Source organism: Triplophysa dalaica, chromosome 25, assembly GCF_015846415.1.
Source record: "Triplophysa dalaica isolate WHDGS20190420 chromosome 25, ASM1584641v1, whole genome shotgun sequence".
In the NCBI taxonomy this organism is placed as follows: Eukaryota; Metazoa; Chordata; class Actinopteri; order Cypriniformes; family Nemacheilidae; genus Triplophysa; species Triplophysa dalaica.
The window spans coordinates 15256260-15391453 of NC_079566.1; the positions used below are offsets into that span (position 1 = coordinate 15256260).

Consider the following 135194-nt stretch of genomic DNA (forward strand, 5'->3'; position numbering starts at 1 on the left):
GACAGGCCGCTGTCATCGACAGAATCTTCAGAAGTGGCCTTATTCTCGCGCTTATCTTTCTTCTTCTTTTTCTTCTTGTGTTTTGGACTGTCAGTTGTATCTTCCGTGTTTTCAGGTTCTGCCGGCAGGTTCACAGAGGCTTCAGTTTGCTGTGGTTGAGCTAAGAGCTCTTGCACCCTGAAATAAATCAACAAGCAAGGAATCTCACAGCAACATCTTGGAAAGCTATTTGGAGCAGTCTGGTAAACAGCGAACATGACTTTGTCAAGATGTCTCAAACACAAACCTGGATTTCTCCAGCCGTCCTCGGATGATCAGAACACCTGCACAATCCGAATCCAGCTGAAAAACCTCAAACTCCACACTCTCTCCGGCACGCAGCCCACAATCCCTCCACTGCTCAGGGGTCAGCTGACTGGGCTTCATCACACATGCGTTAAAGCAGCCGTGGACCAGACAGCCCAGGTGACCCACCGCGATTTTATTAATGACACCCTGAGAGAAACAACAAAAACCAGTCAGATCATGAAGAAATCAAGAACAGTTTTATAACAACGCACAGTACATGTAGAACATACCACAAGCTTTGATCCCTTCTTCGGCTTGAAGATGACAAACGATGCTTCAACGTCGAGGTGGATGAATCCTTGATCGTCATAAATGTCTCCATGCTGTCCTACGATCTTGATATTGTCGTACGCCATAGGAACACCTTTCAGACTGCGTCACAGATGAATAAATGGCTGTTAGAGAAGATGTTAAAACCAGACTCGCAACGTAAAACTAGTACAGTCTGTCCGTTTCATTTGTAAACCAAAACAATTCGAAAACTGGAAGAACTTCGTCACATGTGCCCTCATCGGTCCATATAATGTGATAGTAAATTCACACAAATATTTAACGAAAAAAGCCCAAAAACATAATTTAAGTAACAGAACCACAAATCAAACTAGTGTGCTGTAAAATTCTGCTGAAACTATTGTTTTGTAGACTGTCACTGTTTTATATTCAACAAAAAATGATGACATTGGTAATAGCCTATTTTGTAGACCTGGTGCCACGGTATTATCACGAGCTCCACGGTATTACCACGTTTGACGACCATTGAGAATTATGGACTATGCCATGGTGTAATACCGTGGTTTTATTCGAAGTAAATACCAGTTCCAATGTTTATGAACACGGTCATTATCAATATGATATATCTAAAAGTACGATAGTGCACGAGCTTGTTATTTATCGAGAAGATACCGTGATATATTGTGTGTTCTGTGGTATTTGTACCTGCGGGAGAATTTGAGCAACTCCGAGTCAAATTCCTCCTGTAACCCGGTGCGTTTCTTTCGCAGGTAAGCGGGAGGCAACAGTACGTGCCTGCGGTGCGTGTCTAGCACGAGACACGAGTACCGCGAACTCAGCAACGTCACCGCTTCCGCGAACGACGGAATCAGACACGGGACCGCGGGAGCTTCTCCGCCGTGGGTTTGTCGCTCGCTGGACACATTTGTGGGGTTTGTCACTGGTTTTGTCGCTCCGTCTTCTTGTGACCAGTTCGCCATGCCGAACGCGCTCGCGGAGGAACACGTGGTGCGTTTACTCGTGAGCTTGGATGCGAGGCACAGGCCGTGACGTGCGACACCCAGCGGAGCAGAGCGGAACTACACCATCACAACCGCTGGCGTTCGGTGAGATTCCAGCTATATCCTCGTTTATAAATAAGTGAACACAATTCACACTATAATTTTATTACTAACTATAAATATGGCAGCATAACCGCAAACGTCTGTATAAGTGTCCTTACCACACCGAGTCTAGACGCGCGGTGTAGCTTGCAAACACGACGCCTTTTATTTTGTTTTCTAAATTTTCTTTAAAAAAAAACCGCACCAAAATAATTCAAAATATTACAACAATATAAAATATTATTGTAAAAAATGATAATTCTCTCCATTCAGGAAGATGAATGATTTTTGAAAGATGTAACGAAAATTCAAGTAGATCTATGTTTTAAGTATAGCCTACTTTATTTAGTGAGTACTAACACAAGCACACGTTAAGTGTACTATTTAAATGCAATTTGGGACTAATTAAGTGCTCTCTGCAATTGGATAATTCACACTTCCGATCTCATGATTCCGAGTTGGTTGTGTATGTTCTTTTTTTTCGTAAAGAATTATAGGTATAAATATGTGTCGAATACTTCAAAATAAAAGTCTTCTAATATCTAATTGTTGCGTATACCGAGCTGCAGTGGACACATTTGTGAGAGATAACGCATCTTAACCCTGTTGCACACAGTTTGAGCTTGAACGTGCCCTAGATGTGATGAAATGATTTGAAACACAAGTTATATTTGACAAATTTATTTAATTTCAATACGAAGCCTCTATATAAAAATACTGTAAATGAATGAATGTCTATACAGGCATTTTAAAGTGTGCACTTTTTACGGTCAGGATAAATGCATTCAGTATACCATACAGTACAATATCAGGATTACAATTTCAGATTCAACATTCCCTTTATCTAGATATCAAGAGAGAGAGAGAGAGAGAGAGAGAGAGAGCATGCTTATTTGTCTATTGTACTCAATAGAAATAGTCTGTTTTCTGTACGCTGGTTATCAAATACTTCAGTACTGATATCTGCTGAGGTCACCAGGTGTCACCTGTCCAATCAGTACTGTTATCTCACCTATTGGCTCTCTGAACATACACATGCACAGGATATCCTGTCACTGCTGTCAGCCTGCCTATGCCAATCAAAAGAACGGTCCGCATGCTCAGCCAATCCGAATGTAGAACCGTCAGCTTGTCCCAGCCAATCAGATGGAAGAACTGTGCTGTTAGGAGTGTGTGGGGAGTGTGCTCACGGGGATGCGCTCAGTCCGTTGAAGGAGATTTGCGAGATGCCGTTACTGGTGTTATCCAAAACCTCCTGAAAACAAAGACGCAATAGCCGTCAAGCTAAAAAATAAATGTCACCACATAATAAATTACTGAATCAATATGAAAAATTGTTACTATGGTTAAGAAGACAAATGTTCATTTTGCACGCAGAACACATACCGGCTCCAGGCGTACCTTCTCTGCCATTTCGTGAGAGTGATGCAGTGAATGTTCTCTCTCCAGGAACATGCGCTGCTGCTCGCTGCTGGCCAGCCTGCAGGTCAGCCAGGTGGACAGCGTGCAGCTGCTGATCCCGAGACACGCCAGAGACATGATGGCCAGATGAAGAGAGCGCATGGCGTCCTGCCGCTTCAGCAGCGCACGGACAAACTGAAAGTTCAGGATTCCCCCGATTAAACCACAGATACAGCAGGAGGAAAACGCAATCATCTGAAAGACAGAGAGGTATGTTGTTGGTGTATGCCAAGGAAAGAAATATTACAAACAGGGCCTCTGTAATACAGCAGGAGACAGCAACGAGATTACATGGAGCGCACATAGAAAAATTTATTTTTTTAATCTCACGAGTGTCTCTCACTCTAGTTTCAGCAGAGATCTCAATCTGCAATTATCACATGAATGAAACATCTCTCTCATCACGTTCGCATTTCGTTTTATTTTAGGTATCACCTTAGTCTCAGATGTTTCTCCTAAAATTGCTTGCAGTAGAGACAAATGAGAGCGTGATCGTTGAAACCCATGACGAGTATGGAGGTGTAAAATAAATGTATTATGGAGGTTAAATAATTTTGATGAGACCAGTTTGAGTTTATATTGAGATCTTCAATAATATCGACTTTTGATTGCAGCGAATTGTTGACACCCAATGACAGCAGTCCCGGCTCCACGGGGGGCTTAATGCAGAAGAAAAGGAACATGATGATCTTAAAGGTTTATTTAAATTGTAATAAGAACGAATCATAGCTGTCATGAATAGCCTAATTAAACAGCCTGTATATCAAATATTAGCGGTTCTGACATCATTCCGCCGAATAACGCTTCATGAGAAGCAATAACATGGACTGGATATGGATGAGTTTGTGACAGAATTCTCTAAAAGGAGCAGAAAGTTAATGCTGTGAATATTCTGTAGTGATATGAATAGCTTGTTTTATGTTTTCATCTAATCTTTCCATTCCATTCCATTTTCTACCGCTTATCCGAACTACCTCAGGTCACGGGGAGCCTGCGCCTATCTCAGGAGTCATCGGGCATCAAGGCAGGATACACCCTGGATGGAGTGCCAACCCATCGCAGGGCACACACACTCACTCATTCACTCACACACTCACGCCCTACGGACAATTTTTCCAGAGATGCCAATCAACCTACCATGCATGTCTTTGGACCAGGGGAGGAAACCGGAGTACCCGGAGGAAACCCCCGAGGCACGGGGAGAACATGCAAACTCCACACACACAAGCTGGAAGCGGGAATCGAACCCCCAACCCTGGAGGTGTGAGGCGAACGTGATAACCACTAAGCCACCGTGCCCCCCTCATCTAATCTTAAATAACCAAATTTTAAAATGTAAAATAATTGTAAATGTTAAAAAAGTAGCCTAAATATATACATAGGAATGTTAAAATAAAAATGTTATACAATATTACTACTAATACTAATAGTAGGATTAATTCAAAAATACTTAATTTGTAAATAGTTTGTTTATAGTTAATGATATATATATAGTTACCCCCCCAGCCCACCTGGAAAGTCACTTGGCCCACCTTTCAACTCATATCTGGAGCAGGGCCTAAATGACGGAGACATTTGTGAGATTTCTGACTCTTATCCTCAGGAGAAATATATGAGATGCAAAAGAAACTTCAGCAAATGTTTACATTTGCTCTCCATTTAATCTCATTGATGTCTAGAAGAAACAATTGAGATATAAAGAGATCATTTTCTTAAGAGATATTAGATAAAATGTAGTATTGCATTTGTTGCCAGAGCATTGCTGTACCGCTGCCAGGATGTCGTGGGTGGTTGCCATGCAGTTGCTAAGGTGCTTCTAAAAGGTCAAAAAATATTCAGCGAGAAGCGCACAGCACAGCAGGATTACTGTATAGAGGGTAGGATGACAAGACCTTCGTGTTCTTGGAGAATGGATTGTGCTGCTCTTTGATTTTGTAATCGTTCACGCCAGCCAGACGGTGACTTGATCCGCCGAATAAAAACTGCCCCCTCAACACTCCAGGACAGATCTAACCTCAAATTATAGTAGAGACAACATTCGTTATTTACTCGCCTCTATGTCATTTCAAACCGGAATAACTTTCTTTCTTCCGCAGGACACAAGAGAAGATATTTTGAGAAATGATGGTAGCCAAACAACACTGAACTCCGTTGACTTCCGTAGTGTGAACACAAGTTCCACAGAGACATTTCTCAAAATATCTTCCCACAGTGTTGAGGAAATGATGACAGATTTTTTATTTTTGGGTGGACTGTCCCTGTGTGGCACACTAGAATTCCTTTCGTAACACAGTCGACATTTTGTCACACAAACTAAAGAGGAATAGCCAAACACACTTTTACAAACACTACATGTGAACAAGCTGCAATTTACTACATCGTTTGATTAACAACGTGAACGCTGCTGAGATTGTCTGCGGAGACCACTGAAGAGTGCAGTAATGTGATTTACGGACAAGATGCTTAAGTGTTCAAGGGTCTCTTATCATTCATGTCGGGAACTATCAGGCTATACGCTTCTTTCAGCTATATAATAGAATATGGAAACATGACAGGCGAGGGGAGGGTCGACCGAACTGCATGTGGGGAAACGGTACATGCTTGTAAACAAGCAAGTGAACAGGAAGTGTGGAAGGAGGGACTGATATGAAATGAGACAAGGCGAGATTGCAGAGAATGGAACAGGAGACTGCTGAATGCTCTCAGACTAAAGTTTCACTTCAGTATTGATTTGTTATTAACCGCCTCCACTGGGCCGTCTCTCTCCACTCCACGCTGGTTAATTCAATCTCCACTCATCTCACAAGTGATGTATCCCGAGATATTTACAAATACATACTCTCAGGCACATGATGTGGACGTGTGCATCACAAGATCACATGCCAAAACAAACAGTTTCTGTTCCAAATGCAATTACATTGGAAACTGAGCTTTTACAGACTTAAATAAGAATGAAATATGCCCGTTGTTGTGATTGTTTGCTGACAGGTTGTGTTTGTGTACGAGGGGTGACAGTGTGTGTTTGACGACACCAGGTTGTGCTGGTGATGGTACAGTAGAGTGTACAGTACAGATATGTGTGTTTGTGTAGAGTAAACAATTGTGTGTACTCACAATCAGTCCTGTTCTCTTCCGTGCACACAGCATGCCACACAATCCACAGATAAGAAACTATAAGAGTAGAAAATATGAGAGGTGATCAGTCATATTTGATAGTAACATTATTACATCACCTTTTAAACATTAACTGAATAAATCCTTAGAAAAACATTACAACAACTTTCTAATGCAATTTAATCTAAAAACCTACATTCATAAATCACTTTGAAAGAAGCTAATAAGCCTTTTATGATATTTTGTTGTGTTTATCCGTAAGAGACGTATACATTCAGTCCATATTTTAAAGTCATACAAAGTTATGAACGATAAGGAGACATACAGCTCTATGTCGGATTAATGTTGTGGTGTTTGAAATAAGAAAATGCTTTGCTAAAACACTTTTCTGAGAGTTTTGGGTTGTATTGATGTCGTTAAGAGCTGTTTAATTATTTATGCCGGAAGAAGACTAAAAAGTCAGACGTACACACGCTCCGCTCCATACCGGAGATGCGTCGCCCTGTTGGGGTTTGTGCTCCGCTTTAACCCGCCAGATGCCCACCGCGCCCAGAACGACGCTGGACACCCCGAGTCCTATCTCCAGAACCGACAGAAACAACAAACTCCAGATGATCTTCCGACTGTTGCACATCTTCGCTCGGGCATCCTTCCTGACAGGTGCGCAAAAATATACGAAGCCCCTGTTCAACGCGTCACTCCATGTTTTTCGAGACAAACCAAAGCAGATTTAGATCCTCAACAGTGGAAATGAACACAAGAGCCTTAAACTAGTTCCCCCAGAACTGATCTCCATACGCCAGGGACAATGCGCATCTTCTGGATGGCTGCGCATCGTTGCGCAACAGCGCTCTCCACCGTGCGTAAACGGCGCCGGTTTAACTTTACCTCCTCCTCACACTGTATACCATGCTTCTCCTCCTGACCCATGTGATTTACCCTCAGTTTAGTGTAAAAGCTCCTCCCCCCAGTCAGCCTAGAGTTTCTCCTGTAGGACTGCAGTAGGTCATACAAATAATTGTTTTATTGTCTTAAACGGGTTCTTTTTTTAAAGAATAGTTTAACGTTTAAACTGCGATGCCCAAAACGTTCACGATCCCGTGTTAGATGTTGTGAAACGCAAAATACACCGAGAGAGCAGAAGCGTACGGGCACACATGCATACGCACACATACACGCGCTGACGCGTGATCAACGGTGCGTAAAAACGCTGATTGAAGTAAAATCTCTCAGGTCACTTTATCGCATCTCACTTGTAATTGAAGCCATTAAAGATGCTATCACTGCAAAATTGGCACGTTATGATTCCGACACACTTATTATGGAAAGATTGAAGGTATTGAATCAGATCAGTAAATAAATAACTTCAAAAACAGTAAGAATACACTTTTGGAGTCTGAACAGTGTTCAAAACATTTCCCAGACAATTATAAAAGGAAAATCATTTAATAAATACTTTTCTACTTAAATTTTATTTGATAAAAATAAAACAATTAGTGGTCCAATTGTTTATACATCTTTATATCCTCTTAAAATAATTCACATTGACGTCTTATATAAAGAACTTATATGATGAACCGTTAAAAAGAAACCCACACACAGAAATAAACCCAAGGTCTTTTTTTTATTTTGGGTGTATAAGATACCATCTTAGTGAAACTTTGCCTGTCATCAGTTAGTGCAGTATAAGGGTGGGTGAGGATGATGTTTCTTCAGCAAAATCACAGACAGTTCATTCAAAACCCACACAGAAACTTTCTCATGTGTTTGTGTAACTGTAACAACAGCAGCAATAAAACAAACAGCACATTCAGTAATTGTGCTATTTCGTAATTGTATGATTTTGCATTCAAATGTGAAGTATGGTGGACTTTCTGTCTGAATAACATTCTATATGGTGGGTAAGTATAGGGTCTAAATGAGAAAAAAATCTTGAACATGTTAAATATAGATTTAAAATAGATGACTTTTGTTTTGAGTGTTTTATTGCTGTGGTTGCTAAGGTGTTTTGTTTTCAGGACATTGTTAAAGGAAAGTGTATGTAATCATTACATTAAGACATTTAGCAAACATGCCAAGTTCATATATTGGTTTGTCCAAAAAAACAATGCTATAGCCGGTTATTCAACTCTGAAATGTGCGATCCATGCCGGAATGTCTGTTTTTGTTTTGGTCAAAACAGCCCACTGAAGATTTACCCATTAGTGTATTTCGACAGCTCGGTTGCAAGTTGCGATAAGCATGGCATATTGCAGCATACAAACGAACTCGGACGGATTCCATACTTTCCGGTATTGTTACGTTGCAAACTTAGAAATAATTACTATATTATTTTACCTCTTACGAGGAGTAATGTACAATTTTATTATGGATATTTCAACGAGACAGCAATATGGTCCGTAAATTCGACCTCCGGAGGACGCAACCACGAGCTGCTGATATGAGTTATATTTGCAAACAAATAAAACCACTGCAAACGTATAAATAATCAGATAAAAATACAGTGTTGATGCTGTCCACTACACTCTTGTAAGTGTCTGGCAACTCCTGTGAGCGTCCAGTCTGAGGAGCAGGATCGGGGCGGGGAAAAACCCAAATATTTGAATTTGGACTGCGATACCAAGCTCAAACGCTAGGTGTCAATGTTACATACAGGTCCTTTAAGATTGCTAAGACATTGCGATGCAGTTGCTAACATGTTTTTAAGGCATTGCTATGGTTGCTAAATTGTTGCTGTGCAGTTGCTAAGGTGCTTTAAGCTGTCGCTAAGGTGTTTTTAGGACATTGCTTCAGTTGCCAAGGTGTTGCTATGGTTGCTAAGATGTTGCGATGCAGTTGCCAAGGTGTTTTTAAGGCAATGCTATGGTTGCTAAGTTGTTTTATGGTGTCGCTAAGGTGTTTTTAGGACATTGCTACGCTTGCCAAAGTGTTGAAATGGTTGCTTAGAAGTTGAGATGCAGTTGCCAAGATGTTTTTATGGGGCATTGCTGTGGTTAATAACATTAAACTATGCTGTTGTTAAGGTGTATTGTTTTTAGAGAATTGCTATGTGATTACATAGATTTTGTTTTTTTTAAGGCATTGCTATGGTTGTTAAGGTGTTGCCATGCAGTTGCTGTGGTGTGGTGTTTTGTTTTTTCGGGGCTTGCTATGTAGTGTTGAAATTCATTTACTAAGATGTTCTTAGATGGTTTTAAATATGGAAAGTCACTTTATCACCGCAGTTGTATACTTGGTAAAGTAAAACCACATTTCTCAGTAAGAAACATTTGTTGAACCAATATTTATGTTTGCCTTGGCAAACTCCATGAATAAACAGAAAAAAGACTTCATTGGCCACTGGCCAGCTTTGTTTTCAGTGATGATAATGCAGTCAAGATATGTGTAATCCAATACACACAGAAGCACAGAATATCAGTGAATATCAGCATTCTTCATCTGTGTGTGTGGTAGTAATTCACCACACCGCCCGTCTCCTCTGTCTGCTAATCTGACTACAGGAACTCGCCGTCTGTAATCTCAGCATTGATTCGATACGAGACACCCCCAGCGCCAAGCCATCACTCTCATGCTTCTTTCATGTCTCTCTATCTCTCTCTGTTTTTTTTCTGGGTTTGTGAGAAAGTGCTGAATTGATTGTCAGATTGAGAATCCAGTTGTGACCAGCACCGCATCTGGAAATAGAAGGATGGAAAGGTGGTTGATATTTTTAGGACCTGGATCCATGTGTGAAGAGAGACCGAAGGAACAAGATGTATTGTTTGCTGTAATATCAGGAGAAAGGGAACACGATTATGAAAGAGTGTTCACTCCACATCCAGGACGTTGAGACGACAGATCAGTTGTCACTTTCTAATGTGTCTAATGCCTTCAAGTCCTTCTGAGAAGTTTCTACTTTCGACATAGTTGAAAAGTATAATAACCTTTACTTTTTTTTCTTATGTGCTCCTGTAAAGCTGCTTTGGAACAATGCACATTGTGAAAAGCGCTATATAAATAAACTTGAAATGAATTGAATTCATACGTTTGGCAAATGCTTTTATACAAAGTGTATTTTAAGGTACATTTTAATCTGTATTTAAACCTTGAGCTGCTAATGCAATGCTCTATCTGTTGAGCCATAGGATGTGATGTGCAAAATCCTTTTTTTTTTCAATTCCTGACAAAGTCGTGAAGCCATACTGATTTCACTTTAATTCCAACTTTATAGCTCGATCTTCTATAAATGCTTTACATTGGCCAACACTTTAAAGATGATAAAGGAATAAAATGAGTTATCTTTGCAGTTGTTTGATTGACAATAATGTTTCCTAGAAACCCAACTGCGGATGATGACAGATAAAGGATGTTATGTAAGCGTTTATTCTGCAGGTGCGGTTTTCAACAGAGATGATCATTTACTCACCAGTCTTTGGAAACTTTGACTCCAGCTGCAATCTGGATAGAAGTATACAAAACATACAATTTAAGCATTCAAGAACGCCTTTTTTCCCCACCACAGTTCACAATGATAACCTTACAGCAATGATCACAAGTATTTAAGGTAATGTGTACTTTTTTTTAAACACAGAGGGCGATAGAGAGTTGATATCACCCCTGGGTGTCTTGTATGTTTTGTATTTGTATTGTAGCGTTTAACGTTGAGATTCTGTCTATAATCTCATTCCTTCACTGAAAATAAGGGAAATATGTGTTATTCAAATTTTTGAATTGATACTATTAAATCATTTAGTTCTTCTTGTAAATTCGACTCCTCTAACATGACCTTCGGACAGCATTCATCCGCATAAGAAAGAGTTCCCTTTAAGTTCTTCTGCTGGGAAGTGTGTTTGTATTTGTCGTTTCTGCCATGTTGTGGCTCCTCCGGTGTGTCTCCTGCTGCTTCTTTGCACCGTATTAAGTTCACTTAGCATCACTGCAGCAGGACAGACGAGATGCTTTACACACTCTCTCATCCTGCAACATCTATTTATAACCCCCGCAGTCTGTTTGGGTCTCTTCGACTTATTGTGAGATGGAAGCTTCTCGTACTGGAAGGGTTCATTGTGTTATGATCCTCCTCCAAAACCCAGAGAGTCATCTTGTGTGTTTACTGTTTTCTGAACGGCTTTCTAATCAGACAAAAGCCCTATTCGCACAGGATAAGTATTATCTGGAGACCTCGTGTGATTTATAAATTACCTCCTCACATCTGTATTTCATGTGCCGCATTCACACGGGATAATTAAAGCCTGTGATTTTACTCAAAATTAATAACTTATATCCCGGATATGAAGGCAAGGCTTTGCGTATAGTTTGTATAGCCTATTGTTGTATGGTCTTAAATGACCCGCGATCGTGGGGATCTTCTGTCCGGTTCGCGATCACGGGTTTCCATGATAAATAAATCCCAGCAACCAAGTTAATATCTAAACACTTCAAAACAGCCTCCATTATAAACAGTGGATAAAACCTTGAAAAATTATTTATGAGCCCGCCAAATGACAGAGATGCCGATTCGCACGGGACTAATATTATCACTCAACCTCTGTGTTTGTCAAAATATTGTACGTCATTTGTGGAGGAATTTTTACTTTACAAATTACATACATGGCCGATTCGCACTGGTTTAAGATCACAGACAACCTCTGCAATTATTACAAATGACCAGAGGTCCCAAGGTAATCCTAATCCCGTGCTGGGGCTACAGCGTTTTAAGTGACTGATTTGTAATCTTTAATGCAGGCAGCAATTGTGTGTCATGAAGTGCACCTCAACAGACTCACAACCGATGGGTCCCTCACATTCTATACACTGTGCACATTATGAAATCTAAATAAAGCGGAAATAAATAATCGGAAAAACATATTTTCTAAAATACTCGTGTTTGTTCTAGATCACAGCGTAACTGACTTCGTACATCTAATAAACAATATCACCTTGGGCCCAAACGGCTTAAAAAGCTTGAAGTGGAAAGCACTGGCATCAATTGTTTGCCAATGTCAAATTGCTGTCCTATAGCAAATTAAATCCGTGCATGTTCAAGGGTATCTGAAGTGTGCAAATATTTTAAAGGCTTCTTTACATTTGTCACATAATCTGATTTAAATTTAACAATGTTTTGACTCTTTGCATCATTATATAAGAGCTCATTTTCCCAGCAGTAACTCTGTCAGTTTTGTCATACTGGAAGTGCGCCCGTGTCACCGATCAGGCCCGCAGCCGCGTTTAATGGTCCACGAGGGAGCTCTTGAATCCGACGGGGTCCTGCCAACATGCTGTTTTATTGGCACGTAGTGAGAACATCGCTGAGTGTGAACGCTTGTGTCTCAGTTATAATGATGCCACTGCTGCTAACAACCTGCTCCAGTCTTTCTACAAGTTGTTTTTGTAACTTATATTTGAAAATGAATAGGTGTTTGTGTTGTGTAATCCAGTATCCCATGTTCTTTATTACATTTCTGGCAACTAGCGGGTCTCGACACATGTGTGACCCTGGACCACAAAACCAGTCATAAGTCGAACGGGTATATTTGTAGGAATAGATATTTTGTAAATTTCCAACCATAAATATATGAAAAAAACTATATTTTTGGTTAGTGCAGCAAAATTGCGAACAACAATGGTCGGAAACACACCTACAAACTTGACTCGCTCCTCACGCTCTTTGGGAAATAACCACTCAAGTTTGATACATAAATCTTAGAATCTCGGGTTCATGGACTCTCCACAAAATCTCTATTTCAAAACATTTCCCTATCGATGGTTTTTTGGTCCAAGGTCACATATACATAAAAAATTAGTCTACAAAAGCCTTACGCTTAAAACACAGATTGAAGTAGTGGAGAAACATCGCTAGATTCCTTAAATAACTTCTAATTCTCTCTATTTTTTTTCTCATAAAATTGCTTAGGATAAACAAATAAGATAAAAATAGATTAGAATTGTTAAAACACATGACGACTATGGAGGTGTAAAATGAATGTAGATTGTAGATGTAAAATAATCTGGATTTCGAAAATATTTTTGAGAATTGTTCGAGGTAATTGAGATTTTCAGTAATCTTGACGTTTGATTGATTGGACAAATCTTAGACAAGGAAGTTACATACCCTTTAAATGGCAAACACGTGTAAAAAAAAACAGTGTTTTTTACCGAGTTTGTGCTTGACTTTTAGTTGTGAAGAATAATCCTTTATAATGCTGGAGGATGTTTAAAGGGCAGCACAGCATCGGTCCAGAAACGAGGACCTGAGGGTCATTCTTACACCCCTGAGGATGATGTTGAGAAACAGCCGTGCGGCAGAAGTGCTAACAGGACTGTGTTTTTCTGCAGAGGATCTGGTGTATTGTGTGCTAATTGTTTGAAAGCATTATTTTTCTTCACACTTGTGCCTGTGACACATGCTGATACAGTAGATTTCTTATGGAATATTAATGCATCACACAGAATAGCGAGGGAAGCGGTGAAAAAGAATCATTATGTGGTTAATGTATAGTGACACTGCAGACACAATTATATTTAGTGCATGATGACTGAATATACATGCAATGTAATATAAAAAGGAGACAGATTTTTTGAAGTGAAATGCTCTGTGAGTTGAGCTTTATGGAAAATATATATATTTGATTGCAGTTTGAAGAATGAATCAATCTGATCTCTTTCAATATTTTTTGGCTCTCTCTTTTTATGATGTTTTAGTTACTTTTTAAATACCAAAAATGCAATAAAGAAAACTAAAACATTTCAATGAATCCACAATTAAATTGATTTACTATTTATTATTATTTTTATTTAACATTATGTGTAAGATACTGTGATTTTTGGATAAACGTATACAGTTGCGATATCTAGAATTATTCTCTGTATTTTGAATTCCCACGTCACAACATTGTGCATATTATCACAAGAAACCACGATATTGTTGAATTCCATCACAAGTTTACTCTATATTCCATAGCTATACTGATTTATTTATTTAAATGATGGAAGGACAAATATGAATCACGTTTAGTGGACAAAAATTGAATCTAACTCTAAAAAATAAAAGATTCTTTGCAAACTAGTTAGCAACTTTAATGATCAACATTCACTCTGATTTCCATCAAGACCTTCACTTGGATTCATCCATCTTCTGAGGTTGTGTATGCCGTTGCTAATCGACCCTGAAAGGACAGATTTGTGTCTTTGCACCCACACGTACCCACTTAGAGGGCGTTTTAATTCGAGCTGTAGGTTACGGGGATGTTGTGCCCGATTGATCTTCACACCGCTCGTCTGACCCTGCAGAGAATCTGACCCATTGATTTCTGCCCGAGCGTCTCTCCTCAGCTCGCTGTCGTCTCGGGTTCATCATCAAACACAGAGGAAGGGTAACTGGATGCTTCTCATCCTCTTCATCAGCTGCTTAGGTCCTCTAACGTCTCGGTTTGGCTGAAGTCAACCCTTTAGGGATCGTGTGTGTAGTGCAGGATAAAGCTGATCAATGATGTTACTTCAGATGGAGACGCCATTAGTGTCTCCAGAACTTTCCTTTAACGTCAGCAGGATGTCAAAATTCACAATTGGCATTTGAGGAACGTTGTGTATGTTGTGTAGTTAAGAAAACGAAACACTTTTACAATTTTAACTTCATTTCTTTACAGAAGGGTTTGGATGCTTCAGCATGTTTAAGTCAAGTTTTCCATCTGTTGTCCAGAAAAAAACAAGATATAGTTTGAATCCTAGACCTCGTTGCTTGTGGTTTTGTTATGGCTGAAAAATAGCAGGATAAGAAGTGACAGTATGTGGACAGATTTCATAACCTGTCAGATCTTCTCTACAGGACGATGTTTATGTTCTGACAAGGCTCTGAGTTTGACTTCTAAATGTTCTGATCTACACAAGTGACCTACATGTCATTTCACATCAGTCAGCAGAATGTCAAGAATGTAATCATGTACAGTTAACATCAATACAATAGTGACTGCAGTTAACAGCTAACACACAAGACAAATGTAACATGACAGAATCCAAAAACAATCTATGACCCTTGAATAACTCCTAGAATTTCTGTAAATACAAATGCATGCAGACATTATGTTTGTGCAATTTGGTTTGACCTTTTTGTCTTTGTGTTTTGTTTATCAAACAGCAAGGTGCATTTAACATAACCTGACATGGTCAAACATGATCCGTGTCTCGTGACTGGCAGAAGCGCTGAGCGGCACGTACTTCACTCCGGCCTTGTCAGGATCTGTTTTAAAGGACGCGATGCCACGTCGGTGCTGTTTTGCTGTCGTGATGAGGCATTCGGGCTCAACACAGCAGAAGAGGTGAGACGGCCAGAACTCTGTCCTGGGTATTGAAACAGTGCCTGTTGGAACGCTTCCATTCACAGTCTGACTCAAAGCATTTTTATAAAACAAATGCAGAGATTCACAGTCATTATTATCATAGAATTAAAGCTAACGCAGCCGAATTATATTTGAATTTCCAGATTCCAGTTTGGAAAAGTTAAAAAAAGAATTAAGGTGTGATGATCATTCTTGATAATGAAATATTGTACGATGTAAACGGCAGAAATTGTTGTGTGTCTGTGATTTGTTTATTTACCAAGTGTGATCATTCTCTCATTTTTGACAGATGTGTATGAAATGTCCAAGAAGCAAATCTAAGGTGGTTGACCATCTGACTCGCGTGTGTTTTCATGTTCACAGATTCGCTTAAGATCAAAGTTGTATTCCCAGGCTGCTTTAATGAACATTTCTGAAATAAAATAACTAGAGAAAATAAAATGTGTCTCTAACCCGCAGCGTTATGATCTGATGTAGAGGTGAGTGGAGGTTTAAGCTAAAAGAGATTCGGCGATGCAGATGCATTATGGGAACACTGCATGCTCCATTTGCTTTATTTAGCTTTCCGATCTCTGTTCTGACAAACGTAAAAATAGGCATGCAATATTTTATGCAGACGAATGAGAAAAGCAGATTTTATAGCATAGCAAAAGTCTTGATTTGTTCTGACTATACTACGATCATAGTTTTTGAAATGAACAAAAGAACGACAACAAAAAACAATAAAAACTTTAGTTTATTTACACGCTACATTTAGTTACTACATTTAGTCATTTAGGAGACGCTATCCAAAGCGACTTACAGATGAGGTGAATCTTTCTAGTTTCTAGATGTGGAAACTGCAAACCCAACATTTAGGAGGACAAATCAATGGCATCCGTTCTGATAGCGTTCTTATCGATTTCTACAACGGTGCCCTTTTGGAGAAGCTGATGTTCTAAATTGCTTGGAAAGATGGAGGTTGTGACTTCAGCTGTTGGATGGAGTGAAGATGGAGGTTTCCAAGGTCCTTAGTGGATGTCTGATGCACTACAAGCTTTTACCAATGAGTACAACGGTTACCAATATATGATTATGACTTGATAAGGTCTCTGTGTCTAAAAATGATCTTAGGCCATGGATGAAAAATGATTTTTAAACATGTCAGATGGACCAATTAGACGACAAAAGACAGCCGTGTTTGGGGTTCAGTTTGTTGTGCTGTAATTTTTCTGAAAAATGAGCTGAAAATGTCAGTCAGCTTGTTTCAGTTAACATTCACACTGACTTATATAAATATATTTGAACAGGTTTATGGTCTGTGATGATCTCATTTTGGTTCTTGTAAAGCTCAGAGTTTAAATCTAAGAAAAATGAAATTCGAGCACCTCGAGCACATCTGAAACATTCTCTCAAAACACTTGTCAGATCTCTGCTACACAATGTCTTTGGAATGAAAACTGGCCTTTTGTGAAACACACGCTGTAAAAGCCTTTCACATTATTGGATCGCCGACATATGGCCTGTAAATGTTACGGTCCCTGCTGCCAGCACACAGCAGATTTCTTCTCATCGCTGGATTTTTTATGCCAGCTCACACTTTTCACAGTTTAGATTCACATTTATAGGACAGAGTAAGCATAGCTCAGCTCTCGAGCTCTCTTCTCATACTGTGTCTGTGTATGTTGGGTCGTCTCCTCTGCGTGAGCCCTCCATCCAGTTTCAGGGGTCAGATAAAAAACTGTAATCGCAGGACTATGAGAATTGAAGACAATGGCAACTTTTGAGTAAACACAACCCTGTGGCAACACGAGGAAGATGCATTTTCTTCTGGAGACTTTTATTTTGCTTTTCTTTTCACCTCTTTCATTTTTCTGGAACGGTGTATTATTATTGCACTAAACTAATAAATTCGAGCATCTCTCTTACCTGTGACACCTACTTTCACTAATTAGCCCCACCCACCTCACTGCAGATCACTAAGCCCCTTCAAAATCAATCAGATCATTACATCAGCATAGATCGTGAGTTTATAAGAAATGTGTGTTCAGTAAACACATTGTATAATGTGCTGTGAGCACTTTGTGTTTTATCACCATGTGTTACGTATGCAGAGGAATAAAACATTTGTTTCCAACGGCTAAAACAAATGTTAAGGTTTGTTTTAGATGTAATGTAATGTGTATACATGATTTAAGGTTTAAAAATGCTGTATTTTTCACATACTGTGCATGTTTGTATCTCCTCTTTGCACCACCTCTCTGAAACGCGCAGATTTTTAACAAAGCTCATGGCTGTGAAAAGTGAGATGGAGATGTGCTCTGATTGGCCAGTTAACCAGTGTGCAGTGATTGGTCAAAAACTGCAAACCTGTGACGGAAATGTATTTGAATTTTTACCATATTTAGAACATCAGGTTCCTCTTCAATTGTACTGACAGGTACACCACCTTTCTTGCATATACATTTGGGCGGTCTTAGTCAAATCATACCACCAACTGACGTTTGTGGGGGTGTGGTTACACGAGGCGTTCCAGGCAGGTCTGGGTGAGCATTAGCTTTTAGGTAGAATGCATCTTTTGTTCCCACACTTAATTTTTGCAATTTTACATGTCTAATACATGGATGGGCAACTTATGACACACCAAAGGCACAGAAAAACACGCGCCATATGACCACTTTACAAAACCTACTAGGAAGGCAATCTTCTAGCTGGATAGATCTTAAATGTAATGCGAACACACGCCGCAGTCATAAAACCCAACATGCTGCAGACCGAGCAAACACACAAATAATTCTTTAATCGATATGACTCTCTGGGGAGACGTCTGCCACAACACGCTTTAACTCACTCTCACCGCAATCCCATCTCAACATGTTTATCAATAGGACATTAGACTCTATTAAGCCTCTGCTCTGAGATTTCAATCTCACTTTCAAAAATCGGCTTGGTTAACACAGCAACTAAATCACGACGTGTTTTTAAATAAAATGTTAATAAAATGTCGATAAAAAGCATTAGCCAAATAAGGTGAAAGCGTGTCATTCTCAACTGAATGTGGTACATTAATGTAGAGAGTCCCATGAGGCGTTTTATTGCTGTGAGGTGAAGGATTCTTAATGCAGCACTCAATTATGTTTCGTTTCATTTTTTGAATTTCACAAGAAGTGTTGAGCTTCTGAGATCTGTACTGTCGGTTTGTGGACTTGGCTGTTTGTTTGACCTCATTTCATCTAGAAGACAAAATGCTGAGAGATCTTGTTAATGATTTGACTTCTGAGAGATGCGAATGTTTGGGTTTTTATTTATCAATGGAACGTTGCTGCAAAACACAATTGCACTACGTTTCATAATGGATGAGAGAACTGAATATTGATATTTCGATTTTTCGAAAACAGAGCACTTGTGTTACACAACCTACCTTAGATTCAACATCCATTACTGACATCTTCTGTGTGTTTGTGTGTGTGTGTGTGTGTGTGTGACGGTTTAATGATTTTAATAAGAGGTGGATGTTTAATGAATGAACTGTTAATAATTAAAGGGGCAGGAACCTTTTGGCACAAAATCGGCAGCTATACCAGAGGGGGACCAGATGTGTTTCACTTTCAGTGACCTCAGGCAAATACACTGTGTGTGTGTGTGCATGGCCTACTCAATAGAATCATCATGTCTGTTACACTCTGCTGACCTTTATTTGTTCATACAATGCATAAATGCAACTCGGTGCATGTCTAGTGTACTTCCTTTTACTCTAATATGTGATTTCTTTGATCAAATTTGTATCATTTGATACGTGTGTGTGTGTCTAAAATTCAGTCTCAATGGTTTCTCTGAGTATCTCTGGTGACATCTGCTGTGTCGGTGTTCAGTCTTCTCAAGTAAACAAGAAGCTCATTAAGTATTTATTTTCCCCACACAAGCACACAAGAAAAGAGTAAAGCACACGTCTCCAGAGACCACAGAAGTGCACACTAAGGTGGTTCGGGTGATACTGTGATAAACAGAACTGTGTGTTTTAACAGAGAAGTATGCAATTGTGGTTTAGATTTCAGTGAAATTTAAGCAGGAAGTTTGTGTCCCATTCTAAAATGTACGCACTTGACAAAAAATTTGGCAAGAAATAGATTTGTAAAGTTAAAAATTATGAAACCATATTTTCTGCTCAACGTGCAGGCATTGGACACATTCACACAAATAAATTGAATTGACATTCATAATTAATGTGAGAAACTAAACATATCACACGTGTAAACATAAAGAGAACTAAATTTATGCATCTACTTCTCTATTACTGACTCAATAAGTAGAATAGGGGATATGAATAGGGGAATCATTAATATATTTGTTTACAATAACTGTAAAAAAAAATCTTTATTTTTGTGCATTTTCATTTTTCGTCCTGTCGGGGTGAGGTAAAAGTATCCTCTAAAATAAATCATTTATAATGCATGAAATACGTTTTTATTTATTTACCTGCGCAAATTAAGATTTACGGGTTCAGGAGAACACCTGATGGGTGACGTCATTGAATAGCGCAAAAAAACATTTACGCGACGAAACTTGTGTGAGATGCAATTCCACTGACTGACTTTATTTTATTTTAAAGGTCCTTTTCGGCAATAAACAAATCAAAATATACCGTTCAAGCAGAGCCGGACATTTATTTCTCGATGTTGAGCTTTATATGGATCTAACAACAGCGAAGAACGTTTGGATGCCGAGTTTATGAAATAATGGTTTCGAGAGGGTCATTTCAACTGGTAAGTTTCCAGCAACATCTTGTAGAAAGTTTAGAATATATGAGTTGAGGTTTAAATTATGTTTGTTTAAGCGTTTATTTTTTCGTTGTTTGCTTCAGTTGCAGCATAGAAATAAAAAACTAGATGCCGTCTTCAAGCTCTGCAGGCACGCAGACTCGTCCGCCATGTTGGAACGGTCCACTGACGTCACTCACAGTTTGCAAGAATGTAAACATTTTAATTCCTGAAAATTGGACGACCTTTCGTTGTAGTCATGTGTTAGTGTAGGAAATATAATGTTTGAGTTTGCACAATAGCAAATATATTTTCATAATCACATTTACATTTATTCTCTCTCTCTCTCTCTCTCTCTCTCTCTCACTCTCTTTCTTTTTCTCTTTTCTCTCCCTCTCTCTCTCGGTTTCATTTTCAGTTTCATTTTAACTTTGCTATTGCATTAACAAAAATACCTTAAATTGAAACGTTTAGACATATTCATAATACTATTTTTATTCAGTTTTGTAATGAATATTGATACACTTGTTTAAACAAGCAATTACATTTATTAGCCACATGAAGGCGCTCAAAACACTTAATCGGGCATAAAAGCTTTATAATATGCAAATGTCTAATACATGTAAGTTTAAAACATTTTCAATAAGCACTCTTTTGAAAAAAGCGATTAACGAACAAATAAATAATACAAAACATTGTTAGCAGCAAATATAGTGTGAGCTAGTGACTATCAGATCCGTCATCTGTCTGCTTATTCTTGTTTATTTTCGTTTCTTCTGTCATTGTGAAAGCGTTCAGACATCCAGCAGTCAGTGCTTTTTACGTCTCACTGCTCATTCCTGAAACACACACAGGTGTTTTGGAAATCAGGACTGATGGCAAGTACTGCCCACATATCATCCAGTTTGTTTCTGTTTCCAAGGAAAGTCCCTCAGACTCCCATGTGTGCCCACCCAGGCTTAATAAGCAATAGATCAGCATGATGGGCAGAGAAACTCCCGCAGTAAACAGGCTTGGACTGGTGGGCTTTAAACACTGAAAAACAAAAACATACACACCTTCAGTCAGATCAAAGATAAGGAAGTTTGGGTTTTGTTTTGAAACACTGAAATCATCCACAAGGTGAAATCAATCCACAATGAAACCATTCATGACGTCAGCGATAGATTTTCAGTTCTTGTGTGGATAAATCGTCTCATTGTTATTTCAGATGGATGGCAGGTGTTCACAGAGGTGGAAAAGCTTCTTTACAGCCTTACATAAAAGTGCCGTGGTGGTCTTTTTCATATTTACAATGATACAGAATTCTTGTAAATGTTGACGTTCGCTTAGGTGCTAAAACACAACAGCTTCTGTTGATGTTTAAATACACTATATACTGCTCAAAAATACATGTTTTATATGTAATACCAGATAAATTATTGAAGTACTTTGGTCTACCATGGAAATAGATCAGATAGCTATTTAGTCAATTGTATATATGGTTTTAGATACCATGGTTCTTGGTTTTCGGCACAGTTAGATTGTTTTTTGGGTTTGTTTAACTTACTACCACAAGCTGTGAAAAAAATGCAGTCAGCCTTCCTGTGGTGACTGTAAATTCCCAGATTTTCACTCAAAGCTGCGGGTTTTCTTCTGTGGAAGCTCAGAATTGCCCACTGTATTTGGTTAGAAAACGCAGTATGGGTGTTATGGTGCTTTGGTATTTAATCTATATTATTCACACCAGATCTAATTTAGATATGCAACAATATTTAATGAAGCTTTATATAGTGAAATAGAATATATGTTGTTGTTAAACCAGATTGATCTCGATTTTGTTCTGGGTTGTGATGGTTTCCAAGGTTATGGTTGCTCTGCAGCTGTTCTGAATAGTTGTTACGCCCCTCATTTAAAAGAATCTTTGTGTAGATAATCTTTAAATCAATGACATTTCTCACTATCATCGGGTGAAAAAAATATGCTAAGAACCGTAGAAATGTAAATGTCATGTTTGCATTGATTATATTTTTACAGGTCAGCAGATTCAGCATGTTATTTCTCTGCGTCGTTTGTTTAAGTAGTTCAGGGGAATTTTCTGAAAGCTCATTACACAGTTGAGTCAGTTCATTGTTTTTAAACACTTTCCATTCATCCATCTGTGGTCAGCACTCAGATCTCGAATCTGTTCAGCGCAGTCACACCTCTCTGCGGTCTACAAGATTATACACCACACAAAGCCACATCAGCAAAAAGCCTCAAACCTCTGAGGATGAGATCCAAACCATCAGCTTGACCCGCTAATTTGACGTTGATGATGCAATTACAGTCCGGCCCACGCAAGTGATGTGAAGCTCTGCATCAGCGTGTGTGTTGAGACGGTGAAGATGGGAAGGAGTGGGAGGAGAGGGCCGTGGTTTGCTGCGTCACGCTGATGGTGAAGTCCAAGCATGAAGCATGACTTCCTTTGGTGGGATTGTAAAACATGCTAAAACTCACCACAAGGTGACGTTTGCAATGCATATAGTACTTTTTAACCTGAGGTTAGATTATAGTGTGACGTAAAGACACAAAAAATGTGAATAACAGGATACTACAGAATCCTGTGGGTTTATTTGCGTGTCACACAGCTAAAGTGAATCCCAGAGGATCTTCTCATTAAATCTCATTAAACTTGTCGAATCACATTTCGCATCAAAAAAAAATATTATTTATTCAAATAAAGCTCCCATTTTACCCCTAAATTCTTGGTTTACTTAGAAAATATATAATTGACATCAGATTTTCAGACTCTTTAACTCTGTTACAATAAAAAACATAATTATTTAAATGTTCAAACAAAGTATTTAATAAAAGTCATCACAACCAATACTGTCATGACTTACTGTATAAAAAAAAAAAAATCCCCCCTTTTGATTTCTTTTAGATCTTTTTTAGATTCACCCACTTAATACTCTGAATAATCTAATAATGTAAATCAGCTGTTACGATGGTGTGATGATTCATTAATCAATCGCTAAAGAAGAATCAGTCTGTGTGGGTGTTTTCGTGTTTCACCTCTATAAATATATTTTGTGTTAATAAGTTTCACTGTGATAAATGGCACGATCTAACAGGGGAATTCAAAATATATTCCCCGTAAAAGGTTCCATCGGAGGCGTCAATAAATAACCCTGCTGATCTTCTACCCTTCTTAAGGTCATGGTCGTCACAAAATCAGTAGTTCTCTTTGTGTTTATCAGGTCTTGTATTCTTTCCGAATAGGTTCATTAAAGTAATAAGTCACAAGCTATACAGAAAGTACAGAAGTTGTTTGGCCGTAACATTTTTAAACAGATTCTTCTGTATAGTGACGAGATGAGACTCCAGCTGTGTGTTTTTGCTGGTGTGTTTGTGGCAAGTGTGTGTATGCTGTGAACCTGTTCATTTGACCTCTATGGGAAAACTACAGATTGATGCCTGCAGGAGCCTGCTAGCGGATTAGAGCCGTTGCTGTGAGGTCATCATAGTCATGACCTTGTGAATGTTACGCTGTGTGAGGTATGACAGCCTGAGTTATGTTGACCTTTGACCTGCATGTTAAGAACATTCTTTACTTTGTCCCATCTACCGTGAAAATAAAGCATTGCATTTGGCCAAAATAAAGTGCAGTGAGCAGCTGCATTTATAAGTTACCAAATACACATACAGTACCTTAAAGTACTGCCTACATAGTGAGCATGCTGTATTTTTCAACAGAGCTCATGTATGCTAAACAACCGTATTATTGCGTCCATTTGAAATAAACGTTTTTCACCCTAAGGTGGTTCCAAACCTACCTACTTTTTCTTCTGGAACCCAAAAGAAGATATTTTGAGAAACGTCTTTTGTGTTCATACAGTGAAAGTCAATGGAGTTGGCACACAGGTTTAGTATAACACGAGGATTACTAAATGATAAATGATAAATAATATATATTATTCTCTGCTTGAAGATAACTTTAAACGTTTCTGTTTAGCAGATTCAACTAAATTTCTTTGGGCGTCCGATGATCAGTCTACTGTGAGTGTGACAAGAATGAAAAATGCTGTAAAATGATGATCTCACATTCACATGTTAATGTTAAACTAAGTAGTTTTTAACATTTAAAGTATGAGTACATTAGTTAAGCTGTGAGATTAATGATTAAGTAAAACAGTGATGCTGTCAGAGCCTTTCAAAGCGTTTAACATCCCAGTATAGCAAAAATAACCCTGACGCTGTCCAGAGAGCTCTGTTTGTTTGGGAGTTTGACAGAAAGCCCCAGCGGGTCAGCGGTTAGCCCGGAGCGGGCAGACCCACGGTCAGACAGGGGGGGAATGTGATATATTGTGGCAGGAGATTAAACCAAACCGGCGTGGTCAAAAAGCCCATCTGACCAGTAAGAAAAACAGGCTGAGAACATCAAACTGGGGGGAAGGGAACCAGAAATACCAGTGGATCTCATCTAACATACCCCATACTGTTTGGACACCTTGATTCTTAGGATTTTTTTATTTAAAGAATATATAACATTAGATCATGAAAATGTTATGTTATATCACCGTGTTTGAAAGTAAGCAGTCAGCATAGTTGTAATTCTGAAGGTGAATGAATAACAAATTTATTGGATTGTAAAAAGGGAGTCGACTCTGAATCCCTCAAACGAGAAGGGACCTTGTCCGAGTCACCTAACCGCCACGTATCTACGTCACAAGAAATAGTCCCTGACTACGTTTTGCTGGGACTGGCGTGAAAACTTCACTTTCCTCCCCAAACACAGTCGCTCGATCGTGATGCGTGTGCATCATGTCTAGAACCTTTGTTCTACGTTCTGAAACTAAGTCCGTCTTATTTAAACTACCAAAAGAAGAACTTCTGAGGAAACAATGGTTACAATTACAACACCAGTGGATTATAACCCCAGGGTTTTATCTATTTTCTGGTAAGGTAAAATCCGCGCCATCTCTATCTATAGACTGCGACACATGCTGAACGCGTTTGACCATTCACAGCAGACTTCCGTGATGATGATATCCATTCCGTTTGCGGCACATGATGAACGCGTTTGACCAATCACAAGAGACTACGCCATCTGACCAATCATATGACACTAGGCTAGCGGATAGGAGGTGATTAGACGGATGAATCGCGGAACAAATCATTTGAGTCAAAGAAGAAGTAAGGTAAGAATAACCGCCTATTATAACAACATTATTGCGATTTTACACCTTCTATGTACATAAACTTGTTGTTGGACAATTATATACCAAAGCAGGACCTTTAAAACCCAATGTTACTTACTCTTTAAACAAACTTACTTTTTCTAATCTAGATTAATATGAAGTTCATAAAATATCAATGATTAAATGTCATATAATGCACCCAGATATCATTCTCTCTCTCTCTCTCTCTCTCTCTCTCTCTATTGGCAAGAAAAAAGATACAATATACTCCCAAAGCATTTGCAAGTGTAACAAAGAATAAAACACAGTGGAACTCTCTCTCTCTCTTTAACATTCATTCCAGCTCATCTCTGTGACAGTCATGGGCTCCTCCACTGGGACATGTCCCACATCTTGGACGCAGTCTCCTTTATCTAGAGAATAGGAGACATCATTGTCCTCTCCTCCACCCCACAGAGTGAAACACATTCAGGGTGTTGTTTGTCTTGATTCATCCCAGTTTGTCATGTTGAACTGAACAGTCACCATTGCTCATTAAACTTCTATTAAAGACCACTGGGCAGCTCGATGTAAAAAATACTTTTTGAAGCCTCAATGCCAACTGTGTCATTCGCTCAAATCCCTGTTAGGGTGAATAAGGGTAACGTGGGACACAAAAAGTGTCACCCTACTTCTTTACAAGTTAGGTATTTTGGCTCAAAATTGTGCCTTGCATGAAAACATTCAAATATTGCATGTCAAGGTTTGCCTATTACATTTCTCATGACCAGACAATACAGCTGTATCTATAGGAGCAGCAAACATATGTACAATATCTCGGTTTGTGTTTCAGGTGAGTTTGGAATGACATCAGGGTGAGTAACTGATGACAGAATGATAATAATTGTGTTATAACTGTATGGGCAAAACCCCCCTTTGTTTAACGCACTTGACTCTGTTTGAATTCCCCAAAAGACATTAAACAAGTGCTCACAATCTTTCCATCTTATATACATTCATTCATTTGGTAGGATCTCTTATCCAAAGCTGCATCAGTTTATGCATTTTATTTGTGACTAGTGTGTGCCTATAACATTCTAACGCGATGCTCGACTAGTCGAGTTACAGGAACACATGTCATTTGGTTCTACACAGAAGAAATGACGACAACAACAGAAGTGGAGCATTATGCAGGGCGCATTAAAATTATACCGTTGTATTATCCCCCCGCCTCCAGTGCTCCTGTATTCTGATCTCAGATGAGCTTGTGGGTCGTTACCATAGTTGCGACTGACTCGGTGCGCGTTCACATGGAGTTTACTTTCACAATCACTGCAAGGAACAACGAGCCGTTTCATTGTGTCGCCAAACGCGCCGAACTCATGTCGCACAGAATGTGACATTTTGCGCGACTATACGAAGAAAAAGCGGAGCGTCGCATGCGCGTTTGGATATACCGCGCCCGGCGATGCGCGGCCGATGCGCAAAAGCGCGCAGCTCCACCGCGCTTCATCTCGGTTTAATAATCCAGATTAAGAGGTTATCGGGTGATCAAAATCGCCCTCCTTCGCTCATCTGACGCGTTCCCGGGGGGTTTTCCGTTGCGGTTCAGAGCCTGTGGCATTGATACGTCGGTCACAAACGCGGACACTAGTCTCTGTCTCTCAATGCTGCTATGACTTCGTGCACGCGTCGATCCCGCGATCTGATTCCTCCTGGCGTCTCCGTGCTCATCTCCGCGCTGCTCGTGCTCGTCTGTTGTGATCCGGGTAAGTGTGACTGTATGACACCCGACTGTCACCCTCTCGTTGTTCTGTCCTTGCCTTGCTTATGACTGATGCGTTATCGTGGGATTAATCACAATGAATGGAAACTATTTAGGTTCTTGTGGGGCAAGTTGTCACATCCTTATTTATTATATTATTATTTATTGTTCTGGTTTTGTATGTTGTTTTATAGAATCAACTGTTACACTGTAACTGTATTTTTTTGAAAATGGTTCATGAATTATTTTATTTGTTAATATTAATCATTTGTTTTTTTAATGTATGTTGACAGAAAAGCTCATTATTTATTATATCACTTTTTATTTTTGAGATATTCAATATTATAGCAATAAATAGAATATAACCATATTGGATGTATAATCTAACTGAACACCTGCTCCATGACTGATGCTTTGATGTGAGCATCACTCTGAAGCTCATTATGGCAGTGAATCACCACCAGTAGTTTTATAAAGCTTTTATTTTTAATGTCATATAAATAATTCATTTCCCTGTATAGGGTTGTGTAACCAAAAACGCCCACAACAAAACTATGATCATTTACAAGAGAGCAAGAATAGAGAATTGCTTGTTTAGAAGTGACACAAAAGTTTGCATCATAGATTTTTATCATCTGAAATTCAGTGTATTTGAGAATTTGCTTTTGGCATGAGTCTCTTTCTGAACACACTGCTGTTGTATTTTCGCAGGGGCTGTGTTACACACAATGCCCTGCTGCGTTTCAGCTCTTATCCATTCATGTGTAAATGCGTCTCTTTGCTTGTTTAGCGGATAACCACTGCTCGTCTGCCCTCATCTCCACATGTGAAGATTGTCTGAGACTCGGCCCTGAATGCGCCTGGTGCTCTCAAGAGGTAATGTGTGTGCGTGAGCGTGTGCTTTGTGAGTGCTTGTTTCGTCTTTTGGCGATAACACTATAGTTCCCTCCCCCAATGTGAAGAGCCCTCGCTTCTGTTTCGAGTGTATTTTTATTATGTAAAGTAAACCAAACCCACGGGATTCTTCAGAAGCTTATGGGGGGAATTTTGTGTCGACGTTCCTGGTTGGGAACCGACTAGTCACCTCAAAGAACTTCACTGGATGTAAAGGATTCCAAGGGTTATTCTGCACCATAGGCTTCTTGTGAAGAACCTGTTTCGTCTGTTTGGGGTTCTTAAGTTGAACTATGAAGATCTTCAAGTTCTTGGTTACATCAATTTTTAAAAGTAAAATAAGTGTTTAACTGCTTTATGCATATAAAATTATGTTGGTCCAAAATGAAAGTCAGATCTTGCTTGCGCTGCTGTTTTCTTGAGAGCGGTCCTTAAACTGAAAAAATATAATAATATAATAATATTGTGAATAACATCCTGGGATTGCGAAAATAAGTTCATTAAATCCATGCAGAGAATAATCCTGACCGGCATCTCAAAAACACCGGTTTAGGGAATGAGATTTTACACGCTTTGTGTAGTTGAAATATAAAAGCACCCTTCACAACGCTTGTCCTGAATCTCTTTTGCAGTGACCTTTGACCTCTCGATGCTTTGTTTCCCCCGACAGAGGTTCCTAAACCAGAGATGCGGATCTGTAGCTGACCTTCGGCTCAGGGGCTGTCAAGAGGAGTTTATGGAAAACCCGGATGTTAAAGTTGTGGTTAACGCTGCGCTCGACAGCTCCCAGGTGACACCCAGAGAGATTACCATCCACATGAGACCAGGTAGTGTTCCACCTGAACTACGAATCCCTGTGAAACGTCTTTAGACGCTCAATTGAGCAGCTGTGTTGTGTCATGTTATCTCAGGGAGCATTGCGAGCTTTGTGGTGGAGGTACGACAGTTGGAGCGCTATCCTGTAGATCTGTATTATCTGGTGGACGTGTCTGCATCCATGCAGGAGAACTTGGATCGGCTGAAGACTGTGGGTCTGGCTCTGTCTCATCAGATGAAGGAACATTCCAGTGATTTCCGGGTTGGATTTGGGTCTTTTGTAGATAAACCCGTATCTCCGTACATCGACGTTCACCCCACTAAACTTGTGAATCCTTGTAGGTAAGCATGATGGATCAGCAGCGAGTCAGATGGAATCTCAAATGGTGCATGGGTACTAAAATAAAACAAGATATTTTTGAAACATCAAGTTTCTCGAGAAAAATTGAGCTTTACGCAGGTTTATTTGAAAGAGAGTTTTATTCTTTTTTCTTTGAAGAAATCCTTGTGTCTAGTTCTCTCAGATTGTTTTTTCCAGTGATATCTACATGTTGTTATCTGTTGTAAAGTTTACCGTATCTTTCATTCCGGGAAAATTTCAACCTTGATGGTAATGCTGGGGAAGTACAGTCGAAACAAAAAATCTTTTTTGTAAGAATGTTCAAACAATATTTACCAGAATCTAGTACTGAAACCATCTGAGCTGTTGTTAGACGTGGTAACGTAATCTTTAATGCATTTTATACCTCACAATATTCATGGTGAAGATGACCCAGAAGAAAATATTCTAACGCTCTTCTTCTTTTCTTGGGAAAGGTCTTGATGCACATGAAATTTTCGCATTAGAACTTGATAGAATCTCTTAAGTTACTTTACACGTATTTTACTGTGATTCTTGTTCATGCATTTGACAAGATATTTAATAAAGTCAAATTGAGTCTTAAAGGGACGGTTCACCCAAAAAAGCAAATCCTGTCATCATCAAATCTGTATAAATGTCTTTGTTCTGATGTTTGTAAGAATGATTATAACCAAGCAGTTCTTGGACCTCATTGACTATCAGAGTAGAAAAATTGTTCTGTCAAACACAAAAGAAGATATTTTGAAGAATGTTGTGGGGCACTTTTGACTACCATTGTCATTTTTCCTAGTCTAAGAACTGTTGGTTACATTCTTCCGAATCTCTGTCTCTGTGTTCAAAGAAATTCATGCAGATTTTGAACAACTCGAGGAGGAGTGAATTAAACTTTCATTTGTTGGTGAACTGTCCCTTTAAGGTTTTTAGTAAAAAAACTAAGAATTGTAAACATCTTATTTAGGGCTCTGTTTGTTTGTTTTGGAATAAATAAACATGGCTCTCGCTATGAACATTGCCTCGGAAGCTGGCATGGGGTTAAAAAGCAAAGGAAAAGATGATGCCGTCTTGATGCGTCTGTGTGTCTTTGTTGTTGTTCGTAGTGCCGGTGAAAGCTGAACACTCATCGGTGACTCCAGCAGTATAAATTCAGCCTGGGGGTCCCCTGAATATATTCACTGTGATCTCATTCTCAGTAATGAGGGAATGTGATGAGCCTGACATCTAATCTCACCCGTCTCTCTCTCTCCGGTCACAGTGACTATGAGGTCCACTGCAGGCCCGCTCATGGTTTTATTCACGTTCTGCCCGTCACGAAGAACATGACGGAGTTCACGCGTGTTATCCAGGAGCAGAGGATCTCGGGAAACATGGACACGCCGGAGGGCGGATTGGACGCCATGCTGCAGGCCACCGTTTGTAAGGTGCGTGCTCGCTTCATGTACCATACACTTCTGTGCACACTACGCATGCTTAAATGTCTGTAGTTCCGTCCTCTCTCACGGACAGAATAGTGCGTGCACAAGTGCTGCAGAAATTCCGTCCAGGAATCTTTCGGGATATTGATTTTATCACACTCTGAATTGGGACACACTTATTTTTATCTTGTGTGCTATTTAGGGCAGATAGTACAGGAAGTGTAGTGAAGTGCAGGGGCGGAATGGAGATGCTTGCTTGGCAAACACCTTTAATGATTCAGTGACATCAGCTTCAGCCCATGTGAACTCATCATTTAAAATGGGTGACTGTTTGTGTGTCATCAAGAGTTTATTTTCTTCTGTGGTCATCCTGGAGACGACAGGTCTCAGGTCAGTACTGCCATCTGTCCTCGGGAATGGAAACACTGCCTGACGGCTCTATAGAATGACTGACCACACTTATAGAAACCAGCGCATTCGAAGCATTGCTGGAGAGCTGAATGCATCCATCTCACTGGTCTGTTAACAGGCGATGATGTCATCGCCGATGTCACGGGGGAGGCGCGTTGTAGCCTCTGATTCATGTGGCCGTTGGTAGGGGAGCGTAATATCCACCCAGCGGGACGGCTGGATATCAACAAAAGACTCTTTATAGTGTTGAGTTGCGGGGAGTTTTGTGTAAATCTGATAAATGAAAACTTCCTGAAGGTTCCGCCAGTGACCTCAAAGGAATCTTTATAACATTGAAACCCATTGGCATGATGGAGATGTTTGCTTTGGCACAGACGGGTCTCAGGTGGAATATTCATCTGCGCTTGGCCTCCCTTCTGTTGTTTCTAAAGATTCCACGGTGCGTTCGCTGTGTTCAGCAGATGTAAATTCAAAATAAAAGTCATGTTTTCAGAGCTTCTGTGTTAGTCAGACATTACTCACCTTTGTAGCGAAAATGCTGTTGTGTGGAGTAATAGTGCGATTTCTTTCTACAGAAGGACATCGGATGGAGGCCGGAAGCCAAACATCTGCTACTGGTTATGACCGATCAACCCTCTCATTTGGCTCTGGACAGTAAACTGGCCGGTATTGTCGTTCCTCATGACGGCCGCTGCCACCTACAGGATAACATCTACTCTCAAACAGCCACTATGGTAAGGTCAGCAAAGAGACACAACGTTTCACAAACGCATTATCGCAGGAATGAAATTCATTTAATGAAGATATTCAAGAAATAAAAGCAAACCCTTTGTTTTCCAGGAACATCCATCCATCGGTCAGCTGGCAGAGAAACTCCTGGAGAACAGCGTTTACTCTATATTCGCTGTGGATCAGTTGCAATATCGGTGGTATGAGGTAATTTCTCCTCCATCAGCAGACATCCGTGCTTTTTACCTGAATGATTTCAGCGTGTTGATGAATCACCTTATGATTCATTCTTCGCTTTGTTGAAATTGCAAAACAGGCGTCTGACATGGTCATGAGCGAATCAAATCTCACATCAGATATCAACTCATGTACACAGTTGAATCAAGTTCAAATAATTTGTTTGATTTATTTATTATTCTATGTTAGATGGTCACGTTCAACCTTAGCCGGATTTACTTTCTTTGATCATTTCCGGCAATCCACCGATTTTGCTATTTAACCCAGAATATTCCTTTGAGATTTATTCCCTTAAAACTACAGACGCAGAAACGCTGCAAATGTTTTCTCTCTCATCTCTGTACAGGATCTGATGAGCTTGATTCCAGGCAGTTATGTGGGCCGGCTGTTTCCCAAAGCATCTAATCTTAAAGATTTAGTGGTGCATGCCTACAAGGTAAACACAACTTTCTCTTTAACATCTGCATACACACAAATACAGTTCGGTTGGAAGGTCAGAAATTTACCCTAAACATTTCCAAAGGCTCACATTTGTTTATCGTCTCGCAGTTTGACTCACAATCTGCTCAGGCATGCGTCTAAGATGAGGAGTAATCTGGCTGTGCGTACAACAATGCATTGTCCTCCCCAAAATCCGCTGATCCGGGCGAACAGAAGACTGCTTTATACACGGCCAGCTCCAAATGCTGATCGGCACAAAGCCGCTATTTTTAGACCATGAACCTGCTTATAGGTTGAGATAATGGAGTCTTTCTCAAGCTCTGTTCTCGTCTGTGTTCTCTTTCAGAAGCTGCTGTCGGATGTGGAGCTGCAGGTCGGGGTGGAGGACGGCCAAGCGCACAGGTTCCGGGTGAACATAACGGCCTTTTGCCCCAACGGATCATCTGTTTTCGAGAACACTAAATGTTCCAGCGTGCGGCCCAAACAAACAGTACGCAAACTATTCAACTCGGATACATCTGTTTTCAGTACAGGGAATGAAGATGTTGAGGTTGATATCGAGCTGAACGACAAGGCGTTTCTTAAAGGAGCACTTTGCTAAAAAATTAGCATTCTGTCATCGTTACTCACATTCGAGTTGTTCCAAATCTGTAGACATTCATTTGTTCTTATGAACACGGAGAAAGATATTTGGAAAAATGATCACAGCCAAACAGTTCTTGGATCCCTTTCACTACCGGAGTAGGAAAAAGTTACTTTATCGTTTTCTTGTTCTGTTGAACACAAAGGAAGATATTTTGAAGAATGTAGGACGGTAGTCAAAAAGGTCCAAGAACTGTTAGGTTACAAGCACACTTCCAAATATCTCTGTCTGTGTTCATGAGATCAAAGCAATGTATACAGGTTTGGAACGACTCGAAGGGGAGTCATTCATGACAGAATTAGCATTTTTGGGGGAATAGTTTAATCAAAATAAAATTTCACAAATCATCTCTGTAGATGTCAAGTCTATGCATATGTTGTCATTCTGTCTGTTTGATGTCATTATGTTCATACGTAGCCATTCTCTGCATATGATATCAGTATGTGCATATCAGTCTGTCTGTATGATGTCATCGTGTGTGTATGATGTCATTCAGTGCATTTGATGTCATTCAATGTGTATGATGTCATATGCGCAAATGTAGCCATTACCTGCTTATGATATCAATCTGTCTGTATGATGTCATTCAATGCGTATGATGTCATTCAATGTGTATGATGTCATATGTGCATATGTAGCCGTTCTCTGCATATGATATCAGTTTGTGCATATCAGTCTGTCTGTATGATGTCATCCTGTGTATAATGTCATTCAATGCATATGATGTCATTATATGCGTATGATGTCATATTTTGTATGTATGTGTGTGTCTATTACATATTGGCAGTGTCCTCATGTGACTATTGAAATCCTGTGGAGGCTGTTAGTCTGCTTCTAAATGTAAAGTGTGTGTGTTTTACACATTCGTGTGACGTGTGTAAACATTGTTAACATAACAGAGTGGACACAGATTGTGTCGGTTGGATGTTTCGGATCATTGCGGGGCAGTTTGTGGAGTTCTTGTAATCACAGTTTACGTACTTGTGTTATCTTTCAAGTAACACTTTGAAGTTACTAAAGTTTCAGTTTCTGTGTTTCTATAACTGTTTCTATAACAGTTTATGTAACGTGATGATCTCCTCCGCAGGTCTTCTTTAACGTCACCGTTGGAATGATCTCCTGCCCAGCTTCAGCGGGGGGTGCCGATCAGGAGGTGGTAATTTCCGTCAGGCCGGTGGGATTGAACGAGTCTGTAACCGTTCGAGTCCGACAGGTCTGTGGGTGTGGCTGCTCAGAAGCGGGTCGTTGTCATGACGACTCAAATTCTACAGCATGCTCTGCAGAGATGGGTAAAGGGTGGGATGTCTGTAGAGAGGACAGGTCGAAACCTGTGTGCAGTGGGAGAGGAACCTGTCGATGTGGGACGTGTGTATGTGATTCCAGCAGACTGGGAAACATTTATGGGAAGTTTTGCGAGATGGACGATTTCTCCTGCCCGTATGAGAGAGGTCTGGTGTGTGGAGGTGTGTGGACAATCATCATGTTAAGAAACGTTACATCGCAGTAATGGTATTAATCAAAATGATGTTTTTGAAAAATTCGTTTTTAATATTGGTATTGTCATATTTTTGATAATTTAGTGAGTACTTCACAAAATTCTTCATTTTATAATTTTTTCTAGTGCTTTAAAAGCAGTTCTTTGAAAACATGAGATCATTTTTTGATAAGATTTGGTGTCTGAGCACAGTTTGAGAAAGTGTTGGAAAATGTAGGTATTTCAACTTGATTTATTGTGTGTTTTTGTGTGTGTCAGGACGCGGGCAGTGCGTTTCAGGTGAATGCGTGTGTCAGCCCGGCTTCACGGGCGACACCTGCGAGTGTTCCGTCTCCACGGAAACATGCGTGTCAGATGACGAGTCGATATGTGGCGGTCTGGGAAAGTGTGTGTGTGGCAGGTGTGTGTGTGACGACCCCCAGCGCTCCGGGACATTCTGTGAGAAGTGTCTCACCTGCTACAGCTCCTGTCTGTCTCACTGGTAATCTCTCTCTTTTACTTAAACATGCCGCTGATGTCATTGATGGGTTCCATCACCATGTGCTCACAAATATAGTGACGTTTGTTTATTTATATAAAGATATTTTTATTTTTTCTATTTCAGTAAGAAGAAGCTTCGTACTAGAATAGTAAATTATATTTTATTCATATAGGCTTACTTCTGCAAATTATGCAGAACATACAGAAGGAAATCAGTATGCTCTCTCTGTCTATCTCTCTGTGTCTCTCTCTCTCTCTTTCTCTGTGTCTCTCTGTCTCTCTCTCTCTGTGTCTCTCTCTTTCTCTGTGTCTCTCTGTCTCCTCTCTCTGTGTCAGTTTTAATTTAATTTTCAATGTAAGTGTGCTTTATTGGCATGACAGAATATACACTCGTATTGCCAAAGCATTTGCAGCTGGGCTGCGTGAAAATAGTGCATGTACGTCCACGAATGAAAAGAAAGATAATTGTAGTAACAAAATAAACTAAAATAAAGTGTGATGTATATGGTGCAAATTAAAGTGGTTTATAAATATATTAATATATATAAATATAATGTTATGTATCTCTCTCTCTCCATCAGGGGTTGCGTGGGCTGTCATCTGTCAAACGGACTCAGACCTCATGCTTTCCAGCTTTGTAACCACAGCTGCACCCCATTGGTGGACTATGTTGATGACATCACAGGTAGGTGAGACCTCACAACCGAATGAACACGGACCAATACGCTGTAAGCTTGATGCTGACAATAAGTTTGTCTTTGTTTGAATGATCTGTGATCTCACTCAGAGCTGGTGAGAGGGAAGTACTGTCTGTATCTCACCCCTGAGAAATGTCATTACCGCTTTCTCATGGACGTGACGACAGACGGACCACAGCTGCACATTAGCCGACATCCAGGTGAGGAAAAACGTGATGTTTTATAAGGATGATGCCAGTTTGTAAGACATTAAGTTTTTGTTGTTTGAATTGTACATCAGTTGAACCATAAACATTGTCTCAGATGTTGTGAGAAATGAAAATGTACACACATGTGTCATGAGGAAGCACAGTTTGAGACATTAATGAGATCTCTTCTGAAACTCCTTCACTGCAGTTGACTCTCACTTTTCCTTTTGAGTTATTTAATTCGTTCTCAGCGATGTCCGTGATGTTGAGGGCGTTAAAGAGATCTGACTTGTGATGACTCTTTCCTCCGAGTTGTTTTCCTCCCTCGATTTTGCTCTTTCTCTCGCCAAAATGTCACAGCGGACACACCCCCTATCTGTTTCTCCAAAACAGCACGAAGCATTCTGTGTGTGACCCGCATTCTTTATCCTCGGCCTGATCTCCTGATTCCAGGTCTCCATGGAAACCCCTTAAAATGGTACTTTATGGTCTTTGTGTTTGCGCTGGACTGGATCAGAGCCGAGCTGACTGGATTTCCCAACACACAGGGAACACATCTATACTGTATATGGGCTGTGTGTTGGTCGGCACATCGGGGAACGCTCCAGCTGCTTCTGCGATCAGAGCCAGGCCGGAGGGAGACCACACAAACATCTGCCTCCTGTTTAGCTTTCCAAGGATTTCTTTGGATGGTTTTTGTTTTAAACAAACTCTTTGTGAATTTAACCATTGCGTTTATGAAACGCCTCAGAGCTCATCACCGACAGAACAAAATGTATTTAAAGAGACACTGTCGTCTGTCACTATTTACTCCCCCTTAAGTTGTTTCAAACCTGTTTACATTTCTTTGTTCTGAGTAACACAAACAAAGATAGCAACTGACATTTCTGGGACATCACGGACTACCATAGTAGGAGCAAATATTAAATATAATCTTTTTGTTCTCTTAAACACAAAATTTGATCTTTTCAAGAATTTAGGAAAACTGGCAGTTCTGGGACAACTTTGACTACCATTTTATTACATCTAGGAAGTCAATTGTGCCCAAGAAATGTCAGTCGCTCACAGTTTATCAGATCTCTTCATCAGTGTTCATCAGAACAAAGTCATTGTTTATTTATTTATTTATTTACAACTTGGGAGGGTGAGTAATTCATGACTACATTTTTGGATGGAGTATCCCTGTAATGATTTTTCTTCCAGACAAAAGTAAGAAAAAATGGAGACTAAAGTGAGAGTTGATGAAGTTTGCAGTGATCTGTAATGTCTCAGATTTGTGTAAAGGCTCAAATGAGATCTCTTTAAAGTCTCAATTGTTTCTTTGAGCAATGAGATCATATAAAGGGCACACTATTATTACTCAAGTCCTCTGCTGTTCGTCTCTAACGTCTCGTATGTTTAGCAGAGAAATTCAAATGGAGACCAAACTATGATGTTTTAAGTCAACTGCTCTGAAAAAAAATACAAAATGAAGATCTCTTTAACGTCTCGTTTGTTTCAGATAAACTGAAGAGCAAACGGAGATTTGTCGAGTCACCTGCTGTGAAAATACAGTTGAGATCTATCAAATGTCTATAATCAATAACCAATAAATGTGTTTTTATTTCCACTCATCTTTGGAAAATCATCTGAGACAGTTTCTTAATGTAACATCTCTGGGAAATCCAGGTTATCTGAATTATGAATGAGCAACATCTGAGCAAAAATAAATTCCTGTTGACCGAAGTGATTTCTTTTGTTTTTCTGTGTCAGTGTGTGTTTGGGGTCAGAGATCAGTCAAGACGTTCCTCAGCACTTTCCTCCTGACGTTGATGTTGGGTATCGGTCTGCTGGCTGTGGTCAGTCATTTACTGAGAACAAGAAACTGTGCATGGCAGAAAAAGCCCAACCAGCAGTCTGATTGTAAGGTACAGTGTGATATCTGTCTGTATGGGATCTCACAAAATCTTTTTCATCTTAAGTTTGGTTTTCATGATCTTAGTTACTATTTCACACCGACGTTGAATACTATTTTGTTTGTTTATTTATTTATGCATATTAATAAACATTTCTGTCAATATGCCAGAGTCAGCCAAAAGGCTATTTTTGCCCTGCAGTCCCTAGATATCATAAAATAAACCTCTATTCAAACTGTTGTGGTTGTACCTAAAGTACAGAAGAGTGACTGTGACCAAGACAATTTTCAGAATATTTCTTATCACGTTTATGTCTCCATACAGGATTCTGCGTATGGTCCTACAACCAATGAGAAGACGATAACGTACAGGAGGGACCGCCTCCCGAACCAGCCGGTAGAAATCCACTCACACACATCCAAGACGGCGCTGCCTAATGCGTGGCAATGACAGGGTCAAAGGTCACGCCGGAAACCAATCGCAATCCATCTCTATATTTACAAAGCACTTAGACGAAGCAATAATTTTTCGCTATGTATGTAATTTATTATGTTAAATGGCATTAAATATTTCATCATTCTCTGATGGCACACAGGGTGAGAAGGTGAAGTGCAAGCTACGCGGTACAAAAATCCACAAATGAAACTTTTAGATGCCTTCACTTGAATACATCGGCCAGTGACCCGTGGGTTTCTCCTTGCATATGATATTTTTTGATGATCTCTTCAGAGTTACACTGTGTTAGATTTTGTGAATAATTTTGAGAATGTTTTTATTTTTTATTTAATTGTATTCGGCAAAACACTACAGAATCTGGATAAGTATGAAGCCGTTCTAGACTACAGAAATATGTCTGCGGAAAATCTTCTGTTTTTGCTTCTAGATTTGACCAAATGTGACACTGTCTCCCATAAGGCAGTGCGCTCGACATCCATTCAGTTAGTTTACCTCTTTTTTTCATGTTTTTCACAACCAGAGCCTGTGCAGTAGTTTTCATTTAGGGAATTTTACTGTGACTGACGACAGCGATTGAAATGTTGACCGTTTTAAGACGCCGGATACATCAGTGTGTCTGAAGTGGTCAAATGTGGCATCTACCTATACTTGTCAAAATGAGGTTGTGTGACAAGGCTAATGCAATTGTAATAAGCGTCGCTAATATTCCGTGTGACATGTTTATTGTTAGATATAGCACACAGTTTTAGTTTTGTAAAGCCGGTATAAACTGCACAGCATGCTTACATTCCATCCTGAATTTAACAAGTGGGAAAAATCCCTGACCTGCTGTCTGGTGTAAGTCTTCCATCTAGTGTTCAACACATATATAACATTCCTAACAGCTCTCTGTGTAGCAGTTTATCTGGATCTTGATTCTGAAAGTGCCCTTCAGGTTCCTTGAATATTTAAGCAGAATACAAAATAATTCTTTACTAACAGGTCGTGTTGTTCTGCATGTCTACATGATTCCTTGGATAAACTGGAAATTTAGGGAGGTTTCTTCTCCCGGAACTAGTTCACTGTATATTTAGGTTTGTGTAATGATTTGTTCTGCTGGTCATTATTTATGTCTGTTGTCATCTACTACTGAGGCCCATTATTGGGTACGTAGTCTGTGGTCATTACTGCAGCATTCCTCTGGCTCTAATACGTTCAGTTTTAATACAATGTTTACATCAGATAACACTAAATAAATATTTATTATTAGGGGATTTTTGGTAATTTTTTGTTATAATATAAATGCTTTTTTATTTTTGACTGTAGTGAACATGCTTGTATAAACCAGTACCATTTGGGCATGTATGTGTTGTTTAATGCACATTTGTCCTGGTTTGTGTTTATGAATGTTTTCGGGCAAGTCAGACACAATCTTAATGTCTACATGCCAGCCACTCTCTGTTACGCGCTGGGGTTTGATTTCAGTCAAAAAGATCACAGTTTCAATAAAAAAACACCATTGTGATTTTGTTTCTGTGAAATTTTTCAAATAAGCTGTCGTAAGTCTCATGAATAACATTTAGATTGTGAGTTTATTATTAATATATAGTGCAACTAAATAGCCATTTGAAACTAGCCTTTTTTATTGTGTTATCTCAAATTCAATATATAGTCAAATGTACACTGGACATTATTATCGAATGCATGTAGGCCTAAATCACTTTGAATAAAAGCGTCTGACAAATTCATAAATTTAAATCTTCTTCTAAATTAATATCAGTCATCAGTAGGAAGTTCGTGATGTTTTCATTTAATTTTGTTATTTTAATTTGTATACTTTTATGTCTGTAGTAGCCTTGCAGGTCAAAGAGAGGCGCCTGTTTTTGAGCTGCACTTTCTTTAATGACCGCTAAATGGCGCCAGATCCTCGCAGTGAGTTTTTATGCCGCTCACACTTCGTATCTCGTATCTTTATAGCCTAAATATAATAATTGCATATAATACTTTATTCAATATTTACTTTGGTATATTGTAAAGTTAAATATCTTCTAATTTAGTATTGTTTTAAATTAAGTTGATATTGACGTGATTAATCAGTTTCAAAGAAATAAAGCAGTTATGTAAATACACAGATCATTTTCATTTTGTTTGTTTTAAGTTGATAGAGGTATTTATACGTGTATTCGTATATGTAGTATGCGAAATATTTCTTGTTTTGTCTTGAAATGACCACATGTTTATGAAGTATTTTTATATTATTGTAAGCATTAGCTTTAAATGCAGACCGTGTGATTTGTTTTTCATTCATTTCAATTCTAGACTTTACATGTTTGTTTCTTAGCATATACTCTCGTATATTAACTATGAATCAATTTCTAGCAATATAATGATTTATAACCAAAATTACACAAATAGTAACTCTTCAAACAAATTTGACAAACATATGTGTGTTCGTGAATGGTTAAAAAAACTGAAAACCAAGAACAGTCCAAAAAGCCAGGCCAAATCTGACTTTATTGCGAGTTTTTATATCTTTAAAGTAAACAGTCAATATAAATGCACATGCTCATTTAAATAATAACAATAAAACGAAAGATAAACAGACTGATCGATTTGATTCGATCCTAAAAATTATAAATATAGATTGAAAGTGCGACTCTGATAGACTTCAAAGCACAAATCAAACTCGATGATAAATAGAGTTTCAAGACAATTCTATATACAGTATTCACTTTGCATTGAGGAAAGTTTCAGTTCAGTGTTAACTGCACGATGAACGTTGTTCGTTCGTAGGACACTTGTGTCGAAATGATGATTTCAAGTTTTCTTAAAATCTCTCCAAAGACTCACTGGGTTGGATGTTGTTTTTGTCCCCTTTCAACATTAATAATCATAAAACTATGCAGTTGTTGAGAAATAAACCCTTGATTTTGTAGTTCGTTCATAAAGTGCCTCAATAGACGTGACGGAATGCAGAATGTGTTTACAGGAGCGCATACGGAAAAAAGGTGAGCTCAAGTTTATTACATATTCAGTTTTAAAGTTCAAATATTTATAATCTCTTATAACACCTGAGAGGGACTTTCTGCCAATGCATGATTGATAAAACTGACTCGTACATCTATTTGACGTCTATTTTGACAAAACCACTTGCATGATATTAACTAGAGAAACCAAAATGATTTGGTGCGTCCACGAGATGCATGTTCGTTATTTTCATAAGTTTTGCTCAGTGACTGACGCCGTTCTGGACGGGTTCTGTGGTTTGGATCATTTCAGGGGACTGACAGGATGGGCTGCCCGGCACACTGTGTTCGCTGTCGGTATCACTGCCCTTTTTTATCCCGTTAGAACCGGGCTCGCAAGCGCTGTGCGTTTTCGCGTGTTTACTGAGGTGGTCGCTGCGCATGAAGCGCTTGTTGCACACCGGACAGGCGAATCTCTTTTCACCGGTGTGTGTGCGTAAATGCCGTTGGAGCTCATCGGAGCGGGTGAAGCGCTTGCCACAAAACAGCCAGTTACAGACGAACGGCCTCTCCCCGGTGTGCCAACGCAAATGCGCTTTGAGGTGAGAGGTCTTGCCGTATACCTTTCCGCAGCCGGGAATGTGGCAACTGTGGAGCCCCTTTCTGCGCAGGTTGGCCCCAGCGGGCCCCAACCTATCCGCCTCCTGACAGTTTGGACAGTCACAGGTTGCTCTGCCCGAGTACCGCCTGTTGGATGAGCGGGGGGATCCAACCAGGGGTACCGCCGGGGACCCGGTTAAAACTGCACCATTGGCAGCAGCTATTGAACACGGGCCGGTTTCCGGGTAGGTGGCTGATAACACCGGTTTGAATCCGTCCATCAGATGCTGTCCGCCCGCGAGAAGATGTGGAGACGGACTGGCACTGAACGCGGAGTGAGTGAGGGGGGAATAGTCTGAGTTGTACCCACCCAGGGGCGAATGAAGAGAAGTCTGGAGCGCGGCCCCGTTTGCGCTTTGAACGTCAATCCAGCCGGTTCCCACATCCCACCAGGATGACCCACCGCCAGTGCCCACGTCCCCTGCAGAGATGCCAGCGTGCGCGGATTTGAACCACGTCTCGTAAGGGTGCGCAACGCTCATTCTCGGGTAAATCCCTTGTAGAGTCTCAACCTTAGAGATGAAGACAGACTGCGCACTCGGGTCCTGAGAACTGTTGGCGACTGACGTCTGAAACACGGGGTAGTCGTTTCCAAACGGGCTGGCGGAGGTATTAGTGCCCGTTACAGAGAAGGAGCTGTTGGCACCGAACGAATCGTTCCGTTGCGCGCCGAACGGAGATAGAGAACAGCTACTGGGCGCTGAACGTTTCCATGGGTGAAAACCTGCTTTCCCAAACGAGCCGCTGTCCGAGGAAGGACTCGAGCTTCCGATTTTGTTACAGGTTGCTGCCAACATAGCCAATGGAGTGGATCCAACCCTTGGTTCCTCCTGAAGTTATAAACCACAGAGAGCGGTTATAGAACAAATACGCATGGAGACGCGGAACTGTAGCAAAAAACTTTATTTAACGCAGGTTCAAATATATGCTAAACTAGGCTGTACGGCTGGACATTTACTGTGTCTCTATTTAAAAGGTACAGATTTACAACCCAAAAAATGTTTTACAAACTTGTTGTCATTTGGAAAAGAGTATTTCTAAGAATATTTTATTGCGCAATTTACACTTTAACAACAAGAACGTTACGTTCTAATGGAGCATGGCAAAACATATCTTATTTCTTCAAATTAATGTTAAAGTTATTCAAACAAAATCTTTCTTTTTAAGATAACAGGCTACTCCAAAAAGGGATCCACCTGCAGGCCAGCAGCAATGCAGTTCTTGTAACCTAATGTAAACATATCGTACGTGAAGTTTAAATGTTTGATTATTCTCATTCGACTGAGAAATCCCCTGTACACACACATTTAATCTTTCCCCACGACAAGAGAGGTTTACTCACCCCAAGAAGTGAAGTTGCCATTCCACGAGTGTCCGCGTGCACCTGTGGAAATGTCTTTTAACTAGTCTCTCGGATGTTTTGGAGAAGCACAAATGTGTTCGGCTTTGTCTTTGAAGAGTCACAGGATCCCATGTGACCAATCAGATCATCTGAAACTGTCGGGAGTGCTTCGCTCGGTGATGTCATCTGCGGGGCTCTTGGTGACGTGTTGCGCTTGTAATTCTTAACGAGTGGGAGGGGCGAGTGGGAGAAGCTTTTGTGGACCTCATTTAATTGTTGGGGATACCCATGTGAGGATAATTAATATCTTATGCGTATTAACTGAAGCTTCGTTTTCCTTAATATTTTATTGTTAATTGCGCAAAGCAAAGTCACGTTTAAGATTTAGGCTACGTGATCGTACATAATAATGTAAAGGCTTAATTATTTTCGTTTATGTATGTTCTTTTTTCCTCCAGAAAACTATTCTGATCTGTGTGGGATCATAGGTGCCCGGTGGGTCGGTGGAGGGCGTGGTGGGTAACACGTAGGGGTGGAAGTGGGTGTTGCACGTGGTGGGGCAGCAGCTTTCCGAGCAATGAAGTTCATCCACGATCTCTCTCTTTTATCTCTTTCACAGAAAAGATTAATGTTTGCGTAATTCATCGGTGGTAGTAAATGATTCGCTGTGGGCTGTTTAAGCGCAATTTTAGATGGAAATCTATTATGATGTCTGTATGTTTTTCATTGTTGAAGAATTTCTAATTTTAAACTGAACAATGAAGGGAATAAACTTAATTTTAAATCGGCCGAAATATTCAAACAAATATACAGTGGAGTTCGAAAACTGATTAGACTTGTTTAACTGCCTCCAAATGTTTTTATTACATACTACGTCATTAGCACAAACATTTTAATTTTCAGAATTTAAAAGCCTGTGAGCCTGTAAACTACTTCATGCGCACCGGTATGGACTTCAGGTTTGTGTCCTTGATGGATGAATCTTTCTCAAATCCTCGTGTGCGTCTCAAATGATGTGAGCAAATCAGACCTTTTGTTTAAAGAACTGCATTTGGTTCTGGCATTTGAGTCAAAAATTTGTTTACATTTTATTATATCCAGAAACAGATTATTTACTTTTCTGAAAATGCTTTTATTGTTTTAAATTAATTTACATCTAAATTCAGATTTTTTTGTTATTCACTTTTCGATTCCCCTGTTAATACAGTTTGGGAAAACGTATATACAAAAGCTATTTATTTCTGTGCGTAATAACATAGATGCGCACGAGCTCAAATGGAGACCAGATCAACATGCAGTGCACGTGTACATCACGCGTTTAATTTGACTTTCAAATTTAATAAAGAGGTTGAGTTTTAATCACGCGCAGTTTTATTTGTTTGATATTAATCATGACCGCGCTCGATCATTTTAACTGAGACTTTCACAATTAACGGAGATAAAGAATCAGAAAAACGTCAAAAACATCACAAAAGCCTTTGGAATTATTACACCAAATCTCAAGTTGCTCAAGCGTAGGATAAAACAAAAATTCTTTACCAAAAATACAATCTACATTTTGTGGCGTATTATTCTTTTTAATTTCGAAGTCATAGTTATTTTTATAGCCTAGTTAAAAGAAAAAACTTTTTTTTCACATACACCGACCAAAATTCAGATGTTTTTTTAATGAACTATAAAGCAACGTCCAATTTTTGCGCTTAAATTCCAATTAGTTTCATATATTCTAATAATAAAATATCGCGTAACTCATCCGGCATCCAGGGATAAAGTTAATAAGAATTCAGGGGTCATGATACAGTGTGGCCTGACTGTGTGTGTGTGAGCAGATGTCTTTCTCCACGCGCATTCTTTCCCACACGTATATCTGCAAAAGTCCCGCGTGGAACCTGTTCTCATAATAAGCGCATTATCACGGACCAAAGAGCACTGACAAAAACTGAGTGTGTGAGAGAGAGAGGCCTTTAATTGTTTGCTTGAGATTTTTAGATCTTAATAAATGCACCCAATGTTGTTCAACTTCATGCCAATTTAATTTTATTGAGATGTTTCTGCAAATATCTCGATCCTTTTATTTATTGGTTTCACTCAGTCACTTTTGCTGTCTGTAAACCAGATTTCATTCCTCTGAACTGAAACATTAAGAAACTTTCTCACCTCAATCAGATTGTCTTTATTACACAACACAACATGTCTGTTTGTCAATCAGGGTGTGTGACAAATAGGTTAGACAGCTGAGCGTGTGCGTGCGTGTGTGTTTGTTTGTGTGCCTGCGTGCAAGTATGCGTATGACAAATTATTAACATGACAAAACCTCCCCAAAGTGGTTTTTATTTTGAAGTGTTTGTGCGTAAGTGTGTGTGCGTTGGCTTATATTTGTGAGGGCCACATGTCACCATACCACAGTAAACTAATTTTGAACCCTCTTGTATGGGCATTTTACTGGTCCTCACTAGATAAAAGGCTCATAATTCGGTCAAATACTGTTTTTACATTTAGTGTCTTGCACATGTTTGTGTGAATTTCAGGTTTAGGTGTTAAGGTAGGGTTTTGGGGATTAAATATATCATAAGCCAGACATAAATCAATGGAATTCTATGTAATGTCCCCACTATTAAAGTAACACAAACGTGTGTGCGCGCGCGCGTGGGTGTGTGTTGGAGCCTGATTGACAGTTTCCTCTCATAAGGACACGTCTTGTCCTGCTGTTTTGATGTGGAAGTTCTTTTCTGTCTGTCATCATGAGAAAGGTGTGTTTGTGTGAGATGACAGAAGTGAATCAACAACAATTTTATTCATGTGATTTTAAAGGTCAGTGTTAAACAAAAGTTTTATTTACAATTAAAGGGACAGTACACCCAAAAATGAAAATTCTGTCATCATTTACTCACCCTCAAGTTGTTCCAAATCTGTATAAATTTCCTGGTTCTGTTCAACACAAAATTAGATACTCAGATAAGAATTTGTGGTTATCCTTTGACAACCTTTTTACTGCTACTCGAGTCAATGATGTTCCAGAAATGTCAGTCTTTCTTTGTGTGTTCTTTGTGTTCAATTCACCTGTTGTCCTGTTAGCAGATGTGATACACAGGCATCCTGGATGTCACTGGGATCAAAGATCACCATCATCGTCTCATTCTTGATCAAGTGTATTCTGAGTAATGTAATGGCTGGGGTGTGGAGGCCTAGACTCCCCTGAATTCATTTATGTATCAAAACAAAATGTGATCATAATCGCTACAATAAAATGAAATGGAAGTTTGATTTCTCATATCTTGCTCTTTTATAGCTCGTTTTAATGTCAATAAGATCTCCATTAGCTCTTCACATGGAACACAAAAGAAGATATTTTGAGAAACGTCTCGTTGTGTTCACGCAATGGAAGTCAATGGGGTTCAGTGTTGTTTGGTTACCGAGGTTCTTCAAAATGTCTTTGTGTCCCCCAGAAATAAAGTCAGGTTTGAATGACACGAGAAACCGGCGTCTTTGGTAATGTTAACACAGTGTTAATGACAAGCCATCATTCTGAACAGGACAGTCTTGGGTGAATCAAAAAGAGTCAGACACAAATCTCCAGGGAATCATTAAGACAGAGTGAATTATGGGTCGGCAGCAACAATCACATCCTCCATCATAACACAATCATCTACTGTACCACAAACATCATCAGACAGAAATAAAGTGTGTCATTTTCTGAATGTTGTGCTGCATCCAAGGTTAAATGAAACTGCTGTTGATCAGACTTTCTTTGTGAACGAATCAAAAAGATATAGTTGAAGAGAGAGAGAACGTGAAAACAGTCTTCCTCTGACTCTCGTGATGTATGTGAATACCGATCAACACAAATGTGCCATTACGTAATTCACCATTAGTGTAATTTAAACAGTCCTCGCATCTGCACTCTTACACACGTATGTGTGTGTGTGTGTTGGGAGGGAAGAATCAATAAGAGTTCAGATTCACTGTGTCACTGGATAAACTTGTCAGATATATTATGCACAGTAAAAATCCAATTGTTGGTTGCTTCTGTGAATAGGTTTTGCTGTACATCTGAATGTTTAATTGAATCACTAAACTGTGGAGGGGTTATGGTTTAAAATCACAGAACACGTGCAGGTTCAGTCCGAAGTACACAAAACTTACAGCTCTTATTTTATTTATTCTATGGCTGCTTGAAAAAAAAAGTTTATACCAAAAATTTAAAATGAACCATGTTTTGTTGATTGCTATTCCTACCACAGTTTCAATGCAAATATCATGGTTAAACTATGGTTGCTATAGTAAGACTAGAAAATGTGTGTTTACTATCCCACATGAGAGATAACCGTGGTTGTACTACAAAAAACGGTTAGGTCAAATAATCACAAATGTACCATAGTTTTAATATATGCTGTACCGTAATGAACAAAGTTTAAGCATGACATTTGTAGTAGCTAAAACTGTGGACAGACAAATGGTAATCAATGTGCCATTTTTTTATTTTTAATACAATCATGTTTAGTTCTCTCTATCAGTTTTACTATAATTACCATAGTTAAAACATGGTTACTCTAGCAGTAAAACCATAGCTAATTTTCGCTAAGGGACTGAACTAAATGATATAAAAGTTGGACATTCAAACTGTATTTTTTTATGCTTTATTTGTTTGTATTTGTGGGAGGACAGATTGATTGATTTATTAATAAGCGGACTGAAACATTTGATACATATACACATCAATGACAAACAAAAGTCAACTTTCTAAGTCATTTAAAGTGATATGTTATCATATTCGATTAATACAGACAGCGCGCGAGCGCCATGATGAAAACGTCGCCGGAAGTTCTCCAGCGGCAGATGAACGCACGCGCTCGGACTCTCTAATTATCTGCGTGTGTGTTAACACGCTGTAACGGTTTTAAAAAGCTTTAATAAATACATTTAAAAAACCCATGTTTGTGTTTTGACTAGAGGGGATTTCAGCTTTCAACGCTCCTGTTATTCACACTCGTTTCTCGACGGTTTCTCAGGTGAGACTGCTTGAAAAAGCCCTCAAACACATAACAGCACGTGAAGCCAAAACTCATTCTGTCTAGCTGGAAACATACTACGTTTTATACTTTCGTTTACTATGCGCATGTGTAGGCAACTCGACACGAAAAGACGTCATTAAATGCCAAATGTGGAACTCTCTTCTCACCTATCTAAACAGTTCACAGTCACACACATTAGGTTACTTGAAAGCTTGTAAACATTCGGGATGCGCGCGCATATTGGTTGCAGAAAACCCGGAAGAGATCGCCTTTATAACGACTAGAGAATTACACGGATACGGTATAGAAAATAGTTAGATTTAGAAAGATTATAGAAAACCTTACCTGAAATACAATAAACACAGGTCCGGATGATGACCGTTTTATGACTTGTTTAGCTTAAAATGGCATGCTCAACGACGGTATTCCACAGGAAATAATACCATCATTTTTGCCATTCCTATTCTGACATTCACCAACACAAAATTACATTTTTTTTTGAAGGATTTGTCTCCTCGGTTTTACTCATTGGTGCTTTCTTTGCACAGTTTTTCTGCAACCAGTATGTGCGCGCAGCTGGCAGTGACATAACCGTAACGTCGACTGCGAATTGCTCTAAAAGATAAATAAAACCAAATGTTTACGTCTGTGCACTACTGTCACATCTCTCATTTTGGATGCTTACACACACCAACTATCAAAAGCTTGACAAAATACTTCGGCCTATTTTATGTAGGCCTACCTTGTTAGTGTGTTTGCAGTTACACTCAATGAGAAAATGTGATGAGAAATGTTTGAGTTCATATCGAGATCTTCACTAATGTTGACTTTTGATTGCAGACTTGACAAATCTGAGCTCAGTTTGACACATTGTTGACATCTCTTCTCAAACTCTAATGACAGACACATCTGTGACGGTTCAGACTCTTTTCTCAAGAGATCTTTCTGAGACGCAGATGAGAAAGTTTGATTAATCTCATTTATGTCTGGGAGAAATAATTGAGATTTAAAAGAGATCTCATCTGTGTTTTAACTTTGTATATGTGAAAGTGCCTAAAAAACCTTGACTTCATTAGCAGAAAACAGGTCTCACGCAGAGTTATTTACATCTCAATTCACTTTCAGGTTCCTGACGGATGTCTTTGGTTTTCTCACACTTTTAATTAAAGCTCACGAGACGACGAGTTGCATTAAATCTTATTGATTTGATACTTGGTGATCGTTCTGCTTCATTTATTCTTGTTCGGATGGATGGACAGATCAATGCAGAGACGTATTAATAAGCTAATTGAAACAGTTTTTCCTGTCAATTTCATCACCTCACCTGATTCCACTGACAGTGTTTTACAGTAACATCAATGATGGGCGGTCGGTCACCCATGAGGGTCCTGCTGTCACGTTCCTACACATCCAGCCCACCGCAACCAATAAACTCCAGACGAGGTAAGCAAGAAGAGGTCGGCGAGAAATACTTAAACACGTCGAAATTAGTCTCAGCCTTTCGTGCTCCTTTATTCGTCCTCGGGGACGTGCGGCCTGGTTAGGACAGTGTGGACAGTAGTGGACGATTGTCCCTGTGGGATATGTCTACCCATTAACACGGCCTCTCCTCTCCGCCTTTGCCCTAGTGACCTCTGGGTAATAAAACTATATTATCCGTCAGCAGAAGGGAGGAGGGGGGCAATTAAACCCTTTTGGTCCCAACGGTGTGTTTAGAGATGAACCTCCAGAGTCTTTCATTAAAGACCTAAACCGAGGAGACGCTGTGCTGATGTGTGGTCAGACACATCTGTCCGTCGGCGGGTGTTTATCCCGCACGGCCGTGCTTATCAAAAGGGGTTAAATGACATAAGTGGGTTAATCTCTGAAAGCTCCGTGCTTTTCACATATGTTCTTTGTCGGTGGGGAGCGCGAGGGCTCACAAAAGCGAAAGGAAGCGCTGGTGAATCGAAGCTATTCTCACACTAAAGACGAGAATGTGCCATCTGAAACCCTGATATTAGCCGCTTTTGTGGTTTAATCCTCTCTAACTGTGAGAGAAACGCACCGGCTTCTCAGGTGAACGTTCTGGCACAGGTGACCCTATTGTGTGACTCTCTCATTTCTCTCTTTTTGAGGGCTGAAAGTTTTGTTTTTCTTCTCTTTAAACTCCAGTGTTTTCTTTGTGATCCTACATGAGGATGTGTGAGTGTTTGAGTGAATGTGTGAGCATATCTTCACCAGTGTTGGGTGGAATAAGTTACTTAGTAGTTAGTTACTGTAATTTCATTCCTTTGGAAAAGTAAAGTAAGGGATTACTCTAATCTTTTCTGTCATTTAATTACAGTTACTTCTGATGTAATTAAAATAAATATTGTGTGTAATAGATGCGTGTCCAATAGTGGAATTGACATCAAAATTGAAAGTCGAACGTTAAAATCAGAGCTTTAATGTATAATTCTCACATTTGTATACTTTTTTGAGTAAATAATACTAGTTTTATATTATTTCTTTGAATGACTAAATGAATGAATTAAAAGAGCTGTTTCATGTCTATCCTCGAATCACTTTACTGGTCAAGGTTGATGTAGAATATAGAAAGTAATAAGTAATTAAATACTTTTGCGGAGAATCATTTATACAGTCATCTAATTACACTATTCATTATGTAATTAGTAACTAGTAATGAATTACTTTTCAGAGTTACTTGCCCAACACTGATCTATTTCTTTCATGTTTTTTAAAAGTAATGATTTGTAAAACGCTGTCGCTCTTTCTTGCTTCGGGACACAAGTGAAACATTCCAACTGTTTATTACTCATTATTTGCATGTTGGAGAAGCAGATGTTCAGAAGGAACAGGGTTGCCTGGTTTTATTTTTGACATTTGTGGCGACTTGCTGGTTTGAATTCTCTCCGGAGTGTTTTCTATATAGCACACATACCTGAGAGAAAAGGAAAAATGAAAGATTGGGTGAATAATCTGTTTGTGTCTCACAAGTACCAGGGAAAAAGTTTCTTATCATTTATTTATCTTATCTTCTGAACCTGTTTTGAGCTTGTGCTTAAATACTTGACATTACTTTTGTAGACGAATATATATGGAAATAAATTAAAATAATGGAAGAGCTGTACTTTGAGGACACTTTGTGCATTTTGAGACCATTTCAAAGACCATTTTTTTCAGTTTTTGTGAATTTTCTATTTATAGGTGCGTGTTTGTGTAAAATGATTATTTTGGGTTCGTTCTGTGAACTACCTGCAATATTTCTCCCAAATTTCAAATAAAGTGTTGTTTCTATTTGCGTATTTGCTGAAAATGTAAACTGGACAAACAGGTGAAAAAAATAACGAAAATGTGCTTAGTTTTTTCAGACCTCAAAATACTGCAAAGTTCATATTCACTTTTGAGCAACACAAAAGTCATACTTCTACATATATTGTTTAGAAAAAAACTTTTTTTAAGTGATAACCTGGATTTTATAACAATGTTTTGTCATGCTGTCTGTCTTTTCACATTACTGTTGGATGACTTTTTCACTCCTGGTTTGATTTTGCTATAATTCAACAAACACTGGACTGGACACAATACATCTAGAAATGATGATTAAATTATAATTTTGAATGATTTTTTTCAGCGGCTGTAGAAATTTAATGTTTAATTGGGTCCAGTCGTATTGTTTTACAATTCTAATGACTTTACTTGTGGAAAATGTTCTGTTATGCTTTCTCAAAACTTAGATTTATTTCTGTCATCACACTTTATTGTCTGTTTGGCTTCCGTAAGCATCACTCGGTGACATTTACACGTGTAAATGATTCTATTATTGTGTTTATTTTGCAGAGAGAGAGAGAGAGCAGATGATGAAATAGAGATGAGAGGTAAAGTGATATCAATAGATCGTCTGTATTGTTGGCATGGATTGAAGAGGATTAGACGGTGTTGAAATGTAAATCGTGTCCGAGTTGCTGTAGCAGTGATTGTGTATGTGTGAGAGAGAGAGATCAGACTCGATAAAGACTCTTTACCGCTCGCCCATGCGTCTCATAAATAAAGAAGTGGACGGCAGTGCTTTTGTTAACATTTACTCTCTCTGTGCAACATTGGCGCCCTTGACTTCCACTTCAGAAAATTGATGTGCCATCAGCGTGCGGCCAGAAAGAGCTGACAGGTAATAGTTAACATGATAACTGCTCCGATTTCATCAACTGCCTGCTCCGTCTCTGTCTCTCCACCTTAAAGTGGGTGTTCTGTTTAAGGGGAAACCCTCAGAAAGATTATTCGCCAGCCAGGACCGCGAATGAAAACTGCTCTCGCTTCTCTGATGAAGGAGAAAAAGAGAGATATTAAGACATCACCCATCAGCGAAAGAAAGATGAAATGATGTCGTCCAATCTGGCGAAGCTTTCCCGGGGGAATTGCGTTCACTGGGCTCCGCATATAGTTTTTTGGGTAAAAGATTGAAATAAATCACTTCAAGCCACTGCATTTAATAATGATTTATGGCACTGTTAGAAAACTAACAGTTTTACATTTTCAGGAAAAAAATCTGTAATACCGATTGGTGGTCGTGGGAGTGCCCGTCCCCAAGTGAGTGACAGGTGCTCCATCGCCATGGCAGCAGAATCTGGTGGTGCTGAGCGGCGCGGTTGTCATGGCACCTGGAGGAACACTCAACTTTTCAAGCAGGAATGCTAAAATTGAAAGGTGTCTAAACTGTTATTATGTGCTATTTTCTGGTCCAACGTGTGCATCAAAGCGTGAAGAGAGAAAAAAAAACACTGGGAGAAAAAAGGCAGATAGGATGCAACAGCTCGTCCTTAAACCTTTAATGCATGCAGGCCAATTTTATCCATATTCAAACTGTTTATAATGAGATTAAATCATTATCTAAATGATGCATTATCTGCAAAAACTAAACCGTATGTTCACACTGTCATGAAGTAAAGACTATTCCACTCTGTCCCCAGGAGGCCTTTTATTTTGTATTTTTAGAAAGTTTGGAGCGTCAGGGTTTTTGGACAACGTTTTATATTTTTGCGTCTGGATACCACCGGATTGATAAGTTTCATGCTTGTGTATTGAAGGTTGTTGAGTTGATGTTGAGCCTTAGTAGACTGAGTGATGTACGACTGAAAGGCTCTTTTGAATTCCTCAGTCGGAGAAACGCTAGTTGTGACAGATTCCACACAGCGATTATTGCATTAGAAACACTCTGATAGAGTCACATAAAACATGTCATTTAAAAAACATGCAGGAAAATGTCAAGAGGGTAAAGAGATGATGTGAAAGATGTGCGTGTGTGCGTTTCAGGAAAACAGCTGTGGGAACCTTGTAACGTGTTAAGTATTTCAGCGCTTTCAGATGGTGAAATTGGGCGTATAATCTCTCTGGCACACTTTTTTTATGTAGCTGCGTGCGGATTGAGCCCATTACAAAACATCTGCTCCGTCTTCATTAACACTCGCTCTCTTCCAACCGGATGAGCAGATAAACCCTGCCACAGGTTTATACAGGACACTGACAAATTGGCACTTTTAGAATTTTGTTGTTTCCCCTCATGTTCAGTTGTGTGAGGTTTATTAGACTAAAACAATGGTGAAGTAGGTTTATATAAGTCACTTCACAAAGATTTCAGATCTTTTCCATGCTTTATCAGAATTTCCCGAAATGCTTTTGTTTTATGGAAATAGGAAAAACGTGAAGTTGAGAGAAGAGCACCAGAGAGCAGAAGTAACTCCTGATCACGGTCATTTTCCTTTTTCTTTGAGTGACGTCAAAACTACAAACCCTGGGAAATGTCACAGCAATTCAGTCCAAAGGTATTCTGGGTAATTTCAGCGACCGTTCCATGTCCATATCCATACATACATCCATTTGCACGGATCCAGAGGCCCTCTCGTACCCGTCGTACGGGCTGTTGACTTTTTCACTTTGACATTTCAGGTCCAGAGTATGTCTGGAGTGGGCTGTTGTTTTTCCACTCTGTCATTTGGTCGGCACTGGAGTCGACTCTGTGTGAGTCTGAAAGCAGACAAATTGCACAAAAATTGCGTTAGATTGCCAACATGTTGAAAAGGTAAATTGCTTGCAAATCTATTAAGAGCGCTGACCAGGCACCCGGTGCGGTGGAAGTTCTCTGAACGCTCTAATTGTCCACCGGCTCTCCGCTGTGTGCTGATAATGAGAGCGAGAGAACACTTACTGGACCTGTAATGCTTTTGTCCGCTATCTTTAGTCTGGATGGTATTTCTGTATTGAATGGATATACTGTATGTTGAATGTTATTTTTAATGTAACTATTTATCTAGTCAAATGGCAAGATCTCATTCCAATATGTCTAGAACATTGACACTCAAATGAAAAAATACTGTAGTATATACTTTAGTATTTACTCTGGTAAACTGTAGTAGTAATAACTACAGTTTTTAATGTATACTCGGTATTCTGTATTAGCGTGATATTAAAAATCACTTTAGTATCTAGGAATTTGACTACTATTTACCAGTGTTGTGTGTAACTAGTTACGGAGTAATTAGTTACTGTAATTTAATTACTTTCCACTTGAAAAAGTAAAGTAAGAGATTACTCTTTTTTTTCTGTTATTTAATTAGTTACAATGTAAAATAATTTTACAGAGTCTTGCTGTTATTTTTTTTACAGATTTTCCACGTGAAATGCAAAATCTGTGTATTTTTTATATACGGTCAAAAAACGTAAAATTACAGAAATAGATCGCAAATTTACAATAAATTGTACAGTTTATTTTACAGTTTATTTTGCAGTTTATTTTACAGTTTATTTCTGGCGCCCCAGTTGTATCCCAGATGTCTTTTTATCAAGATTTTATTTTTGAAATACAGTCAAAAACTATAAAATTACAGAACTAGACAACAAATTTACAAGAGAAATAGGGAAAACTATTCAATATATATCTATATATGTCTTATAATTTTACTGAATGTTTTTGTTTTATATTAGTTATAAAAATTTAGTTTTATTTTAAAGTTTACTTCTGATGTCAATAAACTAAATACTCTGTGTAATATATATGTGTGTGCAATAGTGGAATTGACAGCAAAATTCAAAGTCACAGTATAATTCTCACATTTGTAATACTTTGGTCAGTTAATGAGGGTACTTTATGTAGTTTATATTGTTTATTTGAATGAGTTAAAAGAGCTGTTTCATGTCTATCCTTGAACTAATTAACTAATCAAGGTTGATGTAGGATAAAGAAACGCATTAGTAATAAGTCATTGAGAGAGTCATTTGTGCGGTAATTTAATAACACTATATGTAAAGAGTAACTAGCAATTAATTACTTTCTCAGAGTAAGTTGCCCGACACTGCTGTTTACTATAGTAAACACTGAATTATACAACAGTATTTTATGTTGATTGACAGAAATTCACTTTAAAAGCATAATTATCTGTTTATTTTATTACTTTAGTCATAGTTTTGGTAAAAAAAAATGATATTTGATCCTACTTTAACAGTCACGTGATATTAATGTTGACATTGATTTCATATTTGACTATTAAAAAGTAACTTCCGAGAGGAGGTGCAAACATTTGCTTGATTTTCATTTGCATCTCAGATTTTTCTCCTGAAAAAGATTCAGAAATGTCACAATAGTGCGTGTCATTGGAGTTTGAGAAGTGATGTCAACAATGTGTCAAACTGAGCTCAGATTTGTCAAGTCAAGTCAATATTATTCAAGATCTCAGTATGAACATTTCTCATCAAATTTACTCGAATCCAGATTATTTCCCCTCAACAATTTACATTCATTTCACACCTCCAGACTCTTCATGTGTTTCAACAATTACGCTTTCATTTTGATTCTCTTTATTTCTCATAGGAATCAGAACATTCTCCTCTGGTGAGTGAGAGTAAATGATGGCAGGTTTTTAATTTTTGGGTGAACTGTTCCTTTAACAAAGGACAGCACGAGGTTTGTCAGCATCACTAGAGTGTGTGTGTTGAGCTAAATTGATGGTTTAAGGCCACAGCGAGTAATCTAAACTCAGAACGGGTCATTTTTATCTGTCTGTCATCGTGTGATTTCATCACAGTTAACCACAGACACACAACTGTGTGCATCTGTGATGTTCTCACCGTTTAATCTCGTTTATCTTTGCCACGCTAAAGGTTTGTTGCTGGAATCTGAGTTCGTCCTGTATCATCAGTGAGACGCGCGTCTCTCTGTCCCGCGGGTCCCGGCGCGATCGACCCCAGACTGATGAGATTACCTGCACGGGCCAAAAGGTCACGACACAAATCCTGTGATGTGTAGTGAGTTTAGTGTCATTTCTTAACACGCCAAACACGTGTCACTATGGTTATGGATGAAACTGTTTCGTGTTGTCAGACAGAAGTCAGAAAGTCTGATCCACGTGCCATGATGATTGTATATGACAGACAGACTGGTTTTGGTCAGTAGTTTGGTTTCGGAGAGGATAAAAGACCCCTGGGGGAGCGACCGAGGGGCCGCTGAATGACTGAATCGAATGAAAGACATTGGCTAAATTTCCTGATGTTCAGAGTTTACTGGCAGATCTCTGGCACTCTCACTGGGAGGGCGTGTCGGCAGGTGGCTGTCATGTCTCTAATTGGCCTCTGTGGTGTGAAATTGTGTTCATTATGTGCTAGAGGACGCCACAAGAACCCCTGCGAGCACACAGAGACGGAGAGAGCGAGCATTCATGAGAAAGTGTGTTTGTGAAAGTGATTCAAAGGAAGGCGAAGTCTAAAGAAAAAAAAAAACCAGATATGACCCATTAAGCCAAACTTTTCTCTAAAACTATTAAAGAAGACATATAATGTTTAGTGATCGAGCCAAAACGGCCCTGTGGCGAGGAACCAAAACTCCAATGATTAATAAATGGAGGAAAAAGCCTCAGGAGAAACCAGTCTCAGCCGGGAGGACCAGAGCTCCTCTGACGCATCACGGCTGCACTCAGTGACTTTGATTTAATGTTTATTTGTTGTGATTTAGGAAATACTTTGGTTGAAACGGTTTAGGTCTAACTTTGTCTTCTTTTTTTTACCAATATCAGACAACAGAGGAATGAAGCAGGACAAATAGGAATGGCATTATGAGTGCAGCTATAGCTTCAAACCGCTGTAATGTAAGTTAAGCATTAAATACTTATTATTTTAAATTTACCATTAATGTGGCAAGTAGTCTGTCTTCGCTCTTGGGTTGTGATAGGAATTGCTGGAGCTGGGCCGGGACAAAAGTCATAATGATAGGAAACTCTCTTTGCCTCCCTACATTTGTCAATTGAATGTGATATTTTTGGAATTGGCCAAAAAGAGAAAACGCAAATTAAACTAAATTGACTCGATTGGATTTTTTAATTAATATTCTGATGATATGTTATCGTGATTTTTTTTGCCCACAATAATCGGGGAATGCAAATGTAATATTGTGGAGCCCTGTGTGATACATTACGAGTACAAGAAGATCTTTAGCTATAAGATTATTTGGGGGGGGTATTTTAAATCAATTTGGAATTTTTTACCTAATAAAAAGGAAATGCAGTTGGTTCATGCAGGTTATTAACTTCGTGAAAAAGTTCAAGACAAACTTTATTTTCTTTTGAACAATATGTGGAATTTTTTTATTTTCAACCCTTCTTTTATACGTTTAACAGGGACTGTGACTGTTTTCCTCAAGAGTATCAGCAAGTATGAGTCGTAAATACTTCATCTATTGTTTGATCAGCTGAAATCTAGCAAACCTCTTTGTTTTGCTTGAGAATAAAAAAATTCTCACATTATCATTTTTATATTTTATTTTGCATAGTTTGTTTTTGTTATGCGAGGCAGTGTGTCAAAGCACTTTGGTAATCACTTTATGAAGTTTGCTAAGCTTTGTTATCGTAAAGCACGCCAATAAAGCTTACGGCACATCGAGTGAGAAGTCTGTGGAGAAGGGAAGGCGTGACCATTAAATGTTCCACCTCACTGCAGTTTCCATGGTGTGAGGGTCATGCGGCTGGGGCACTCGCGGCCGGTCACTGAAAAACCCCTGAATGAAGTGAGTTTTGCTCTCTGGGCTTTAAGATCCTTCAGTTTTCTGTTTTCTCTTAGTTGGAGTTAAGAAGACACAGTTTTGTATTTTATTCTGTAAGGGTCTGCGGTGATATCAGAGGGGCTGGAGAGGCTTCTGACGCCCCGGGCGATGCTGGAGAGGAAACGATTCTGTGGATTAAAGTACAAAAGGAGAAAGAGTTCAGGGTAGAGACACAAAGACGTGTGGCAGGACTGTGAAGGATTAGGAAGTTGTTTTGATGCCATCGGTGAAGAGAGCGAGAACACAGATAGATGGATGGATAGATGGATAGATGGATAGATGGATAGATGGATAGATGGATAGATGGATAGATGATGATGGATGGATGGATGAAGGAAAGGCAAAGCTCTCTGACTAATGGCCGACGCTCTGGTCTCAAACAGTGCGGACTGAATGAATCTCACCGCTCGTAATGGGCACAAATTGTCCTTGTGCTGTGTGACTAAATGCTGGACTTTAGAGGCCTATTGAGGGCTTTTGTTCAGGGGCAGTAATGAGTCAAAAGCCCTCAGGGGGTCAATAAAAAGAAGGAGGAGGCCGTTGTAAAAGAGAATTTATCAATCACTCCTCTCTTCTTCTTCTTCTTCTTCTGCGCTCTCTCAGAGTCGAGCCTTGAGTTCATTCATTACCTGCGCGGGGGGTGAGAGGGCTGATTTTCACGGCCTCCTCAAAACCGCTGAACTCCATGATCACAAACTCAGCAGTTTGTGTTTTTAGTTTGAGGCTTGACCTGGTGCCTGCGAGCGAGCGATGATGTCTAAACGTGTTGTGTTGAGCACTCTTTGACCCCGTTCACCCTCCTGTAACCCCTCGGTCGTGACTTTGTTCACATCTTTACAATAAACTGTTATGCCCATAAACGTATAACATAAAATTAATTTAAATATTGCAATAAGGAGCACGTTCATGTGCTCTTTCACAGCTCAGGTGATTCTTAAGTTAGTCTCGGATGTTTCTCCTAAAAGGGAAATAAAACAAACAAATGAGAGCGTAATTGTGTAAAGAGTATGGATGTGTTTGTAGAGTCAATTTGATGAGAAGCGTTCAAGTTCATATTTAGATCTTCACTAATATTGACTTTTGATTGCAGACTTGACAAATCTGAGCTCAGTTTGACACATTGTTGACATCTCTTTTCAAACTCCAAGGACAGACACATTTATGAGATTTCTCCTTTTTCTCAGGAGACATTTCCATTTGTTCTCTATCAAATGTCATTGACGTCTAGGCGTAAAGATTGAGATATTAAAGATGTCTCATCTGTGATCATTGCAAAAACCTAAATGATCTTTTTTATTTTTGCTATGTCGTCGTAACGAGTTATTTTGGTAGAAACTGCACTTACCGTCGGTCACTTTGCTCCGGGTGAATGAGGGGTTTAATGTGAGCTGTGCCACTGGAGAAAAGAGCATGAAGTCTGTTGTCTCCGTCAGAGCACTTGTTAGGGACAGCTGTTAGGACCCAGCCTGACTCTTCATATGGATATGTATGTTAATGAATGAGAGAATGAATCTGCTTCACTGGCGCTCGACAAAAGAGACGCCCTGCAGAAACCCGGTCGTGGTTCTGACGGGTTCCTGAATGTGTGTGTGGGGGGGTCGCTTGAAATCGTATTATCCTCTTGTTAGCAGATTTGAGTTGATAGATAGGGCAGTTATTGAGTAACTGTTGACACTTTCACTCGTCGTGTGCTCCGTGTTTGTGAAGAGAACTGTAACTGTGTTTTGTGTTTATTTTCTCTCAGGAGGTTTACATGTTCACTGTAACAAGTGACATCAGCAGATGGTGTTTCTTGTCGTCTGGTGTTTGTTTTAGTGTCGCTGTTTCATTTCCCAGGAGAAGATATTGCTCACATGTTGCTCTTTTACTCGTTTTAAGTATTAAAATAAGCGTCTCGGGTGTTCCCAAGAAAAAAATAGAAACAATTGTTGATATACACAAAAATGTTCTTTGTCGGTTTTATAAACAACATTGAACATCCACAGAAACTTTCTTTTGAACAAGATTAGAGGTGGAAAAAGGTTTTAGATTATAAAAAGGTGCAATCGAAATGTTTCCTTTAGGTTCCTAGGCCGAACCAAAAATATTTATTATATACATTACTGTGCAAAAGTTTTAGGCATGTTAATATTTTCACCAGAAACAATAATGTTAAGCCAGTTATTTATATATTCCGATACAGTGTGTCAGTCAATAACAGTTTACATTTTCTAACTTTTCTTATTCCATTATTTGAAATAAATAAGATTTCTGTATGAATAAAGAGTCTTAAAACAACCTGATCTCATCATCATCATCATCAAGTCTGTCTATTCTTACTTGACGAAAGAGAAAACAGTGGGGCAAACTAACGTCAAAATTCTTTGAAATGGGGATGCTTTCAAAAATATTGAGTTATGAATGGATTTTATTTAATAATGAACTTATATTAATTAAATCAAATGAATATTTGGTGTGACTACAGTTTGCTTTTGTCCTTGACTTGCTCAGTTTTCCAGGTACTTTTGCAGGTGTTTCTTCTAGCATCTTGGAAATAGTGCCACAGATATTTAATACTGACACAGTCCAAAATATATAAATAATTGGCTTAAAACCATTTTTGGGGATCCTGCACAGTAATATATATGAAAAATATTTTTTTAAATCCTTATTGAGATCTCTGACTATTAAAGACATTGTTAAGATTTCTTCTTAAACTCCAAAGGAGTCAAATGTGAAATTACAATCATCTGTTTCTCAGGAGTACAAAATACAAAGCAAACAACTTTATTATTATTATTTTCTGTAGAACCTTTTATGTGACAAAACTTGTGTGGATGTTAAATTTATTTTAAAGAACAACACATCGAAATGAAAGTTTTGCAAAACTCTTTAGATTTTGAACTATTAAGAATTAGACTAAATGATGCAAATTGCCTTTAACGTATCAAAAAAGATGCTGTTTTTATTCCAAATCAGACTTAAGGTTTTAACCGACGAAGCCCTTTTTCAATTTGATTCGAGCTAATAGATGCTCGGTGCATTTGTTAAATTGACCGGAAAAACACCACAGCGATGTTATGCTAATTGGAACTTGGCTAATTGTTAATAGATTGCAGAAAGCACACGTAAAGATTCATTTTTTCTCTCAGCGGTTCTCCGATGAAAAATGAATTTTAGATGGCTTCTGGTCGAAATCTCCTGTTAATATTTATTTAACACATGGTCCCTGCAGACTTTAAAAATACACACGCACGCAAGAAAAAAACATGTGTGGATAAAACAGCAGCGGATAATGAGATCGTGTGATGATGTGTGTGTGGTTTCTGGAGAAATTAGCTTCATGCTTTACGCATCTCAGTCGTGGATGCTCATGCCAGCATGGGGCACAGGGCACCATTGCCTTTCTTCTGTTACCAGCGATCCACCACAATAGTGTAAATTTGTGTGGCTGTTTCCCCCCCCACCCATCCTGAGACAGCGACCCCCCCATGAGGCCAGCTGTGAGGGGTTAATGACAGCTGAACCGCCCCACTGGGGGCCTGCGGCCTTTGTGTGTCTGAATCCACAGTTCACTCCCAGGAAAGAAGCCAAGCAGGAGAATTCAGGGAGAAATGAAAGACACCGACAGGGTTTCAGTTTAAAGCTCGATCACTTCGTTTACTGAACTGATTTTTGAACAAAAATTGTATTCAGAAAAACATGTGATCCCTACTGAACTTTCACTCTTTGAAAGGTTCTTGTTGTGTATTTATACGGTGTGTTTGTCATTCATGAATAAAATATTTCACTGCCAAGAATGTGCAATAAACCTTACAAAAAAGAATAGTATTAAAGTGCGCTAGAAGCATACTTCTTTTTAAAGGGAATAGAAAGAAATTCTCCAAAAGACAGTTGTGAACTTAAATGAACCTTTTGATAACTAAAAAAAGTGTTCCCAGTAGTATTAAAATATGATATTTACAAGTATATCAGTACTAGTTCTTATTACAATGATATGTATACCTAAATATATACTTGAACTATGAATAATAAAATGAACTTGGAAAAATACTTGATATAGATTTTAAAAGAGAGGCTATTAAGATTTCTTGATACCAAATAAACTTCAATTGAATTCATACAAGACAATCTGCAATGGAAAAGTTTAGGAACCCATGTTTTTAGACCCCTGCAATTAATCGAAAATGAATCGTTATCGTCAATTTTTGCCATCAACAATTACAAAACAAAATAATTGAAATTAAAACCATTATTTTGCCTCATTTCACATTTATTTTCAAACCAACCTTTACAGTGGTTCAGCGGCTCTATTTCTTTAAGTGTATTTTGCAGTAGAATTCACAGTTATTTATTTGTCTATGTTGTTTTAAAGTTAATGAGTAATCGTGGTAAATCATCTGGATCTCAATATTGACCAAAATAATTGTGATTTTGACTTTTTTCAAGCCGAACCCTTGGTATGAAGAAACATCATTTTAAACAAGTTTTCCAAAAGCACCTCAAATCATGTGTTTGTGGTCAACTACTTTTGAATGGAAATAAAAAGACTTGATGCACCTTATTATAAAAAAACATTTCCTTTCATACGCTGGTATTTTTTCTGTGACATTGCATTACAGACTGAAGTTTCCCCCATTAAATGATTGTTTAAAAATAAAAAATCTGTTCAGTAAACTTTTTAATTACCTACCACAATGTTGGTGGAGATCAAGTTGTATCATGATACACAGCAAACCTTATTATTCTCTCTCTCTCTGTCTCTCGCTCACTCTCTCTCTCTATGCAGTAATTTTCCTGTGCTGTCCTCTGTGTTGTGAAGTTATGGTTTGAACGGTTGGAAGGTAATTGATGGCTGAATGAATAGTGAAGTCGCCGCTGACCTGCATGTATAGATGTGGATTTATCGCTTCGGATTCCTCCAACAATTTCATCAAAAGCCCATTGGCCTGTAGCGTTTGTGCGGTGATAAATCAGCCTGTGGCGCGGAGCCGAAGAGAGACTGATGAGAGACTGAGGGCAGAGGTCACTGTCCATCTCTCACCACACCAACACATTTATGAATACATTCATGTCATCTTTAATCAAAACATGGTAGAGTCTGCATCGGGTCAGGACTGATAATTCTTTTGGGGTTTATTTTGCGATTTTTTTCTCACTTCTTATATTAATATTAAATGTGAAATTTTAAACTAAAATGATTTTATTATATGGCGTGCACTTTAGGGACAACACAATTCATTGTTGTCTCAGGTTTTTTTTCCTTCCCTTTAAAATAGTTTAACACATAGATGTTGACATGACGTAAGACCTTTTTTTCTCAACTATTTATACCGTATATATCGTCATAGGAATGCCTAATGAACATCGTTTGTCATCATACTACCAAAGGTTTTTGTTTTCTAAGGATGAAATCCCTGATTTGTGATGTTCAGTGAGATGCGGCTGCCGAGTGAACTCTGATGGGTCTCTTCAGAAACACTCTGATGGAAACAGACCGAACTGAACCGCATCAATAGATGGAGAGAGAATTGTGATGTGAGGGTAACCGGTCCGTGTGTTTGATGAGAGAGCAAGCGCTGATTTACTGTCTGTGTGTGTGTGTTTGAAGTGGAGAGCTGTAATTGGCCTCCGGGTTTCTCTCTGTGATCAGAGTCGGCTCAAGAGATGGTAAACACACGCCTGAGGTAATCACACATCAAATATTGACACAGACTGACAGAAACACACTCGCGCCACATACATACGAGAGAGAAATCACAAAACACATCTCTTTAATAGCTCAACTGTATCTCAAAGACTGCATTCTCATGTTTCTCCTGAGACCTCAGAAATCTTTTAGGACTTTTGCCACAAAAAATCATTTCGACCTGAAGCTCAGTTTGTCAAACAGTACATTCACACATTTAAAAATTCATTTTAAGGCTGTTTATTGAACAGCTCATTTGATTGAGTTCTTATGTTTTATGTAACTCTCAACTTAGGCCACGTTTACACGATGAAAAACGGAAAAGTTTTTCTTTTGCGCTTTTGAAAAGTTTCACGTACACACGACAACTTTATCAAAACATTCCGCGTTTACACAGATCCGCAAAAATGACTAAAACACTTTTGATTGCAGACTTGACAAATCTGAGCTCAGTTTGACACATTGTTGGCATCTCTTCTCAAACTCTGATGACAGACACATCTGTGACATTTTTTACTCTTTTTCTCAGGAGAAATATCTGAGACGCAGATGAGACTTCAGCAAACGTTTCCATTATCTCTCCATTTATTCTCATTGATATCTAGGAGAAATAATCGGGATATAAAGAGATCAGTGATTTCTGAGAATTCCGACTGTTTTTTTATGAGAAGTATCTGAGAAGCAGATGAGTTTCCTTTTGAATCCATTTAATCTCATTGATGTTCTATCATTTTTCTTTCTTATGAGGCTTTTAAGTGCACTTTTGATTTCAAAATGTCTGAAGTATGTAGAGTAAAATGTCAATTTGTTTGTTGTGTAACCGCTTACGGCCCTGTAGTCAAAAGGAAAGCTATATTGACACAGGTTGGCCCGTAAAGCCGGACTCCGTATGACTCGTACAGAGGAATGTGTCCCGTCTGATCGGCGGACGGGTGCGTTTGAAGTGTGTTTTAGTGGTTGTGTCAGAGATGAAACGGTCACGGCTGCAGGGAGAAAGGCCACCGTACACTCCTCAGTCAGACAGCGCTGGCGTCAGGACGGCCGTGCTCAACCCCGTCGGGCAAGACCATTCCTGCACAGCACTTAACACAGAGAGGAGGGGTTTTCCTCTTCCCTCTCCGTCTCGCACGCTGCCTTTATCACCAAGGAGATCTTTATTATACACACTGCACCTACCACTTACAGCTCCTGTAAAAACTCTTTCCTCTCTCTCTCTCTCTCTCTCTCTCTCTCTGACACAGTTTAAACTTATTTGTCTTGCTGAATTAGAACAAAACAATCTCTACACAAGCATGAAATTGTCTTGTACAAACTATGTGGTACTGCAGTGTTAAAAAGATTGGTAACGCTTTCCTTGAAGCATGTATGTATGATGCATTATAAAAGTAGTTTTAAAGCATTGTCTTATAAATAATTGTTATTACAGTTAATGCATTATAACACTTAGCAATTCATTGTTACACTACACATTTTAAATTGGTTATAATTCTACATATAATGCATTACAACACACATTATGAAGAATTATAATGCATTTTACACTACTTAATAACTAATTCATAATGCATTGTACATACATGCTTCAAGGAAAGTGTTACCAAGAGATTTACTAGAAATGTAAAGAAAACGATGTGAGATAAATGGAGCAGAATGTTTTGGATGTTTCTCCTTTGGAGAATTAAAAATATGATCAAATAAGAGTGTAATTGTTGAGTATGAAAGTGTAAAATATGAATGTATGGTAGATTGTGGAGGTCAAATAATCTGGATTTGGTTAATTTTGATGAGAAACGTTTTAGTTGATATCGAGGTCTTCAATAATATTAACATTTCTGACAGTTCTGACTCGTTTTTCACGAGAAATATCTGAGACGCCGATGAGACTTCAGCAGAAGTTTCCATTTGCTCTCCATTCATTCTCATTGATGTCTCTGAGACAAAGAGATCTCATGTCAGATTTATTCCTTGTCACAATAACACATGCAAGTCTGTTATCAAAAGAATTCATAAATGTGAACCCAATGGTTGTGAAATAAATGCACTCGTGCTATGCATAACTTTGACTGATTTGAAACAGGCTTTATTTCACCAAGAGAATTTTAGGTGAAACATCTGACCTTCACGGTTGCTTTTATGCAATAATGCATGTTTTCATACGTTTCATACCTTTACAAATTCATATGAAGTCATCACCTTGTAAAATAGTTTTCCTGTGAGATCAGTTTGACTAGAACGTAACACAGAACTTTATCACGTCTCCTCAGCTGAAACCTTCCAGTTATACGTTTCTTGTTCATACATGTTGACCTCCATTAGAACGAATCAATTAAGCAATTTAAGTTCTAATGACCTCCTTTAACTTCCTGTTTTGCTGAGGGCTAAATCAGCTCTCACGGCTGACCTGCGCGTGTGTATCGTCTGTACACTTCAACACAGCGAGATCAAAGATGCATCAGTCTCATTCATTTCTCATAAGGAAGATTGATCAGAAGACTTGTGACATCCGGACTGAATCTTGAGGCAGTGACCTGCATTTGACCTCACCTCCGTCTCTAATCTTTTAGTTTCATCTCGAGTCGAGAAAGACCAGTCAAGAGCTCCCTCAGACCTTAAAGGAACTAATGACCTGTGATACTCATCAAAGTCGTCTGGTGAGTGACGTTCCTTTCGGTGGCACCTGTGAGACTGACCGTCTGAATGCAACGGATTCTGATACTTTAAATAATACATCTAATGTATCCCTTATGACGTTTGCGTGAGATTGACCCTCGATCGCTTGCTTTCTCCAGAAGAGTTTTCATCTAGTCTCTGTGTTTCTCTGATTCCCTCGGGAGGATCCGGACGAGTCTGCAGGCAGACTGACATTGCGCAGGACGAAGGTTAAATACTTCTGTGAGAAGAATGAAGATACGGCAGGCAGTGATCACCAACATGAAGACATGATGTATGAGTGCAGGAAGTCTGACATCCATTTATCTGCTGATGAACAAGAAAAAAGAAAACCGCTTTAGTGTAGCAGTGAGAGAGTTTCCAATGGGTTTATATATCAGTGCTCCTCAACTGATCCCAGATCAGCTCTAATACACACATAAACAATGTTATTGCTTAGTGGTTTTTCTCTCATAGCTCAGGAGATTTGATGTAGTTCTCTGTTGTGTTTCTTTAAAGCCTCAACTTATTCTCCCATGAAAAATTGCTTTGGAGATGAGAGCGTGATTGTTGAAACACCCAAAATATGAATGTAGATTGTAGAAGTCAAATATTCTGGATTTGGGTAAATTTGTTGAGAAATGTTTAAGTTGATATCGAGATCTTCAATAATACTGACTTTTGATGGCTCAATCTGAGCTCAGTTTGACACATTGTTGACATCTCTTCTCAAACTCAAATGAAAGACACACTTGTCAGATTTCTGACTCTTTTTCTCTGTCAGAGACGCAGATGAGATTCAAAAGTTTCCTTGTTCTCCCCATTTAATCTCAGTTGTGTTTGGTAGAAATAATTATGACATTAAAGCGATCTCATGTGTGATTTTTCACAAGTACGTTGCAGTACTTCCATACATTTTTGATACACACTAAAATGCACAAAATATTAGTGCATACTCTTTTTTTGGGGGGGTGCAGCATATATTAAAATTGGTTCATTTGTTGAATTGTTGTCTTTTGTTGTTTCATAACAAAAAAACACTTCAATGTTTGCTTTTATGAACATTTACATAATATTTACTATTAATGTCAAATTTTGGTTTTCAAACGAAACCATTAGAGAAGCGCTTGTCTACTGTATGTGACATTCAAACATCATAGAGAGATGTTCCAACGTTCTGTGTTTTTTTTTATGTGAGTTGGGTTCACATTACCGCTGTAAAACATCAAGAGTTTGATGACCCCCCCCTTCTGTCCGTCAGTCTGAAGAGCAGAAGGTGTCTGGTGAAGAGCGTATAATTACTCAATGCTTTAGCTGCACAATGGGCACTTAACTTCTGAAAAGACCTCATTGTTTTGAGATTGCACACTTGGCCAGATCTCCCTTAAACCAGATTGCCTCTTTATTGTAAAGGGACACCTAGAAGTGGAAATGTACATCATGAGACCGAACCCTGTTCAACCCCGGGGTCTTAAAGTCGCTGCTTTCATAGAGAACAGGTGGAATTAACTTAAGGCTTGTTAATCGTTGCTTAGAGACTTAAGACTATTCCTGACAAACACTTCTGCTCTGATTCTGATAAAAACACACAAATTGATCAAATCTGCAGACTGGCAAAATCTGAGCAAAAGTCTAGTAGTTTGTTTTAACCTTTAGACAATTAGAAAATGTGTATTATTTCGCTTAGACATCAGTGAGGTTATATGAAGAGGCTTTTTTGTGTCTTGGATGGAAAAAGTGTCATTAGAGTTTGAGAAGAGATGTTAACAATGTGACAAACTGAGCTCAGATTTGTCAAGTATGCAATCAAAAGTCAATATAAGTGAAGGTCTCAATATGAACTCTTCATGTGTTTCCTCAATCACACTTTCGTTTGATTCTCTTAATTCCCCAAAACAATTCAAGGAGAAACATCAGTTGAGAATGTGAAGTTTAGACCTGAGCTGGATAGAGACAGGAATACCTTTGGACAGTAAACTGTTACTTCAAACACTCCTTCAGTCATAAAACGCCATTCTTTCTTTTAAGAAAATGTCTAAAAATGTAAGTCGCAAGTCATGTCTTGCAGACAGAGCCGATCGTTACTATACCCAGACTATGCAGGTTGCGTAGGGCCCCTGCACCACATGGGGTCCCCCTTGAGGACTGAATCAAAAACATTATTGTAAACAAGATACTATTTTTTCATAACTTAAGGATTCAACTTTAGAGAAAACATTTTTGAAATTTCCTTTTTAATACTTAATTTATGTAATTACTGTTGCATATTGGGATATCATGCAGTGAGCTGCAGGTAAGGCGCATAATGTGCAGAAATTCATCATTCTTTAGATATGAGCATGGCTCTAAAATGGAGCTAACCGTCTGGGCGAAGAAAAAATGGCAACAAGGCGAAGCAAAGAACAAAAGGGAATGTGTTTTTCTACTGTTTTAAAGTCTTAATATAGTTTTGCTAAATTATGCAATAAATTACCTACAAAACAATTCTCCGGTCCAGTGACTGTTTAAGTGTAAAATTTACTCCCAGTTTAATGCTTTTTTTTCTTTCAGTCTTCATTCGTTTGAGTTTGTTCAGTGATTTATTTTTTATTTCTCACAAGTTTGTCTAGGCCCCCAGACGTCTAGGATCGGCACTGCTTTCAGATGATGTTGTGAGTCACAGCTGTGTCTAAAGTGACTGGTTTCTTCTGATCAACAGCAGCCAGATCTTCACGTCTCAGGTTTGTCTCCGCTGTGAGCATCAGAACTCTTTCACACGGGCTCGGTCCCTCTGCATGTGCTGTCATTTGGTCTTCCTGCTGAGGAGAGAGAGCGGTTTGGATGCGTTTAGTTCTCAGAGCAATTGACCAATCATGCTTTCACCTGGGGCTAAAAGGTGTCCCGGGGTAAAGATGAATTCATCCCGCGAGCCCCCTGTGAACTGTAATGGGTGGGGAAGGCTTTAGCATATGTTGGACAGCTTTATAGTATTGTTGTTTGATCTTAAAATACTTGGGCTGATGAGGTGATGCTGGAGTCATTTGTGTGCTTTGATTGGCCTGGCGGGTGTAATGGAACAAGATTGAAACACGAGTGCTCTTTCACCCTTCATGAGGCGTGAGGGTGCAGGGCTGTAAAAAACTGTTTAGTTTTGGTACAGAATAATGAAGACACAAATCAAACTAAATTATTACTTAACATAGTCAAAAGTGGGCAGTAAATTTATTTGAAATGTATTTATATGCTGTGATCTTTCTGGATGTCAACAGACACAAGTGACCAACACATATCTAAGGAATATCACAAATATTTAGTTCAGAAAGACCTCTGAAGTTTTCAGAAAGATTTATTTTTAAAGAAAACTATTTTTCACGCCAAATGCTATATAATCCTTAAAATGTAAAAATGATGAACATACAAATACACATTTTTTTAAATAAAATATAAATGAATATATATAAAAATAATAATTTTAATTTACAATGTGATTTTGTAACTTTTTATGACCTTTGTTTTTCATTTATATTAAATAAAAAACTAAGCAAAATTCGAAAATTCTACAAAATTGAATTAAAGGGTTAATCAGCACTTTAAATTCACACAGGAGGACCAATCAGGATCAACTTTCTATGTCATGTGACCGGACTCCTCACATAACTCAACTCAAGGTTGACTGTTTTATTCAAGGAGAGCAGCTCAAACTTACAGGTTTTGTTGAGGACTTTTTTTTCTTCATATTTATAGACACAGCACCAGCCATCAGTGCTAGCTTCCTATTATATGAACCCCCATAATTACATTATTTTCATTAATTACATTTTACAATATAAAACCCTAAAGGCCAAATAGTCAGCAATGTCAATAGTCTTAATTACAACAATAAACATGATCATGTTATTTCAGAAATACTCATCTCTAGAACGTCATTTGACCTGCCCCAGTCTATGTCAGATTGCTTTCTGTCTAAACCAATGGAAACTTAATGTTTCAATTATGTGTTGAAATACCATCAAACTAAAATGATCATTCACACTATATAACTTGAACAAAATGTTATGCGTCCTAAAATATGAAATAATTGTCATAAAGCATGTGAATGTAATGTCAACACATTATTACAACACTAAATTTAATGTTTTTACACAATTATGAGTAAATTTTGTGTTTGTTTTGCTTGAAAATGTGTTGCTGTAATTAATGTTTTGCAGATAGTTCTGAACAGAAAGTGATTCTTCAGAAACAGAAGTTTCTATCTGCTATTGATCTGTTCAGAAAATCCTCACAAATTTCATAATATGTTGATATTGTACATAGGGTCTCTGTCTTTGTCAGGCATGAAAGAGATTATATTGTGTATTTTTTCCCCTCTAACACAAAATAAGCTATTTTAAAGAATTGAGAAAAACAAACAGTTCCAAGGCACCTTTGACTACTACGATTTGACTGCCCCCAAAATTGCAGTTGCTGACAAAGATCTGTATACAGGTTTAGAACAACTTAAGGGTGAATAATTCATGACAGAATTGGATTCCTTTAGGTTTATAAATCCAATGCAATGTGTGAGTGTGTTAGATGTCCGTGATGTTTACCAGCCGAGACATCGATGTCACATAAAAACATTCCAGAAATAATTTCGAACGTTTAAGTTCACCTGCTTCTGTCATTGAGCAATAGGAACATTAAAGAAGCCAGACAGATCGGAGTCACGCACACACTGTATTGACATTTCATCAGGTTTTCCTTTAACCTACATTAAAAGAAACACACACATCACAGATATAAAACAGCATTAACACACATTCTTTGTTGTTAGGACTGTTTATGCCTGATGTCAAGATACACAATTCCTGTGGTTAATATCCAAAAGACATGTGATTTATGTCGCCCTGAGGGGCAAAACTGCCTCCTTACATCACACACACTGTAACATATACTGATCTGAAAAACAGGACCAGTTTTATTTTAAACACTTTAACACAGACGGAGCAAGACGTAATATCTCAGTTTGTCTGAGTAAGTTTCTCTATCCGTTCCAACACACTTCATTCATGCACCTGTTGACAAGAGCAGCTCTACTTTTTAGATCTTGACAAATGGCCTTTACAGTGACTGAAGGGTTAAAAGACAGTGGCGTTGGCCTGTCAACACCTTCTCGAGTGAGTACGCACTCACTTTATGAACAAGCATGCAGCGTGCCAAAAAAGATCATTCACTAGAATGGCAGTAAATCTGCCTTCACCCGCAAGACACAGAGACACGGAGACGCCTGTCATACAGGAACACACATTCACTAAGGTGTGTGCACATAAAACAATAGACACACTCACAAACCCACTTTAAAAAAAACCCCACAACATACTGTAAGTTACGTGGAAAAGCTTTTCAAAGTATCTTTTAACAAGAATTTGTTCAGTTCTAAGAAGACAAAAAATGTGTCTAATTGCTGTAGGAAAGCGTGAGATATGAAAGCAATAAAACCCTGCTATTGTGCAGGCAGAACCTCTCATTAAAAAATCTTCTTTCTTTTGTTGTATAGATTTTTACAGTCTGTCACATGTAGTTTGCAATTACATAAAAATACCAAGTGTCACATGCAGACCGCAAGCTAATGACATGAGAGGAAAGGACATAAAACATTCTGTTTATGCTTTCACTTGTGTTTGTTTGGTTATTTAATAAAATGTCATAGAAAGTTGACCACAAAGTTGACAGAAGTAAATTGCTCACCTACAGAAGACAGTGTGATGTTGTTCATCTAGTGCCCCCTTCTGGTCATGTGCACTGAAAAAAACAAATTTAGGTTTGAGGTCTGAAATGTGTTGTGGTTTGGTGTTGCATTTACAATTTAACAATTTGACAAGGGACAATTCTAAAACAGTTTTAAACGATACCAGAATGTGATTTTTCTTCTGTATAAAATAGAGCCTCTCAACAAAAAAGGGCTTTGTGATCAGACGGAAAAAAACCTAATGATGAAATAAATTCCTCCTTTACTAGCAAAATTATTATTATCAAACATCAAATATTGTCATTTTTCTTTGACCAGTTCATTAAAGCATAGTATTTTCATATAACTACACTGCCTCAAATTTTCAGCTTATGTTCCGAATGCAATTCATTCTTTGACCGCCAGAGGGCATCAATGAGTCCGCAAAACCTCATTACTAAAATAGCGTTCGTGCGCCTTCATGCAAAGACAGTTAAGCGATCAATAAACTATTGTTGTGTAAATCAATATAGTAAATTCATATAATATGACATAAATATTCAATTGAACGCTACGCTTATTGAGACCAGAATCACAACGTAAAGCATAAATGATATATTTGCGGTGTCGGGTTTTTAGGGTCACGCGGGCTACAGTATTTGTTCACTCATGTCACGCAGAACACAACAAAACATCAAACCAGGTGTTATCCGCCATAAATTAAGTCTGTTTCTCTGATCACCTGAGACTTCTGTGTTATTACCTGTACGCAGTTGTGTCGAGGTGATATTTAGTAGATGAAGCCAGTGTTCTCTTTAAGTTCACACAGGTGTGTTAGTGTTGTTCAGCACATTAATCATGGACAAGTGTCCAAATATTCAATAAGTCTGTTTTAAAGCAATATATGAATCGATTACGATTTAAAACTTTTATTTAAATATATATGTATATTGATACCATGTATTTTATGCTATTTATATTAAGCATGTTTCCCTTATTTCAATCAAATGTTTCGTCTCAATATTTGTGCTTAACTTTATTTTTTTATAATGCATATCAAATTAAATCTAGAACTGAACTTGAACCTTTACGTTTTATACAGTGACGTTCGTTCATTCTAACGGCGTCCCATTAGTTTCAGTAGTGAGTAGTGTGAATCCCTCGCGAGGACCCCATCACCCCTCGTGAAACTCGACATTTTAACGACGCGTTGCAGTTTTGTGTCTAATATTCAACAGTTGCGATGCACTGCGTGTGAACTAGGGCGTGTTTTGAGTGGGCTGTGCGTTTTGTAACCGAACTGGGCCGGTGGATCGTCTCTCTCCACCCGTTTCCACTCGCCCAACCCCCACATACCACAAGAGCCCGCCCTTCTTCGTTCCGAACAACCGAACATGATAACTCCCCTTTCCGAAACGTCACCCGACCGTGCGCGGCAGCTCACGGGAGTTGTAGTCCGCGCGACCGTCTGGTTGAATCGACGTCTCGCGTCTTAAAACTACAACCTCCATCCGCCCCCTCGTCCGCAGACCGTTGCCGTCCAATCTGAATATGTGGGAGGGGTGCATCCGCCCACAAAAGCCATAGCAATTTTAGTGTGCCTCAAATGCAATTGTGCATCAAAAAAGTGAACGATTGGAATTTCGGCAAATATTGACGAGTGAATTCCGCGCGGGAATTTCATCCGAGGCGCACTAAAAAGAGACAGAAACGGCCGGGCGGGACGGTTTGGCATTCGCATATATTTAAATGAGAGTGGGTGGGCCCTCGCGCCGACGGAGCTCTCTGACAGACCTTCATGTACATCCGCGAAGGAGTATTATTCAATTGCGAAACTAACTGAACAAATTGGGCGAATTTAAGTCGCGCAGGGGGGCTGCTGTCGACCCTGACCCGCTCGGAATCTATCGGCATTTTGCGCTCCGTTATAGAAGGGTGTTTTTGCATTGGCACCGCCCTTCCTGACGGGGTGGGTCCGTGCGTCAGAGCTGCGCCACAGTCTGCGGCCGCTGGAGAAAATAGGCCGTCCTTCTGCTGGGCTTCTGCCTGCCTTCTGCCTGCCTGCCTTCCACGGCGTCCGGCCTTTTTTCTCTTAAACAACTCCTCTCCGGGTTTTATTAATGCGGAATGAGTGGTACGTACCCTCCCCTCCTTATGCGTCTCCACCCCTTAATTCTCAATGCGTGTGTCTGTGCCATCTCTCCATATGTGTCCCCCTGATAGCATGTGGGATGTGTTGTTTTTCGTGCCTATTGATCAGTTTTGAGGCTTGTGTTGTGCGTGCAAAGGAGGCAGAGCCCTCCTGGGGAAGATGTTTGTATGTTTTTGAATGTCTGTGATGGTTTTGCATGATTAAAAAGCCCACTGTGATGATGCATTTATTCAGTTTGTGACTCCACACACACCATTCATGAAGGTCTTTTTGCAGATCAAAAGAAGGAAGCCATGGCCACAGATGGGGGGAAGAGCGGTGGAGGCGATGCGGGGACGAAGAGGAAAAGTTCAGGATCGCAGGTATCAGAAATGTGATGTTGGGGTGTTGCTGGTGAAAGCACTTCCTGGTCGTTGCAGGTCGACTGGTGTTCCTGTCTCACCTCCTGTTGCGCACACATGTGTCCGCTGGGTTATGTGACTGTTTTCATCTTTTTAAGAGTTGCAGAATGTGTTCAACAGACTAGAGAGGGGGTCCCCAAAATCTGTATCTAATTACACTTGGAAATAAAGTTGAAAGAATTGGAGAAATGTGAGACAAAATGTTTTGTTGAAGACCACTGGAGTGCAGTGGTTTTATTTTTTCAGTTAAATTGTAGTTCAAAATTTGTCCGAAAGCATGGACTTGACTGTACTTTAAAGGTTTCTGAATAGGATAGAATAGAGAAATGAAAGAAAATGAAATATGATTTATTTATGAAGGTTTGCAAAACCAATTAAATGACATTAAAACCAATGTTAACCAACCATAACCAAAAAAGCAACACTTTCTCTCTCGTCCCAGTTCTGACTTTGCATCTTTGACTTTTAGAAGTATTAAAATCACTCGATGAGTTTCTCTCTCAAGCCCTTGTTTGGGAAATTGTGACACATTGGTTTACACACACCCAGCAACTCTTCCTGTAAACCCGCCCTCATTTACTGACACTAACTTAACGCTGTTTGTGTGTGTGTGTAGGAGGCACAACCATCTCCCCTCGCATTGCTTGCAGCGACATGCAGTAAAATAGGAGGAGTCGGAGGTGACGGTCAGGCAGCAACACAGCAGCAGATAATACTCGACCCCAATCAGGGCCTGCTGCAGCTCCAGAACCCCACGCAGCAGATCGAGCTGGTGCCTGCGCAGTTAACAGGAAACGGCTGGCAGATCATAGCCACTTCCCCCGCCCCCAAGGAATGCATTCAGCAGACGGCCAACGTAGCGACCGGTGAAGGCACGGTGGGGCGTAAGGTGAAGGCGGTGGCTTCCAATAATGCACCTGCCGGACAGCAGCAGCAGTTTCAAATCATCCAGGTGCAGAATTTGCCTAACTCAACAGGCGGCATCCAGTACCAGGTCATTCCACACCTGCAGACCGCAGATGGACAGCAAATCCAAATAAGCCCCAGCAACCCCCTAAGCGTTCAGCCGGAACAGATCCAACTCATCCCCACCGGAAACAACCAAGCCATCTTCGCCACGCCCCAGAGGGCGGGCTCAGCCAGCATCGTCACACAGAATCTAGCCAATCAGACGATTCCCTTTCAGATCCGGCCGTCGTTCCCTCTTCAGCTGCAAACCATCCAGGGCACGCAAGGTCCAATGGTGACCACGTTACCCATCAACCTCGGCGGCATGACCTTGGCTCTACCGGTCATCAACAACATGGGGGGAGGGGGCGGATCGGTTCAGCTGGTCCAAACAAGTGATGGATGCATTGCTAACGGCAACCAGCTGATAACCACAACCGTCACAAGTTCGGCAGAATCCATGGGTGCTTCCACCTGCACAACGACCGCGTCGGGCACGGATTCCATCGTCGTGACAACCACGGATGGCACGACGATATCAACGGTAGCTGCCGATGGCCAGAAGGACGGTCAGTCGGGTGAGTCAGACGTGGCCCAGTCCAACGGGCTCCAACCAGCGTCGGAGCAGGCTGGCCAATTTCAGCAGTTCCAAATTGTGGGCCACCCCGTTCTCCAACAGTTCCAGATCCAACAGCCCCAGCAGCAGGTTGTCCAGGGGTCCATACAGATCCAACCCGGGCAGACTTTACAGCCGGTTCAGCAGAACCTCCAGCTTCAGGCCTTTCAGAACCCAACGCAGGTTCTGATCCGAACGCCCACTCTAACGCCCTCGGGGCAGATCAGCTGGCAGACCGTGCAGGTGCAGAACGCGGGCATGCCACAACAGCTGACGCTCACACCTGTGACGTCGAACGCCAGCGGGGGAACCTTCACTCAGATCACCCCGCTGACGCTCGGAGGGTCACCCATCACGCTGAGCGCGGCACAGCTGCCCTCCGGCACAGGGGTACAGACGGTGAACATTGCGGGATTGGGGACAGCTGGAGTCCAGATGCAGGGTGTCCCTCTCACCATCACAGGTGTACAAGGTAAGACTTCGCCTGTCATGTGACATCTCACCTGTTTATACATTCTGTCATCATTCACTGGCTTTCATTCAAAACTTGCTTGACTTTCAAATATATTGTCTAATATCTCCTTTTGTTTTTATGAAAGAAGTCATGTCAATTGATGACGGAAACTTGAATAAAAATGATATTTTTATTATCATAGTTTGGTGAGAAGTATTGAGATACAAGCGTTCTGACATGTAAATACATTTTGTGAAGCAGATGATGATTGTCAGCTCTCTAAAGCTTTTTATCACATAAGAAGTAAAAAGGCAAGTTAAGGTATTTATATTTCATGAGTTGGAGTCTGAATGTTGTTTCCTGCTGATGGTGTTCGATTTCACACTCTTTGTTCTTGTTCTTAAGTTTGGTTCCACCCTCTTTGCCGGTTCTTGAAGACGTAAATGCTGGTTTCGTACAACACTGCGCTAACTGAGGCGAACAATACTTTAGATTTATTTCGAAAATTCTTCATTTTTAATAATCATACTTTTTATATGTTTTATATATTTTATTCTATTTAGTCTTACATCTTAAATATATTGGATAGTGTAGAATTGGTCAGATTTAAGAGTGCAAGCTATATCTGTGTGTGACAAAATATTGGCTCCTTAAATCATAAAATCCTGAATCTGCTGGACATTACTCATAGAGCACCATAAACCCCAATGACTCCATATGTTTGTGTCAAAAAAGTTTTTTCATCAGTTGTGAATGAAACCAGTCCTTTACACATAGAGTTTTGCTCAATCATTGATTGTGTTGTTCTTACAATCAGGAACGCTATGATTTAATCATCAGTGATGTTTTGTAAATTCCCACAGGTCAGCAGCAGGGTCAGGAGGGGGTCAAAGGTCAGTCCACCCCTGTGACCGTCACCGTTGGCAATATCAGCAGCACGACCCTGAACGCGGTGAGCCCAGATCAGATGGGACAGGTCCAAAGCCCATCCGATCAGGAGGGTCAACCTAGCAAGAGACTCCGCAGGGTGGCCTGCTCCTGTCCCAACTGCAGGGATGGAGAGGGGAGGTATGTCAGAGAAGAGAGTGGAATGTGGGACTTTTCAAGATATGAAGTGGTAAAGAGCGGTTTGAAAGACCATTGGGTGCACAGATGTTTGTTGAGTAGTTAAAGGAATAAAGCCATACGTTAGCTTAGTGAGAGAAAATTGGAATAGCTGTACTTAGAAAATGACCTTTTCAATATCATTGTTTGTTGTCGGACCTTAAATCTTGAAACATCTCCAGGTGCCTAGTTTAAATACAGACATGCACAGAGGAGATCTGTACACAAAATGTTCAACATAAAAAATTGCATGCTAAACGTAGACCTGTCATGGTCTGATGATGCACACAGAACTCTGATCTGTATCTTCTGCATTCTCACAGAAACAATAGCGATCCGTCAAAGAAGAAGCAGCATGTGTGTCACATGGAGGGTTGCGGGAAGGTTTACGGTAAGACGTCTCACCTGAGAGCTCACCTACGCTGGCACACGGGAGAAAGACCCTTCGTCTGCAACTGGATCTTCTGTGGGAAACGCTTCACCAGGAGCGACGAGCTGCAGCGACATCGCAGGACACACACAGGTGCGTGCACACCCGTCACGACACATCCGTATCTTTTCTTGCTTCGCTATGAACAAACTAACAATCCTCTCCGTTCTGATCAGGAGAGAAGAGGTTCGAGTGTCCTGAATGTTCCAAGAGGTTCATGCGGAGCGACCACCTGTCAAAGCACATCAAAACCCACCAGAACAAAAAGGGCGGGGCGGCACTTACCATCATCACCACAGAGGACATGGAGGAGGAGGTGGACGAGGTCCTGGGGTCTCCAGGGATCGTCACCGTGGCGACTCTCCAGCCGGATTCTAACCCGGCCACGCCCACCACCTCAAACAATTTAGAGGAGGAGTTCGAGTAGTTTACCCTCATGATATTATCGTCTAAGAGCACCGGAATATTGTCGGCTTGTTTATATGTTGAATTGTTTATGTTCTTCATTCTTTTCTATCGACGATGGACAGCTGTTTGAGCGCGTAGTCGATTTTTCATATGGAAATTTAATATTATCAAAATATAATGAAGAATAATCTAAAGAGAATGGAAATGCTATGAGATGATAAAAGACGTGATGTGACGCGTTGGATGATGAGTTTGTTTCATTTGGAGTAGCACAAGATGTTCCCGAGAATAGTCGAAAATCTGTTGCTATGCACAAAATATTCTGTATCTGTTGTTCCGGTGGGGGATGAGAATCTTGGAGTCATGCATCGGTCTGTAGTGTGCAAACTGTCGGGCTTAAAACAATAGCACCTAATGGTCAGAAAGTTTTGAGGGCCTTAGCACAAGCTCAGCGCAAGTCTCACATACAGAATTCTTTAGAATTTCAAGCTCCGGAGTTCTACTGATTTGCCCTGCACAAGAGCAACGCGAACCGACACTCAAAGTCAACGTTTATGTAGGAGAAGCAGCGGTAGTGGCCAGTAAAAAAGCACATTAGATTTACAAATAATGCATTCCAGTTTTCAGAAAAACGTATGATTTCTGTAAAAAACTAAGTAAAAGAGAAAAGAAAAACAATCGGGCTTTCTATGTTAAATGAAGGCAATACTATACAGACAATCTTTGTAAAACCATGTTTACATTATTAAGGGGTAGAATAGGTTTCTTTCAGAAAAACGAGAAAAAAAAGGATCTCTGATCTTATATAAACTGTACTCAGATGCCTTAACACTTACTGCAGTACCACTATGTCACGGCTGGGCAGGGGGACATGGGCTTCGACTGTGTCTGCGTGCAGTAGTGCCCAGTCGACCACACAATCTTTTTTATACGATGGTGAACACTGTGGCCGGTGAAGACTGGGTACTTCCATGAGGGTCCCGATGATCTTTTTAAGCCCCTTTCTTTGCTCCGTCTGTCCGGGTGAGATGTAGACAAACCGGCCCTTTTCGTTTGAATGTGTTCTCCTGTCGTCCGTAGACTCTCACGCTCCCTCCAAAGAGATTCAACCCTGTTACATCCATACAACCCCTCCTTCTGGACTGATACCAGATGATTCTGCCGGGTCACCATGGGACAGATCAGACCCTGAAGCCACTTAGATCAGTTTGATGTTCAGAAATACGTGTGGTGGCGTTTCGTCGTGTGTTTTCGAGTATTGTTTTTTGTTTGTAATTCATTTCATGCCCCTGTTTTTGGTCAGCACACAACACACGAGTAGATGATTCCCGTGTGTGCGCGTGTGTCTAATTTATTATTTATCCTTCTCTTAGTATTTGCTAATGTGTATCGTGCGCTGTTAATGCAGAGATGATGTGCTGCATGGTTCATTTCCGCTAACTATTTAGTAATGATCTGTTATTTCTAAACGTGGTCCTTTTAGAAAGTTTAACCATGGCTTTTAATTTATCTTGAGTTTTCAGAACATAACTTGTTTCAAAAGAAAAAGTTGAAGAAAAAACGTTGAAAAAGATATGGTTGATACCAAACGATTATAAATATAGATGTTTTTGGTAATATTTTCTGTGGCGGCCGATATTCTTTAAGATTTTCTAGTGACACCTCATTTGTAAATCATTTTTCTAAGATGTTTCTTTGTCCTCATGGCATTTGATAATGGGTTTTTTGACAGGTTAGCCTGAAAGGCTCCAGTTTATTGATATTTTTAAATAACTTTGTACAAACGTGTTATGTTGAGGGGGGAAAGAAAATGAAAACAAAAATATTTGCCTGCATAACACTTGAAATTAAAGTGATTAATTCTGTCTTAAATGTACAATGTCAAGTCCAATTCTTTATTGTTTGTTATTTTTATGTACACATGTGGGTCAAATGGCTGACCTTGACCTGTCAAGGGAACACTTAACTGTGTGCTCTACAAGTGCACTTGTCTAAGATGCTACAGTAGAGTGTGTGATATATTCAGAGATTGACGCAAACCTGTAACCCAAACCATTAATCTCTAGTCCAGTAATCTACTGTCTGAGCTAAAATGAGCTGTGCAGTTACTTTACTTAGCAATCAAACATATGATTTTCACCTGGCAGATAAATAAACAGGTGGAAAAATTTGGATGGACCATTGGACAGCCATATTTAGAGCAGGAAATCCAACCTAGGGAGAGTTTGTACCTGCAGCTACTCAAAACACCCAACCTACACCCTAAAAAACTATATAAGATCTTATCAGCCGTGTATGGTCACATGCTGGAAACTTTTCAAAGTGTAAAGTCAGTGACAGAAGCAGAGGGATGGTGACAAGAACAAGACGTGGGTGATTTCAGGTGGGAAGGACATTACTTTCTCTCATTTGATTGACAGCTCTGTACCTGCAGTGTAGCTCCAAATGTAAAATGTAATCCGGTGAAACAGCTGGTGTGTGTGTTTTAGAGCACCTGTCTCTACAAAAAGAAATATTTTTATTAATATTCTATACTGTATGACAATAAAGAAGTGTTTATGTGCTATTGCAGGAGATCCATGACTATCAGCCTAGCGTCAGTTTTGCAGTCGTTTGCTTGAACATTACAATTATTAACATTAGCGTGTCGCTAAAACATTTTTAATTAATATTAAAAATTTGATTAGATTGCTGAAGTCCAACATTTCAGCAATATAAAAAGCGAGATTATGTGATATCCAAAGATAAAAATACAGTAAAATAAATTAATTTACTCTCTGCAATATTTTATCATTTACGCTACTAAAAATATTACAGTAATATAATAATGCATTCATTTTTTTTATATTTTAGGTGATTTTTAAATCACCACCGACACTGTAAATTTGGCGTTTTGTAATCATTTTTATCCTGAAATAGAAATATGATGATTAATTTAAATAAACAAAGGGAAGAGCACAAGAAATATAAAACAAGAACATTTTTATTAAAGCTTATTAAAATGACAACAAATGTGCAAATGACAAAATGCTTTTCAGTCAGAAACATGTTTTATATGCTTTAGGCATGTGCGAATCATCTGCAAGAAACGGTTTATTTGAAATCAAAGTACAGTATAAAATCAGGACGTTTAGAAATACACTAGTGGTTTGCATATCTGTTCTTAAAAAAACATGCTTAAAAAGTGTCAAAGGTAAAATATCAGAAGTGGTACAGTATCGGTTCGGATCACAAGTGCCAGACACTCTGTGTTCACTCCACTTCCTTCTGTAGACTTTAAAAACAAAAGAAAAGACTTTAATTGTAAAGTTCAGTTTTTAGACAAGCTGCTGGTTAACACACAGAGTAACAAACATACAAGACAACACATGATTTAAACAATTTTTTTAAACCTTTAAAGATCTTATTTAAACACGACTAAAATACTGAATTACCTTTCCAAATACTCCTTTACGTTGCTGTGTCCGTAGTACTTGGCTAGGTTTGTGAGAGCGCCCGTAGCACAGCGTCCATCACGCTTCCTGCACAGACTGCAGTTACACACACCACGACAGATGGGACACACCCACGTCTGTGGAAAACACAACAAATGATCCACAAAAAGTGCTTAACAACTCTCAACAAACTAACAGAATGACCATCTTCAGTTGGGATATTCAGACGAGACACTCACAGGATCCAGCAGCGCCTCGCGGACATCTTCCCCGTAACGGTTGCGTAAACAGGGGCCACAAAACTGACCTTTGACCCCCTGGCAGTACAAACCCCTGCATTCTGTCTTCGTGTCGAGGGTCTTCTGACGACACTGATGACACGTGCTGCCCTGAAGACACGTCATATAAACACATCAAACGCATGCCAAATACTACAGAGTCGCACGAGTCGATGAATAAAATAAATTACATTTTCTTTATCCAGGATCTTGTCTTTTGCTCGATCGGCGACGTTATCCAGTTCTTCTTGGGTGATGTCCTCTGGCATACGAAGGAACTCGCGTGACCGACGCTTTCTCTGTTTGGGCCTCACGTCTCGCTGTCCCTCATTAACCTGCACATGATCAAAAAAACGTGTCAAATTCAAAATAAAATGCAAATCTGTCATGTTTAGTAGATCATTTTCACTTTGAGATCAGTTTAATTTGTCCATTAAGATCATGTAGAAAAGCATCTGTTTCTTGCCCCCATCAGACGCTGGATGTCGATTTTGCCGCCCTCTCTCTTTTGAGGTTCTGCTTTCTCCTCCTTCTCCAACCCGAAATGTTCCGGGGGTCTCGCCTTGCGGCTCGGGTTCCGTCTCTCGCTCTGCACCTCTGAGAAACGACGTTTTGAAGTGGATGATTTCTTTTTCTGGTGAGAGCACAACATATAAACCATTTTTTTACATCACCAGCCCTCCGTTTACATAACAGCTATTGCTGTTTGCTATTCCTTTGAGCATATCTGCTTGAAGAACACTTTATCTTCTTTTAGAAGTGTACCATGACTACAAGCTATAAAAGAAGTAGAGTCGTGGAGAGAAAGGTTTTGTTAGATTGTGTGTGTTTACGGGTTCTTACTGTGGGAGTTGTTTTAGAGGAAAGGTCAGGCAAAGATGACAAGTCTGCAAACAGTTTTGCTAGCTGCAAAAAAAAAGTTGCCATTTCCAAGAGATTCCAAAGATAAAATAACTAAAGTAGAAATGACAACGATGGTCATACTTTGAGCACATTTCAATGACAAAATGAATGAAAAGTACCATTGCTTTGTTTTCTTGGATGTTCTTTGCCCTTTTGCTCAATATTTGCATCTCTTCATCCGTCAGCAGACTCTCAACGCTGGTCAAGGGATCCGAGGGTTTGGATTGGCTCTTTATAATATCACATAAAACCGGCTCTTTCGATTGACTTCGACCGCGCTTCCCGTTTCTCCCTGCAGGCTGAGTAAGGGTGGGAGGGGCTGTGGGCGTGGCCTCTTTGATGCCTTGTTTGGCCGCATGCCGTTTAGGGGCGGAGTTTCTCTTGCTAGGAAACTTGAACGCCACACACAGTCCAGAGCTGCGATTCTTTTTAGGTTCCGGCTCCTCCCCTTCGGAATAAAAGCCGATGTCATCGCTGTCTTCCTCAGACCCCCCACTCTGGTAATTTGTAAAAAAACATTACGTGACACTTATGATGAAATTCTTGTGTAAAATAAATCAAGACATAGCATGATGATTCACGATAAAGAGCAGATTTCATATTAGCCTACCACAGTTTTCCTCCGGTCGGACTCGTCTGCGAAACCCTCAAATTCTTCCTCGCTGTCCGTTTCTATGAAGATCTGAGCTAACTCGTCTGTAATAAATGTGGATCTGAAGCAAAGATCCTGCCACAGAAAGAGACGCCGAACATTATTATTCCAGCAAAATGACTTATGATTATCAATAGTGATGCAAGTCCTACGTTTATTTATATTTAGATATTCAGAAACTCAGGATTTGAATTCAAATGTAAAGCTCTTGTGGGAATGTTTTAATGCAGAGATGGTGTATGTGAATGTAACTCATGATTTTCCTCACAACAGATGAAGCTGTCGAGAGATCACGTCAGAAATATTCGGCCAGTTTAACATGTTCCTGAATCAAACAAAGCTTATCCAAGGACAACTAAACAAATTCCCTGGATTATCTCGACCCAAACAAATAACAGATAAAATCAGGGTCAGAAAGCATTTACCGGCTCGGAGTAAAAGTGCCTGATATTCAAACACAAGTATCTGTACATTTGTCACATTTCTGTATGTTCTGTGTCAGCGTTGTCTTATGGGCACCAATCAAAACTTGACACAGTGATGACATCACAATCTACTGATGCTGGGCAGGCAGTAGATCCATGTTATTTGAATTGTATTAAACTGAACGTGCATTGTGTTATACTACAGTGACTTTTGCATCTAAAAACCTTAAATGGAAGGCAAACTCTGAGTACAAGAAAAGTCTAAATTCATTGGGGAAAATAAAGAGTCTTCATCCACCTTTGACTGTATACTGTCTCTGCTCTCCTCTGACAGATCCATCATGTCCATCTGTTTGGTCTGAAAACAGTTTTATTTCAATTAGCATCAAATCATCTAGAATTACGTTAATAGAGTAAAATCAACAACACAATAGACATTATTCCTACTAATAAGTCACTTTTTCTTTGGAAACATAATTTCCAAAAAGATTATTCTCATGATGATGAGGTATTGCCTTTTTAATATTCAGAATATGAAGGTTTACAAAATCTGTATTTGAATACGTACAGATGCATGCATGCAACAGATAAAACTACACAACAATTGGACAAACTTTACTCTAAATGACTTGCGCGTTCACGTGCACGCGTGTTTTAAGTCACGATCGTGCGTAACTATGTACTGTAAGTCTGCACACTACACATACTCGACAAGCTGTCAGTAAGTTAAGAAACAGAAACTCTTGATCTTACCTCCATTTGAGTTTTTCGGGTTTTGACCATTTTAACAATTCAATCAATTTTACTTGTTTATCGGCGTGTTGTCGTCTTCAATGGATGAATGGAAGGTTTAAAACACAACACGATCGGACGGGACGCTATAATAAACCGGAGGGGAACGTGTGCACTTTCGACTTAATAAAATGTTGTATGCTCGGTTTTAATTCATTTTATAGACAGAAAAAACACATTGTAGGCATAACACGTCCACATTAAACAGATTTAAAAATATCACGTATGGCTTTCTAAAGTGAATCTAAAGTTGGCTTCGTCCGTCTTCCCCCGCTCGTGTCAGCACTTGGAAGAGTCCATGAAGCTGTGGACTTTCGCGGGAAATGTGTACGATGACGCCCATCACGGACTCGTGCCCGCGGGGGACGCATACCTGCCATCTGTGGCGCAAAACTACATACAAACTTAAATTGTCACCCCACAAAAGCAGAACCGTGGCCGCATATATTATATTAAAATAATCGCGCATAAATTGCATAGACTTGTTAAATCAGAAATGAAAATTAAGTGTTTTGTTTTATGATTTATTTTGCTCAAAATGATTAGGCAGGTTACAACCTCCAAAGTTATACGCTCAAAAAGAGAATAACTCGTCGATATTTAATAACGAATTGTTTTAAACGGTTCAGTCGATTTGGTGTACTGATTCAACCCGTTTAAAAGAATCGACTCTAAAGAACGATTCGTTCGCGAATCGGACTTTACTTCAACGAATCACAGCCAAGGACCACGAAATTCTTACAAGATCTTAATGTACAAAACACACTTTTGCAAAAATGCAAACATCGCAGATGTGGCCGATCGGTCAGTTAAGTCACACACGTGTTCATTGTCGTATTCGACATGATCGCTTGCGTTGGACGAGCATCTCTTCTCCCACACGTGACGTCTGTCTCATTCTTGCGGCTCTTTTCATTTTTCTGCTCAATTAGTACCTAGTGAAGCGCTTTTTCCTCGTTTGTCAGCACAAACACCTGCATCCGGAGATGTGCCCCATCAATACTTCTTTATTCCGCAAACCTTCACTTATGCGCTCAGCAAACGGGCGCGCGGATGACAGCGAAATGATATGGTGCGTTCCCGATCTGCGCGGGAAATCACAGTGCGCGCGGCCCACCCGCTCAGCGCGCCAGTTTCACAGCAGGTAGCGGCTGTTTGTGAGCAGCACATAAAGAAGGCAAATTACAAACAGCTGGTTGAGCTTTGTTTAGCTCGACTTCTTTTGTGTTTTCAAGCACTTGGCACTCAAAGTCACAAAACAAAAGCAGCGTCTCAAAGCATTGCGAGCTGCCTAACTAGACAGCAATTCTGGGCATCTTAAAGGCGCCTGGCAAGTTGCCTAACCAAACAGCATAAACAAAACATCATTATAAGCAATTTAGTGTGCTGTCTACTTAGAAAGTATTCTTAATTGGGCATCATACATGTTGACAATATTTTCGGTCATCACATTTATGAATGCTTCAATCCAAAGCAAAAGGTATGTTTTATGCGTGTTCCTTGGGGTTCAAACCCACAACCTACCGTGCATTAACCAGTTGAGGTAGGCTACAGGAACACATAGCCACAAAGTGAGCTTCCCACTTTTAAAAACTTATATGAGTGAAAATCTAGACATGTTCCATTATTGGCCTTCATACTATACTTTGGGGGTATCTTATGGTGTTAATTTTTGGCCATCATGACCTTTTGACCTGCCTGTCAGACAGTATTTTTGACATCAAATAGGCCTACATGTTTTGAGCTGCTTACATTTCAAGGCTTGTAAAGGCTTCGTGTCCACATTTGTAGGGCAGGGGACTGTACCATGAATGTAGCTGAACAAACTCAGGGTTACAGGATTAGTTTGGGGTTGACAAAACCAAACCAACGTGATCAAGCTTTGTTGGTACCATGAAGCAGCTCATGGAGTTCTTTGTCAACTCAAGCTTTGATCCTGAAGCTAAGATTAGTTTGGCCGTGCACACGAACGAGTGACGTCGGCATCGCAAAACCAATCGCGTTCAGCATGGAATTACGACTATATAGTCGACACATTTACTGTTTTGTACTGTTCCCCATTAATTTTACCGTCCTTAAAGCACTGACACAACACAGATGCATTATGGAATGTTGTAGGCATGAAAGTATCAAAAACTTCTTATGCATTTAAAAATAAAATGTAGGCCTAATGTATGACACATTATTTAGGTGAATTCTACAGTTGATTAAAAAAAGATTAAAATAGCAGTGTTAAAAGATATGTGCTGTCAACTGTCCATGTATGCTTTTGTCTGTATCTTATAGCTGTTTAATAGAAGGTTACTTTAGTGGACAAAGAAGATTAATGTCCCAACACAGTGAAACTGAAAGTGTTCCTAGATGTTCTGCAAGAATATAAAAAATGCAATGCAAAGAAATACATATTGTAGGTCGTATAATAAAACAATGGCATAATTGTGTAAGAGAAAGCCAGCAAATGTTCTCTCTAAAATCAGATTTTACCTATATAGTTAACATTATTTGATTTGAAATATATTTTTATATTCGTGTTTAATTCAACATTATTAAAAATGACTAGCGATTGTAACATGCGTCACTTATATGCAAATTTACTCTCCGCTGATTGGTTCAGTTTCGGTGCGAGATCTCTATTACGATCAACCTGCTCCGGAAACGTAAATTATCATGGCGATGAACACCAATTAAAGATGAGCTTCTTTCATGGTGCCCACAACCCAGGGTTGGCGGAAACTAATCCTAATCGTAGCCATCTAAACCGGCTTCATGGTACCGGCGCAGGTGTTGTTCTGGAATATCTGTCTTAAATTCGTGTTACCTGAAATGATCATGTGCTCTTGATTTGCCTTGATAATCTGACTTGATGTTTCATGATTATTACAAATATGGTAGATTTGCCAGGATTGTGTAGTCAGGTGAGGTTCTCATAAGAAGCAAGCACAGAATCCCAAGAAATTTCAAAGCAGACTTAAAAAATACATAACAGACAGCCACAGTGATCCAAACTCATCAAAGTGATTCAATGGCGCCCCCTAGACACCAATGTAGAGAAATGTTTGTGGCGACTGGAAAACATGGGGAACATAAACAAAACTTTATCGAATTATTTGCTTCATACATAAAATAAATCTTGCAACAAATACGCACGCAGCAGTTTAATAATAGAATTGAAGATCATCCTTTTTGTCGGCATGAAAGGGTTGCTAAAATTTAAAATAAAAACGTTTGAGTCAAGAAGCTCAAACCTGGCTGCAAGATATGTCAAGTCCTGCCACGACCAAAGAACAACCAGCACAACACAACACAACACTGACAGGACAACACACACAAACTGACACTGTCACCCTCATTGAGAACTTTAATTAAAACTCTTTTTCTGTTTATATTGAGATGTATATATATATAGATTTTTACTTATAGACTTTTAATTTTATTCTATCTTATTTTTTATCTTAATCTGTATTTCTGCATGTTTATATTTAATCTTGTGCTTTGGCAATGTACATTTTCTTTTATCATGCCAATAAAGCTCCTTTGAATCTTGAATCTTGAATCTTGAATCTTGAATCTCTCGTCAGTCAAACGAGTTTGAAGAGATTTGCCATATTCAATCTAGACCATTCATTATTTTATCATTTCTTTGATAATAAATCACACATATAGCATTTAAAGAATACAAATACATCCATATCTAGAAGAAATTGAGAGACAACGTTTACAGTGACGAACTACAAACATTATCTCCTCAAATCTACGGTAAATATTGTACAGGTGCACCTGATGGTCACGTGGGAGCTACGCTTTGACTGTATGTGACTGTGACGCACGTCACAATGAACTTTCATTTTAACTTTTTTTGTTGATGGGAATGAAAAACCTTTGAAGTGAACATGGGTTGTTGTTTTTCCTCTCGCGGTGAAGACGGAGAGGTAAGGTCCCGTTTAATGTTTATTTCACGGTGTTTTGCCGGTGAAGTGGAATGTAAAGAATGTGCTTGTGTAAACTTTAAACCTTGCCGTCGGATAAAGTTACTCTATAAGAAAAAGGCTTTGATTGCTTTTCGTTTGCAGTATTAAGACTTATACACAAATGATTGAGTATAGATTTATGATATTATTAAACTCAGTGTTAATCTGGAGGATTTGTAATTCTTACACTGTTTTCACGCCTCAGTGGATTAGGACAAACCTTTTATTTATTTGTGTAGAAGTAGGTCATCAGTGAAGCAGACATTACAAATGAAGAGAGACAATGTTGTTATTATTAATTAAATTTATTATTAAAGCAAAATGATGCTTTAAATAATAACACAAATGTATTTTTTCTTTTTGTCATTCACACATAGTGAGCACAAAAATAAATTATCTTGAAAGTTCTTTCAATTCTTCTCATTCTCAGATGATGTCTTTGTTCTCAAAGTATTATTTTTTGGAGCATTGAGCAGGTTCTTGCTTTTCTGTCACTTCTAGAGAGAACCTATAGTTCCCAAAAACCAAAATCAACCGGAATCTGCAAGAAGTCGTCCCACTGCTAATGGTCAGTCTGAATTTACTGAATGCTGTAGACTATTTCTTTCTGGGTTTAAGACTAGTCCTAGACTAAAAAACAGCTTGCACGGACATATCTTAAAATACACCAGTGCCATTGTTTTGTCTTAATATGCTCATCATTTTATTTTTGTTAAAACTACTTAAATGTTATAGTTTAACACAATCATGGCTCAACCTAATCCCTGTCTGGCACACCGCCTTTAATAATGTGGATTTCTTTCAACATATGTTCTCAGGTCCTATTAAGCGTAGACAATATTTGCTAAACACGTGTCAATAGTTTTGACCAATCGAATGGCTCATGTTTTGTTCTTGCAGACACAAGGCAGAAGACAGGCAGCTTTTCTGCCCGGCATGTTGACGTTCCCGACCTTGACCTGCGATTCAAGGATGTTTCCGAAACATTTAACAAACAGCAGGAGAACTATAAACAAATGAAGGAAATGCTCCAGTGCATCTCGCGTCGCTACCAGTTATCCACTAATGACAGTTTGTCACAATGCCTGAAGAAAATAAAAGAGGAACATGGTGAGACCCTGCAGTCACACATGAGTCACAGCCTGCAGGGGGCACAATCTGCCCAGAGCACCAGCACACATCACAATCATTTAAGAGAATCTGTGTTACAAGTTCTTACTGTTTGGCTGTATTCTATGTGTTATCAATTCGATGTCTCTTTCCATCCAAAAGATGAACCATATATCGGTCTGGAGGTTAAAGGATATGACTTCACTCTGGTGGTGAGATCAGAGGCTGAAATTCCAGACAAACTGAAGCGGACGCAGGAGGACTTCACAGAGCTGAGCAAAGCTGCCAAGGGTGTCATGTCTGTGGGCACTAAACTCCAAGAAATGATTGATTCGCTTCTCCAGGCTGAAGAAGGCATCACCAGACAGGTCGAAGAAGCTCAACCCATTTACCAGGAACGCAAAAGGTTGGTAGACAACCTGAAGGAAAACCTCAGAGAGGCAAAAAGAGCTAAAGAACTGAGTCCAAAGTACAGGAACGAGGCTGGAGATCTTCTAAAGGAGGTGGCGAAGTTGTCTGGTATCACCCCATGAAATAAGACACTGTATTCCAGAGATTCATACAGTATATCATATTTGAATATGATATCATAATATTATATACTTTGTGGTTTTATGGTACAACAGAGTACAGTAAAGTAATTTTTCACTTCCAGGTAGAGAAATTGCAGTATTGAAAGGAGCAAATTTTGTAAATACTGTGTGTAGTTGGATCTGTCAGGACGCGCAGATGAACAGAGCGATGTTTTTAAAGCAACACAAAGACATTTATACTTTTAGGAGGAATCATCCCATGAATTTTGTTCATAGTATTACAACATTGTATTGCATGGATTATGGAATATCTTCTCATAAGAACTTCTACTAAACACTCAAATATAACATACTGTCCTAAGAAACTGAAAACAAACAACTACATAACTATATTTGATCTTTTGATTTTTCTGAAGTACTGTTGTGTAATTGATATGAAAGTGTATTAACTGCTGTTTTTCTACTAAAAGCACTTATGTATTAAAATTAGCACATTAGTGATTTGCTGTGTGAATATGAGTAGCCTATATGAATATTGACATATGACACACATTAGATCAATTACATTTATTTTACATTGAAGAGAGTAGTCGACATTTAATGATATTTAGATTGTAAAGCATGCTTCAAAATGTATAATAGACTGCTTAGAAAATGTATTTAGGAATATGTACCTTATAGTAATATTGTTTTTTATACATCCTTGCTGAAAGAATAACAATACAATTTTAATTGGTTTTCATTAGAAATACCATTATGACCTATCAATCGTTTGCCATTAAAGCCATTACAAAATTCCTTTATGAAGTGTGTTTTGGCCAGAAGGTGTAGCTTAATGTTTTGTTGGATGCCATCCACCAAATAACATCCCACTAACAGAACCTCTCTATCATAACCATTATAAATAGTATATCTAGGAATTTATGTCATTTATCTTTCTTTTTCTGCAGTGATGTACAGTGACATGAGCATGTAAATGCCATCTTCAACTATCATTGTACTATGTACCACTACCACCGCATTTCTCTTCTTTTTATGCTTTCTTCATTCCAGTACGTCACGTTTTCGTTTGATATAAATGTTATACAACATTTAAAATAGACTACAATTTAACTATTGCTAGTTCAGAGGTGGGTAGAGTAGCCAAAAATTGTACTCAAGTAAAAGTACTGTTACTTCAGAATAATATGACTCAAGTAAAAGTAAAAAGTAGTCATCCAAATAATTACTTGAGTAAGAGTAAAAAAGTGCTTGGTTAAAAAACTACTCAAGTACTGAGTAACTGTCGAGTAACGTCTGATTTTTTTTTTAACAAGCATTCAATCAGACAGACAAAAATACAAAATAATAATAATGTTTAAGCAAATTATAGTTCATCAAATCAATAAAATACATTAAAATAAATTTATGAATTAATTACAAAATAGCTTAAATTAAAATTATCCAGGTAAATTCAAGTACTTAAAAAATAAAAAAAAATAAAATAATAAAAAAAAAATAAACACAAGTAAACACAAATTTCCAAACCTTAATACTTTTTTACCAGGCTTGCAGACAGAACTAGAACAAGGCAGCCCATAAACTCTCATAAAATGTGTGTGTGTGAGAGAGAGATAGAGTATGTGTGACTTCAACACTTTGCAGTTTGAATGATGTCCTGCATAAACAAAATGATGGAAAATAAGTAAAGTAAACACTTTGTGACTTTTCGATCGAGCCCTCGCCATTCTTTCTCTCTCACACAACATACTAAAGCATTGCAATGCAAACGCAGCCTGCTTCAGAGCTAAGGCGGGACTACAGATTAAATGTCCCTAAAGAACCCACGTTATTTTTATACCGTGTAAGTTATTCTCTGTGTAAGTTAAATATATGCACCGAACCGTGACGCCCATACCATTTCGGTTCAATACAAATACACGTACCGTTCCACACATAATATATATAGGAAATGTTTAAAACATATGTAACTTTAAAGACAAACATTCGTCTATCCACAGCAAAAAAAAAACGATTTTAGAACACTTAGCGCTACATGTTTCCTCAAGTTAGATGTTGAGTTGTTGAATGCTGAAATGTCCGTTTGTTTTGGGAGACACAGAAGACACCGCATAATGTAGCTGCTGTTTCGCACTTTTACTAAGGTAAACATGCTTTCAATATGAGGCCAGGGGTGTTCCTCCTCGCCTGTGTCTGCATTGCCGATGGTTGATTGTGATATTTTTGTTTTGCTACGACTGTAAACTAACCCGTCCCGCCGAACGCCGCTGAGATTGAGTATGGTCACGTGACGAGACTGCGCAACTACGTTTGATTGGTGAAACACAGTCACATGGTAGAGCCATTGGCAGAAGTCTCACTCTCTGTCAAAATAAAACAATGACGCGTAGAATATCAAAGAGGTCAAAAGAAAAGTAACGAGCTTATTGTAGCCTAATGTAGCGGAGTAAGAGTACAGTTTCTTCTTCACAAATCTACTCAAGTAAAAGTAAAAAGTATAGTGATTTAAAACTACTCCTAGAAGTAGAATTTTTTCAAAAACTTACTCAAGTAAATGTAACGGAGTAAATGTAACTCGTTACTACCCACCTCTGGCTAAGTTATACTTATATAACATGCACTAAACCTCTTCATTCCGTCTGCACATATTCAACGCTACTTACTTACATCAGTCACAATCTACCCCACTAGTGGAAAACGTATGGCACCGCCTTCGGGATCGTTTGATTGGCTGCTATTTGTGGACTCGACGCTGGGTTTTATATCCTCCTCTGCTATTGGTCCGCGCTGTCGTCGATCAGAAATTCTAACTCGCTACATGTTAGACTGAAGTGTGTGAAAGTATTGTTGAAGGTCTTGCGCGTGCACTGCAACATTTAAGCGCATTTATGGACTAATGGACAGACAAATGAGACGAACAAAGCAGATCCTAAGCAAAAACAATGATAAGTGAGTAAATATTGCAATATTGCGTTCATATGACCTTCGCATTGTCTCGTGTGCATGGATGGCGTGGCACAATCTCGCGCGTGTGGAATTAAACCGAGTTTATCATTAAACTTGCGTGCATGTGAGTGGACATTTACACAGATAATGCGTTTTAAAAAGATGAATGACAAACGTTGTATTTGGTGTAAGTTGACAACGCACTTTAACGCAGGACCTGTCAGACCTTAAAGAGTCCGAACGCCGGTCTCTCTCTCTCTCTCTCTCTCTCTCTCTCTCTCTCTCTCTCTCTCTCTCATTGTGACAGAAATTACAAATGATGTTTTAACAATTCATAAGTTACTTGTGTGCATGTGTGTGCCTCATGAATTGGCGTATCATGAGTTCAACACACACCAGTCACATGAGTTCCTTCCGCAGTCTTTGTAGGATGTCTGATCAACTGTCTTAATAGTGATTGCAAAGCTGTTGTTGTTTTTTATCATTTGAGAACGTGATGAACTCGCAACGGCTGAGAACCAACTCATGTTTGCTTCATTTGACAGCAGATTAATGCACGTTTAGATGTGTGAGGTCACTGTGCAGCTGTTGTTAAACACAATATTAACGTTTGTTTTAGATGTTATGCAATGCGTATACACGATTTAAGCGCAATATATTCCAGAATCCTCTCTGAAACGCACCGAATTTAAACTTCGCTCACGGATCTAAAAAACGGGGTGTGTTATGATTGGCCAGTTTACCAGTGCGTAGTGATTGGTCGAATACTGCAAGCGTGTGATGGAAATGTAACGCATTTACCATATTTGGAAAATCAGGTTCCAAAGTAATTGTACTGACAGGTACACCACCTTACTTGCCTATAGATTTGGGCGGTCTTAGTCAAATAGATTTGTGGGGGTGTGGCTACACGAGGCGTTTCATGAAGGTCTGGGTGAGCATTCGCTTTTAGTTAGAATGCATCTTTTGTTCCGACAAATTTTTTTCTTGCAATTTTACGTGACTCATACATGCATGGGCAACTTTTAACACACCAAAGACAGAGGAAAAACACATATTCGTGCCATATGACCCCTTTAAGAACATGATTCTATAGATCAGATCGCACACCCGCTGCCTGTTTTATGCATTTTCATTTATCCATCATAACTTCTGGATGTTGTGTTGAGGCCTACGTTGCAAAAAGAATGTTGGGGGTTGAGGATGGAGTTTCGACAAGGGTTGCCATGTTGCAGAATAACAGTTAGAAGAAAGTAAACCTGATATTGATAAACTGTGGTAGCAACTATTTTTCAGGACGGCTGTGTGAATGGATGGCGCTTGGGCATGAATAAGATGCAGTTGACCAGACCTCATGCCGCTAATGAAATGTCAGTCTGCAGCTGTGGAGCATATTGATCACTGCCTTGGCTTTGTCTGCTCAACATCTGACCTTTAAATGGCACTTTATTAAGATTATGTGCAAGTGTCACATTATTATATTGGTGCGTGAGGTGTAGGTGATGTGAGGTGTGTGCTGGTTTCTGGTCTGAATGCATAACACAAGCAGTTCATTAAACTCCTTTAAAAAGAGTGTATGGGGTGTTATTTGTGTTGACAGCATCTCCTCGGAGCCGAGCGCTTCACAGCTGCCATACAAAACTTATCTTTCTGACTTTGTGTATCTATAGGTTTCTTATCAAGTCTTAAATGATGCTTTTAATGCTATCCAAATTTACTTGCATTGCATGCGTCAATACAAAATAATAGTCATTCAGACTTAAAATAATTCCTTAATTTACTTATATTGTAGCCGCGTGAATTCATTTATTTTGCAAGCCTGTATGATGATAAACTTTCAAGTTTCATGTTGCATGTCATTAGTTTCTGCTTTTAAGTTAAACTCACAAAAACCAGAAGTGAAACATTGTTCATGTTTGTGATGTGAAATAACATGTTCCCTTGTGTGTTTGTCAGGTTGTTGGCGTTGTGGTTATTATACTTAATGGTCAAATGTGTCTGAGATTTTCTCACACTGAATGAATAAGCACAAACGTTACTCAGACGGCTGCGCCGTGTGCGAGTTGCATAATTACTTAAATGTCTCGTAGCATTAAATATGAGTTATAAAAGACGTTATATAAAAGGTGATCTTATTTTCAGTCTGATGAGATCTTCTTCGGGGGGGGGGGGTTGTAATTGTATTTTAAGATGTTATTCAGACACCACACAATACCTTGCTGTTAGTGTCCTTAATGCTGGTGTTTTGTAGCATCGGGATCCATTTTTTTCAATCGTATAGGATAATGTAATTCACCTTTCATTTTCGGATTCAGAAACGACTGAAAAGAGGAAAGAAATTAATAAAGACATACACACTTTTTTTGCCCATAGGTTTTTATTCTTGTTCAATACCAAGTGAATGTGGATGGACCCAGCGCAATATCCTTTCAGAACTACAGTAACTTTGTGTGACAGAGTGAAATTGAAGTCGTTTTTCACTGAAAATCTCATTTTGGGTGAACCGTTGCTCTATACTTGAGTCGGTTCTCTTGTGAGCACTCGGCAGGTTACCTGAATCATTCGTCTCTCTTTTGTTGGAATTTGAGCCCATTAGTGTGCGTCTTTGTTTATGTTGATCTAAAGAGATCCCTCATGTTCTGTATGGATTGTGAAAAAGCCATTTCGCATGTTTACTCTGACCAGCCTGATACTATAAGAAAGGGGCATAACAATTAATCGATATGGACTGATTAATGCAGCATGATATTTGTATATGTACACTTTTTTTTTAACACTCTGCACATCTTCACACATTGTTTATCTACGTTTATGAAAAAAGGGTGCTTTCTCATTGAAAGTCACTTTTTAGCACAGAAGCCTGAAAGACTTTCTCGACTGTTGTCATATAAGCCACCGGCAGATCTTTTCCTTTTAGTTTCTTTTTCTTTATTTTCTTATAGGCGTTTATCTGATTTACATTTTCTACTGCTACTAAAGTACATATGTGTGCGATTCCTGACATCAACATTTGTATGCGCTTTTAGAGTTACTTAGTATAAAGTAAACTAGATATCATGCAAAATATACATGACGTAAAACTACATTTAAGTACATAAGAGAAAAAGTTATTGGATGGTAAAAGCAACTAGGGCTGTAACAATACATCGATATGGAAGGATCAGGATGCATCGTTTCATTAGAAATTTAATCGACGCATCAGTGCCACACGTAAAATATCAAAATGAGGTACACCCTCCACGTCCTCAAAAAACGTAAGTCTAAATACAAATGTCCATTGCACATTGAGCATTGAGTTATAAAAAATGTAATCGCTTATGGAAGCTAGACAAGTAATATTGATAAATATCGATAAATGTAATAACATTGTAATCAGATCACAGAAATTTCCAACGTATTATTGGCAAATATCATCTCGTTTCCGGAGAAAATCGATATTGCATTGTATCGTGATGAACACAAGCAACACAAGTATGGAAAGAAACAAGTAAATGGATTATGAATTCATCCACAAAAGAAAGATGGGGACTATTATGTGGATAGTCTGATTTTGAGAAAACAGATACTGAACAAAAATGGCATCGCTAACAAGGTATGCAAAAATACATTTGTAAAAATATATTTTATCACCCCAGGCAGCGTTAACCAGTTTTTTTTATAATAAATACTATAGTAAGTGGTTAGTAGTTCTAAGTTTTTTTTACTGTGTTTTTGGCACTAAATATTTTCAATGTTATATCAAAATCATATTTTTTAATGGGTGCGAATTTTGTTGTTATTTAATTTAGGGCTGCAACAACGAATCGATAAAATCGATAAAAATCGATTAGTAAAAAAGTTTTCAACGAATTTCATTATCGATTCGTTGTGTCGCGCGACGCGGAGACGTTTGGTTATTAAAAAAAAACTTTATTTGAGCGCGGAGCGAAGTAAACACACTCGGTCTCTCTCGCGCACTGATTCTAGCAGAGTTCGGCGCCTCATAGACAGGGCGGAGCAAAAATAAAAAAACGAGCGGAGGAAAGATACATGACGGAGGCAGAGAAATCAGCGCGACCCAAGTCATCATAGGTGCGGGAGCATTTCACACTAAATAAACAGAAAAACTGTGTTAACTACAAAATATGCAAACGCGACATGGCGGGAGCAACGCGGCAATGATCCAGCATCTGAAACGCAAACATGTTTGAGTCTGTGATGAGGAGGAAGGGAGTTCAACAGCAGGTTAAGTCACTACAGAATCCTACTTTTGTTCCGTTTCGAAGTGAAGAACGTAATGTCCCTGGTGCTGGTGTTTACTCGTTATCCAGATTGACAAGCATCACAAGTTAGCATTAGCTCGTTAATAACAGTATAATCAGGGGTGGTGTAGTTACTTTGCGCTTTGCATTGTAAGAGTAAAAGCACGTTTTTATTCACTCGCCTTTTTTGGACCATTCATTTATCAATCTGTTGTCATGTATAGCTACACTGCAAAACTTCCTTAGTAATTTTGTCTAATTTCCAGTCCAAATATCTAAAAAATCTTAAATCAAGATTACTAGCAAGAAAATTAATTGATGCTTAAAACTTCTGTTTGAAATGATATCTCATTAAGATTATTTTTGTACCCCATTGGCAGATAATTTTTCTTGCTTTAAGCAAACAATCACTTAATTTGACGTGTTTTTTCAGAAAACAAGACATAATTTCTTATGCTTTTTCATGTGTCTAGTACATGTTTCTTGATATAAGATTTTTTTTTAAATTTGGACTGACAACGGGACAAAACTACTAAGTTAGAAAAGCAATTTTTGCAGTGTATAGGCTATTCTGTGCTTTCTCCCATATAGGTTATTATTGACAAATATATTTGTGTGTGTTGTACTTTTTAATTTAATTTTAAAGTTCTTTTATAGCTCTTGGTCATCTTAAGCTTTGTTAAAATGTGGTGTATAAATGAAGCTTGCACTTACTACAATGATGGTAGTAATTGAATGAATAAGCTTCAAGTGAATTTGAGAGAGAGTGTGTGTGTGTGTCAGTGTTTGTCAGTGTGTGCGTCTGCAAAAGTGTGTGCGTTTGCGAGTGTGTGCATCTGCGAGTGTCTGTCTGCAGTGTAGTGTAGAGAACAAGTTCTTACATTCAAACAAATCCTGTTAAGTTTTCTGATTTGTATTGTTCTTTAGTTTTTATAAATTATTTATTGTTCTGGCAGCTCAGGTGGCACTTTTATTTTAAAAAAGTCTATATATTTGGCAGATGTAAAGCATACATGTGTATGTTTTTTGTGTTAGTCCATTTTTGTTTGATTTTATTATTTTTATAACAGCTCAGGGATGTTCAAGGAGCAACATGCTTGTGCACTTTCTAAAGATTTTAGTTCTGCTTTTGAATAAAGGGTTGGAAATTATTGCTTTTCTTGTGTTTTTTTTTTTAATCCGATTCATCGAAAAAATTATTTACAGATTAATCGATTATTAAAATAATCGTTAGTTGCAGCCCTACTTTAATTACTCTGCGTGTGCAGCAAAAGTATTGAGTATCATTAAATGAAGAATTTGGTTCCTAAATGAGATTGTTGCCAAAAATCACGTTTTTTTATTATGCATTCCAATTACTATCAATCAAACTGCAGTTTCCATCCATCCATTTTCTACCGCTTATCCGAACTACCTCGGGTCACGGGGAGCCTGCGCCAAACTGCAGTTTGTTTGTTTTAATTTAAGCCATAATAACTCAAAAAAATTCAACCGGCTAACACAATTAAACACAAATAGGACATGTTAACAAAATAAAAAACATGATTTTTGACATTTTTAAAAACGGTGTTATCTCATTTTGGAACCAAGCTCTGGAATTTTGAAAGATATCAGAAATTGTGTTCCGTATCTAATCCATGCACATGACTCACTTTGCTTTCCTCAGCTTTCAGTTTCTCCGTCGTTCTGTAATCCATCAACCCCTGAAGCTCAAAGTCCAACACACTCGCATCCAGTCGTGATCTACTGATAAAAGCCGCTGCAGACGGGCTTACCTGCCTTTATTCAGCTCTGTGTGGGAGTGGAAGCGTTTTAAGTTGCTGTGGTGCCCACTCAGTTCGGTGGATTTGATAAAACTGTTGCCTCAGGGGTGTTTCAGGGTGATTTTCTGCACTGTTGGGCCATTGTGGGTCACTGCTTCTCTCATTGGGCCTTTTGACCTAGAATCCCGTCAGATCCTGTTAACTCCCAGTTTTTGAATCCCTGCAGCTGTAGAATTGTGTGTTGCGTCTGGGCATGCGTCTGGCAGCACTGGTCGAAGCAGACGGGGCAGATTTCTGTTACACCCCTCCAAAAGCAACCTCCAGCGCTCTGATTGGTCCTTGTTCTGTCATGTGCCGTGGCCGGGCGGGCCTGGGCAAGTGGGTGGGGTTTGGAGGGTTTGAAACAGGAAATGAAGCAACGTTTGTGCAATGAAAGAAGCTGAGCTGTGGGTGTGCTGCTGGGATATTTGTCTGTCATTTGGATTTGAGGGTTTTTAACGCAGTAAGTACAACAAAATGCAGTGTTTTATTTTTATATTTGTGTGAGAGTGTATAGAGATGGGAATGTGTTTGTATGTGTGTGTTGTTGGGTGAGTCACACTCAATGGAGTGTGAAGTGTGTGTCACGTCTTGAGTTAATGTGTGTTTTTCCAGTCAGCCCTGGGTGTGTGGACTAAGAAATGTCTACTAGTATAGGTCTCTTTAGAAATGAAGGTTTATGGGATTGTTTTGTCATCTGTGTGTGTGTTTGTCTGTGAAATATTGCATTTAATTTGCTGAAAAATCTGTGGAATTGATTTAACTGTGACAAATGTGTTAAAAGGAACTGAAATTACTACACTCTCACACACACAAATTCGCTGTAGTTTTCCGTGTTGGGTTGTTATCTGATTCAGCACAAACTGCTTCGACAAATAAACATATCGTTGCCCTTCCCATGTCACTGTTCCTTCTTTTGTTAAGAAACCCAGGCTGGTTTAGTGAAGTCTGTCAGCGAGGTGGTTTGTCTGTTGGCAGTCAGGTTTCCTGAAGTTGCAGTTTTTCCTGACGGGTTCAGGTTCCTGAGGATGTTGTGTCACGGCTTGGGTTTGTTTTTCTGTCTTAACTCATTCTCCATGAGTTTCTCTAACATCTCCCACCGAAAGGCTTTCTGTTCATGTGTAATGATGAGATTCAATCTGGATCGATCAGATCTTGAAGGTGCGCTGCTTTGAGGTTTCTCTGATTTCATACCTGAAGTGGATACAGAACCGCAGATCAGCTTTTAGGAATCAGGAGGAGTCTCGTGGTCAGAAGCATGTATAAATCATTTTTATAATATGAAACACTTCCCGTGTCGCCTTTGTATTTATAGACCAGCAATGACACATTTTTTGACACGTGGTTCAAACGCTTAATGGGTTTAATACAAGTGCATGATGCCATTCAGCTGTTGAACTAATTCATTATTTTAAGACTTGTATCTGGTCATATTGTGCTTCTTAATGTAATGCTTTGCCCTGTTTTAAAGACCTGACTTAACTTTCATTGCTGATGTATAAATCAGGTGTTGTCACTTTAATATTGACTTACATCTTTTGATTGGAAAATAAATTGTAAATAGGCCTTTACTATTTATGTAGTTGGTGTAAAGTTATCTGAGTTTCCATCCCTCGGTTATCCAGCGCTGACAGCGTTTAGGTCGCCTCTGTGATGATGGATGAGAGGTTCACTCAGCAGGATGCTTGAGGACCCTCATTAGTGTCTCACCCTGAGCGAGACGCAGCGGGGACACCAGACGTACCTCACCGTGGGCTTTAATCACGGGCTCTGCCAGTATGTGTGGTACTTTGAGAAGTTTAATGCCAGTAAGTCTAGAATTGAGCTGTAATGATGCGTTTTGTGTTGTGCTGTTGGGTCTAATAAGCCTCGTGTTCCCGTCATCATCAGCCAGAGGGCGAGAAGAAAGTATTTACTTAAGCATTACAGAACATTTAGAGCACTTAGCTACACAATCGGGGATCGGGCTGATATAATGCTCCGAATCACCTATCGCTAATGCTCTTTCTCTTCATGTATATAACGACTGGCTAGCTAGATTCACTGCATATGTACATAGAAAACGTGCATTTTTGTTTTGCTTTAGGTAGGGCTGTGTTCAAAATATGGATACGGCGATACATCCTCATGAGCTCCTGACGATGCATGCATCGACACATCTGCCTCCGCATCGGTTTTGCAGCACATTGGCCAACTATTATGCAAAAAATATTGTGTAACCATTTATGATGGTGTAAAGGATCTGTTTGGAGTTCACTTTACACTGTGCCTTAAACGCAACCGTTTGTGTCATGGCACGCAAATTACTGCACGCATTTAAAATCAATGAAACTCCTGCAGCTGGAGGGATGTACCTGTCACATTTATAACATTAAATCTAGAAGTTTGTTAAACATCTATTTGTAAAACTAATAAATTTTCATTTAACATCTTGATTCAGTTGAAAATGTTCAGTTAGTTGCATTTTGTTCAGGAAACAAGAAGTTCTTTTGGATCAGCATTGTTTGAATAATTCAGTTATTGCTAAATGTCGCAATATTTTTTCGATATATTGCACAGCCCTAGTTTTTAGTTGTGAAGCAGCATGCAAAATACTGCTAACTGCACTGCATAAATGTTTTGAATATGCCTATTTGTTATCAAATGACCAAAGTTTGTTTCGGTTTTAATTCCAGCGAATCCATGTTATTGTAATACACATGTTTTTTGCAGTTTTAATCAGAATTTTGCGCAGGACAGTCTTAACTTCACAGGTGTCAGAAATATTCAAAAATCGGTCATCCAGTTGTAACTCCTTACCGACACCCTATCAGGTATGATTTATTGGGAAGTGTCACATTGTTTGACCCCAACCTACGTAACGAAAAGTAACCTGCATTTTTAGTGTTGTTTGGCAATAAAGAGGCAGAAGTTGGGAGGTTTTTTGTATGGCAGCTTTGACCGATTTGAATTGTAAATGTAAAACTGAAGATTATCGCAGTCGATATAACTTCACATGTCACAGCGGAAATGGAACATATACTCATTGAATTGGAGCATATAAAGAAATGACCACATGATGATACTCTATATACCATATGTGTTCAGAGCTGAAGATCTCTTCAAAACAAGATGATATTTTTGTGTTCTGGGTCTGAGTTTCTCCATGACACATTCTAGAAATATGTTTCATCAGCGTGGCGCTCGGGTCACTGCGGCTCTCAGCTTTTTCTTGTGTTCATGCCATGCCACTATTTTTGGTCGGGCATTCGTGGTGTGCCAATAGTTCAGTGATGTCTGTAAAATCACAGAGATGGGTGTTTTTGCTGTCTTTATGCATTGCCGTCTAACATAACTAGCAAAATGTGCGAGTAGCTTATTACGGGTGCTTATTGTCTGCAATAGACACCACGTAACCCACCTTTGGTTTTATGACCAAGCTGTGATGTTTCCTGTGGATGATACTTCGTGTTTCCTGTTCAGTATTTAATTTCACAAGTGGCATCCTGTAAATATCTTCAATAATTACAGTTGTCCTGCATTTTAATTCAGATTTGTCTCGGAAATATTGTTCACTATCGCGCACACACACACACAAACACACACACACACACACACACACACGCACACACAAATACACACTGTGGTCCCATCTGTCAGATTCTAGTTGACATTAATCGGACTGTTTGAATGGCAGATTACTGATCCAGAATCCGTCTTGTAACGTATATAATTTCTTCTCTGATGTCAAAGGTCGCCAATGTTTTAATTCATCAAATGACTGGTCAGGTGATGACTGAAGCTTCTGGATAATCATTAAATACTCAAACAAAACCTGTCATCCATTTTTCTCTTTTATATCCAGTCTGCAGTGAAATCTAGAAGCGGTCTCAAGGTTTAAAATAACTCCACGTCTGTGAGTCACTGCTCACGGCACAACCACCATAGAAGGAAACGAGCAAATCCCTTTCCTCAAACAAAAAGTGAATCCTAGCACAACCATCAATCCAATAGCTTGTGTTAGGGATAAGACACACACACATACTTCAGATGGGAGTGTGTGTTTGGGCTGATCAATTATGCTGTGAATGAACACATGTGTTTACAACTTTCTCTCTCTCTCTCTCTCTCTCTCTCTCTGCTGTAATTACAGTGAGGTTTGAGCAGCACAGACTGTTGCGTGTCACAGTTCTGTGAAGAAACAGTCAGACTTATGGGAGATTTGCTTGGGGATCGGAGGGATTGCATGAAGAACGATTGAGAGAACAGAAGACTGATGACAGTAAGGTATCGTAAAGATTCGACGAGAAATAGAAATAGAGTGTGTGTTTGTGTTTTGGCTCCTTGCTTTATATAAAAGAGCATTAATATCATGTCCGGAGGTGGCAGGGACTGTAAATGTTTTTAATGCAGTTGGGAACACTAAACCTGTCTGATCTTTCAACGTTTATTCACCGTCTACAGTACATATCTTAAATCTGTGGTCTTTTAAAAGCTTTGTATGTTTGTAAAGTTTGTTCTTTATGAAGCTTTTTTCAAACAAAATCCTTTAAAAAAAAAACATGTTAGAAATGAACTGCGTTGAGTGAGGGATTGTCAGTATTCGTGTGGTTCCACATTGACCCAAGTCAAGAGTACGATTTGTATTATTCAGATGTCTAGATTTGAACACCTCTGGAACTTCTGTCGTGTGCGTTTTCTTTCCTCATTCTAAACATGAGCGAAGGTTTGTTTTAGGGTTAGTCTGTAGTCATTATGGTTATAGTCATGATGATCCGGTTTGTTAAGTTTTCTTTGAAGCGTTTTGTTCTTGTGCGATGGTTTGTAAATCTGGTTTGCCTCATCACATGCAAGACTTTCTTGCAACCTCATTTACATGAAGAGTGTCAAAGGTTAAACCTTGAATCATTACGTTGTATAAAAGGGGCTTTGTGTGTGTATACATGTTTGTGTCTGTCTATGTATATTTATGTAACATATGTTAGGTTATCTTTAAGTTTTGTGATAAAATCGTCGAAATAATCAATTTTTCTGATACATAATGTCATCATTTATTTTAGGCAACTTAATGTAGTAAGACTCATAGTGGTAATTAGAAGTGATATAGAGGTCGACCTCTTGGATTTTGCCAACAACGATAACTAAGGTAGTCAGTCCCTATCGATAACGATTAATTACCGATAGTTTTTTTTATTGTTTATATAACACACACACACACAATAGTCACAAATGCCTTTCCATAGTTAGTTACATGAATAAAATGTAAACATTTCTAAGTGTATTTTTGTCACCATATTATAATTTCTTAAGCTAACGTTAGCGTGCTCTCAGCCCTGTCGGCAAAATACTACTGTTCCCCATTAAATGCAGCATATAGATAATAAATAAATGCATTTTTAACATCATGTTTACTGCAACTGGCTCTACCTTGTCATTGTGAAACATTTAAACCCCCATCTGATGTATTCCGCAGACTGTGGTCTCGCGTCTAAACAGGCTAAACAAACCAAACAGGCTGTCAGTTTTATGTCCACCTCTAGAGGTCGCTGTTTTACACTATACTTGGAACTATCCATCTGCGTATCACAGTAGAGCTTCCACTGCTGCATCTGGATCAAACCCAACCACGAAAAACTATCTGTGGGAATTATTGCCGATAGCCGATAGTTCAAATGACTGTATCGGTGCCGATTAATCTGCAAAACGATGAATCAATCGGCCTCTAGATGATAATCCATTACACTAAAGTACGACTGGATGCTGATGTTGCAGCTGTGATCAGACATCTGTTGAATGTTGATCGGCAACCGTAAACAACCCGCAGACACACTGTGTTTACAGAGGATGTGTAGGGTAATGTCCAAAATAAATCAGTGCCATAATAATCCCTGTAGCTGTCTATAGTGGAAGAGCCATCTGTGTGCTGGTTTGCCTGATAGATTAATGTTTCCTGTCTGTTGTTGAAAATCAGGGATGGGGATTTACCACAGTATAACTATTGTCAGAGGGTGTATGGATGACAAATACACCGTTGTGTCGTATAGTGTGACAGCAAAAAATAAGAAATGAATCTGCTAATAATATATGATTTTAGGTTATTAAAGTCCCCTTGAACCTGAAGTTGCAATCGTTTTTACTTCTGTATTTTGACGCATTTCCGAGTGAAATGGAATTTCTAATGAGTAAATAGGAGGGCGTGGCTTACATTTTTCTCTGCGATTTGATGTATAAAAGCAGCTATTGCATTTTGAAATGGAACTGGGAGCAGACTGACAGCTGAAGGGGAGGAGTCAACGGATGCTCCGCCCAGCTGTCTTACTTGCATCATTGAAGACATCTAATTTACGTCATTTAAAATGGATAGTCATTACAGAAAGGACGTGCATTTTCAGATTTGAACTAATGATTAATAGGGCACTCAAATGTTTTAATAGAGAATGACCAACACTGACAAACTATTTACATTAAATGCTGCAATATTTTTAATGAAAAAATAGGCATTGTAATTTTTACTTTCACTGGGACTTTAATATTTATATTTAGCCTATAGTATAAAATACAATGTTAGTTTGTTTCATGTCTAATTTTTGCTGTCACAACATAGGACGGATTTTGTATGATGTTGGTTTGTTTCATGTGTTTCAGGTTAAAATCTCTTTGTACCCGATGAAGGAAGATGTTGGGCATGGATCAGGGTGTAGTGGAGGAGTGGCTGTCGGAGTTTAAGGTGTGTGATATACTCATTGTCTTCATTAAAGTTGTTTTATCTTCAGTTATTTCATGAGTGCTTTCTCTTCTGTAGACTCTTCCAGAATCATCGGTCTCCAGCTATGCAACCTCTCTGAAGGAGAAAGGATCTCTGGTTCCAGCGATCTACAAGGTTATACGGGAAAATTACAGCGATGTGAGTCGGCCTGTCTTGATGTCTAATAGCAACCTTAAAAATCGGTCTTCATTTACTCAAAAATACCATCAACATTCAATAAATGTGCAAAATTATTCACAGAATATCTTATCAGCGTCGATAATCAGTAACCCTCCACTCAAACCACATTTGCAATACATGTTTGAATTGAGCCGTACAGATTTGACTTGTGTTTCCGGGCCGTTCATATTAGCTCTGGGACATAAAAAAACACACAGATTATTATTATACAGATTATTCTTTTAAAATCAATATCACAGAGGTCTATCGCCCGTGCCACAGCTCAAGATGTGCGTCTGGAGTATTTGTGAATTATTTAAAGAGCAGTTCTTTCAATATCACAATCATGACATCCGTTGTCATGACATTGCAATGAATGACGGCGGTGTTTTCAGTAGACCACATGTGTTTGCTTCAGGCAGAGCTGTCAGTTTCTTACTAGAAAAAGACCAGATAATGACATCATCATGGGAAAATATCTTCATTTTAAAGACTTTATTTAAAGAGGTTTATGGTCGTGTGTGTTTGGCCCTGTGGAGAGGTGCCTTATGGGGTTTCATTTCTAGTCTATTGTCACACCTGTCTCAGAAATATAATAAGCTTTGGCTCTCTCACAGTCATACAGCGAGACCGATATAAAGAAAATACTCTAATCTCTAAGCTCCTTATAGATATTTTTAACTCCATCCTGTATAGTTTCTTGAGAATTTTCTCATTTATCGTGCACAATTATGTTCGCATTGCTCTAAAGAAAACAGTTTTCCTTGTAGTCTTTCATCAAAATGTAAAAACTTTCTGCTGAAACATCTGGTCAATTTTAGCGTTATGGACGTGACATTAAGATGCTCAGAGAATCAATTTGTTACAATTATATTTTACCATTTGTTTATATTTTACTGAACCCTTGTTGATCATCAACATCAAATATTTGATAAACATCAAAAAATGTCAGTCTATGAAAAAAATATATATTAAAAAAAGGGAAATAAACCAAATAAACTTTGTAGGATTTCTGTAAAATAAAACGCACAATCCTGAAGCAATAATACCCAATGAATGGAGAAGTGATGCCTCTTTATAGAACATAACATAGTTACTTTATATTCATTTTCATATTAAAATCATGAACTAAAAATAAAACGAATGCTTTACAAATTTGAAGAGAGATCTCACATGGGTATCTGAACCACCAAATGTTAAAATCTGTGCTGTTACCTTAGGGAAAACCACTGGTAAAAACATACTTTTTTCGTTGTAAAGTTGACATTTTCACAGAATTGCCCATCTTTTCTCCTCCGCTGATGTAATCAGTGGCAAAAATAATATTAGCCAATAATCCCACAGCCCATCCATGGGGAACCAATCAAATCCGGCCCTATAGTGCTGTCTTCTAAAATTGAGGGCTAAAACATTTTTTGTGCGTGTTTTACGCCAGGTTCCTGTCCAACCTTCCTGATTAGTTTTTGTTCTTTCTCGTATTGTATTAAGCATGATTGCTTTAGTTAATTTTGGTAAATGATGATTTGAGAAAGAAGAAATCGTGTTTGTTTTATTTCTCTTTCAGTTATTGGAGCCTGTGTGTCATCAGCTCTTCGAGTTTTACCGCAGCGGCGAGTCGCGTCTTCAGCGTTTTACGCTGCAGTTTCTCCCGGAGCTGGTTTGGAGTTACCTGTCCGTGAGTGCCGGGAGAGACCCTCACTGCAGCGGGTGTATAGAAGCTCTTCTGCTCGGCATCTATAACCTGGTCAGTGTCTTTCTATTCTCATACTGTACACATACATGTTCTGTATGTGTGTGGATCCATCGCAAAGGAATGTGAAATTCTCAAGCAGGAAGTGAAAGGTGAAGCCCAGGTGGATGTTCATGTAGGGGGTCTTTCATGATTAACATCACCCTCCCCACGGTCATCCTAAATAATGGATTAGGTCATCTGTCAATCAAATGCCATCCGGGTGTCAGGGAGCGTTTAATCACTGTGACATTATCGACTGCAGGCCCTCGGGTTGACAGCAGGGCTGTGGGCGGCATGTTTTTACAGATTCACACACACTGGCTTTCCCATTCGATGCGAACTCTCGATGAAAATTCAATGTTCTTCCCAGAACAGTTTTGCGGTTACTCATCTTCATGAACGTCGCATTTTTGTGTTTATTACCTTCTATTTTTTTAAATGAGAAAACAATACAGTTTTATCATGAGAGCTGCTGGGCATAATGATGGTTTATATTTCTGTATGTGTTCTCAAATTTTTTTTACGTGTGAGAGGATTCAAACGATGATCTCTCTCTTTTTCTCTCTCTCAGGAAATCGTTGATAAAGATGGGCAGAGTAAAGTGCTGTCGTTTGCCATCCCCTCCTTATCTAAACCATCGTTGTACCATGAGGTCAGTCCATCAAACATCCTGCTGATCGTGTCTGTGTCTCGCTGCAAACGTTCTAATAAACCCCGTCTCTCTGACTCCTCCCTCAGCCATCTTCCTTCGGCTCTCTGGCCCTGACGGAAGGAGCCTTAGCCAATCACGGCTTGAGTCGAGTGGTTTACAGCGGTCCCCACCTCCAGAGAGAGACGTTTACAGCGCAGAACAGGTGCGTGTGTCGTATCAAATATTTATTGTGCGCTCGCTGCTTTTACTTTAGACATACATTTTTAATCAGGGAATGAGCGCTGACTGCACAGTACTTCCTGTGACGTTTATGTAGGTATAGTGAGTCTGTCGTGTTTGTGATGATGTAATGTGCTTTTTTATTTTCAGGTTCGATGTCCTGACGTTTTTGATGTTGTGTTATAACGCTGCTCTGAGCTACATGAGCACTTCATCTCTTCAATCTCTCTGTCAGCTCAGCTCCAGGTTTGTCGTATAAACACACACCAATCATTTTTTATGACCGTGTACCGTGGTATTCTTTTGAAGTAGCTTGTGTGATAACAGTTCAAGAAAAACTATAATGTGCTGTTTTCTGTTATGACTATACAACACGCGTCTCTAAAACCATGTAAAGAAACACGCGTTTTGTCTGGGCCTGTGGGTCAGGTGTTGGTGTAGATAATGCCTCCCTTCATCTCAAATCCCCCATGATCCCCTCCGCCTCCAATCACCCTGATCCGCTTATACACTGAACCTGAGAGAGACCCACGATTGGTCTTTTCCCACAATGATTTAAGCTGCATCATTCAGGGAGTGATAATCATATGACTGGTTACTTAAACAATCAGCTGATGTTTACAGACCGGCGAGCAAAGATCACTTCCAGTGGTAGCAGATGGAGCCGGTCAAAGGTCCGATGGCAGAAACATGGAGCAAAGATGGATTTAAAATGCATTTTGATTCATACAAATGAAATCAACTCATTCAATCTTAAGATATTGAAAATGTTCAGTGCTCCCTGATGCTTTAAGTCGCTTTTTATAAGAACATAATAAATGACTACATGCTTATGAAGATTTGAAAAAACAAAATCAGGTTAAAGGTTAAACCCTTTTTTTACTTTTTTTAAAAGTAAATGTTTCATTTAACAATGAACATTGTGCAAGAGTACACAACAAGAAAGTACACGTTACTGTGCAACACTACCCAACCAACTTTTCTAAGACGTGTCCATGGCATCTTGTCTTTGTTTCAGGGTCTCCATCTGTGGGTATCCACGGCAACAGATGCGGCGGTATAAAGGCATCAGTTCTCGTCTGATGGTGACGTCTGAGTTCCTGGTGCAGCTGATCACAGGCATTCATTTCGCTTTGTGAGTGATTCTAAACAGACGCTTTCACCTTCGCCTTTGTTTTTAAATCAGCAGGTGCTAGGCCACGCCCCTTCTGTCGGCATTCAAACTGAGATTTGTATTCTCGGACATGACTGCGCTAAAATGAAACCAGTTCGAGCAGTTCTGTTTGCTAAAGGTTTAACCAAAAATAAATATTCTGCCATCGTGCCAAGTCCCAAGCCTGTATGCTGAAGTTTTCGACGGTAGTTAATAAAGTCGTTTATTTACCGAAAGTCTTGTCGTGCGTCATGCGAGATATGATGTTTGATGTGCAGTGACACGTGTCTGTCATGTGCAGGTGCAGCGGAGATGTGGACCTGGCGTCTAATGCCCTGGAAGATGTTCTGTACCGGGCACAACTGGATCTCTTCCCAGAAGCTCTGCTGGTGGGTTTCAGATCCCTCAAGCGTGGGCAAATATGACAGAAATCCTGCCAAAGCTCTGCAGACTACAAACATTTCTGAAACATTTCTCTCATCATGTTACAACGCCATTGTTACAGGAACACTCGAGTTCTAGACATCGGTTATGTGGTGGAGTTTCAAGCTTTTATTTGTTCATTCTTAGGTGGGAAACGCCATCAAGTCTTCTCTTCACGGTGCTTCTCTCAAGTCTAATAAAGAAGGAATTCGATCCATCCAGGTGGAAATCACACCAACGGCCTCTCGGATCTCACGGAACGCCGTCACCAGCCTGTCCATCCGAGGGCATCGCTGGAAACGTCACGGTGAGCGGCGCGCAGCTGCGGACGATGAGAGGTTGCGCTCATTGTTGCCATGGCGACTCGCACTTCCTGAAACATCAGACCGATTTCGACAGGCCATAGAAATAGATTGTGTGTTGTGTGTTAATCACAGTAATATTATCACGCTTACTGCGCTTAGGATTTTCCATCGATTTTCCGTCGTTCACTTGATATCACAGAGCTGTTCGTAATGAAGGGTTTCTGATAGTGAGTCACATTCAAGCAGCCAACGCAGTCATGGCTGGTGTAACATCGGTGATCATGGCGATGTGTTTTTGCCATGTCAATGTGATGCACAGCTCATCTATGTTTTTGTTTCAGCATCTGTCCATTTCCATCCGTTTATTATTGATTGACGTTGGTCTTGAAATGTTAAATCATATTTTATTTTGGTGTCTCATCAACCATCATGCATATATCCATCTGTCTATGTGTGTGTAGAGTCACAGGAGGAGACCGTAGACTCCCCTGACTCCTGCCCGACGGGATCCATCCCTGAGATTAGTGTAACGGGGGTCAGCGGAGAGCGCTTGGTCAACGGAGATGCCCTTCGCAGCAGGATGGAGGGGGAGGCGCTAGGGGGCTCCACAGAGGTGGGGGTCGACCCTAGAGGTCAAGAAGTCAGGAGGCAGAAGTCCATGCGGAGGCACCTAGAAGACGGGACGCCCTCCGCAGGGCGGGTTCAGTTCTAGAACCCCTCCCACCCCCTCGTCTTGCTCGCCCATCCCTCTCCCTTTGGGCCCAGAGGTATTTTGTGTGGGGCGAAGAAGGTTTTTAATCATGTTAGTTCTCATTTTTCATGTCTTGGACTGGAAAATGGCTTTGAAAACAAAGCGCATAACATTTTCCGTCATATTCCGTCTCACTCACATTTATCCGTTTCCTTAGTTCTGGTCCTGCCTCTGCACATCTGTGTTTGCATCCGATCCAACCGTTTCAACTCTCAAACTAACCTAAGAAATGCTTGAATTAACATCCTGCTTAATGTTGCTGCTTTCAGAGAAGCAGGATTCATGAAACCTTTCCCAACTCTTTTCCACTGGGTTGCCAAGGGAGACCGCCTCCTTGTAGTTGCTCGAGAAATGAGACAGATTGGCAGCTGTGATGAATCCGATATAATCAACAGATCACAAGCAAATATTTCATGAAAATATGAGCTGAAAACTAATATAGAAGATGTGGCATTGATATTGTCTGCTTCCTCAAATTATAGGGTTATCATCTTCACAACATTCTGTTAGACTGATCTGCCTGCCGATCTGTTTCCTCTTTGGTCATGTCTGAGCTTATTTAATCTTCTGTCTGTCATTTTTGTTGTTGTTTCGTCTGATCTCCAGTCTGTTCTCTCTGTGTCCTAGTTTGTTTTGAGGAGTTGCACATTTTCCTCTTTTCTAAAAATAAGCCAACATCTCTTGCTGAAACTCCCCGACACCTCCAGTTCTTTATCTTTCTAAAGCGAGTGATTCTGTTATACAGAGAGATCCTAACAGACACCAAGTGTTGTGTTTTCTCTTAACATTTTATTTCAAAAAGTCCTTTATTAGATCAGCTGATCAATAGTTTGGTTCTTAGGCCTTGTCCACACGTACAGGTGTATATTTACAAACTGCCAAAAATGTTTTCTTTAAAAAAAACACGTCCACACGAAAATGCAAAAACATGCCATAAAGCGCTGTCTAAAGCATGCCACACCAACAGGTGCCGATATTACCCAATCTGGTGTCAAACAATTGAGATAGCTGCACGCATTTCAACGTCGTACGCTAAACCTCAGGTTTCACCGTCTACACGACAACACTGAAACTGGAGTTTATAAAAATCTGGCAGGAGTTTTCAAAAAAGTTCGGTTTCAGTGACCGAGTACCGCGTTTGCGTGTGGATGTATGGCAAAACCACATATAAAAAGAGGTTTTGAAAACACCAGTGGACCTTAGATGTTCCAGAGTGTCATCAGATGAAAATGTGTGACTTTCATGTTGTCATTAATTTTCTCACTTGCTCACAGACGCAGTGGATTTGGGTTCCCCGGATGAGCTGACGGGGATCGCGGAGGTGGATGAGGGCATTTGTACACAGGCGTCCGGCGGGCGGAGCAGCCCACCGACGATAGTCGTCAGCAACAGCGCCGGTACTGTAGCGACGGCTAGCGGCGGAGCTGGAAAGCTGGCTGGAAAAGGTCTGCGACGCCTGACGGGCAGATCCAGCAAAGAGAAGGACAAGGAGAAAGACAAGGAGTCCGCCACGAGCCTGGATCCTCTCTCTCGTAAGCAGGCCGCCGTACGGGCGATGAGCGAGAACCTCGAGCTCCTGTCACTCAAGCGACTGACGCTGACGGCTAGCCAATCGGTGCCCAAGAGCGGCTCGCTCAGCCTGTCCCGCACCGCCAGTGCCGTCTTCTCGCGCTCTTTCGAGCAGGTCAGTAACGCGCTGGGCGTCACCGCCGGCAACCAGCCGTCCAGCCGTGCTCAGAGTCCCATCTTGAACCATGTCTCAGAGGGCCTCCTCCGAGAAGAGGGCATGACCTATTCAGAACACCTGAGCCCCGCCCATCGGCAGCGCTCGCCCACCATTAGCAACCATGTGACCTCTGACCTGTGACCTCTCAGCCCTGCCCCATAAGCTGTGTTCCACTCTACAAAGGACAGATCGTACTTGTTTCCACACTAGATATGAAAGGCCACTGTCGTCCCAGAAATGCGACTAAAGGGGAAAATCCTGAACTTGGCACTTCTGCCCCTTTGTGGCACAAAACTACAGCACCTTAAAATGAAATCGTTTTTTTCCTACGGTTTTGTCAGTTGTGTATAATTCCCAAAGTGATGTATTTTTGAAGTGTTTTTATCATGTCCTTCAAAGCGTCCATGAAGTCAACATGTTGTCTCTGTCGGTACGAAAGTTTACATGTGTGTGAATGTTTGAAAATGAGCTGTACTGTGGATTTTTAAAGCTGTATCTATGTGTGTTTGGGAAGTTGCATGCTTGGGAAATGATTTACAAACGATGATCAAATGCTCCTTTTAAGACATATTAAATGTGGTAAAATGAGTGTGTGTGTGTGTGTGTATTTGTGTGTTTGCAGCTCAAACATTCTCAAATTGTAGAATGGAAACCCTTCATTTCCCAGCATTCACTGGGATTGAAGTAAAGCCATCACTTCACATTGTTTCTGTGAAAACGCAATCAGACAAGCCGAACTGAAAATCAGGATGAGCTAGATTCTAAATAAAAGTAGATGTGATTGTTTGTTGTTATTCATTCTGTATCTCAAAAGCAATATAATTTGATTTGCAGCATGTAAGAATTCCTGAGGCCATACTAGATGTTTTATTGACACATTAGAGAGATGGTCGGTAATTGTGTTTTCCAATATTTGATAACCGGTATTAAACTAGTTAACCAGATGCTCATGTGTCAAACTGATGTCATGCTTCACAAAAAAGCACAACATAGATGAGAGACCCATTAAACAGTGTGATGATACGACTGTAATCCTTCCTTACAATGAAGAGTTCGGAGTCATTTGACTTGGATTGATTTTGCCATCTTGTATTAGTACAGCGTTCTTAAACAGCACTGTCTATTGTTTTATTCCTTGTTTTTGGAAAAATGCATATTCTTGTTTTTGTCGCAGCGGTTTGTGCTTATATTTGAAGTGGAACAACAAAAATTGTGGTTTGTCTGTATTCAGATTATTTTTGAAATGTGAACATTTTATCGTGAATTGTAAATATTATTGTACTTTTTGCCTTTCTTCAGAAAATAACATGGTTACAGTCTGAGAAAATAAAGATTTCTATTTCAAGATGCTTTACAAGTGTAGTTGTAAATCAGTGTAGAAAGTGTAATTTAGAAAATAACATTTTCAAGTTTGAAATAAGTTGTTTTATAGAAGTCTTTGCATTGGATATCAAGTTCACGTTATCATCAAATAAATAAATATCACAATATCAAAGAAAGTTGTATCTATGATAATTGACACATTTACAACATGATATTTATGAAATATAATACTACTATCATTGTTTTAATTCATTTATATGTGTAATTATTTCAATTCTCACGTAGTGTCGTGATGTAAATGATGTTCCTCACAGGTCCATTACGTGTCGCTGTGGCGCCATTTTACAACTGTCGCAAAACGGATCGGTACCTCACCGCACTTTCCGGCACACTCCCGGTTCCGCTTTACGGCAGTTCTTCCGTGTCCTTCACTGCTGCACGTCCGATCCAGAGCGAATCCTGAAAATAAATCTGAATTAAATCATGACGAAACTGAGTAAAGAGACGAAGCAGCGGCTGCAGCAGGTGTTTCAATGCGGTCAGTTCGTCATCCGCTGGGGTTTCATCCCGACGATCCTTTACCTGGGTCAGTATTCACCTGCACGTGCTGCTCTCATACACATGACACATTTATACAATATCCATTATTTATGGTTTATACGAGACTTTTGGTGAGGGGATATATAACAAGGTGCCAAGACGAGCGTCTTTATAACTCGCTAATGTTTAGAGTTAAGGAATTAGCAACCAACATGCTACAACCTCAGAGAACCCTAGCAACCGCATAGCAACTGTCAATATGACTTCGACGTCTTTGGGGTGATTTATAGGCATAATTATGGACGAACGCCACCCAAAAAAATCCAAATCCTAGAATAACAGCGAATTGATGGATAATTGATGGACAAACCAAAACTGTGACGTAATTTGATCATGAATCGTCACTCTTTATGTAGAGTTTTCAGAAATGTCCTCTCTCGTTATTTTATTAAACAGCTTATTGACCCTCGGGTTGCTTTTTTAACAATGTAGTAGGATTTCACATCTATTCTGAATTCTTATTGACTGATTTCTTTGTTCAGTCCAAAAATTGTAGATCGTAAAGGTTACAAAACTAATTTCAGTCATACATTTCCTTTAGATTGAAAGCTTTGCAAGGTCAATAAAAATATTTCACTTGAGAACCTAAGCTTCTGATTGTAGTGTACATTGTTTTTCATTTTTAATAATTATTGCATCATGTTAAGTCATTTTTCTCTTTAATTGTTTTTATATGCCGGTGTCCAGATCCAGTCGTCTTCTTTTATTCTGACTGTTGAAAGAGTTTTAAATTTGAGATGTGTTAATGAGATCAAATACAGAAGTGTTTAGTAGATCCTGTTAATCATTTATGTGTTTGACTTTTAAATCAGAAGATCAAGTGATTTATTTAACATCTTATCCAAATCACCGCAAAAAGATCTGGATGGATGTAAGGGAGTGTGGGATGAGTTATTAATGCAGGTGGAAATCATCTTTATAATGATTGAATGTTGTGTGTGAACAGAGCCCGCATCACTTCCTGTCACACTAATGTTCAGTCAATCCTTTCAACTTTAATTTAGTGGAGAGTGTTTTTACGCCAGGGTTCAAGTCAGCGTCTCTATACTGTAGTTGTGTTATAGTGTTACTGTAACTCGTACTGCACAAACACAAATGTACCGATCAAATTTATAACCCGCAAAATGTAAATAACTGTCATACATGAGCATGTATTTTAGGATATAGTAGAAACTGTGTGTTTCTGGACGTTTTACAGAAATTTACCCGTCAGTGTTTTTTGACTACGCTTTGAAACAAATGAGATATAAAAAGGAAGTGGTCAATTTTTGTGCATCCGTGAGCGTTTGTGAAGGACAGTTTAAATGGAAGAAATTCAAAGTATTTTTGTTGGGTTAGTGTCGGTTGGTTTTTTTGGTTGATCTTGTTGATGCATTTTCATTGTGACAAACGTTTTTCTTTTGATGGCTCTTCTGTTGACCGATCACAATCAGATTATCTCTGACTTCACAGTTAAAAAATAAGGAGCAAAAAAAGCAAAACCATGTAGCCAGTGAGAGCAGAATTCTTCGTTCTTTACAATGACGTATGTGTGTTGCACAAAAACGGAGATGAATCAGCTATGACGTCCAGAATTATTTTTGATGCTCTTGCTGAGGTCAGCGTTTAGTGAAAACAGGAAGATTTGCATCAGTTCCTGCCAGTTTCATTCATCTCTTGTTGGGTGTCACATCTGTGGCATGTAACCCAGGAGTTTTCCGTCTCTCGACTGTCGTCTGCATGTCAGTGATACCAACTGATGCAGACGGATGTGTGGAATGATGTTTCATGATGCCAGTCTCAACATTAAGGTTCTTCTTGAGAATGAGTAATCGAGTGGTAAACTGTATTGCAACAACGGTCTAAAGCAGTGGTTCCCAACTCTGGCCCGCGAGATCCATTTTCCTGCAGACTTTATCCCCAACTCTGATAAAAAACACCTGAACAATCTAATCAGCGTCTTTAGAATAGATGCGTTCAACTTTATGCGGTGCTGCGCAAATCTATCATCGTATAACATTAAGTACCGCAAAACAGATTCAATTGCAGATTGCGCGGTAAGCATTTGAATCGCTCACGCAGTACTTTAATGCGATATGCCAAACAATCTGCGCAGCCCAACATTAAATTGAACGCGTCTGTTCCTGAAGTCACTGATTCGCCTCTTCAGGTGTTTTAACAGAGTTGGTGCTAAACTCGGCAGGAAAGTGGATCTCGCGGGCCAGAGTTGAGAAGCACTGGTCTAAAGGATGATTCTGATATGATGTTCTCACATACCATAAAAGCATTATAAAACATAATTGCATAGGTAGTGCTATAAATTAAAGATGACAATGATCGGAAATTGACCAGGTCTGTGCAGAAATAAATCATTTTGATGAAACTTGTGTCCTTATATTTCAGGATTCAAACGGGGAGCTGATCCAGGAATGCCTGAACCCACAGTCTTGAGGTAAGAGTGTGAATTTGATTTTGTATTTTATTAAAGGTAGTTAATGTGTCAGTGTTTTGAAGCACTTTTTTCTCTCTCAGTTTGCTTTGGGGATGAAGATGCACCTGACGGCTAGACATGGCATCCAGATGCTCCAGAACTCTCAATGAACACTCGGAGATAAACACTTGTCCAGTCTGAGGACACAACATCATCTCTCCAGTGAACTCTGAACTTCCTGGATACTGATTTTGTGATGATGTAAATATTATACTGTCACTTCCACCCTTTTTTTTTATGTGTCGTTTATGATTTCTGGGCTGTACTGTGTCCAAAACGTGGTCATAAGGAATGAACGAAAGCCAAATGTTATTTTATTTTTCTGTTTTTTATTAATTGGAAACAGTCTGAACAGTGCAGATTCAATTGTATCAATAAATGAAGCAATTCATACAAAAACATCTTATCAGTGTTCATGTACAAATGAAAAACATCATTCGAAGTTAATAAAAAGATGCATAAATAATATCATTATTCATCAGCAGTATCCATTTAAATTACATTTTGAGATATTCAATAAGTTACAACCAAAAATAAATAAGTTGGCATGCCCTAAATTAAATATTTTAAATATGATACTCGGTCAATAAATATAAAAGTCAAAACAAAAAGTGCTTCTTGGGTCAGTTCTTGTCTGAGATCCAGTCACTGGCTTTCTTTCTGTGCTTTCTCTGGTGACCGTCTCCAGTTATGCGTTTGCTCATGTAGTGAATGGCTCTGCATGTATCGATCATCACGTTTGTGAAGTTGAATAAGATGGAGTGGACGAGAGTCTTGCGTGTCCATGCAGACTTGGCCTGCAGAGAACTTCTGGGAAAATCTTCAACCTGAGTATCTCTTAGCTGGACCTGGAGGTAAATAACAATTGGATGTTTGTTACATGAAGAGTTTGCGATGGCTGTCCACACAGTGACCCTTAAAGGTATCTGGATGCTTTTGGACACTTGAGTCATGGAATTTAAATAGATACCAAAATAACAACAAACAGTTGTGTGTTTCTCAGAAATAAGAACCTTTACTTTTACCCAACTGAACTGTTGCTCGGTTTTAGTAGTCACGGGTGAAGTTGAATATTTACTAAGAATTTTTAATTGAAACGGAAAATGTGAATTATGCAACAAAACCATGGAACCATCTGGATCGACTCAATGCTTACAACAGTTATCAACTAGTGATGATCACCCAAAATCTGATGATAATATATGGCCATCTGGATAAATTTATATTTCACTTGTCTTCAAATTCTGTGGCCCCTTTGTTACTAGATTGAAAAGATTTTGTATAAATCTTGACTATCATTTGCTTTTAAACTGTATCCATTATTAAACAAGTTGACCTAAATATTCATGAACTTAAACGTGCAAAAGCTTTTCTTGAAATGTGTGTTCAAGAACCAAAAGAAACAACATACGAACCAACACGAAACTCACAATAGCGGCCACTTGGAGAGCGCGCACCGATGCGCTTTTACGCGCGGCTGCGAGACGCGCGGGAAATGTTTCAGGTTTGTTTACCTGGCTGTAAATGGACTCCAGAAATCGTTTCGTCCCGTGTTTGACATCGTTCGTATGGGTTTGGGTCAGATTTTCCCTCTCGATGTAACTCAGATGCTCTGCATACCACATCAGAACGCTGTATACGCGCCCCAGACACCTTTCCTGAAAGACACGTACCTTTAACATGACACAGGGCAATTTTCAACCACAAACATTCCTGAATACATAGATACATAATATTAACAACCGATTATTATCAAATAATAAAAAATAAAAGGTGAGCTCACCCTGTTGAAGTTTCTAGACAGACAACCGTCGGACGCTTTGAGGACCGGGGTGTTGGTCCTTAAACCCTCAAAAGACGTCATGTTGGCTGGGTCTCTGAAATCTCTGTCAAACTGCAAGAACACGCAGAGTTAGTATAAAACATCCGATATAGAAAAGTGCGTTTGGTTGAGCTTGTGGTTCACAGCACCTGTTCGTCTCGCAGGGTTTTCACGTCTCTGTGAAGTTGTCTGGCCATCAGGTGCCATCTCTGCTCTTCCGTTATAAGAGCGCGCACATTCACCTCTTGAATATCATCTCCAGATATTTCAGATAATTCACCCTCAGTGCTGTACAGAGGCGATGCATCCAGAAGACAGAAGAACACTGGCAGGAGAACGGAAAGCTGGACGCCTGCAGAGAAACAGAGAACATGACAAAGTGTCCGGCTGCGCAAAAGCTTTAAGACTTCCTTCCGTCCACTTACTCAGAGTTGACAGCATCATCGACTTTACAAACTTCTTACGACGTCTTTAGGAAAACTTGATCTCTACTGATCAGTTCTCTGAAGTAATTGTGGTTTTTATACCAGGCATCAGGGGTTTTCATTCTCAACCCACAAGTTGTTTATCATTTACACATAGGAAGAGGGAAAACTGCTTTGATATCTGATTTTCATACATGTGCTTTTTTTCTTTATTGTCTTCCCCAAACTCAAAGTGGTAGATTTTAAAATGGAAATAAGCTTTCTTCTTTTTTGGTACCCTTAAATTCAGCTCAAGTAGCTATTTTTATTTAGTTGATATGTATTATCCTTTGTCCTCTACTGAGTTAATAGGTCCAGCAATAGAAATGTATATTATCGCTGAATAAAAATCGATTTTTATGAATACAGTACATGGTTTCCTATTCTTTAAAGTTTAGCTTTTTTTGTTCATGTTAATTTTTTTTTGCCTTTTTATTAATTTACATACAGAAGGTTTAATCACTCCTTGAATGTTTTTCAATTATCTAACCAGTATTGTAATGTTACAAAGTAAAAATACTTAAGTACAGTACTGAAGTATTTTATGAGAGTATCTGTACTTTACTTGACTCTTTATATTTCTGCAGACTTACTTTTACTCCATTATATTTCTTGAACAAAATGTATACTTGCTCTCATTACTACGAAATACCATGACAATGCTGAACCAATCATTGGTCAAAGCTCAAGGTGCAAGTGCAAAAAGGGAAATGCAAGGAAAGAAAGAATTAAGGGCCAGACAGATTTATAATATTAATCATATTGGGGCTGGGAGGAAACCACCCTTTTATAAAGTTATAAGTTATAAAGTAAAGTTATGAAGATGTGGTTTCTTAACTTGTATCTATTCCTGTTGTTCCTGATAAAACTACTGAGCATTTGCAAAGTTGTACTTCTTTGTGAGCACCATTTTTTATATTTATGCTTTTTTATATTATTATTAAAGGTGTTTGCTTCAACTGTACTTAAAACATATTTTAAGTAGATCTAATATAAAAAGCACTTTTGATACTTAAGTACAATATTTATCTGATACTTTAAGACTTTTACTCATATCGTAATTCTAAGTAATTTTCTGGCAAGATATTTGTACTTTTACTCAAGTATTGCTTTGAGGCACTTTATACATCACTGTCTCCTACAAATTCATCCTTCATTCAAAGAAATTAACTTTTGTAGAGCAGATGTTGATAAAAATAAAGCTGGCAAAATTACATTGACATTATGAAGAACTTTCAAAATGTATTTAAATTCTGCTTTCTGTAAGTGTCCTTATTTTATAGATGCTTTTTGTGATGTTACGTTTGATGCGGCTTTGACCGGTCAGAAACACTTCTGAAGACCATAAAAGTCCAGTAAAAATAAATAACGGGGACTCCAGTTTCTGAAACAGAGGATTCCCCGTGCCTGGGGAAAGAGGGGGTGGTGTGTGAGGACTTGTTGGTGAGATGTTGTAGGCATTATATTTAAAAGTAGCTGATGGTATTTTAAGTAATTGTGGAAGTCTGCTTAAGCAAGAGGAAGAGAATCATGACTCGTAAAGGCCCAGATGACCAATGATCTGCAAGGGTTTCACTAACTCAAGATTGCCAGTGAATGAGTTTTCATGTGTGAAAAACAACGTTCTTATAACACAACTCTTGATTAAAAACAATAAGTAATATCTACAATAATTTTTTTGTTTTAGCACCAATTATTATGAAGTCTTTAGGCCCATTGAGATTCATTTTTTTGATCAAACATTTCTAAAATGTTTGGTGGACACTCCCAACCACGCACACTCCCAACCACCCTTAAATGAATGTTAAATAACCTGTGCCTTCCCAAAAATCCAATAGTTTTGTTTCTAATGGAACTTCTCCATCAAATGTAAAAAAAAGTACCATAACATGTAGAAATTGTGTAAAAATGCTTTTTATGTTGAGTAGTAAATAGTTTAAATGACAATTTGAGGGATTTTGCATATTTATGTTCAGTTCGGACATTTGTTTTATTTATTTGACTCAAGTGATTATAAAGTACATAACACGTTCAAGATCTGTTACTAGAAAACAGCCAATTTCCTTTTTAATAACAATCGAAACTGCATGGTTTTAACTTTCCTTTTGTTACACAGGAATGTAATCTTGTTACACACGATTGTGTTGAGATAGTGAGGTGAGCTTTTTCACGGATTCCACGAAATTTGGGTGTTATTTTCTCACCTGACAACTCTTCTCAGTAGCCTGTCACCTAACCTTTCACCAAACACTCAAATGATTACATATAGACTACGAACGTCACAAACTGATATTCGGGTCACAGAGGTCTTTGAAGTTTTTTTATAAATACTTTTATATTAGGTGAGATTTGCCTGCAATTTTGCTAAAGGCATTTTTCAATAAGATTTACATTTACAATAATGTGATTTTGAGATTTATGAGATTTATTTATTGTGATTTATGAGATAAATGTGATTTTGTAACGGTATTTATTTGCTTAGTCATTATTGTTCATGATCTGGTAAAACATAATTTCCAGGCAAAAATACACAATTTACAACATCAAAGCTTCTTGAAGCTTTGATGTTGAAACCCTCACCGTCTATGATGTGTCCACACTCCACACATGCAACTTTACAAATGATGACATAAAATGCAGAATGAATCTTAAAGAGGCTTATTCATTCCTAAAATATTGTATTTGGCAACGGAATCTTAGTTCTGATGTTACAGTAATGAAATATCTTTCTTAAAACTGCAGAGTGGGTCAAAGTTTGAATCAAGAATTTAATATCTTGCAACAATCTGGGTAGCGTTTTCCAGTCAAGGCTGGAGTGATGATGAGTGTTTTGCTTGGTTACTACACCAGATATGAATGGTTCTGTCCCTGGGAAAGTCCGCAGGGTTTTTATTCAACCAATTACTGGCTACCAAATGTTGACCTTAAACGAACCTTAAGTGTGAGGATTAAAACACAACATTCAAGTACAAACAAACACACCTGCTCTGCACTTTACCAATTATTGTTGTCTTATTGACAAATGGTTGCCCTCTCATTTATAAGTCGCTTTCGACATAATGAATAAATAAATGTATGCAAAGGCAACTATAGTAGGCTATCTTGAATGAATTTATGTAAATAAAAACTAAAGGGGAGATTTCAGGTCGGGGTTTATTGGCCTTTAGCACAATTCATGATTAAATGGTTGAAGCAGCTATATTTCTTATTTCAGATCGCATGTAAGGTTAAAACAACTAAAACAGATCGGGTGAAATGTTAAGCACCCAAAAAACTCGCTAAATACACAATTGTTTAGTGCATGTGTGTTCAAGAGATTCACAACACTGTTTACAAACAGACCAATCCAATAACAGCCTGTAGGCCTAGATTAGCGGCTCGATCAAACCCTAACCCTAACTCTCTCTCTCTCTCTTTTTCTTTCTCTCTCTGTCTTTCTTTCTTTTATTGATCATACACACTACTGACAGACATTTGCTGCAGCAGACCAAGACAATTTTCTTTCTTTCTTTCTTCCCACATGGAAAGAACCTATATGAGGATATATGCACATATATGAAACCTATATGCAGTATATATGCTCATATATATGAGTATATATGCTGCATATATGCCTATATTTGCTGCATATATGCGTATATATGCCACATATAGGCAAAATTGAGGTGCATATATGTGCATATATGTACGCATATATGTGCATATATGTACATATAATATTGGAAAACGGCCAATTTTATATATGTCACATATATTAAATACCTATATCAAAACCTATATTAAAACATATAGGTTTATATAGGCTTTTTCCGTGTGGGTTCCTTCCTTTCTTCCTTCCTTCCTTCCTTCCTTTCTTTCTTTCTTTCTTTCTTTCTTTCTTCCTTTCTTTCTTTTATCATAACAGCGACAGCCTTATGCCAAGAAATGTGATCAAGTGTTTTGCATTTTGAAATCATCCGTTTTCAAAATCTTTTGGTTTCCTGAAGTAGCCACTTGGTGGCAGTAAAACACCATTTCTTCTGTTCAGTAATGTACAGTCTTCTTCACACAGAGATGTTTGAGCCATGCACAGTTTTTACTGCATTTGTTCAACAGAACATCCATAAACATTATTAGGTGGGGATGCTTTTTTAAACCCATGACCACAAGTATAAAACTGAAGTGTTCAATATGTGCAGCATTGTTTTTACTGCAGACACGTTGTGTGCTATTAGTTTTCTAAATGACCAGATGTTTGATTTTACTAAGCAGAAAATAAAACAGGCAAATAAATGCTGTAGACATGTGCAACAACTGGAACACCCTAGAAATGTCAAAGTCAAAAGTAGTAATATGAGGGCATTCAGGTTACATGGGTTGGTGCTAAATGAAATAATCTATTTTTGAGCTGTTGTTTCTTTATTTCACGGGAGAGGATACCAGTTCTACTCTCATAATGGACCATTCCCTCCTCATCAGTTCTGTCTCGTCTCTATTGGAAGATGTGTTAGTGACTCCATCTTTGCTCTGTGTGTATTGGGCATTCTTTAATATTTAATCAAGAGTTTGTTTGAAGTGTTCTTCTGTCTGTGTGTGTGCTGAATACATGTGTGCTGTATCTAGAGATGATGGGAGGGTTTATCAATTCATTTTAGAGAATCAGTTCGGTTCCTTTGAACTCTATACACACTATAAAATGTTTATGAGAAATCTGCGGTATAAAGTGCCATCCCACAGGGATAACTTTTCAGAAAAAGCTATGCAACATTTCTACCTAAAAGTATTTTTTTATGTTGTTTTTAATCTTGTTAATGCTACTTTAGTTACTACTTCTATTTACTATTTTATATGATATATTATTTCTACGATTTTTTAAAATATTTACAGTGCATTATTAGACAAATTGGTCATATATGACATAGTTTTATCAATTGACATGTTTTGACTGTAGTGTGTGTGTTTTTTCTGTAAAATGACTATGTTTGAAGTATCCTCCCCGCTGGAGCTCCACGGGCACTGAGTTTAGAACAGTGTGGTGTTAAATGTTTCAGCCTCAGGGCTTCGACCATCACACACATTACAAGATCTCAGCGGTCATTCCATTATATCACATGATGTCAGTGCTGAAGTGGAAATGTCTGTTGAGAGTTTTTAATCATGACAAGGCTTTCTAAGTATAGACTCTGCACAACTGACTGAAAGTACAACATATGAAGACAAAACTCTGTTTTTTTAAATGTTCAATGTTTTTTATTATGTTATCATGTTTTTATTGCGTTTGTTACCAGTATTTCTTTTTTATTATGGCTTGAATCAAAACAAACCAACTGCAGTTTGATATATATTAATTGATGATTAAATGGAATGCACAATAAAAAACATGTTTTTTTTAAATCTCATTTTGGAACTCTTTCTTCATAAAATAAGATATTTTGTGAAATGTCTCGGTGGTTTTGTTTTGCGTTCCTACAATGGAAGTAAGTGGAGTTTGATTACCAACATTCTTAGAAATATCTTCTTTTGTGTTCTGCAGAAAGAAGGAAAGTCATGACATGAGGGTGAATAAATGATCAAAGAATTCTCATTTTTGGCTCTCCACCCCAGCCATTAAAACGGAATAAGACGTGCATGCTCAAACAAACTGTGTGATGTTTTAATAGCTTAATAAGCCTCTGTGTCGACACGTTTCAGCAAGATTACCTACTGTAATGTTATCTTCGCTAGTTGGATTTTAGTTTGAGGAACGTTTTAGACTCCCAGTAGAGTCTATTATAAAATCATTTGCATTAAGAATTCCCTTCATATTCCTGCAAGCGTTTTCTTACATCTTTGTCGTCTTGTGCTCAGATGCACTGCTGTCTCTACAAAACGTGCGTCTCGAGCGAGCACCGCCTGCGTCCAACAATTCCTCTGTGGGTTCCTTGTCATCTAAAACCTGAAACTGGAGCACACAGTAGAGACACACCCACAACACACACATCACCCCTCCATGAACTGCACTGGAACGAGGTGTTAGCTATACAACACACACACACACACGCGCACATGTGTCCTCCGGGCATACGCTCTGTTCAGCAGAGGTGATCTTTCATTCTGACAGGCCATCTGATATTCTTTCATGTGAGATGTGGAGATACTGGTTTGCTGAGCACAAGCGTTCATTTTCAACACACACACAAGAGGGTTTACTGGTCAGAAAGTGTCATTGAGTGTCAGGATTTATGACTGACAGACATCTTTCTTTCAAATCCTTTACAGGGATAGTGAGTGTTTCTCTTATTAAGGCGTTGCTTTGTGATCACATCAGACTAGCACAAACTTCTTTAGAGCATCTCTAGACGTGTTGGGTTGAAGGGACTGACTTTTAACACGACAAGCATGGTGTACTAAACGCCCCGAGAAACCGCAGAGCTTAAAATCAGATCAGCTGTAGTGATGTGAAGCTCTGAACATTGATATTGATTTCATACTCATTCATTTATTCAGACAAGTGGGTCATAGAAGACAGACGTGTCCTTTAGAGCTGCTCGGTGTCCTTTCAGTGCGCATAAGAACATTTTGAAGCAGATTTAGTGTTTGTGTCATTATTTCAAGCTTTATTTTCAAAACATAAATCCCACAAATTTGAACGGTGTCTCTTGATATTACAACAAAGAATCATACAATGCAATAAAAGCAGGATTTTGTAAGTTACAATAATAAGAGCCCCCAAATCCTCTAAATTCGGCATAAGCGTAAACGGCCTATAAGAATTTGTTCACCAGTCAGTGAGAGGTTAAATGTTCCTTATTTTCCCATTGATTCTCCCATTGTGAGAAATCGTTTTTGGCTGGACTGCGTCTCTGAGAAACACAGCGTACAAGTAATTGAAAAAAGGCTTTTCTTGTTTGCCAATTCAGTAAATTGGTGTTGTAAATAAATATTCATTAGGGTGACACTTTGGTCAGGGTGGATTTTAAGTGTCAAAGGGTCAGAGCACACAGACACTATAAGAACAGATGAGATGTGTCTGGCACACCAAACCTCTTGTCTTCCAGTACACCTGTGTTATCCCCCCATAGCAATTCTTAGAATTAAAAATGACAATATTGACCCAATTATGCATTTTCATACAAATAATAACAATGCTTGATGGTACAGTATTTACTGATGCATTATATAGGCTACATATGCAAAATAACAAATCTTGTTTTTGTTTAGGGAAGAAAAAGACTAGTTAAAATCCAAAGGTTGTTAAAAAATCGAATAAAAAAGGTACAAATGGAATGAGGGTTTTTGGGTGTCATCCCAGTTGTCTTCGTGTGAAAATAACTAGATGCGCGTCTTGTGTGTCCAAAATGTGAAAAACTGTTCATAATGTGTTTTTATACTTTGCTGTTCCATACGTGATAATGCAATACGTTTCATTCTTAACTAATTCGTTTGGAAAGTCTGCGTCGTGTCTCCATTTACGTGTTCTTGTGTGTGTGCGCGCGCGCGTGTGATCGCTGGGTGGAGCGGCGCGCGCAGTGCGCGGCAGGTCTCTCGCGTCTCCGTCGGATCTCTCGGTTCATTGCGGCGGCTGCAGGTCCGTCGAGCGTCGCGCGGTATGTCGCGCCAGCGCCCGTGCGTGTGAGGAGGATGATGAGGACGATGATGGAGGAATCAGACAGCATCCCCTGCGCCGCGGAAGACGGACTTCTGTCCGGCTGGAGATGGAACCGAACCGCCCGGGATCAGGTCCAGATCAAGCAGAAGATCCGAGATCTGCCCGGGTTATTAAAACACGGACTCAACCTGCGCAAAAAGACCGTGAGTTATCCCCCTTCACGTCCATTAGAACGGATTAACAAGCCGCGCACGACGCGCTAATGGAACTGACGCCGCTTTGAAACGCATTTACTGGATTTCATAATGTCATTGATTGGAAAGGAAAAATGTGTTTTTCAGTCGTCGTGTCTAAGGCAACAGAGATCCTCGCACACACTCACGTATATAAACACACACTCACACAACCTACACACACACACCTGCTGTCATGTGCAAGAAGAAGATTATTTTGAGGTTATTATTCGATCATGAAATATATTCCTTGATAAAAAATGACCATGTTGAGCATAGTTTGGTCTTAAATACCAAAGTCATATCATAGTTTTTCTCTCTACTGTAACATATTCAGCATATGTATGTGTGAGTGCGTTTTAATTTTGTTGGCTGATACCACGTATTTCCGCGGAAACTATTCCTGACTATGGTCTTATTAATGAAAAGGGTGCATGTCATGTTTTCTGGTAAAACTGAATATATCACTACCATGGTATTCATTGGAACACCATGCAAATACCATGGTAAATAAAACAATATGATAATCAGTGTCATTGTATAACCATCACAGTTCCATCGTATTTCTGCAGTGGACTGTAAGCAAAGAGCTAAATTGATTATAATAAGAAAAAGGCAGTTGTTTGATAGTTTGAAGATCATTCTCTTTTTGTGAAGCGCTTGAGTTAGTGTTCTGGAGAGATTTGAAGTTACATTATTTGTTCCTCACATCAGTTGTTTTGATTTTAGGCTTGTTTTCTAATGAACGAGAGAATACAGAATGTTCACCCATGAGATCAGACTGTACAATATAACGTATGATGATATGAATATTATTCTAAATAATGAGATTGCAAACGGTTTTACCATCTGATACAATCACATATCCACAGAGCTGCTGTGGATGATAGTGGAGTGAATCAGATTTGAGATGCTTTAGCTGATTTTGGAGTATGGAGATAATGCTCAACTTTGACAGCCCTTGAATTATAATTGCTTCTCATAGATGTTTTTCTTCTGTAGAGAGACATAAATATCACACAGTTCTTGAGGGTTTCTCCTGGGTTTTTTTGTGCCGGAGAGTTTTTCACTCCGAGGGTTCTTATGTGAACAGAATGTTTGGTTCAGGCTCATTTGACTCGTTTCAAGCACCCCGGTGTGATTAGAGAATTATAAAATGAAAGCCTCATTAGTACTAAATGAGAATCAGAAATTACACTCATGACATTTGTTTCTTTGTTTGCTGCCCTAACAGCAGTCACTGAACATCACGCCGTAAACATTCACACGCAAAAAACAATTATATAAACACGTCGAGATGAACATTCAATCAGTTTAAATGATGCTATAGGAGAAACTCTTTCCATTCAAAATTCTATAAGAGGAGCCTTTTAATTTCCTATGGCATTAAATCAGAACCATTTCAAGTTTATGTTGCTATAGGTGTATTTTAATTTATTTATATGATGCAATAGGAGGACTCTTTCAGTACGTATGACGCATTAGGAGACCATGTCATATTATATGATGCTATAGGAGGACTGTTTCGGTACCTATAATGCTATAGACGACCATGTCATATTATATGACGCTATAGGAGAATATTTTTTAAGTCCGATTATGCTACAAGAGAACCTGTTTTCAGTTCATAAAATGAACCTTTGCTCAGTTCGTATTCTATAGGAGAACATTTTTTTCAGATCAAATGATTTTATAGGTGAACATTTTCTCAGTTCAAATAATACTACAAGAGAACCTCAGTTTAAATGACTATATAACTTTTATATAACTTTTAACCTCTCGGTTCCAAGACCAAAAAAGATCTTACCGAATACTTTTACTGTATGTCAACAATTTAGTTCGAATTTTGGGTAAACATCTGAGACAATGTTTGTCTGAGATATTAAGTACATAAATCAAATATAACAGAGAAATCCATTAAGTCTCCCAAGCTAAGAGCCTTTGAGCAATAAAATGTTTCTCTTGGAAAACAGAGGAGCAGGCATTATTCCCACAAGCGTTGATGGACGTTCATCCGCTTCAGGATCCAGGAAATGTGTTTCCAAACAGGGCATATGGTGATATGTCATCTTATATGGAATTCTCTGGAATTCCCTGATGGCGATGCCACACGTAATGACTTCGGCCTCATGCTGCTAAGTGGATGTGTGTATGCGCGCGCGCCTCTGGATGTAATGAAATCGTAACGAGGAAGACGTGACTTGTTTGATGTCTCCATCTTGCAGTGTGCTCATCCAGAGCGACAGATTTATCCGCAAGCCATGCAAGAGAGGTGTGTGCGCATGAGCACTATAATCTCAAAGTAATCCATTTCTGACACATAATAACACACAAACTCACTGCACTCGGGAACAGTGTGCACTACACAGTGAAATCAGGATGCTTTCTATCCGTTTTTATCATCTCTTTCCTGCTTTTCCATTTTTGATTTGTTTCATTCTTTCATTTTTCATTTTAGTTCCCCTTTTGTTCATGCATTTATAAATCCTCATCATCTCATCTCTCTCTCTCTCTCTCTCTCTCTCTCTCTCTCTAAAAGTAAAATGTAATGGATTTTTCACTGCGGGTGAACACATCTCTTTGTGTTTTTCTTTGCAAGATTTTCTTGCATGTTCATAAATCATCACCAGCATACTTAAGAGTTGGTTTGTGGTTGTCATTGTGTTGTAATTGATTTTAGCAATTTGCTTAGCTTTTGTCGGTCATCGCAAGGGCAGTGCTGTGGCGTTGCTAAGGTGTTATGGGAGGTTGCTAGGGCATTGTTAGGTGTTCGCATTTGTTGTTTTGTTGTGAAGTCCGAATTTTCTAAATCGTTTTGCAAAATAATAAAACACTTTTTCTTAAATTTAAGGGACTTTTTCATGTCGGTAGCACATATAGTACAAAATAAATTAGGTACCTAAAAAAGGGCAGAATATACATTATTATTCTGAAGGATTTTTCTGTATTCATCCGTATTCAAGTATTTTACCTGTATTTTACATTTTGCACTGCATTGCATTTTAACTTTAACAGAAATGTCCATAAAATAAAGGGAACATACTGGTCATTTTCTGCCAGTACTTTATCTGTATTTTTACGGGATTGTTTTTCACCAACGTCTTTTTTCTAGTGTCTTTGTCAAATATTAAAAACATGTGCCCTGAGAAGCCAGCATGAAAGTTTTTATGTCGTCTTCTGATCGTCTTCAATGTTGACGACCTCTGCACGTCTCGCGGTCGTCCCACATTTGCTGGATTACATTAACAGTCAGTGGCTTGATGAATGATGGTGAGAACACCGATCAAGGTCATTTTCAAAATAAATGTGCCGCAGAGGGTGAAAAATGTAATCGCGTAGAATAACAAGAAGGTTTTTTTTCTATCTATATTCATGTAAAAATCCATCTCTTGCTTATCTGTCTGCTCTGTTTCCTATCCGACCCAAACAGAGTTCAGCTCCCTGATCTCCACCATCAGCCTACAATAAATCAATACAGTCAATCTGATACACACACCGTCTGTCAGAAGTCAAAACAAACATATAATGTACATCAGAGGAGAGAGAGACACACATTTGCTGATAGCGTCTGTCTGCTGAGACCACATCAGTCTGATGCAATCACATGAATCTCAAACATCTGGACTGACATTCATCATGGCAGTCTGATGCTAAAACTGACAACAGATTGGTAATCTTGTTTGTCTGGCACCTGGTCTGGTTTGGTCTGGAATGTCTCAGTTTAATGCGGTAATGCAAATTCATATGTTGAATTTCAAATGTATAAAATATTATAATGCTCACATTGGATGACACACGACTTCAGTTAAAATCCGTTCAGATCTTCATCTCAAATGGGCCTGTCACTTATCAACCGATGTCACACCGAATGTGAATACAATATAGAAAAAGAACAAATGCGTCATGCCGCTGATATCCAAAATATCCGATTATTCTGTTTTACAGAAGCACAAATGCGACAGACTGGAAATGGGCTTTAAGAGGAATAAGACTAAAAAATCACATGTAGGTCACTCTCGACAGATAAAACTCAGATCAAAGCTCTTATTGTTATAATGAAGATCAGAATCCTGCGTTCATCCGTGTCCACTTAAAATGACACACTGGCACTGAGGGTTTGTCCCAAAAATCCTATCAATCTCTCTCTCTCGTGTTTTATACAGTTCAGAGCTCACAGAAGAACATGAGATATAGAAAATCTGAGCTGACGGCATGTATGCATGACATATCATGTATTGTATGACAATTTGTTTATTGATCCCTGAACTCTCTTTAAGTGGCTTTGGATAAAAGCGTCTACTAAATGACTAAATGTAAATGTATGCTGTATGAACTTCAGAGAAATGAAATAGAAATCATATCAACCTCATCAATTATTACGTATGTTTGGGTTTAAGACCACAAGATCGTTCCTTTCACTGCTTTAGCGTACACTAGGATGTACAAAAATACAATGTTTTTCGGGTGTTGTACTATGGTATAATGTTGTTCGGGCATGTTGTGTTTTTTCTCTGATTTGTAACACTTGTATGTTTAAGATTTTGTGTTTGTGTTGCTCTTGACCTGATTTCTCATGGGTTTGTAACCTGTTTCTCTTTTTATAATTGTGCAGCAGTCACCTGATACTGTCCCAGGACCCAGCACGGGCGTCACACCCAGACCTAAGGTAACAAACTGCACCCTACAACTGTTACGAAGGATCCCGCTGCACTTTCCCATAGCCCATAATATTTGGTGTTCATCCCGAAAAATTACAGAGACGCCAATGAGATTCATTGGAGACTTTGGCATTATGCTTGTTTCTCATCGGTTTTTAAAAGCAATAATGTTTTAAAAGCAATAATGTTTATCCACATAACACATGTCGTTTTTGCCTTTTTTTGTTTAATTTAATTTAAACATCCGAGACACAGCTGATACTTCAATGAAACGTAACCGAAAAATGAATGAAATGTAGTTTGTTCTCCAGTGTTAATCTATCTTGTATTTTATAGAGACTCAATAGAATCCTTCAAACTCTTTTAATCCAGACATGAGCTCTGCTAAGTGCTTTCATTTACTGTCTAATCGCGCCTGAGTGATGCTGATACGTGCAAGTGTGAGTGTGTCAGATGCCGGATCAAACAAACAAAACAGACAAAGTCAGTGGCCCCAGCAGAGACCCCTGAAAAGAGTTAAATTTCTGTCTGACACAGCACAAAAAATCAAGAATGTGATGAATGCAAATGATAATCACTGACTAGAGATTATAGATTTATCAGTTTTATTATTTGTTTTTGTGATCCCAGTTGTATTTCAAACACAAAACAAATGAAGAGTTAACCTGAACGCGATAAACGTCATATAAATCCAAAATCAGTATTGTAACAGGTCACTATTGAAAAGTCACTTTTGAATTTTTTGCAAAATGCGATGTCCGCCGTGTTATTCTGTCATGTTTTCTCCCTTTTTTCCAAACCGCACTATATGCCAGTCTCGCTTTTCTTTAGAATGTTATATATCTGTTCAACCAATCAAAGCGCACCATTCCACGCATTGTAAACAGTAATGGCGGTGTCCTGCCAATTTCGTACTTTGTGTTCAACAAACAAACACAAAAATTAATAATTTTGACGGCAATGATGCACCTGTGCTGGTTTCTGCGGTGGGGGTGAAATGTAAGCCATCGAAATCTAATCATTTACGTTAGGGGATGAAGAAGACGAGGCACTAAAATAACATTAAAAGATGACCAGTTGAATTTATTTTAGGAGCGATGACTGAATGAATGTGTTTTCCTGTATGTAAGATTAGTATTGTGTTGAGTTCAACTCATTTTGTTGTGTATTATGAAGAATAACCTTTATATTGATTCAATGGATTTAGTGCTTGTGATCAGTTTTTATAATTAATCTTTTAAAATCAAAATCTGGATTTTTGATGTTACTCGAACCTAAAGATGCTACGTGAAACTTTGAAACAGAAAATAGTGGTTTTCCTCTCTCCACTTTCTTTGTAAAGAAAACACATTTTTACGCAAATGAATCAAAATCGATTTATAGCATTTTGCAATCAAACTCTTCAAATAGTTTTAAGCACATCAGTATGTTGAAAGACATTTATTCATTTTGATAGTTGAACACAGGAATATAGTTTATTAGATTGACTGTAAGATATTTACGGTTGATAAGGCAACACGTGTCGTATGAGGATAGACCTTTTGGACGTAAACAACACTGGTCATGAAGCACTTCCTGTTTCAATCTTTTATTTTTTTCATTATTTTCTTATACACAGTATATCAATTTAAAAATGTACATCGTAAATCCTCCAATACAGGACAAATGCGGAGTAAAAACATAAAAAATATAACTTTTGTTAAAAATATATATGATGTCTTGGTGAGGTTGAGGTCAGAGGTCACGGTCTGCGGTCATGATCTCATTTGGGGAGACGTGCATGTGAGGGTGTCGCTATAGATTCTTATTAAACATGATCAATAATGCTGAAGGTGCTTTTGAGTCGATCAGATGGAGGAGTGCACTATTGATTTAACTGAGCAGAGAGATAGAGATGAAAAAAGACATTTAGCAGGAAGAAGATCATGTGAGGATATGCAAACTTTGGTAGACGCAGCAGAAACACACACACAGGTGATGTCATTGTGTATTTAATGTCTGTTTGTAGGTCAAATGTGGTGAGGAGGGGACATTTTAATAATCAGGGGAAAACACACACAAGTTTGATTCGCTTCATTGCATTTGTGGTTGTGTATTTGTTTTATGGTGTCACAACATCAACTCTACATTTGTGTCTCACACACAGACGTGCTCTCAGAGTTTTCCCTGCGCTGGACGAGCGTTGAGAAACGCTTTTCTGT

General features: G+C 39.0%; 10 protein-coding genes and 1 long non-coding RNA gene across 31 annotated transcripts in view; 5 read left to right on the top strand and 6 right to left on the bottom strand.

Moving 5' to 3' along the window:
• Nucleotides 1-1718, bottom strand: part of polr1f (RNA polymerase I subunit F) — a 2185-nt gene extending 467 nt beyond the window's left edge. Inside the window, exons 1-4 of the mRNA XM_056741537.1 lie at nt 1285-1718; nt 579-720; nt 287-495; nt 1-177 (exon numbers count right to left, since the gene is read on the bottom strand). The exon at nt 1-177 is cut by the window's left edge and continues 467 nt beyond it. Of these exons, the coding sequence (XP_056597515.1) occupies nt 1-177; nt 287-495; nt 579-720; nt 1285-1559 (803 nt within the window). The 5' untranslated portion in view covers nt 1560-1718. The remainder of the gene's footprint in view (nt 178-286; nt 496-578; nt 721-1284) is intronic.
• A 713-nt stretch (nt 1719-2431) lies between these two features.
• Nucleotides 2432-7177, bottom strand: LOC130415778 (transmembrane protein 196). 4 transcript variants are annotated; one of them, XM_056741714.1, is made up of 4 exons: nt 6745-7177; nt 6258-6314; nt 3084-3338; nt 2432-2937 (listed from the first exon to the last, which is right to left on the bottom strand). In XM_056741714.1, the coding sequence occupies exons 1-4, from the start codon at nt 6889-6891 to the stop codon at nt 2869-2871; spliced, it is 528 nt and encodes a 175-aa protein (XP_056597692.1). In that variant the 5' UTR covers nt 6892-7177; the 3' UTR covers nt 2432-2868. The 4 variants fall into 4 exon arrangements, with proteins under 4 accessions (XP_056597692.1, XP_056597690.1, XP_056597689.1 ...); XM_056741712.1 differs by having other exon boundaries at nt 3069-3338; XM_056741711.1 differs by having other exon boundaries at nt 6727-7177.
• A 12934-nt stretch (nt 7178-20111) lies between these two features.
• Nucleotides 20112-39873, top strand: itgb8 (integrin, beta 8). Of its 4 annotated transcripts, XM_056741706.1 has the most exons (16): nt 20112-20313; nt 20412-20520; nt 28004-28089; nt 28778-28934; nt 29019-29265; nt 30537-30702; nt 31683-31841; nt 31948-32043; nt 32420-32509; nt 32861-33004; nt 34245-34620; nt 34911-35133; nt 35714-35817; nt 35920-36030; nt 37771-37925; nt 38238-39873. In XM_056741706.1, the coding sequence occupies exons 1-16, from the start codon at nt 20287-20289 to the stop codon at nt 38361-38363; spliced, it is 2376 nt and encodes a 791-aa protein (XP_056597684.1). In that variant the 5' UTR covers nt 20112-20286; the 3' UTR covers nt 38364-39873. The 4 variants fall into 4 exon arrangements, with proteins under 4 accessions (XP_056597684.1, XP_056597687.1, XP_056597685.1 ...); XM_056741709.1 differs by lacking the exon at nt 20412-20520; XM_056741707.1 differs by lacking the exons at nt 20112-20313; nt 20412-20520 and adding an exon at nt 26696-27217.
• Nucleotides 39874-40844: 971 nt separating this feature from the next.
• Nucleotides 40845-43470, bottom strand: sp8a (sp8 transcription factor a). The gene is made up of 2 exons (XM_056741477.1): nt 43317-43470; nt 40845-42804 (listed from the first exon to the last, which is right to left on the bottom strand). The coding sequence occupies exons 1-2, from the start codon at nt 43335-43337 to the stop codon at nt 41578-41580; spliced, it is 1248 nt and encodes a 415-aa protein (XP_056597455.1). The 5' UTR covers nt 43338-43470; the 3' UTR covers nt 40845-41577.
• A 4701-nt stretch (nt 43471-48171) lies between these two features.
• sp4 (sp4 transcription factor) lies at nt 48172-81276 on the top strand. Of its 5 annotated transcripts, XM_056741483.1 has the most exons (9): nt 48172-48325; nt 49669-49771; nt 66624-67003; nt 69309-69428; nt 74823-74908; nt 75564-76983; nt 77829-78033; nt 78393-78592; nt 78676-81275. In XM_056741483.1, the coding sequence occupies exons 5-9, from the start codon at nt 74840-74842 to the stop codon at nt 78924-78926; spliced, it is 2145 nt and encodes a 714-aa protein (XP_056597461.1). In that variant the 5' UTR covers nt 48172-48325; nt 49669-49771; nt 66624-67003; nt 69309-69428; nt 74823-74839; the 3' UTR covers nt 78927-81275. The 5 variants fall into 5 exon arrangements, with proteins under 5 accessions (XP_056597461.1, XP_056597458.1, XP_056597459.1 ...); XM_056741480.1 differs by lacking the exons at nt 48172-48325; nt 49669-49771; nt 66624-67003 and adding an exon at nt 70292-70395 and having other exon boundaries at nt 69304-69428; nt 78676-81276; XM_056741481.1 differs by lacking the exons at nt 48172-48325; nt 49669-49771; nt 66624-67003 and adding an exon at nt 70292-70395 and having other exon boundaries at nt 69304-69428; nt 75564-76974; nt 78676-81276.
• Nucleotides 69381-73685, bottom strand: LOC130415646 (uncharacterized). The gene is made up of 3 exons (XR_008905954.1): nt 73158-73685; nt 72415-72468; nt 69381-69506 (listed from the first exon to the last, which is right to left on the bottom strand). It is a non-coding gene; the product is annotated as an uncharacterized LOC130415646 (long non-coding RNA).
• Nucleotides 81277-81872: 596 nt separating the features above from the next.
• Nucleotides 81873-86475, bottom strand: cdca7b (cell division cycle associated 7b). Of its 2 annotated transcripts, none has more exons than XM_056741539.1 (10): nt 86327-86475; nt 84898-84957; nt 84133-84249; nt 83642-84019; nt 83463-83525; nt 83086-83253; nt 82811-82954; nt 82581-82730; nt 82342-82478; nt 81873-82181 (listed from the first exon to the last, which is right to left on the bottom strand). In XM_056741539.1, the coding sequence occupies exons 2-10, from the start codon at nt 84946-84948 to the stop codon at nt 82160-82162; spliced, it is 1230 nt and encodes a 409-aa protein (XP_056597517.1). In that variant the 5' UTR covers nt 84949-84957; nt 86327-86475; the 3' UTR covers nt 81873-82159. The 2 variants fall into 2 exon arrangements, with proteins under 2 accessions (XP_056597517.1, XP_056597516.1); XM_056741538.1 differs by lacking the exon at nt 86327-86475 and adding an exon at nt 85353-86294.
• A 2712-nt stretch (nt 86476-89187) lies between these two features.
• si:ch73-345f18.3 (uncharacterized) lies at nt 89188-93463 on the top strand. The gene is made up of 4 exons (XM_056741124.1): nt 89188-89320; nt 89861-89927; nt 90260-90469; nt 90632-93463. Exons 1-4 carry the CDS (start codon nt 89282-89284, stop codon nt 91000-91002), a joined length of 687 nt encoding a protein of 228 aa, XP_056597102.1. The 5' UTR covers nt 89188-89281; the 3' UTR covers nt 91003-93463.
• Nucleotides 93464-93791: 328 nt separating this feature from the next.
• hycc1 (hyccin PI4KA lipid kinase complex subunit 1) lies at nt 93792-115206 on the top strand. 8 transcript variants are annotated; one of them, XR_008905922.1, is made up of 13 exons: nt 93792-93951; nt 104124-104257; nt 106616-106697; nt 106773-106874; nt 108460-108639; nt 109199-109279; nt 109366-109481; nt 109649-109744; nt 110517-110633; nt 110953-111040; nt 111222-111381; nt 111841-112181; nt 113405-113532. XR_008905922.1 is itself a non-coding variant. In XM_056741123.1 (12 exons), exons 3-12 carry the CDS (start codon nt 106647-106649, stop codon nt 112089-112091), a joined length of 1242 nt encoding a protein of 413 aa, XP_056597101.1. In that variant the 5' UTR covers nt 93792-93951; nt 104124-104257; nt 106616-106646; the 3' UTR covers nt 112092-113547. The 8 variants fall into 8 exon arrangements, 6 of the variants coding, with proteins under 6 accessions (XP_056597101.1, XP_056597095.1, XP_056597100.1 ...); XR_008905921.1 differs by having other exon boundaries at nt 93793-93951; nt 111841-112146; nt 113405-113544; XM_056741123.1 differs by having other exon boundaries at nt 111841-113547.
• A 3115-nt stretch (nt 115207-118321) lies between these two features.
• Nucleotides 118322-120593, bottom strand: il6 (interleukin 6 (interferon, beta 2)). 2 transcript variants are annotated; one of them, XM_056740808.1, is made up of 5 exons: nt 120497-120593; nt 120221-120423; nt 120033-120143; nt 119764-119922; nt 118322-119097 (listed from the first exon to the last, which is right to left on the bottom strand). In XM_056740808.1, exons 1-5 carry the CDS (start codon nt 120513-120515, stop codon nt 118873-118875), a joined length of 717 nt encoding a protein of 238 aa, XP_056596786.1. In that variant the 5' UTR covers nt 120516-120593; the 3' UTR covers nt 118322-118872. The 2 variants fall into 2 exon arrangements, with proteins under 2 accessions (XP_056596786.1, XP_056596787.1); XM_056740809.1 differs by having other exon boundaries at nt 119764-119907; nt 120497-120588.
• A 7413-nt stretch (nt 120594-128006) lies between these two features.
• rapgef5a (Rap guanine nucleotide exchange factor (GEF) 5a) overlaps nt 128007-135194 on the top strand; it is a 37556-nt gene continuing 30368 nt past the window's right edge. For both annotated transcript variants that reach the window (XM_056741535.1, XM_056741536.1), the window contains exons 1-3: nt 128007-128305; nt 132948-133001; nt 135140-135194. The exon at nt 135140-135194 is cut by the window's right edge and continues 52 nt beyond it. In XM_056741535.1, the coding sequence (XP_056597513.1) occupies nt 128135-128305; nt 132948-133001; nt 135140-135194 (280 nt within the window). In that variant the 5' untranslated portion in view covers nt 128007-128134. The remainder of the gene's footprint in view (nt 128306-132947; nt 133002-135139) is intronic.

Bases quoted from the DNA above. Each gene is read 5' to 3' on its own strand.
- LOC130415778 (XM_056741710.1), bottom strand. From the start codon at position 6,891: ATGTGCAACAGTCGGAAGATCATCTGGAGTTTGTTGTTTCTGTCGGTT. The intron at 3,339-6,257 runs GTGAGTACACAC...TCTGTCTTTCAG, and splicing joins GGAAGAGAACAGGACTGATT to ATGATTGCGTTTTCCTCCTG. The intron at 2,938-3,068 runs GTATGTGTTCTG...CTTTGTTTTCAG, and splicing joins AGAAGGTACGCCTGGAGCCG to GAGGTTTTGGATAACACCAG.
- sp8a (XM_056741477.1), bottom strand. From the start codon at position 43,337: ATGGCAACTTCACTTCTTGGG. The intron at 42,805-43,316 runs GTGAGTAAACCT...TTATAACTTCAG, and splicing joins TGGCAACTTCACTTCTTGGG to GAGGAACCAAGGGTTGGATC.
- cdca7b (XM_056741538.1), bottom strand. From the start codon at position 85,382: ATGGTCAAAACCCGAAAAACTCAAATGGAG. The intron at 84,020-84,132 runs GTAGGCTAATAT...ACAAATTACCAG, and splicing joins CCGACCGGAGGAAAACTGTG to AGTGGGGGGTCTGAGGAAGA. The intron at 83,526-83,641 runs GTACTTTTCATT...TTTTTTTTGCAG, and splicing joins TCCAAGAAAACAAAGCAATG to CTAGCAAAACTGTTTGCAGA.
- sp4 (XM_056741480.1), top strand. From the start codon at position 70,317: ATGTCATGTGACCGGACTCCTCACATAACTCAACTCAAGGTTGACTGT. The intron at 74,909-75,563 runs GTATCAGAAATG...GTGTGTGTGTAG, and splicing joins GGAAAAGTTCAGGATCGCAG to GAGGCACAACCATCTCCCCT. The intron at 78,034-78,392 runs GTATGTCAGAGA...GCATTCTCACAG, and splicing joins TGCAGGGATGGAGAGGGGAG to AAACAATAGCGATCCGTCAA.
- itgb8 (XM_056741706.1), top strand. From the start codon at position 20,287: ATGGTTTCGAGAGGGTCATTTCAACTG. The intron at 35,134-35,713 runs GTAATCTCTCTC...TCTCTCCATCAG, and splicing joins AGCTCCTGTCTGTCTCACTG to GGGTTGCGTGGGCTGTCATC. The intron at 37,926-38,237 runs GTACAGTGTGAT...GTCTCCATACAG, and splicing joins ACCAGCAGTCTGATTGTAAG to GATTCTGCGTATGGTCCTAC.
- hycc1 (XM_056741117.1), top strand. From the start codon at position 106,647: ATGTTGGGCATGGATCAGGGTGTAGTGGAGGAGTGGCTGTCGGAGTTT. The intron at 106,875-108,459 runs GTGAGTCGGCCT...TTTCTCTTTCAG, and splicing joins TACGGGAAAATTACAGCGAT to TTATTGGAGCCTGTGTGTCA. The intron at 109,482-109,648 runs GTGCGTGTGTCG...TTTTATTTTCAG, and splicing joins ACGTTTACAGCGCAGAACAG to GTTCGATGTCCTGACGTTTT.
- si:ch73-345f18.3 (XM_056741124.1), top strand. From the start codon at position 89,282: ATGGGTTGTTGTTTTTCCTCTCGCGGTGAAGACGGAGAG. The intron at 89,321-89,860 runs GTAAGGTCCCGT...TGTCACTTCTAG, and splicing joins CTCGCGGTGAAGACGGAGAG to AGAGAACCTATAGTTCCCAA. The intron at 89,928-90,259 runs GTCAGTCTGAAT...TTGTTCTTGCAG, and splicing joins AAGTCGTCCCACTGCTAATG to ACACAAGGCAGAAGACAGGC.
- il6 (XM_056740808.1), bottom strand. The intron at 120,144-120,220 runs GTGCTGTGAACC...GTGTTCTTGCAG, and splicing joins AAACCCTGCGAGACGAACAG to TTTGACAGAGATTTCAGAGA. The intron at 119,098-119,763 runs GTAAACAAACCT...ATTTACCTCCAG, and splicing joins TGGAGTCCATTTACAGCCAG to GTCCAGCTAAGAGATACTCA.